The 144,179-nt window shown below is 32.7% G+C and overlaps 3 protein-coding genes across 3 annotated transcripts; all 3 read right to left on the minus strand.

The window, feature by feature from the left end:
• Positions 1-1,038: 1,038 nt before the first annotated feature.
• Positions 1,039-100,869, minus strand: LOC123659723 (BAI1-associated protein 3). Its single transcript, XM_045594904.1, has 24 exons — positions 100,716-100,869; positions 84,872-85,076; positions 77,825-78,017; positions 74,530-74,749; positions 68,957-69,182; positions 66,701-66,879; positions 64,034-64,197; positions 54,885-55,123; positions 53,220-53,468; positions 52,745-52,828; positions 50,548-50,712; positions 48,041-48,092; positions 46,012-46,108; positions 44,276-44,396; positions 33,091-33,173; positions 31,931-31,994; positions 25,568-25,728; positions 22,876-22,969; positions 11,709-11,871; positions 10,957-11,182; positions 8,828-8,993; positions 5,007-5,166; positions 4,306-4,540; positions 1,039-1,133 (listed from the first exon to the last, which is right to left on the minus strand). The coding sequence occupies exons 1-24, from the start codon at positions 100,867-100,869 to the stop codon at positions 1,039-1,041; spliced, it is 3,795 nt and encodes a 1,264-aa protein (XP_045450860.1).
• LOC123659725 (pupal cuticle protein G1A-like) lies at positions 94,491-95,200 on the minus strand. The gene has a single exon (XM_045594907.1). The coding sequence runs from the start codon at positions 95,166-95,168 to the stop codon at positions 94,734-94,736; it is 435 nt and encodes a 144-aa protein (XP_045450863.1). The 5' UTR covers positions 95,169-95,200; the 3' UTR covers positions 94,491-94,733.
• Positions 99,604-100,370, minus strand: LOC123659724 (cuticle protein LPCP-23-like). Its single transcript, XM_045594906.1, has one exon. The coding sequence runs from the start codon at positions 100,339-100,341 to the stop codon at positions 99,742-99,744; it is 600 nt and encodes a 199-aa protein (XP_045450862.1). The 5' UTR covers positions 100,342-100,370; the 3' UTR covers positions 99,604-99,741.
• Positions 100,870-144,179: the final 43,310 nt, after the last annotated feature.

Below are 144,179 nucleotides of genomic sequence, written 5' to 3' on the forward strand. Positions count from 1 at the left end.
CTTCTTATTAATGTTTGTCGTGTAACGATAATTAATTAACAGAGCTTGGTGACATGTATAAAAATTAATCAAGAAGATTAATTGTGATTATTCACAAAAAAATAACAAGTATGAGGTAAAAAAATTAAAAATATATTAAAAAATACAAATTATTACCTGTTTACACCTGGCTGCTAAGTAGTTGCTACTTTTTTTTAATTTTTTATATGTATTCCTGTGATGTGTATAATATTTCACTTTATTTAAATCATTTTAATTAAAAGTATTTGCGGGCAATTTTAACTAGCAATTTGGGATTTTGCCTAACAATCTGGCAACCCTATACGCAGCCGTTTTACACAATTTTGCCTATTGATACGTCTAGATACATTTTTTAGATAAAACTCCCAAATCTGACAAGAAAAATGTTAAATAAATTATAAATAGCTTTAACAGCTGAAACCTCAGCACCACATCGTTATAGGATAATAGCGAATTGTAATTAGGTAATTGTTCACGTAAATTAACTCAAAAACAAATAGTAACTTTTTAAAATTTAAAATTTGTGGTGTAAATTGTAAAAAAAAACATTACGCATTCGACTAAACAAGCTGTTAGTGATACTAGCCGAAATAAGATATATACAGTAATGGACCAAAAATAATATTTAACAATAAGTCTTAAGTTATTTATTTGGTCGGGAATTTCTACTAGAGTCTAACAACTAGGGGGACATAAGCTCCGAGGTGCAGCTACGCGTAGTAAAGACAATTTCATAGATTACACAATATTCTCTCGCGATAGAAGAGCAGCACAGTCTTTGTAGTATAATTATCATTAATACTGATGTCGTCGTATCTTAATAAACATTTCTTTTTAAATATCAATAATACGAATACTCTTTGTAAAAACTAAATATTTTGATTTTTAATAAAGATATCGAAATCTTTTTAAAAGTATATAATTTATATATTGTCGATATTAAAAATGGACGTGTGCTTAGAAGTAAAGAAACGTTACAACGTAAAAGAAGTCAAAAAAATAAGGCTCGTTATAAAATTACTGTTCAGCAAAACGTAATCTTTGTTTTTTAACGAAATCCATTGCCAGTTTATCCGTCGTTCGTGACTCCAAGATCTGCAGTATGGGATGACCTGTGAACATGCATTCTTCGCTTAATTTACAAGTATATAATTCGCTCAAGTCACACATATATTAAGAAATATATACATATATATGTAAAGATATGAAGACTTAAATTTAAAAATGTAAAGATTTGAAGATTTTAATTTATTTTAACGTATAATATATACTTTATTGCACTCAAAAAATAGATATAAAATAATAGTAAGGTTTATGGCAAAGGTGGACTTATCTCTGAAAGAGATTTCTTCCAGTCAACCCATGGTCATGAGTAAGTGTTTCATATAGCGAGGCAAACAGTGCAAGAAGTATTCATTAAGAAGAAAATAAAATAAATAAAGCAAAATAATAATTAAAGCTGTATGTAATCCGAATGAACATAAATAAATAATAATAATATCACAGCTTAACAATAAATGTAAACATTTATTCAATAAAACGTACATATATACATAGTCGATGGCTTATTTATCGAGTTTCTATAGTTTAGTTATTTTATGACAAATTAGTTGTTCGCTAGTTCACAGCACTAAAAGCTTTCTAGTACAAACTTTTATAAATGCGGAGTTATAGGGCCAAAGTTAGTAGTACAGGCACCGTTCACTTCTTAGGTTACTTATAAAAGTTTTGTAACTATTAGCTTAATTTTAAATGCCCCTGAACACTTTCTAGTTTAACGATATATTGTTAAAACATTTATGGATCGAGTTTTTTATTCCATTGAGTTACAAACTGAAGTTCCATTGGAATAATTGAATGTAATTTTTTTTTAATGTTTCATAATTTTTTATCTCAAGAGTTGAAAACTTAAGATGTTAACTTAGTTTTATAAGTATTAACACAAGTTTGTAAAGAAGAGACTCTCACGAAAAAAAAAGAAATACTTTCATATCGTAATACTCGAAATCAATGAAACAAACTAATGTATAAATCTTAAAAAATTCAAGCTCTAATTTCCAATTTAAAATAGATAAAAAAAGAAAAATGAGGTCATTCAAACTAGAAAGGAAAAGAAAATGTACTCTTTCAATTTGTATTACTTTTATATTACCAAACAAATTCTTAAAAATGCGTAAGAAACATTGTTATTGCAAAAAATGCTTATATTCACGAGGTATATTTTTCCTACAATGACATTACGAACATATTGGCAGTGTATCCAAATATACTGAACATGAGAATGATATAAGATATTTCACTTGAATAATGTTGCAGTAGAAGGAAAAACAGAGATACTTCAAAGCATTTCGAGAAATGACAAAAAACAACTGTAAGGTATTTTAGACAGTTTATGTAAAAGGGTGTGGAAAAATATGGCGGTATGGATCATACAAATAGTATTTGTTATTTTATTGACGAGATACTTTTTGCTAGTTTAACATTTCTCAACCTGTAGAACAATAAAAGTCTCTAGTCTATTTATGTTATAAATATAGAGCAGTATTTTAAAAATGAATAAAAAATATCATTAGAAAGCTCAAAATTTTGCTTTGATGCCATCACACGTAGATTGGTTTAACCATTTTTCTGTCTCTAAAATTTTACATTTATTTTATTTTATTATTTATTTTATACTTTATTGTACACCGCAAATATATTTCAAACAAAGCATAAGTATAGTTACAGACAGTGAAGTGCAATGGGTGGACTTATGGCTGATTAGCCATTTCTCCCAGACAACCCATACATTTATGTTGAAGATGAGGGTTAAATGAATATGCATGCTTTGTATAATAAATTTTGCTGGTTTTGTGTTTTAACAGATAAATGTCGTATCTATGGAAAGACAAAAAATATTGTTTCTGTAATTTGTTTTAGAAAATAAACCGACTTCAATTACATCGACAAGTAATACAACGTAGATCGACGAAAAAATAGTCAAGCAACTACGCGTTATCAAAGATTACTCAAAAAGTAGTTATCAGATCTCGATAAAATTTATATGTGACCACATGATAAACATCAGCTTTCGATTAAATTAAAAATTATCAAAATCGGTACACCCAGTAAAAAGTTATTGCGGATTTTCAAGAGTTTCCCTCGATTTCTCTGGGATCCCATCATCAGATCCTGGTTTCCTTATCACGGTACCAAACTAGGGATATCCCCTTTCCAACAAAAAAAGAATTATCTAAATCGGTATATCCAGTAGAAAGTTATGCGGTATAATACAACGTAGGTCGACGAAAAAAGCGTCAAGTAAAAACGCATTATTAGATATAACTCGAAAAGTAGTGGTTAGATCTCAAATAAATTTAAATGGGACCAATTGGCACACACCACCTTTCGATTAAAAGAAAATTTGTCGAAATCGGTCTACCTGGTCAAAAGTTCTGATGTAACATACATAAAAAAAAAAAAAAAAAATACAGTACTCGAATTGAGAACCTCCTCCTTTTTTGGAAGTCGGTTAAAAAATTGACGATATTAGGCGACAAAATCAGAAGATCATGTCATACTGAAGCTGAAATCCCAAGCGTTCTGTAAGACCTCAACAAAAGAACCACAGATGCGAACACCTCTCACTTGGGATACAATACAGGCGACACGTTCACGGTCGACCTTTTTATGAAAAAATGTAATCGCCAAAATGGAACGAGTACATGAAAAGAAATCATTCGTATTAGAACGGTCGCACGGACGTCTTGTGGATTTTGTAGTTCAGCAAGTTCGATTGTAAATGTCTTAACGTCAAGAGCCGTTCTTTGACGAGTGCTTGCTGGAAATTGTACACATAAAATCGAATTCGTTACATATGACGAGTTTTTGAAACCATCAATGCGCTTTAAGGCTATGTACACATTTAGCGAATCTGTCACTGATAGGCATTTGCTTAGGAAAATTAGCTAATTGCCCGCATCAAATAAGTAGTGAGACCAATGAGCTCGTTGCTATGCAACTGCCCTTGATTATCCACCTCTTCGCTATACCTATATTACACTATATATATTTATTTCTATATAAGTATGATTAGACGTCCGATTTTTGATATTATATACATTATTTATTTCTTATTTACATACGCTAGCTATTTGTATTATAACATGTAAGGCCCTGCGAATAATGTACTCACATTTGTCGTGCAACTGCATACCATATACACACAATGTGCACATTTGCATTCGAGGAGCATTTGCTATAAGTTTACAGGATCACGTGGAAGGTTTCAGAAGGAATACTCACATCTATCATGCAACTGCATGAGCGGTAGTTCTATAGGGCGCAGCGGGTCAGGCGGGGCGTGACAGTTGACGCCGGGCACGCGCGCCAGCGACACGAACGCTTCGCCCGCGAAGTCGTCCGCAGTCAACACATCACGATCCCACACGGACAGCGCCAGCGCCGCCTGCGGTGACTTACACGCCTCCAGCGACACCGCAAATTCGAAGCATTCGTCCCACACCGGGTTCAAGGTTTTCTGCGTCACGAATATACGACTATTTTGACGATTTGTAATGTATTTTTAAACTTAGTGAAGTTAACACGAGGAGATAATTAGTTTTAATTTCTTTTTGTTAAAATCTGTAAAACTATGTAAAATGATTTTGACTAGCTATTTGGCGCAGTTTGTAGTGGTATCCTTAGTCTGGGTGTCATCTTTATATTAGTTATCTGTATATATTTTATCGAAAAAAAAAAACATTAGCTGCGTTTGTTGGCTGTTACCTATAACACAAACATAATATTGCTTACCTTAGGAACAGACGACCGTATGTGTAAAAAAATGTCTTCCAATATTTTTAAAACTTATATATTTTTATACCTTCTCCTACATCGAGAAAGAGGCCTATACCTAGTGGAATATTACAGCCTGAATCAATCAATAAATTAATCAACAATATGGTTTTGTAGTAATTAATTTTAAACATTAGTAAAGTAAATACCTTCTGCACGTTAGTGCTCTGTTCGTGAGTTTTCGGAAAGAGTCGTTTCGGGAGCAGCTCAAGGACGACGAAGGGGTCGCTCAAGCCGTTCGGGTCGAGCGGGATCACGTCCCGCGCCGACAAAACCTCGACGCACAAGGAGTCGTGGTTGAAGTACACTCTGACATGTTAATACAAACCGAACATGAGAAATAAAAGAATATATATTACATCATACGTTTGCCAATATGGTTATTTAAAAAAGTATCTATATACATATGTATAATAATATGGTAGGAAAGTCAAAACTGTACATTAAATATTTTTTTAAAAGAATACTAATTGGGGTGTTGTGATCTACAATCGATACCGAGGCCAAAAATATAGTTTTTAGAATTTTTGTCTGTTTGTCTGTATGTAAGTCCGGGATAAACTCAAAAAATACCGCATGGATTTACTTCAAATTTGGCACGAATATTATTAAGAAGTCGGCCAACATATAGGTTACATATTATCATGCCGGGAACGAGCAGTGAACCTTTATTTCCTCAACGCATTCTATAACAACGTGTAATCTAACGTCGCATATTTGAATGTTGTTGTTATTATGTTAATAACCATTCTATATAAGCTAGCTTCACACTATAAAAATCACGCAATATAAGTAACACGTAATATAAGTAAGCCGATAAACACAATTAAATGAATATAAGTAGACAAGACAATTTTAAAGCAGCGCCATCTATGAGATTTTTCTGTAGATATGAAATGTAAAGAAGAAACGGGTATATGAATGTTATTTTAAAAGGTATAATTGTATTCGTAGGTATTTTTGGCGCTGTATAGCGTTCACGCAGACGACGTCGCGGGCAGCAGCTAGTAACATTATAAACCGCAAAATTGTGTAATTTGTTTTAGTTCTTTAAGACCTGTCAACCGGACAAGCGTATTGTACTACTGGCGGGCTCGCACAGCCACGATATATGAGTAATTGGGATCACAAATGTAAGTTGGATACCTGGTCAAAATTTGAGAGAATCTGCAGAATTTCAAGTTGTGTACATTTTAATGCTGCGTGGTTACGGCATCAAAGAATATACACCCCCTCTCTTCCCGTGGGTGTCGTAAGAGGTGACTAAGGGATAACACAGCTCCACTACTACCTTGGAACCTAAAAAGCCGACCGATGGCGGGATAACCATCCAACTGCTGGCTTTGAAATACACAGGCTGAAGACGGGCAGCAGCGTCTTCGGAGCGACAAATCCAGCCCTGTGGTCACCGACCCGCCTGCCCAGTGTGGTGACTATGGGCAGAACACATGAGTTCACGCCATTTTTGGCGTGAACTTGTGGAGGCCTATGTCCAGTAGTGGACTGCGAAAGGCTGCTGTGATGATGATGTGATGATACATTTTAAAGGGGCACCAATATTTGTTATAATGATGATTTACAAGCGCTTTAATATTTACAATTTGTCTAGATTCAACTTTTTTTATTGAATTTGTTTTAGTGACTCAATTTAGATAATATTTATGAAAAAAAATCTAGCAAAAAAGTGTTTAAAATACTATACGGTTAGCTACGTAACTCTTATAAAAACATTACAGGTATAGAAAAATTCGGTTCTCTGAGCATGAACAAGAACAGCTGTTGAAATGCTGAAACTGCCAAAGAACGCAAGTATTTTTAAGGTAATAAAAAGTAATGGTGTTGTTTCATTTGAGGCGGAGAATTCAAGTATTATTGGTCTACAGCATCCACAAGATATATATACACTTTATTGCACTTAAAAAATACATACAGAAACATAAAATAATAGTAAGGTTTTGGCAAAGTTGGACTTATCTCTGAAAGAGATTTTTTTCAGTCAACCCTGGCCGAAGAGTGCAAGAAGTATTTATTATGAAGAAAAAAAACAACAAAAAAATTAATAAATAAAAGCTAGTAAAATTTACATATATTTAATAAAAATGTAACATACTACATACTAACAAATACATATAAAGGTACATACCGAAATACAAATATACTTATACATATACATAAACATATACACACTAACTATAATATATGAGAAAATACATACATATTCTATACAGATGATTACACATTAGCTGGTGAGAGCAACTGTTTCTTTAATTTATATTTAAAGGAAATAAGGGAAGTACTAGTTTGAATAACTCTTGGGAGTTTGTTCCACAGTATGGAGGCGCGTACCAAATATGAATTTAGTTTAAATTTTGTATTAAGTTTCGGTATGTCTAGCTTAGCTGTAATTGCCAGGGCGCCTGGAACGAGTCAGAGAGGGCAGTAGGTGAAATCGGGATCGAAGATACGATGGAGCATTTGGATCATGAAGGATATTAAAGAGAGTGGAAAGGATGTGCATATCACGCCGAAAACGAATGGGAAGCCATTTTAACTGAGCAGGTAGGTGAGAGATGCGATCAAATTGTCGCAGGCTAAAAATGAACCTTATGGCAAGATTTAACGAGTTGTTGTATATTTCACTATTTTTAATACTATTTCTACCTTTTAAACAAAATACCAGTCCATAATCTGTCTAAACAATAGTGGTAAAATAAAAAAATTATAACTAAAAGTTACGTCCGATTACAAGGAATGTTGTAAAAAGTGTATTTATTTTTAACGAACGACGATGACCAACAACCAAAATTCTGATAGAAAAGTAGGACATTTGATAGACACTGAAATAGAGTTGTTCGAGGAATATTTCATTTTGACTTACAAAACAAATATAGCTGCACTGGACTTTTTAAGTGAAAACAAATTTTCGTGTTTCAGTCCTAATATTTAAAGTGTTTGTACCAAATATTTATTTTAAATTATGATAGATATTATATTATAGGTATATATAAAAACTTCATTAATAAAAGTATATGTAAATTAAATATTTTAAGTTAGAGCGTAGGTAGAGATAATGTCTTGTGAAACTAAGTATTTTTTAGTTATTTTGGAAAACTGTTGGTTGGTAAAGAGCTACTGACTAAAATAATTACAAGTGTTACAAGTTTATATTTCTTTGTGTTTGTGTAATATTGTTTGTGAGAACAATTTCTAGTTTCAATTTAATTACTTCCTTTAACACTTTGATCTGGAACGACTTAGTTGAGTTTGTTTAATCTTGAATATAGATCAAGTACATTCAACGCTCTAATAGAACTCGGAGGAAATAATCACAATTGCGTTACTCCCTCACAGGAGAGGGATAGTGTATTTTTACCTTTATTTCTTTTATTTATAGAAGTTATAATCAAACAAATAGGATTACTTAAAAATCATTTTTAATTTATTTAATGACTTAAGTACTTGAAATAAGGAAATACACAATAAGAAATACAACATTTGCTGTGAATATAAGTACAAGGTATTATATAAAGTTCACCATTATTATTCATATTTTTGTCTGAATTCTTAAATAATGTATTCGTCTATTGATCTGCTATTTGTATTCTGTATGCCGGCGTTCGGGGATTCCCGCTCGCGAAAATATTTGTATTTACACAAATACATGTTTCTGGTCAGGGATAATGTCCTTGAGGAGGGCTATCACCATGTATCGGAGAGCACGTTGGTGTCGGTTATATTTTATATCATTGTCTGATATTTATTTTATAACATTATCTGATAGTTATCATTACATGACAGGGAAGGTATTCGCCAACCTTTACAAATAGAGTTGTGACTTTTACCCAGCAGTGGTATGTTTACAGATTTAGTCTAGTTTCAAAAGAATTGCACGAGCCGAGTGATCTTGTTAATATCTAATTAGGCTTACTTATCAGATAAATAATACATGAATATGAAGAAATTAGTTTACCTGATCAGTATAGAGCCGTAGGGTGACGGTAGCGGTGTTCGACTCTGTTCTTGAAGACGATCAGCTAGCCACAGCTCAAGTAACTCTTCACTTGGAGCTTGGTGGTACTGTAGGCGCTGTTCCACACGCGCCCATTCCGCGCTTTGCACCTCTGACATAGGCAGTCCTACGGCCACATATATTCCGTTATTACTTGATACATTTTTATACAATGATGATTTTCACATAAAATACGAAGAAAATCTTCAAATCTCGTAACAGCTAGTAAATCTTCTACTGTTGGAAGGAAGTATCTCTTCTTAAGGAGGATTATACTTTAATTAAGAGTAGGTACTATATTGTGCTCTAGTGTATATATAACGTAATCTATTACGTTGGCGATCATATTGCGTGATAAGTTATGTTGAAAAAAAATCAAGTTTTTTCAAGATGTAGTTACATCCAACACGGGACTTCTTAATTTATTACTTTACATTTCACATAGTCTACTTGAAAGCTGAGTGATAAAATTCAAGGCTATCTTTGTTGTATGAAGAGTCGGAAATTGCTACAGCAGCGTTAGTTTGGAATGTATTTTTTATTGTTTGGCACATCCTTTAATCTTTATGAATTTTAATAAGCCCTACCCATGTATGATAACCCTTACGCATGACCCTTGCTATATTTAAAAATATCGGAAATTCAAAATGAGCAAGGACAAATATGATAAATATACAATTTCATATTTTTTTGATACAGCAAGGTCACAAGCGTACGTACGGCTCATCTGATGGTAATCGATTATCTCAACAAATAGATGCCTGCAATACCAGAAACATCGCAAGCACGTTGCTGACTTCCTACCCTCAATCCCCCTAGGACCTCTGAACCTATTGTCTATGAGACGGAGCTCTCAACTTCCGTTCGCCTCGCCCGATTACACTTTTCGTATCGTTCTTGTCACCCACTCTCCAGCTTACTTTCCAAGTCAAGCGTCAGAAATAGCGTACGAAAACCGTAAAGAAATTTTACTTCAGTAAAAGTTTGTATAGTTGCGTTCGATGTACTTTTGCCACGATGTATATACTTACGACTTCTTTATAACGTTTTTAACCGATTTCCAAAAAAAGAGGAGGTTCTCAATTCGACTGTATTTTTGTATGTGGATCGTTTTCGACAAAAATTTTTTTTTAATCGAAAGGTGGTGTGTGTCAATTGGTCCCATTTAAATTTATTTGTGATCTAACAACTACTTTTCGAGTTATATCTAATAATGCGTTTTTACTTAACGCTTTTTTCGTCGACCTACGTTGTATTATACCACATAACTTTCTACTGGATGTACCGATTTTGATAATTCTTTGTTTGTTGGAAAGTAGATATTTCTAGTTTAGTACCATGATAAGAAAACCAGGATTTGATGATGGTATTGCAGAGAAATCGAGGGAAACTCTTGAAAATCCGCAATAACTTTTTACCGGGTGTACCGATTTTAATAATTTTTAATTTAATCGAAAGCTGATGTTTGTTATGTGGTCGCATATAAATTTTATTGAGATCTGATAACTACTTTTTGAGTAATCTTTGATAACGCGTAGTTACTTGACTATTTTTTCGTCGATCTACGTTGTATTACTCGTCGATGTAATTGAAGTCTTTTTTTTTTTTAGTTTGCGAGCAAACACATTTATTGTTTGTCGAGATAAAATAATACAGCACAAACTACAAAGGATAGTTTTAACGACATCTGTACGCCTACACGTATCTCGGTACACCTACACGATATAAACAAGAACAAACATAGAGCCAATAAATAAATACTAAATATTTACAACATACACACACGCTCATCTGTTCCTAAAGTAAGCAACATAATGCTTGTGTTATAGGTAACAGCCGACTGGTATAGCTATAAAACACAGACATACACAAATATATATTATATAATATATTAAACCCAGACTCGGGGTGGGAATCGAACCCACAAAACCCGAAGCAGAAAGCATGGTCACTACAAACTGCGCCAACGGGCTTGATACAACAACAAATAATAATAAATAAATAATAATAAATAAATAATAATAAATAAATAATAATAAATAAATAAATATTTACACAATACACACACGGCAAACAATGATGGATTTTACCTTTTCCTTCGGCGTGAAAGAATTCCGCCAGTAACTCAAGGGCTTCTCTAAGCCTGTGATGGTATACTCTTGGCTTTTCCGCTCCTCCAGCATCAGCTTGAGCAGATATCTCCTTAAGAACTGCACTCCAACACCCGGCTAAAGCTCGGATGAATGCTCTTGGTAATAACCATGTATTCAATGATGATAAATGCTGATCCAAAAATTCCAGCAGAGGAGTTATGGCCTGAATACGAGTCACATATATAGTGATTGGATGAAATAATTAAAACTGCACATATAAAATAAGGACAGAGTCAGAGTGTTATCTATACGAAACAATAAATTAATGTAAATTAGAAATTACACATTCATAGGGCTCGAAAAGTTAAATTGGTTTGAGTTGAGACGTATCCAAAAGTTTCATATTGTTTTACTGCTGTTAATAGAGGCGAAGTATAGAAAATAGCTAAAAGTCAAAAAAAGCACAGTAAAATAGCAAAGTGAAGTTTATCCTCTGGCTATTAGCTTTATAACCTTGTATTAATAACTATTTTTCTGTCTCCAGGTAAACGTGTACTGAAATAATCACAGTTTTACTGTAGTTTGGTCCTAATTTCATTAGACAAAATTGTGATCAATGACCAAAGTGGTATGTGAATGTGAAATGTGAGATCTTAAGTACACCAGTAGCAATAAAGTATCAAAAATTCTCATCGATTTTCATGTGTTTCAATCTTTCACCTTTCGAAGCTGTTACAGTAGATTCATACCTGTGGTGTAGGTAGCGTATCCGGTGACCAGGCGAGATGGAATACTGCTTTCCGCAATGGTGGTCGGGCGCGAGCAGATAGAGGTAGAGCAGCGCGCGTTGCACGAGACTCCAGTGTACCGAGTGCACCGCGAACTAGTTGGCGTGCATTTTCATCGTTGGCACTATTACGCAACCAAAGTTAGTTTTGTAATTGATGCAAGGCACGGTTCCAAATTTGACATTTCGGTTGCTAATAAAATTTGATTTAAAACAATTAAGTAACAATTTTTATCACAAAAATTACATTTCAATTTTATACGCGTTCATCTTATTAAGAGCATGACAGAGATTGATAATGTTTTGTTTTAATTATATATTATCGGTTAAAATGAAAAAACAGATTTTATCGCGGTTTTATAAAGTTTTTTAGGTGCCCGATGTTTTGGAAACTGTACAGCAAACATGGTCATGACCATATATATTATGATATATATTTATTAGAATGACCATGGTTTCAACTATACATGGAAGCTCGTCGAGACAGTCGATCGGCGCTTTGATATTTATATTTACCTACACTTTTACTACAGTGACATCGATTTGTCTTATGAATATGCCACCAAAAGGTGTCCCATTTTAAAGACGCATAATTTATTAAATATTTGTTTGATGGTAAATAAATGGTCTTATAAGTTTTTGAGAGATCCCGATTATTGGTTGTATAATAGGATCTCATAAGATTTGAAATGCATTACAAGTTTTAACTGCAGGCATTTGTATGGAAACTAGTGAAATACTATACATTAATTAAGTCGAAACATACGCTGTGGCCAAAAAAGTGGTCCACAAAACTCAAAATTTTAGAAAATCTGTAGTTGAAAGAGCATAAATGGCTGCTTCCAAGCAGCATCAACTAAAGCAGAATTTCATATTGTGGTATGTCACGAATAATTTTGTTTAAGCCAAAAAAGAGACTGTAAAATTGTAAAATGAAAGAGTGAAAAAATAAGTGTATAAAAGTTTTGTAATTCATATTTAAAATTAATATAACACTTGTAAATAAAATTATTTGTTGGAAATTTGACAGTAAACGAAAAACGTGTGACTTGATTATCAAATATCAAGTAAGTTGCTTCTACTAAACGAAATTATATTTTTATTCTGTAAAACGATTTCATCTGCTGAATGTGCAAAAACCAGTAATTTTCAAATATCGCGTTTCTATTCAACCTATTAACATTCTTTTATGATATAAGTAATAAAAAATACTTTTTTATTAATCACTTTAGTAAAATTTCATTCGAGTAACTTTCATACAAGTGTTCTCATCATGCGCGTATCGTTTACACTATTTAAAGATTATGTAACATTCCAATTAACAAGTCTGACATTTCTTTGCTTTGTAGTTTAAAGTTTTGTCTTATAAAAACTCTTACTTAATTTCGATTAAAATGTTTCGCCTGGGAATGAATTGCGTAATAACATAATTAATACAAAATAAACAAAATAAGTTAAATGAAACAAAGTTGTTTTTTCTACTAAGATTAATTTAAGTATTAATATAATTGATATGAAAGCAACAAACAATGGTATTTTTATATATTTTTTTGGAACTATATTAAACATTATATATTATATATAACTATATTAACAATAAATTTCATTATCAAAAATATTCGTAGAATATTTGCGCGTCAAATTAATCCGATACCAGTCAATTAAAACACACGGACAGCAAGTCAATTTAATGACATATATTTAAATGATGTATTGACATTGAAATACCTAATTAGTAAAAAGAAACATCGATACATGTAATCAAAGGATTATAGATAACGCACTCTAGTAAAATAATAATACGAAAATATAATAATAGGATTTTAATATTAAGATATAAAATTTATTATTGCATAAAAAACAAAAAAAAGTATAAATTCTTTTGCTATTATAATATATATATATATATATATATACATATACATATAAAATAATTATAACTCTGTCAATTGCCTCTGTTTCTTTTGTAACACATCATACTTAGCTGGATAGAATTGTAGATAGCCTTTTCTGTACATATAATGGTACTTTCTTAAGCTTATATAAATATTATCGTCAAATAAGTCTGTCCGTTTTAAATATATGAAAGTTTGCGTATTGCACAAACTAAAATAAATATTGCAGACTGCAGATTTATATGACTGCAGATATATATACGAACTCAAAAGTTACACTTAAAGTAACCATACTTTAAAAACAAAAAATGAAATAAAAGTAATATACAAGAACTTACAAAAAAAAAAAGAAAAAATGTTTAATTTATCGATTAGCCACTTAATAACATATAGTATATTATTATTTTCATAGAGTGAACCTAATATATTTGATTATATAAAAATTCAGGTACAGTATAACGTAAATTAATGAAAGTTTAAGTTAACAAAATCAATTTTTCAATAATACAAATACTTTTTTCTGATCATTGACAATTCATTTATTTTCGTAAAGAATGTTTTTAAAATTACAATATAGCGTCAATATTATTTATTGAATGTTAATATACCTGATAACAATCGAGTGATTAAATTCAATAATTATTGATTACATTCATACCAAATTGAAGGTTATGTTCATAAATATTATCGCAAATAAACAATAAGATTACGCTACTTTTTTCATCAAGTATTATCAATGATATTAAAAAAAAAAAAAAAAATTGTTTGCTCGTAAATGAAAAAAAAAACTGACTTCAATTACAAACGTAGTTATCAAATCTCGATTAAATTGAAAATGAACTACAAGACAAGCACCAGCTTTCGATTACAACAAGAATCATCAAAATCGGTATACCCAGTGAAAAGGTATGTGGTATAATACAAACGTATATAAAATAGTCAAGCAAATACGCATTATTAAATATAACTTGAAAAGCACTTGTTAGATCTTAATTAAATTTAAATAGGACCACGAAACACGCACCACCTTTCAATTAAAAAAAATCATCGAAATCTGTTTACTCAATGAAAAGTTCCGATGTAACATGCATAAAATAAAACAATTTTTAACAAAAAAAAACCGACTTCAAAAAGGAAACTAAAAAGTGAAAAATAAATTTACTTAGTACAAAGTAATTCGTATTTTGATTTAGTTAATCAGAAATGATTAAATAAATATTTTATAATTTTGAAGTCGGTGTCAAGTAAAACAATAACTACTCTAGTATCTATCTACTCATAAGTTGTATTCAATTTTCTTTCATAATTTGTTTCATTGACTATTAGGTTGAATACTGTTATTATTCTGTTATTGTTTTGACATATCTAATAATATTTTTGTACTTGTTTGTTGTGTGTGTGTTGTTCGTATTTGTTATTGTAGCCAGGTTGTTGTAGTATAAAATATTTATTTAATCATTTCTGATTAACTAAATCAAAATACGAATTACTTTGTACTAAGTAAATTTATTTTTCACTTTTTAGTTTCCTTTTTGAGGTCGGTTTTTTTTTGTTAAAAATTATTTTATTTTACAATTTTTAGTGATGGGTAGACCTAACAAGGATGCGTTTTCTCTTATGTCGGGGGTTCGGAAACATACACAATACACAAGCACAAACACCCAGATCATGACAAACATCTATATGGCCAATACAAATGTCTGTCGTGCGCGGGGATTGAACCCACTAACGCCAGCGCAACAGCCGGTGCTGTGACCGCTGCGCTAACGCGTCGACATACTATGAGTAAAGTTCGCTATCAGGTGTACGTAATAACAACCGGGACTGACGGCCTAGCGTGTTCTCCGAGATTAGGTTGGGAGAACCACAAGGATTAACAACTAGACCAAAAATAAATATTTATATAAACATAAATATCCACTCCGAGCTGGAATAGAACCCGCGACCGTCGGTGTTTAGGCGCCACCGACACGGCACATGCACCATTATATCAAAGCGGTCGTCAAACAGCAAAAGGTAACTGCTGTAAATTGTTGAGAAATTCCCTCGAATGTTTATGGGCTCCATCATCAAACCTGGTCCTGCGACAGAGATGATCACACAGCAGGTAACTGCTATAAATCGTTGAAAAGTTCCTTCGACTATCTTTCGTCTCCATCATCAGACTTTAATGGCACTTGTAACTCATATAGGTGCAAAGTTCTCATCAATAGAAACGAATTAAGTTCAAACAGCAGGTAAATGCTATAAGTCGTTGAAGAGTACCCTCGACTATCTTTCGTCTCCATCATCAGACTGAAATGGCATTCTATAACTCATATATATACAAAGTTCTCATCAATAGAAACGAATTAAGTTCAAACAGCAGGTAATTGTTATAAATCGTTAAAGAGTTCCCTCGACTAACTTTTGTCTCCAAAATTACAGACGAATTGAGAACCTCCTCCTTTTTTGGAAGTTGGTTAAAAGTTCAATGGTTCTCAATATGTTGGTATGTAGCATTAATTGATTTAGTTTCACATTTTTTTGTAACGTTTGGTTTTTGCAAAATATTATAAAACTAGCGGCCCGCTCCGGCTTCGCACGGGTATAAAATATATAGCCTATGTCATTCACTGAAAAAAAGATTAAAATCGATCCAGTAGTTTTGATTCATTCATTACTGCCCGCGCATAAAATCAACGCGACCGATCGCTGCTAATTCAAAGTGCTACAGGGAGAACCGCCGCAAATGCTACGTCCCGCAATTTTTAAATCTGTAATATCTTCGAAAATATTCATTTAAATCATATGCTGTAAAGGGCCATATAGTTTTATATTAAATCAACAATGTATTTAAGGTATTTAATTATATAAGGATTAATGCTTTATTAGTTAAAATCGCTTCGAAAATTAGCCATTATTTGTCGTAAAAAGTAAATGACAAAAAAATGTTATTGTGGGATATCCATAAAAGGTAGACATATACCATAGCAGAGTTTTCTGTAGACCTTCTCAATGTGTACAATACTTAGTACATTATTTTGGTAAATCTCGTAGGGTTCAGCCTGCGTTTGCAATGTAAACGGAGAAAATGTAATTATTTACGACATCACATTAGAAACCTCAAAAATAACAGTATTTTTCCACTATTTTATGGATATTATTATACATATAAACCTTCCTCTTCAATCACTCTATCTATTGAAAAAAATCGCATCAAAATCCGTTTCGTAGTTTTAAAGTTTTAAGCATACATAGGGACATAGGGACAGAGAAAGCGACTTTGTTTTATACTATGTAGTGATTAAGAAACAGATATAGGTATATCTTTAAAAAAAACAGATATAGGTATATCTGTTTCTTAATCACTACATAGTATAAAACAAAGATTTTACAAGATATATTGACATAAGGGATTCCTAGTAGTAAATATACATCTATATATAAAAATATACACTAAAACTAAAAATAATATATATTTTATATACATATATAATAACTAAAATATTTTATTAAAAGGATTTTTTTAGGCAAGGTTCCGAAGATACTGGCAGCGTTCCCTTTTATAGCTAGACTAAATCTTTATCCGAGGTAGCTGCCAGCTCGTCGGTCTCCTGTGATGTTGAATAACCTTTTTGCTATCTTCTTAAAAAGCATTATAGCGAAACGACCCCACCGAACAAGGGTCTCGACACTGAATATAGGGGATATTTGCATGCTTTAGTTTTTTCAGCCGCTTCACAAGCCACACCAGCTCTGTTGTTGGTTCCATGTAGATGGGAAGGGGACAGTGTGTCTGAACAGGTTGAACAAACTCATACCGTCCGGTCTCCTGCCATAGTCTCTTGCAACACCGGTTGGCTCAAGTAGACTTGGCACGTTTACGGTGGCAAGGGACCAGCGTATTATTTTGTTAAGTGTGGCATGTCTCGACAAGCGGCCTGCACTTTTTTGGCATGATTTTCCATGATGTCTTAGCTTGTCGAAATCACTGCCACAGGTATATTTATGAGGAGCGCAGACCGGAACCCCAAGCCGTATAACATAAATAATAATAATTAATAATTAATAGTAATCATAAATAATCATTAATAATCAATGGCATTAATTTATTATGTAATATGCTATTTGTAAATTTTTAAATATATTTTTTTCATATTTTGTTAAAAAAAAATTGTTTTGTTTTATTACTACTTATTGTAAACAAATAATAATGAAGGGAAATGGAAAAATAAAAATTATTTTACTTGACATAAATTATATTAATGTTGGTTATTTTGGGAATATTATTTTTTCAACAAAACAACACAGTAGCGTAGCATCATATACTCTAAGCTGATATATATAAAATAAATAGATTTAAGTGATAAAAAATATTAGTCTTTCAACATAGGTAGATAAATATATTTCGCTTTAAGCATCTCATCGAAATATTAGAATAGTCAGCCTTGTCCTTCAAAGGCGAATTCCCAAAATTTTATGAAATGTCCCTGTCTATATATATTACTATTTTTAATTAAATGTCTATCAGTGTCAGCCATCACTTTATACCGTTGCTAATAAACGTTTTCTTTCATAATGAAAGACAAAAATTTATAATAATTTAGTTATCAAAATATTTATTACTTAGTTACAAGAAAATTATCGTTTTATTAATTAACTAGCTGTTGCTCGCGACTTCGTGCGCGTCAATTTCTGTTATTATGATCGCAATTAAGAAGTTTTTAAAATAATATATTTTAAAGTACTTTTGCGTAAATGATATTTTTAGTTTTATTTTCTTGTGGCAGAAGAACATACTGATTTTCTCCGCAACCCGATCTTGACAACGCGACATACAGTTGGCCGTGTGAAAAGCAGTCTTGGAGGAAATCGATTCCTACATATTTAAATGTTTGCCCCTGTGATTTATTAATTGTTACGGCAAAAGATAACTTAACGGGAAATTGGATTCATTTAAAATTAAAAGGTAAATCATTTGGAATCATTGGGATGCGAGGTATAAGCACTGTTTGACTGACTGCTGTACCAGTCAAAACTATTGCTACAATCACGTTGTTGCGCAAAAATTGAAGTCGGGTCCCGTTACATAAATTTGGTGGTTTAAGATTTCTTAGTAAAATTATTGGGAAACCTATTTTTAACTTGAGGAAATGTGGGGGAAGGCCACTCGCGTTCAAAGAATTAAGAAACTCCTGTGGATAATGGACCGCATCTTCTTCATCCATTACATTATCAATAGATGCTTCAGCCCCCCATGTAGGAGAAGGTTCAGAGCTTAATCCACCACGCTGCTCCAATGCGGGTTGGTGGATGCATTCTCTACTATGAGTAACGATCGCTATCAGGTGTACATGATAACAACCGGGACCGACGGCTTAACGTGCTCTCCGAGGTACGGTGGGAGACCCACAAGGATTGCACAAACACTCAGACCACGGCAAACACCTGTAGGGCCAATACAAATGTTTGTCATGTGCGGGGATCGAACCCGCAACCGCCAGCGTAACAGGTACAATCCATGGCTGTGACCGCTGCGCCAACGCGACATATCAATAGATGTGTAGGTAACTATATCTCCTGCCTCCCCCTCGCCCACTGGCCAGCGCAGCGTTTTGTCTTGCGCATCATGCGCGCGTGTTAATTTTGTTGCGGAGTGATTTTAAAATTGTATTATCTTCTAAGATGTTAATTGAAATTAAGTTATGTCAAGGACAATTTTCTTTAAAATTAAATACTCTCAATCAACAATACATTTATTTGGATAAGGATTAATAATATGTTGATAAAATTCTTTGGTAAATAATTGGCATTAATGCATTAATTTCGACCAAATTTGATTACCATTAAAAGGTTTATAGTATGTCAGTCAATCATAAAAGATAGATATACTGTCGCAGAATTTTTTTTAGATCATTCAAAGAGGAATAATTCTTTCATACATATTTTTTGGGTAACGTGAACCGTTCACGCAGCGCACGCAACGGAAGACTTCAAATATGAATAATTTTTACCGTTTTTGCAACATTTTCCACTGATTCTTCGCTCTTATTGTTGGAATTATTATTATCTCTTTATCGATAAATAGACTACCCAACACAAAAATAATTTATTAATTCAAACCAGTAGTTCCTGAAATTAGCGCGTTCAAATAAACAAACAAACTCTTCAGCTTTATAATATTAGTTTAGATTAAATACCTTTGATGAATAAAGTGTTTATTTAGATAAGGATTAATATCATGTTTATAAAAACACCTTCGCAAATAAAGCAATATTTTAGAACAAATTTGGTTAGCATAAACAAGGTTATAGTGAGCCAACCTTTAAAGATAGACATATACTGTCGCGGACATTTTCTTAGAACTTTTAAAGGGAAACAATTCCGCCTTACATGATTTTTGCGAAACTTAGCTGTTTCCGCAGCGCACGCAGCGGAAGCTATCAAAAGGAAAAAAGAATTATTTTGAAACATTCTTCATTGGTGCTCCGCTCCTATTGGGCTTAGCGTGATGATATATAGCCTATAACCTTTTCTCGATAAATGAGCTATCTAACACTAAAAGAATTTTTCAAATCGGACCAGTAGTTTCTGAGATTGGCGCGTTCAAACAAACAAACAAACAAACAAACAACACACACAAATAAACAAACTCTCCAGCTTTATAATATTAGTATAGGTTTAAGCGGTTGACCTATGACGGTGAAATTAGCATAGATCTTCTTCCATTTCTCCATAAAATCTACCTAAAAATTATAAACCAAACCAAAATAAAAAACCCTACTACCAATCGTTATTAATTGACGCTTTCAAATATGAACTTTTATGTACGATTCTTTTAAGACTGTAGGACGAAAAGCCAGGTTTAATTTTTACTTGTAAGGACGTTTGTCGTTGAAGTGTAGTAAGGCTAGGATAGTTTTATGAGTCTAGCTCAGGCTTAAAAAAAATAGTTAAAAAAACTTTTTAAGTTAAACCGTTTTATGTTAAACATACATTGCAATGTTTAAGATAAATGTACTAAAAACCAAAAAATAATAAAATAGATACAGTCGTGGGAATTATAAACATATGCATAGACTAGACTAAAATAAAACCGTGGGGCACGTCAATTGTCTACAATCGTTGATTAAAATGTTTGTTTTGTAATGTTACACTATAATTAGGCAGTTGTTCAACCGACAACGATGGACGTGTGATAAGTAGGGCTAGAATGTGGAAACAAGCTAGCAAGCTCGATTATAAGCGAGTTTTAGGGTTTCATAGTGGTGAGCGAGTAGTACTTTTATCATATGTTTTGTCGATTAAAGACAAACTACGAGCAGTGAAACGATTCCTCGCCAGCCAGCAGTGTGAATGTCCAACGATAAACTAGTTGAAACATCTCTTTTATTTACATGGAGTGTATAACTATTGGAATTTCCATGAGCAAGAACTATTGTAAGTAATTTCCTCACCGTCTGCGGGCCAACTGCCTATTTTAACGACGAATTAAACGATTCTTCTATCGCACATTAAGTCGATAATTTGTAGACAATTGACGTGCCCCACGGTTTTATTTTAGTCTAGTCTATGCATATGTTTATAATTCCCACGACTGTATCTATTTTATTATTTTTTGGTTTTTAGTACATTTATCTTAAACATTGCAATGTATGTTTAACATAAAACCGTTTAACTTAAAAAGTTTTTTTAACTATTTTTATTTTCTAGTTTTTAGTTTTTATTTCGCATTCTGTTTAATTCATTTAGTGCTTCATTATTGCAAGGCCCATCTTAAATATTGAGGTTGTATAGTGCACTGTATTCTTCTTGTCAAGCCCTTTTATTTGATACCCATATTGGTGGGATTGATAAAAAATTGTTATCAGACATTTGGTAGCGGCGGCCAGCTTAGATTTCAATTTTGCATAGTAAATTGTATTCTACTTGTTGAGACCTTTCATTTGATACCCATGTTGATGGGATTGATAAAACCTAAGTTATCCGCCATTTTGTAGAGGCCGCCATCTTGGATTTTAATTTTATATAGTACATTGATTATACTGGTTGAGCACTTTCATTTGATACCCATATTGATGGGATCGATAAAACCTACGTTATCCGCCATTTTGTAGCGGCCGCCATCTTGTATTTCAATTTTTTATAGTATATTGTATTCTGCTTGTTGAGCCCTTTCATTTGATACCCATATTGATGGGATTGATAAAACCTACGTTATCCGCCATTTTGTAGCGGCCGCCATCTTGGATTTCAATTTTTTATAGTATATCGTATTCTGCTTGTTGAGCCCTTTCATTTGATACCCATATTGATGGGATTAATAAAACATAAATTATCCGCCATTTTGTAGCGGCGGCCATCTTGAATTTATAATGATAATGAATAAACATAATTGTATTGTCACCAAAATCCAAAGTGTATACAAAATTTCAGATTAATCGGTTGACAGAAAGAGGGTGAAATTTGAATTACTAAATTTGACCCAAGAATAAAAAATAAAACAAACGGGGTGAGCTAAATAAAACCGTTTAAAAATAAACAAGAATTTGGTTTGAAAGTATCAGGTGTTGTCTTAACTTAACTATTACGCTGTCTAATTAAAAGTCAAAATTAAATCTATATTGAATAGATGTTTCAAAAAGTTTAAATTTACAAACGGTCGCAAATTATTTCAGACATAGGTCAAAAAGATTTAGTATATAAAATTTCGTAGTCTCAAAGATTTATCTATACTAATATTATAAAGAGGTAAAGTTTATAAATTTGTTTGTATGTAGGGGGTAACCTTCGCAAATACTGATCCGATCATGAAAATTCTTTCACTAACAGAAAGCTACATTATTCAGGAGTGCTATAGGCTATATTTTATTGTAATTGTATTTTTTTTGTGTACGTTATCGTCGGATTTAGACCACACGCCTGTGGTTAAACTAAATTCAATTATAATCTCCCTTTCAACTTCCGTTCACCGCGCCCAATCACACATTTCGTAACGATCTTGTCACGCATTTACCAGCTGACTCCCCAAGTCAAGCGCACGTAAAGAAGTTTTACTTTAAAAAATTATGCCTGTACAAAGTTCGCCGAATCAGCCAGTCTTAGATAAAAAGACAAAGCATATTACAGTATATTGTATATATACAATTAATAAATAGAGAGTGTTAAACTTGAACAGAAATGTCATACACATGTAACATTTGTACGATTCCACAGGTTCATTCAGTGGTTGAAAGATTAGCTTAAACTTACATGACGTGCTCATCGTCGTACTCGGCAAGGGAGCGGCGAACATATTCCAGATTGTTCACAATCGTGCATATCTCCTCCGTCGTTTTGTTTTGGCCTGCGGAGTTTGAAGTTATGAGGATTTCGTTTGCTATTTTGAATAGAAAAATAGTTGGGATTGCTAGAATCACCTCCCAGAATTTAATATGATATAAGTAGAAATTGGTATGAATATTATAAAAGCGAAAGTTTGTAGGATCGATAGATACATTTTGTTTATTATTTTACGTAATAACTTTTAAAACATTTGTTACAAAACTTTGTAAATAGACTTGTTTTATATCGTAAAATTCCACAAAATGGAAACTTAAGCTCGTAAAACCACAAAAATATTCTTATCAAATATACGTGTAAATAAGCGATTAAAGTTTGACGTAAATAATATCGTAAACAAATTAATGCTATATGTATGTGTTTACGGGATAAGACTCGTATGAGATTATTTACGAAATCCATGAGCAAATCCGAAATATGTTTATATGTTTTATTAATATGGGACTTGAAAAGATTAGGTATTGGAGTTCCGACGAGTGTTTAGTTCCGGTAGAGCATAATTTGTAAGCTATTTTCTGAAACATGTGTCCCAAGTGGATTGAGTGTATGAGTAAATTATCAACTTGCGTGAACAACCAAATTTTTGGTAGCGTTTGAAAATTCTCTTTTATTAATAGACGAGTATTCTAATAAAACTGAAACGGCTGGATGTAGGTACTTTTTCCTTTAACTTTCGAACGATTGCGTCGAAGTGAATAATAATTTTTTTTTGCAAATTTTGTTCAACAACGCTGAACAAGGTTTACATGAAAGATAAATTTGGAAGTTCGATATATTCATTAAGAAAAAGGAAGAAAAAAAAAAAACGATATGGCGATTTGAAGTTCGGTGCTTTAACTTGTTTCTGTATTAAATATTTTTTTTTTCAAGATTTGTTAGATATACAGGGAACATGTTTTATTCATTTAAATTCTTGCTAATGAGTTACTTATAACAAAGCGGCAAAACTTTGTCCTTAATTAGGTATTCAAAAATAAATGCGCTACTTCAAGTAGTCGATATTGGAAATTTGCTACGAATCGTGGGAACAAACACATGCCTATCATTACGCTTCGAAGTATCTACGTAGTACATAACATAAATGCATCATGATATATTTTTATATTAATCACTGAAAAAAAAAGAAATAATTTATTTGTAATGTAAGATTATTAAGTATATTAGATTCTATTTAACACAAGTGATTTTATAACTGCATATATTGGTGAATAAATTATTATCATGTTTTATAATAAAATATGTATAGTTTAATATGTCTTCTATTTAATTAAGAAAATTTAGTCTTAGAATAAAAATAGACCTTAAAACAAAATTACTAAAGAATCCAAATATAAAAACACATTTTACTTTTTTAAGTTTTATTCTCATTACTCGCTTTTTGATTATAAATAAAATAAATAATATAAGATAATTTTCAATTAATATATTTCAACATCGTTGTAAAGGACATTAATTAGAATATTACGATGTCAATAATTATAATTTTAGTAAATATGTGTATAATAGGTATTAAACTACAATCTAGCCAATTTATTATCATATTAATAATAATTATTGCGTTATGTATCTAATAAGAGGAGATAGACAACAAATTTAATATAATCGTGTAGATGTAAATCAGGGAAACATTAAACGAATATTATTTATTCATAAATAAATAAATATCCTTCTTTTTGTTATTTACTTGCATTATTATAGTTAAGGAAATCTATTTTAAAATTATTAATCTAAAAATGGGTTTCAATTTATTATTAAATATTTCTTTATAAGTAAATTACTTTATACGTAACTGACAGTGGTCCACTGCTCAGCTTGTGATATTCGATTGTACACGTCATATGAAAATAACTTAAGTTGTTAAGAATTCTATCAGGATTTTTTTCAGTTTTCAGCCATTTTTATACCAAAGGAATAAATAAAGGTTATGATTTTATTCATAATTATCATATTTTAATACATTGGTTAGGAAGAATAAAACAAAAAGGCTATACAGCGACTTTTGTTCATTAGTTCTTGTTGCCAACTATGTGCCATAACTTAATCGTCGGCTATGTACCATAACTTTGTCACCGAATTGGCTTAGTAGACTATTCGGTACTTCTCTAAACTAATAAAATAACGTTAATTGGAAAACGTTGAGATTCACAGCAACAAAGCCTGAGAATATTGATCACGAGCGCCGCTTAGCTACAATCATTATTCCCTGAGTGAGCTGAAGTGGTAACAAGTTTACTACGCTAAAACACGTGCCTGGCCCGATAAGTTAACAGCTGAAGTGATCATTAACGTTCGACGTTAATTCATTGCGGACATATGCAGATTCATCTTAATTTTTACTAAAATGCGTAATGTTTTGGGATAAAAAACATATATAAATAAAATCAATAAATTACAATCGTTTTTAAAGTAATACCCAATATTTTTTGACAACCGACGAAAAAAATGTCGAATTAATAATTTTTTGTCTCTTTTATAGCTTTCATATAATTTAAAATTATAAATACACGAATCAAGGCCAACAATGTCGATTAAATTATATATATTACAGTAGATAAAAGATAATTAATACGAATAAATCTAACTACCTTATTTCTATACTCACCATGATTCTCGTAATATCCCTGATCGGCAAGTGCGCCATGAACAAGGTCCGCATAGTGAAGGGCTGTGGCGCATGCTGCCTCTAGAAGCCTTAAACCGCCGCCAATAGTGCCCTCTTCCACGCCTCCAATCGCTCGCCACACCATTCGCATATGGTACAAACTATTCATAAAATAATACAAGTGATAAGTGTAAACTTTTTAAATAACACCAAATGAAACAAATAATATAGTAGGAGATCCTAACTAGAGACCAACTTCACCCATTTAAGCAGATGAATGGTTGAAATTTTTTTTACATTTATTTTAGTATGTTATAAAAATAATCACGAAAGGGTTGACTAAAAATTCCTGGTCAGACAACATTTAATTCAAAATTGAAATTTTATTTTTATTTAAAAATGCACATATGTGTTTAAAGAATAAATTTAATAGCTACCGACAGTATAAAGCTTGTAGAAAATGTAAACGTTGGGTTGTCTATTATTTTTCTGGCATAGCTACTGGGTTGGCAGGTACAGAGAGTAATATTAATATATTTTGTTCTAGTCACTTTCACTCACATGCTTAATGTACGATGACATAGCTAGTTGCCTGCTAAAAGTTTGGTTTGAAAGGCGGTTGCCGAATATAATATACTATATACTTTATTGCACTCAAAAAATACATGTAAAAACAACATAATAATAAGGTTTATGGCAAAGGTGGACTTATCTCTGAAAGAGATTTCTTCCAGTCAATCCATGGTCACGAGTAAGTGCTTTATATAGCGAGGCAAACAGTGCAAGAGGTATTTACTTAAGAACAAAAAAAATAACAAAAACACACTTGTAAATTATACATAAACACATACACACTACAATATATAAGTAAATACATAAATCAATATTAATATTATAAAGGGGTAAAGTTTATTACTTTGTTTGTATGTAGAGGGTAACCTTCGCAAATACTAATCCGATCATGAAAATTCTTTCTCCTGAATAGTGTAGCTTTCAAGCTACAATATTCAGGAGTGCTGTAGGCTATATTTTATTGTAATTGAACAAAAAATTCACTAAATAAAAAAAAGATTAAAATATAATATCAAAGTGGTAAATAAACTAGCGCCATCTATCGCTATTAGAAAACAATTTATTAGTCTTTCGACGTCATTAATTTGGTCTTATTTTAGTCTATCGATATATTATTCGTTGGAGCAACATATTATTTATTTAAGTGCTATAAAATTTGTTCTTTAAAGTATGTTATTTGGTTCTGTAATTTAAAATAATAAATACACGATATTATTACGATTTTAGTCATCGCTGTAGGCGCCCGCTGCCGTAATTCGTAAGTCACTGTTGCGCGGGGGGATAATTGGACACTGCGCATCATGTACCGCGCATCGCATGACCGTTTTATTGTTTTTTCATCTATACGATAGGATGCTGCGTGGCTCACTCGCGTACCAGACGTACTACCTACGTAGCAGACGTCGACGAAATTGAAACACAACATAATTGCATCACAAAGATAATAATTAACGCCCAACGAAGTGGGCACGGGTCGGCTAATATTATATACGGACGATTACACATTAGCTTGTGAAAGCAAGTGTTTCTTTAATTTATATTGAAAGGAAACAAGGGAAGGACTAGTTCTGATGTCACTTGGGAGTTTGTTCCATAGTATGGAGGCGCGTACCATAAATAAATTTAACTTAAATTTTGTATATCTAACATAGATTTACTGCCCGGGCGCCTGGAACGAGTAGGAGAGGGCAGGAGGTGAAAACGGGATTGAAGATACGACGGAGCCTTTGGATCATGAAGGGTATTGAAGAAAATGGACAGGATGTGCATATCACGCCGAAGGCGAATAGGGAGCCTTTTTAACTGAGCACGAAAGTGAGAGGCGATAAATTTTTCGCAGGCCAAAAACGAATCTTATGGCAAGATTTTGGAGTCGCTCTCACTTTCTAAGTAGCTTCTCAGTCACATCTAGATAGCATATATCAGCATAATCAAGCATAGGTAGCAGAAAGGTTTATGCAAGCATAATTTTGGTTTGAAATGGAAGAAAATATGGAGACGCTTGAGAGAGTGGAATGCGTAGTGTATTCTTCTGCTAACTTCGCTGATATGAGCTACCCAGGGTAAATTGCAGTTCATAATGAGCCCCAAATTACTAACTTTATCACAATAAGGAATCGGAACCCTAGAGTATATAATATAGTCTAGTCAGGAATTTTTCAGCCAATCCTCTCACAGTTTATCTTTACCATACTAAAGAAAATAATTATTTAATTTGTATCCATTAAGCAGATGGGTGAAGATCACGTCTAGTTCGGATCTTAGACTATTAGTGATTCAGAATTTAAAGTATGCGTTATTTTGTTAATAGACAAATTGTGTTGTAGTTGAAAATTTTATTATTTTTATAGGTTTATGAGAATGATTTCATTCAATAATTTAATACGCGAGTAGATACTGCTCATCAATCTGAAAATAATAGTGTAATTTAAAACTTTTTTCGTAGTAGTTAATTAATAATAAACCTCTTACCAAGCAATCAATATAATCAGAAAAAAGTTAATTACAAGAAATTATAATGCAAGACCTAAAATATAATATTAATTTATTCTTTAACAATATTCTAATTATTTCAAGCTATAATGTACCGACTACGTATGTATGTGACTATGTTTATATATGTACATGCTGAGAAATGTGCATTAGATATGAGTATGAAATAAGTACCTATTATAGGTTTTGAACAAACATTGCTTGGTGACCATTACATTAAATATTTTTTTATACAATTAGATCGATCAACAAACGTATGGGTCACCAGTCATCTAAAGGCAACGATTAGCGTAATATATAGAAGCCTATAACAGCAGAATCATCGCAAGAGTATTGCTGACCTTACCCCGATCCCGACGAGCGACGGTGAACGATAAAATGGTTTAGTAAATATTAGTTGAGATTACTCAAAAATTACTTGTCTGATCTCCATTAAATTTAAATTGGACCACATGACACCCTTCGATTAAAAAAAAAGTCATCGAAATCGGTCCTTAATCAAAACATAAATAAAAAATGCAGTCGAAATAAAAACCTCCACCTTTTTTTGAAGTAGGTTAATTAATGTATAATTTGAAGCAATATTATTTAATTTTATATTTCATTATGACAATGTCAAGAGTACAGTCAAAAATGTTTTAATATTTTTTATTAAAATTAAAATAAAAGTATCTCATATTATATACAATATTTTATATAATATTTAAAAATTATACTGTCGAAATACCCTTAAAACGGCATGAAGGTTATTTATAATTACTGTCCGATTGTATGATTATTCCATTCATTGAAAATAGATTAGTACTTTAACATATTTTACTTATCGATTATTTTTTAGCACACACGCACACACACGCACCCACCCACACACAAAAACAATCCCATTTGTTCGAATAAATTAGACAATGATAATTGTGTTTGCTCGCAAACGAAAAAAAAAAACCGACTTCAATTGTATCGACAAGTAATACAACGTAGATCGACGAAAAAATAGTCAAGCAACTACGCGTTATCAAAGATTACTCAAAAAGTAGTTATCAGATCTCAATAAAATTTATATGTGACCACATAATAAACATCAGCTTTCGATTAAATTAAAAATTAACAAAATCGGTACACTCAGTAAAAAGTTATTACAGATTTTCGAGAGTTTCCCTCGATTTCTCTGGGATCCCATCATCAGATCCTGGTTTTCTTATCACGGTACCAAACTAGGGATATCCCCTTTCCAACAAAAAAAAAATATATAAATCGGTACATCCAGTAAAAAGTTATGCGGTATAATACAACGTAGGTCGACGAAAAAAGCGTCAAGTAAAAACGCATTATTAGATATAACTCGAAAAGCAGTTGTTAGATCTCAAATAAATTTAAATGGGACCAATTGGCACACACCACCTTTCGATTAAAACAAAATTTGTCGAAATCGGTCTACCCGGTCAAAAGTTCTGATGTAACATACATAAAAAAAAAAAAAAAAAAAAAATACAGTCGAATTGAGAACCTCCTCATTTTTTGGAAGTCGGTTAAAAATGGAATAATAATAAAAAAGAATAAATTTCCGCCGGTGATGAAATCATCGTATTTTACTATCGGGAACGTTCAAAAGAAACATAAAATTCCTGAATGCCACCTGTATACTTTTATATGTATTTTATTTTTATGTGGAAAAAACATCTTTACATATACCTACTTGTACATATTTTGTATTTCGAAGTACCTACCTTATTTAAACGAAAACAATATATGGGGTATATACTCGTACAATATTTGTCGTTTTTAAATGACGTTATATGTTAGAGATAAATTGTTATATGTGAGAGAAAAATGACATGTGCAAATAATGTACAATAGATATTGATTTTTAAGATAGTAATTGTGTTGTCAAAAGGGAACATGCTCAATACGTTACATTGAATATCAACTACGCTAAAGATTTAAAATTTAAATAAGATTATGTGTGTAATTATAAAATATTAGTTATTGCATGAAAATACATAATGGAGAATAGAATCATACAAATCCCAAGCTGCACTGTGGTAAATTAATGTATACCAGTCAAATATATATGCATGTGATTAACATGGGTTATTTATTTCTCTATCGTTAACAATATGTACGTAATATCTTTTGAATATTACTGAAAAAAATAAAATAAAAATATATACTAGAATGTTCAGCCCGTAAAAATTTACATTTTGTCTCTGTAGGATGCAGCCTACATTACGCACTCCAAGTAAAAAGTATTTGTACGTAAGTAGGTAATAAATAATCAGATTTTATGAAGAGAATAGTTTATCGTAATAATCTCCGAAACAATTGTTTTCCTTATTGTAACAAAGTTACGAATTACATTTTTAACCGACTTCCAAAAAAGGAGGAGGTTCTCAATTCGACTGTATTTTTTTTTTTTTTTATGTATGTTACATCATTACTTTTGACCGGGTAGACCTATTTCGACAAATTTTGTTTTAATCGAAAGGTGGTGTGTGCCAATTGGTCCCATTTAAATTTATTTGAGATCTAACAACTACTTTTCGAGTTATATCTAATAATGCGTTTTTACTTGACGCTTTTTTCGTCGACCTGCGTTGTATTATACCGCATAACTTTCTACTGGATGTACCGATTTTGATAATTCTTTTTTTGTTGGAAAGGGGATGTCCCTAGTTTGGTACCGTGATAAGATACAATTATTATAACGATTTTTAAGTTCTAAGTATAAATAAAATTTTATGGGGTCCATGCCATAGTGTAGCAACACAGGTAAGATCCAACCGCTCTTGTACAGTTACGTGTAAGTACCTAAACACCGGCAGTTTGAGGGTTCAATTCCCACTCGGGATGGATATTTGTATTTGTAAAAATATTTCTTTCGGATTCGATGTCTGTGATTTCGGGTCTTCTCACCGTGCCTTGGAGAGTACGTTAAGCTGTCGGTTCCGGTTGTTATCATAATACCACAATTTGTCCGCCGACCAGCGCCGCCGGAATATTACCGCCAATCCGTGACGTGGAGCAGCGTGGTGGATTAATCTCCAATCCTTCTCCTAAATAGAAAAAGAGATCTATGCCCAGCAGTGGGATATTACAGGCTGAATCCCGATTCCATAGTGTGCTTCACTATACTGACTGAGTACCATTGTGTAAATTATATAATTGAATTCCACAATTATATTAACTTTTACAATACATCCTAAATAATTTAGTCAAGGATCGATGTAGATAAGAAGTTTATTATGTATTTAAAAGTCATGATGAATACAATATATATGTAAGATGAATTGAAACGTATAAACATGCATTTACTAGTTATTATTTATGGGTTATATATGTTATATTTATTTATGTTTTCAATTTTTTTTCTGTGACAATAACTGAAAGTGCTATGAAAAAGTCGTAATAAAATATAATAATACTTTAAATTCGAATGAATTGTAGGCGTGGCGTAAATAAGTAAATAATTTAAATACAATAAATATAGATATGTAATAGAACTAATTGTATCTGTACTTCATATATGATTAATTAAAAAAATTAATACTTGATTTTTTTCTAAATACATGTTCTAAATTGATATGAAACTAAGCTATAGTTTGCTTATAGACTATTAACCTAATTTACGTTACTGCAACTGGCGTATTTTACGCATTTTCATTGTCACCCCATTTAATCCCTCGGGTGCACTACACGGCACTTTTCAAGCCTTTTTGTACCTAAAATATAGCAAAGATATCGTACAATTGTATCACTTGAAACTGTTTGAATCACGGGTGTTTAAGTATAAGACAAACTTACCAAGCTGCTGTATCAACTGAAGAGGTGCTGTGTTTGACAATATGCTCTCCTTCAACTGAGCGATCTGAGATTAAAGCAAATAAGCAAACAAATATCTGTTAATACCCGAAAAATTTATAATATATTCAGTAACATTTATGTAAGCTGTTATTTACTAGGCGTTACACACATTTCAATAGATGCGCAATATACAAATAAGGTTATAATCAACAAAATCATATTCAATAAAATCATCAAATAAAAATATACAATATTACTGTTATTTTACTGAATTTAGTTTCTACGTTTAATGGATACAAAGCGATCATTTATAAATGTAACGAAATACAAAGTTTTTGTGTGCTATCTGAGTAACCATAACAAACATCTGAACCAATCTTTTATTTGTCGCGACCAATAAAAGCGTTCGTGTTACGCCACCGTTTAGAATCCGATGCTTATCTAAATGGCGACCTGGCTCGGGTGTGAACTTTTGCCTTCGCCCTCAACAATTAGTCATGGCCCTTTTGCTTCAAACTAATTTTTACTTTTCTTATCATTTTTAAATATATTCTTTTTTGTTGCAAATTAAATATTGCATTATAAAGTTATAAAGAGTTGTCTTAAGTTTCTGTCTTTGAGGTAGCTTTCGAAGTAGGTAAATAGTTATTAATTTCAATCAAGACTTCGATATTTTTGAGTGTATCTGAATGTTAATTTATCCAAAGACAATATTATCTTTAGTAATAACAGTAACAGTTTATTTTCAGAGGGCGGCTAATAAGCTATTCCGAAAATATTATCAACGATGAAACGATGCTTGCTCTACCGGCACAACTAAAAAATTTATTAATGCTTTTGTTTTTGTAAATTAATTAACTATTAAAATCGTATACATATATATGACGTCTTTAATTTTGAAACAACGTCAACATGATTGATGGTCGGTAATTTTTTTACTTATTTAGTGTGAATTATTCGCAAGGGTATTGTTTGTATACAATAATAATATTAAATTAGTGTACTTATACAAGATAAGGTAAACAGATAGACAATTTTATCGAAGTCTGGTAATTAATTCTTTTTAAAAACATAATAAAAAATGGTCTCAAGACTGACCGAAGAATTAACTAAACTTAAAAAATGTATTAAATCGAAAACGGTTGTCTTCGTGTACATACCTAGCTCCACTGCTACACGTACTCGTTGTAACGCCATGGTCTTGGTTACTGCCAGCCATCGATCGATCAGCGGCTCGAACCATCTAAAGTATGTATATTAGTCTTTCAGATGTAAAATTTTAAATGCATCAACATGTACAAGTAGTTTTTATTACTTTAAGTTACTTTGAATATAATATAAATATATATTATTAAAGATCATCATCATGATGATGATGATGATATATTATTAAAGCGATCAAATGGAAGTTTGTTAGTACTTTTACAGTATTATTGATAAGAGAGAACAATAAATATGTCCGTAAAACGTTAATAAATTTTTACAAATGTAAATTTAAAACTTTTTATTATTATAGGATGATCGCAAACCAGAATCTTCCAGAATTCAATAAGGATTCAATGGATATTTAAAATAAATATTTCACATTTAAAACGTAAAACGCTTCACTTTTATTACAAAAGAATTGATTTAGAAATATTTGAGAGCATATTTAATTTGAAAGAATGTTTGATAGATCTACAAAAAGGTTGTTTGGAAGAGTTAGTATCTTTAAGTGATTAACAATGTATTTGCTATTTATAAAAATATTTATTTATTTATCAAAACTTTATTGCACACATAAAAAAGATACAATTTTAAACCATTACAAAGTATATGGTTATGCAAAGGCGACATTATCGCTTGTAGCGATCTCTTTCAGGGTACTTTTATTGAAAAAAAGTTTAGGAAAAAGTCCCGGGGTGAGTGTGCAAAAAATTTTTTATAGGTATAATGATTTAAATATTGTTTCCAATAAATATAACAAGTACCTATAGTGATTCATATTAATGAAAAGCTTCTGAGCCCTTATGTCCCAAGAGTGTGGTGTTGTTATTTAACCGATTGCATGCATTAAGCTGATTGCATCTAATCGGAGCGGGCATAAGGTTGAGTGTGACCATGCTGTACTAATCGTGTGACGAAAACTTAATAATTGTACCTATTACGGAAATGTCCGAGAATATAGGTCAGTAAATTAAGAATGACAACAAGGACAATATTGGCACATCATTATCTATTGATGCTGGTAAACACCATCATGACAAAGTCAGTCTAAATAAACGCTCCGTCTCGTAGCCCACGAGAAAAAAGACACCTCTCTATGCAGGGAGTCATATTATCTCTATGGAGGAATCTTATTATTAAATTACATATGTATTTTTTTTATTTCAGATCTAATATTTGATTAAAATAAATTTTAAAATATCAGTTATTTGAAAATGAAACACCAATGGGATTATTATGTACCCATAATAATCCTATTTTCACGAATATCGTTTATAATAAAGCATACTCTACAGCGATACATTTTACGTCAGACAGACGTGCATGGAATGTGGGATAGATTTTCTGATGATAGCGGTCTGTTTCTTTATTCGTGTGGGCAGAAGACTGTTTTTACTTAGACCTCCATAAATTATAGAGGTACTACGTTTCCATATATATATATATACAGGGTGTCCCAGAAATCAACGTCAAGCCGGCAATGGGCGATAGGCCAATTGATGGTGGTTATCAGAAAAATAAGAAAAAAAATATTTATGAATAATTTAAAAAAATAATGGCTTTTTAAAAAAAATCAAGAAATTGACACCCTGTGACAGTCTTTCAAGCTTTGTGACTAGAAACCTTGACTATGCTTTGTTTTTTTTTGTGTAACGGGTCCCTGAATAACTGTTTTATTAATTGTAATCTAAAATTAATACTAAAATGCCTCAGCTTTAGAAAAACATCATTTTATTGCGCAACCATTACGCAAAAAAGATAACAACATCTATCTTTATGTGACTGTCTTGTAAAAAAAATGTACTACGCTCTTTTGGCAAGTGGCTTTAAAAGATGGCGCATTTAGTCTGGATTCTAAAATGGTACTACATTTAGTAGTTTACACCTAAGATTTGGTAGAAAAAAAATGTAAACCAAATGAAAGTTAATTATTTTTATCACTCAAATGGCTATGGACCGCGTTTGAGTACGAATGCTATAATATAGTGACCCTATTGTGCCGTGTGTGAGCGAGACAGACAGTCATAGTATTGTAAAAAGATGGCGCATTTAGTCTGGATTCTAAAATGGTAGTACACTTAGAAGACTACACCTAACATTCGGTAGAAAAAAAATGTAAACCAAATGAAAGTTAATTATTTTTATATCACTCAAATTGCTATGGACCGCGTTTGAATACGAATGCTATAATATAGTGACCCTATTGTGCCGTGTGTGAGCGAAACAGTGACACTAGACTTAGAAGACTGTTACTTAAATTTGGACAAAAAAAAAAAAAAAATACGGTTGAAATAAAATTCAGTTATTGGAATCAAAGTTTATTCATTCATAACAAATTTTCAAATTGTTTGCCTTCGGCCGAAATGCAAGCCCTACATCTTCTTAAAAAAGAGCGGCTTACAAGACGAGCGTACCTTTTCGAGTTGATCTCTTCAACAGCTGCCGCAATTTTTTCTCGTAATTCGTTTAAATTTTGAAGTGGTTTAGAATATACTTTTTCTTTTAACGTTCCCCAGTAAAAGAAGTCGACTGGATTTAAGTCCGGTGAACGGGCTGGCCACGAAATTGGACCAGACCGTCCTATCCATCTACCTCGGTATTCTAGATCGAGAAATTCTCTGACTGAGCGAGTATAATGTGCTAGGCAGCCATCTTGTTGAAACCAAATGCTTCGGTAAATGTCAAGTGAGACGTCTTCCAGTAAATTTGGTAAATGGTTTTCTATAAAATCCAGATAAACCTCGCCGGTCAAATTTTCTGGTAACTCGAATGGCCCAATAATTTTTCCATTTAAAATGCCGGTCCACATATTTATTTTAAATCGATACTGAGATCGATCTTCTCGCATTAAGTGTGGATTTTCCAAATGCCACTCGTGCAGATTATGCAGATTCATGTATCCGTCTCTTTTTAGGGTAGATTCATCGGACCATAGAATTTTGTTTAAAAATTGCGGATCTTCCCTATACTTTTGCAACATCATTTGACAAAATGCAAGCCTTGCAGGGTAATCCTGGGGCAGGAGACTTTGTACTCGTTGTACATGGTACGGGTGAAACTCGTTTCTCTTTAAAATTCGGTGTGCTGTACTTTTTGACACCCCCGTCCTTGCTTCAATTAAACGGACTGAGGTACTCGGGTCGTAACTGACTTCTTGCAAGACCATGTCTTCATTAGAAGTATTTGGTCTTCCCTCACTAGTCACTTGGTTGGGGAATCGACCCTCTGAGAGTAACCGGTGCACATTTATAAAAACTCGATGATCCGGATAACGTTCACGATTTGGATATCTCTCACGATAGAGTCTAGCCGCAGCAGTAGCATTGCATCTGCATTCCCCATAAATGAGGTGCATGTTGGCATATTCCTCAGTCGTGTACAGATGCGGCATCACGGACACTCACTGTCAAACGAAACGTTTATACAACAAATCCAGATCACAACACAAACAAGTCCAATAAACAATCCAAAATTGTAAGTACGAAATCAACACGAATACAGAAAGATGCGTAGTAAACGAAGAAGCGTAACGTACTAAAGTATAACACAAAATGGCAGATGCATCATGGTGGCGTCACTATCTGTCTCGCTCACACAAGACACAATACTATGACTGTCTGTCTCGCTCACACACGGCACAATAGGGTCACTATATTATAGCATTCGTACTCAAACGCGGTCCATAGCAATTTGAGTGATAAAAATAATTAACTTTCATTTGGTTTACATTTTTTTTTCTACCGAATCTTAGGTTTAAACTACTAAATGTAGTACCATTTTAGAATCCAGACTAAATGCGCCATCTTTTAAAGCCACTTGCCAAAAGAGCGTAGTACATTTTTTTTACAAGACAGTCACATAAAGATAGATGTTGTTATCTTTTTTGCGTAATGGTTGCGCAATAAAATGATGTTTTTCTAAAGCTGAGGCATTTTAGTATTAATTTTAGATTACAATTAATAAAACAGTTATTCAGGGACCCGTTACACAAAAAAAAACAAAGCATAGTCAAGGTTTCTAGTCACAAAGCTTGAAAGACTGTCACAGGGTGTCAATTTCTTGATTTTTTTTAAAAAGCCATTATTTTTTTAAATTATTCATAAATATTTTTTTTCTTATTTTTCTGATAACCACCATCAATTGGCCTATCGCCCATTGCCGGCTTGACGTTGATTTCTGGGACACCCTGTATATACTTTATTGCACTCAAAAATACATATAGAAACATAAAATAATAGTAAGGTTTATGGCAAAGGTGGACTTATCTCTAAAAGAGATTTCTTCCAGTCAACCCATGGTCATGAGTAAGTGTTTCATATAGTGAGACAAACAGTGCAAGAAGTATTTATTAAGAAAACACCAAAAAATTAATAAATAAAAGATAATAATACATATATATATATATATATCTATATATATATATATAATCTATATATATATATAAACGCGAAAGGTCATTCATCACGAAATCTCCGAAACTATAACACCTACAAACTTGAAATTTGGCAGGTAGGCTCCTTATAAGACGTAGGCATCCGCTAAGAACGGATTTTACGAAACTCAACCCCTAAGGGGGTGAAATGGGGGTTGCAGGTTTGTATGAACGTCCTATGATTTTGAAGTAAGAGACTTGAAATTTAAAATGTATGTTCTATAGATGATGAGAAGGTGTCCAAATAATGTATCTTTAGAAATCAACCCCTTTTTAGGGTTAAAACGGGGGATAGTTGGTTGGATCACTGATCACGAAATCTCCGAAACTATAACAGTTACAACCTTGAAATTTGGCAGAAAGGCTCCTTATAGGGCGTAGACATCCGCTAAGAACGAATTTTACGAAATTCGACCCTTAATGGGGTAAAACGGGGGTCGGAAGTTTGTATGAAAGTCCTATGTTTTTGAAGTAAGAGACTTGAAATTTAAAATGTATGCTCTATAGATGGTGAGGAGGTGTCCAAATAATGCATCGTAATCTATATATAAATAAAAGAGAAAGGTCACTAACTCACTCATCACGAGAACTCAAAAACCGCTGGATGGGTCTATCTATCCAGGTTGGACAAAGATAAAATTTGGCAGGGAGGTAGATTATAGTTAGCAGACGTCCGCTAAGAACGGATTTTACGATATTCCACCTCTAAGGGGGTTTAATTGGGGTTGATAGTTTGTATGAAACATATACAGCCTGAAAATAGAACAAAAAATGTGGTGTATACAGAGGTTTTATAAAAATAAATATTAAATTATACTAAATTGTGCCTTTTAAAAAGTTACTCAGTTTGATAAGCATTTCAAGTGACTGAAATAAAAAAATAATTTGCGTTAAACTTCTTAATAGTAATGCATATCTGCATAACCACGCAGACGTAATCGCGGGCAACAGTTAGTGTATTATAAACAAAGTCCCCAAAAGTGTATGTGATCGATTCGCTCAAAATCTACTGAACGGATTTTCATGCGGTTTCACCATTGGAGAGAGGGCTCCACCATTGGCAAGAGGAAGGTTTACGGAACGGCTAAGCCGATTTTGATGAGAGTTTCACTGGAAGTTTGCCGGGAAAACTTTGTGACACCCTAATTTCAACGCGGGCGAAGCCGCGGGCACCGCTAGTATATATATATATATATATATATATATATATATACATATAGATTTAAAAAAGTAACATACTACATACTAACAAATACATATAAAGATACCTAGTGAAATACAAATATACATATACATAAACATATACATACTCACTATAATATACAAGTAAATACATACACATTCTATACAGATGATTACACATTAGCTGGTGAAAGCAAGTGTTTCTTTAATTTTTATTTAAAGGAAACAAGGGAAGGACTAGTTTGAATAACTCTTGGGAGTTTCTTCCATAGTATGGAGGCGCGTACCGAATATGAATTTAGCTTAAAATTTGTATTACGTGTCGGTATGTTTAGCTTAGTTGTTATGCCAGAGCGCCTGGAACGAGTCGGAGAGGGCAGTAGGTGAAATTGGGATCCAAGATGCGATGGAGCATTTGCATCATGAAGAATATTATTAAAAAGAGTAGAAGGGATGTGCGTATCACGCCGAAGATGAATGGGAAGACATTTTAACTGAGCACGAAAGTGAGTGATGGGATCAAATTTTCGCAGGCCAAAAATGAACCTTATGACAAGATTTTGGAGTCTTTCTAACTTTTTAAGTAGCTTCTCAGTCACATCCAGATAGCATACATCAGCATAATCAAGGATAGGCAGAAGAAGGGTTTGTGCATATATATATTTAAGTTTTCTTGAGTTGGATTTTTTTGTTTTTTGTTTTAGCTGTGTCACGCTAGGGAGCAGGTGCATGTTTGATTCGCACAGGTTTTACATGCGCGAGTATATCATATATTTTAATCACTTCAGCAGTAAATGAGACGACCATGTCATCGACGTTGTCCGTTGCGAGTACAGTTGACAGTCTGTGTTCTTAATATGCTCTCTCAAGCGTTCTACGTCCATATGTTTAAAGGCACGCTGAAAAAGTACTTTACCCCTAACCCTAGGTAGGCGTACTTTGTAGGCAAGAAAAATAAGGTCATGATGTGAAAATGGAGCTGTCATTTGCCCATGAGAGAACGCAATGATGTTTATAAATAAAACATACGTTTTCAAATATGTTAACAATTGAATTAGGTATTAAAGAACTGTTGACAATAAGAGTTTATATTCCTGTTTTTACTTGTAATTTTAGGTTTAACCTAACTAAGGTAAAACTGCCAGTGTTGTCTACATTACTACAAATTACAACTATTTAAAACTACAACTTTTCCTTTTTTGTGACATATAATAAAAAATAGAAAAATCTAGTAAGACATTTATATCCATCAAAGAACAATTAATAATATGAACAATTTTCCCAAACAAATTTGTTAAGATTATTGTTACACGTTTGTAACAACAACTGGGTACTTAACGCGATCTTAGCCTGAGGACGTATTTCATTCAAAAATAAATACACGAAAAACAAAATTAAATAGAGATACTATTTCTTTTTCTTACTCGGTAATAGTTTAAAAAATTTCTTTTGCATCTTGAATTGATAAATTGAATGTTTAAAAATTATAACAATACACTATGCGATACAAAAGGTAACAATAAAATAAATGTTATAATAAATACAAGGAGCTTAGCCTTCCCTTCTAGGGTCTCGGAGTTTAGAATATAGCTGATAATTGTATTATGTAGCTGACAGTTTAGTCGAAAATTAAATAAACAATGGCCAATAACAATTAACTTTGTACTGTTCGAACTTGGTTTTGTTGTCAGTTCTCGCAAGTGACAAGAGTATATGTATAGTGTATATATAGTATCACAGATTACACCGTGATTCAATATTAAGGGTTTACTTGTAACCCTGGGACTTGAGAAGTATGTCAATAAAAGGAAAACTCAAACAATAATTAGATTTCGAGCGAATTCGAACTCATCCAGTGTCAATATAAATAAATTTGTAATCGGAAATGCTATTGGCACCATAAAGTAATAATTTAACCTCGTAGCTAGTTCGTGGTCGTGAGCTTGGTAAATTTGATTTAATAATGTTATAAATTTTTGCAAACTTCTATAACTTTGTGTAAATTATGTAAATCTATTAAATGCAAATCAATCTTAGAAATATGAAGGAAGTTTTACAAAATAATCGTTTTAAAAATTAAGCTTCAAATGAAATTCTCAGTAAAGATACCTAAATAGTTTTGTTTATGTATTATATCCTTAAGAGCCATTTCACAATTTTACGCTCTGCAAGTTTAGGTAAATTTGGTCGCATCGCGCGAGTCGTACGAGCCGCGCGATCTTTGTGCTAGTACGTATAGTGTGACAACCAAAAGACCATCGTGATCATTTTCTGATGTATAATAAAAATTATAACTATGGTATAAAATGTTTTTTACATAATTAATTTGTTAAAAATTTCACGTATGTTATATAACAACAGTCAATAAATTTAAAATAAAATTAAAAAAATCAATTTTATGAAACAATTTTTTTTTAATTGATTTAGTTTTTTCAGTTTACGAATGAATCTAATATTTACGATATGAATAAAAAAGCATTTAATGACATCGACACCGACAAACATATTAATTAACAAATAACAAGACAAACAGATTGAAATGCCTATTTGTATTGATAGTGTGAGAAAAGAAAATTAAATTATACATTTGTTTACAGAAATTATCATTATATTATTTTACAGTCATTTTCGTAATATGTTTATTTTATTATGAAAGTATCAAATGCGTTTTATCCGCTATAACAACAGGCGCTTGGCGCGTGTGAGCGAAAGAGACGGCTGCGCAGAATTTGACGTGGACCTTACCTCTAAGAGCGCTAGCGCTCGACTGATTTACCGGGCTTGATGCGTGGCAATATATACTATCTTTTTATTATTTAATATAAAATGTATTAAAAATAATTACATCTTTTAATTATTTTTTTTTGTATTCCTTAATGATGTAAGTTTACTTTGATGAAGATAGTTCGTTAAAATTTCTTAATTTTCTAATAGAAATATCGCTTTTAAAATTGTACTTATTTGGAAAATATTCGTAACTTTAAATTTTTTTATCGTTTAATAGAGATACAAATGGAATAAAAATCTATGATAGTGGACAACAAAATTATATACCACATATTATGATATTTTTTTAAAATGGTTTCAACGTAGAGGTTATTGAAAAGTAGGACTTCAAAGTATACATTGCGACCGTTTACCCAGGGAGGAGGCTGATGAAAAGGTTAATAATTTTATACACATAATATAAATCAAAATTCTGATCTGACTATGGACTACAACAAAGGTTGCTCTATTATATTTCAAGAATATAAATTACATTATTGCATCCAACACTGAGATTAACGACGTCAAAATATTACAATTTCGCGGATTGTTACCGATTTTTGTGAAATGGCTCTTAAACTTTTATAAAAACTAGTGGTTACCCAGTGGTCAAAATTGGGTCACAATTTAAATTATATATTTGAACAATAAGGTTTTAATGAATTTATTATGGTTATGTTTGACATTCAGTATAGACAAACCATATAATTCTATAATCTATTCTCAATTTGACGTTAGACTTAAGAGAATGAAGAATAAACAAAAGATTATATGTGCGTGTTGTTTGTGTTAAACAAATGGTAGTGCGTGTGTTGTTTTTTTTATTATTTTAATATATATTTTATGTATAATTAAAAAAAAATTAAACTATAAGTCTGCGAACTCCGTACTATCTATCTATACTCCGTATACTTCTCCGTCCGCGCATTTTCAGTGGTCTGCGATAGGCTGAAGTGATGATGGTCCTTCAATATTTGTTTCTATCTCTATATATATAAAAGCGAAAGGTCATTCATCACGAAATCTCCGAAACTATAACACCTACAAGCTTGAAATTTGGCAGATAGGCTCCTTATAGGGCGTAAACAGTCGTTAAGAATGAATTTTACAAATCTTGACCCCTAAGGGGGTAAAACGGGGGTTGGTAGTTTGTATAAAACTCCTATGTTTTTGAAGTAAGAAATTTGAAATTTAAAATGTATGCTCTATAGATTGTGAGAAGGTGTGTAAATAATGTATCTTTAGAAAATAACTCCCTTTTTGGGGTTAAAACGGGGGATGGTAGGTTGACTCACTCATCACAAAATCTCCGAAACTATAATAGCCACAAACTTGAAATTTGGCAGGTAGGCTCCTTATAAGACGTAAACATCCGTTAAGAACGAATTTTACGGAAATCGACCCCGAGAGGGGTAAAACGGGGGTTGGAAGTTTATATGAAAGTCCTATGTTTTTGAAGTCAGAGCCTTGAAATTTAAAATGTGTGCTCTATAGATAGTGAGGAAGTGTCCAAATAACGTATCTTTAGAAATCAACTCCCTTTTGGGGTTAATACGGGGGATGGTAGGTTGACTCACTCATCACGAAATCTCCGAAACTATAATAGCCACAAACTTGAAGTTTGGCAGGTAGGTTCCTTACAGGGTGTAAACATCTGTTAAGACCGGCTTTTACAAAACTTGACCCTTAAGGGGATAAAACGGGGGTTGGAAGTTTATATGAAAGTCCTATGTTTTTGAGTAATAGACTTGAAATTTAAAATGTATGCTTTATAGATGGTGAGGAGGTGTCCAAATAATGTATCTTTAAAAATCAACTCCCTTTTGGGGTTAAAACGGGGGATGGTAGGTTGACTCACTCATCACGAAATCTCCGAAACTATAACACCTACATACTTGAAATTTGGCAGATAAATTCCTTATAGAGCGTAGACATCCCTAAGAACGGATTTTACGAAACTCGACCCTTAAGGGGGTAAAACAGGAGTTGGAAGTTTATATGAAAGTCCTATGTTTTTGAGTAAGAGACTTGAAATTTAAAATGTATGCTTTATAGATGGTGAGGAGGTGTCCAAATAATGTATCGAAATCTATATATATAAAAGAGAAAGTTCACTGACTCACTCATCATGAGAACTCAAAAACCGCTGGGACCATCCATCCAGGATGAATAAAGATGAAATTTAGCAGAGAGGTAGATTATAGTTAGTAGATGTCCGCTTAGGACGGATTTTGCGATATTCCACCGCTAAGGGGGTTTAATTGGGGTTGATAGTTTGTATGAAACATATACAGCAGCTATAAGTTCGCCTGATAGGTTATTTATACTGCAGCCTGAAAATAAAACTAAAAATGTGGTATATAGAGAGGTTTTATAAAAATAACTATTAAATTATAATAAATTGTGCCTTTTAAAAAGTTGCTCAGTGTGATAAGCATTTCAAGTGACTGAAATAAAAAAATAATTTTGCGTTAAACATCTTGATAGTAATGTATATCTTCATAACCACGCGGATGTAGTCGCAGGCAACAGTTAGTGTTAAACAAAGTCCCCAAAAGTGTATGTGATCGATTCCCTCAATGCGGTTTCACCAATGGAGAGAGTGCTTCAAGAGGAAGGTTTACAGAACGGCTAAGCCAATTTTGGTGAGAGTTTCACTGGAAGTTTGCCGGGAAAACTTTGTGACACACTGATTTCAACGCGGGCGAAGCCGCGGGCACAGCTAGTACTTAAATAAATAGATAAGGGAATTCTCTCACTGATAGGCGTCAAGCAGCTGTGGAGGCGGGTCGTGCGCGGAGTGAGGCGGCGCGCCCGCCACCAGCTCGCGTACTGCAGCTAACACTTCGAAGGGAAGCGTTTTCGCAGACACCACGCACACTGCCGAGTGAATGCATATTAAACAAATAAATAAATAAAGTACACATTTTTTAAATTGTTTATGATTTTTTGTGTATTTTTAATCTATGAATTCCAAAATGTTTTGTACACTTGTGAAATGTTATGTACAATTGACATAATGATTAGATACCTTATTAATATAAATTATTTAATTGCAAATTTTGTATACGTGTGTTGTAAGTGTGCTTTACAAATAAAAAAATTGATATGTATTAACATGTAAATGTTGCGTACACCAATATATTTATAGGTCTCCTTTACTTAAGGTTGCCTTGAAGAGATCGCCGTTTTAGTGATAAGGCCCCATCTTGTACATCTCTTTTTAGATTTTATATATATATATATATATATATATATATATCTTTTTAATATATATTACAAAGTCTTAACCCTTACCTTTCATTTTGGAATTAATTTATTGAATCTTAATTAGGTTATAGTTAGGTTATATAATGACAAGTTATAAAAAAATGATGTTCAAAATAATACGATTTCTGCAGTACAGAATTTGGAAATCTTTACATATAAATCGTAGACATAAAATTTATATTATAAACTTTTTGCATAGTTACATAACATTTTGTACGTCTACATTGAATAATCATGGAATAACTTTGATTTATCTTAGGATCTATTTGCCTATGAAAGCATAGTTGAATATTCTAATGAATAAGACCTTAACAAGTTGTTTCGATTAAACGAGATTTCATTCGCTTTTAAATTAATTATTTTTTTTACGTTTACTCCAACTAACCTCCTTTCTTTGTTTTAGGGGTGTGTTATATATATAGTTAAAGTTTAAACCTGGCTCACCTGGAAAGATACCTGTTTTATTAATTAAAAGTTAATTCTGAGAAAAATTGTCACCGTAATAAATATGTATAACCGCTGAATTTTATGTCACTAGGACTGTGAATTGGTGGACCTAATTTAACATGCTCTATCAGCTTTGAAACAGAACTCTGATCATGTTATCTTTTATATATATATTTTACTTTTGTAATTGTAATTATAAAGTAAATATAAGTTGAAAACTGTTATGTGTTATATTTGTATCGATTTTGCATAATTGTGTTCAAGACTATTCATAACTATTTAATAAAAATTTATGTAGTTCTTATGAAGAACAATTCGCATAATAAATCAAAATACGAAGTAATGACAACAACTTTAAATCCCAGTCGTATGTTTAGTAAAAGTTGTAGTGATTCTAAATGGCATCATAGTGTCGGCACTCAAGTTTCCGGAACTTTCGCCTGAACCTCATTTGTTATTCTAAGGCGCTATCTACCGCGGCATGCAACCAACACACGAGGGAACCTTATCTTAAAATAATATTTATGTATTCTAATAAATAAGTAAATATATATGTATTAAACATCTTGTTACAATTTTACTATTTCATTCTTTTTTAGAACAATCCCAATATACTTGGAACGATTTTCCGCAAACTGGTGAGCCGACCTATATCTTAAAATTAAATTGGCGTGCAATATCGCAAAATATCATTTTATTTTATCTTGAGTTGAAATGAACGAAAGAAGTTCAAGGGAGGCGAAACGTAATGTTAAAAGTAATTTAATTAAATTCTTACTTCCGTTCCCGTGTTCGTCGAACACTTCCTCTTCAGCAACTCCGCACCAACCCTCAGTCACCCACAGCTCCACGCACTGTTTCACTTCTTCGGATACCTACGGTAAATAAAGTTTTGTTTTGTTAAAATTCGTGAAACTCGTTTGCGTAATATCTGCTTATATCAATCTGCCAACTCTGGTAATGATTTGAAACGATTTTTGATATAATATATATTTTTAAATTATACCAAAAAATCTTTCAATTAGAGTAAGTAGTATAATTTACAGATTGTTACGCTCATTTTTCTCTATATTAATTATGTTTTATCATGAGATAATTACGTTTTGTTCTAGTATGGATTGAATTTAATTTCGATAAAACGAGGTCGACAAAAGCCTATTTGAAAAATATCGAAGCGACTGAGATCTATTACAATTCGTTCAAACAACGGTGAAATTGTTAAAAAAAGCTCGCTGTAACAAAAAAGAAAATCTGCCGCTTTGATAAGTTATCAAACAATGACAGAAACAGTGTGACCAATATTTAAATTACTTTTTTCCAGAAGGCTTTGTTTTGCGTAAAACATTAAGGATACACAAGTGTTAAATAAGAATTTCAGAGAATTGTCGTCGGTCCTTTAATTAATAAACTACACTTTAATTTCACAGGTTATGGTTGGAACAAAAAATTAAAAAAATTACGCCAAGAAAAAAGCAATATATGTGTTTTGTTACTTTATATGAGTTAATTTTATCTGTTGGCAACCGTTTTACATAGGATGGTTATCCTGTGTTGTTTCAGAGATTTAAGAATAATCAGCGAATCAGACCCTTAACCGAAGAAGCGAAATTCTATTTAATTTGTACTAAATTAGCTGCTTATTTTTAAATGAATATTTTTATTGCTTCATCTGATTTCGAGCTCGTAGGTATCCATTAAAACGATTTTTTATACCGTTCAATTAAAACCAATACATAAACCATCGATATTAAAAATGTAAATAATTAATCGACCGTTGAAACAGTTTTTCGACTAAGCAAATACAAGATTATGTTCTAGTTATTTAATTTATTCCAATAATCTAATATATAAAATTCTCATGTCGCGGTGTTTGTAGTTAAACTCCTCCGAAACGGCTTGACCAATTATCATGAAATATTGTGTGCATATTGGGTAGGTCTGAAAATCGAGCAACATCTATTTTTCATCCTCCTAAATGTTAAGGGTAGTCCACTCCTAAATTTTATTTTTTAATTTTTAGATAAATTATTTATTTTTTATTTCATTATGATTTGGCGTTGAAAAATACATACAACCCTAAATTTTCACCCTTCTACCACCAACCCCTATTTTTAAATAGCGTTTAGCGTCAAGACAACGTTTGCCGAGTCAGCTAGTAATTTATAATAACGATGCTAACAAATAATCTTGAATAAAAATAAATCACGACGCGCTAATAAATTATAGGAGCAAAAAACTATATTACAGTAAATTAATAACACATTAATTTAATGAATACGTACAAAGTACTTAACAATTAGTTAAGCTCGAAGGTTAAATTTAACGCACGCTATGCCAAAAAAAATATCGTAAACGATTTTTCATTTGCGAGAAATTGACTGTAAATAACAGCAATTAGAATCATAAAACTATAATAATAAAATGTTAAGTTTATTTCGCCACTGATTATAATTATTGGGAGCGTGAAGTTAATCGCTGATGTTTCGTGTTAGTTATTAATATAGACGCTATAAATATTTTTGTTGTTGTTATAATCTATGGTATTAGCTACTGATGCTATAAAACATTTCATTATTACAGTAATTTTTCATAATTACTTAGAGGAAAATGAAAGAATATTTTGTTTTATTATTTTTTCATTTTCGTAAAAAGTAAACAAACCCACAATTTCTTATGAAACATTTAAAAATTAACTTTCCTTGTTTTTACAAATAGTTTTTTTAATATAATTACGTTCTTATAATTTTAATTTATATTCTTCAGATAAAAGAAAAGTTAAAAATATATTCAAGATTGTTATTACTTACCATTTTGTCTATTTGCGTGAAAACAACGCTGAAGTATGGTACATTGTTTGTCCTAAAACAAAACATAACGTCATAAAGTAATGTACATTTTTAAATAAAATTTAAGCAATAAACAATGCCTCGAATCACAAGAGGAAAGCTTTTGCTAACTTTATTGAGATTTAAACGAATACAATATGACAATACGAATATAAATTTCAATTTATTTCTGTTGCGAATATTTAGCCTTTGAGTGAGTAATACCATATTGAAACGTTAAATTACGTTTTAATGTTATTTTATAATGTTTAGAATGCTAAAGACAATTTAGAAATCTTATATCATACGTTAATCAAATTTTCATTTAAGATTGTTAAATGTAGGTTACAGTTTTTTTAGGGATTATATTTGTTTGATTATTTTTTGTTTTAAGCAATTATTATCTATGGTTGATAAAAAAATACTTATTAAATTTAACATAAATACGAGATTAATTGTAGATTGTTCTAAATGAAAATATTAAATCTCATTTGTATGTTACTCTATACGCTTCCTACGTATTTGTTTGAGTAAAACATGAGTATTTTAACCAAAATTGTTTAATGAGTAGCATCTGGTTTGAGCGTTTTAATTAGTTGCAGGATGATAAATAACGCATATATTCACTACTATGAGTAACGATCGCTATCAACCGGGACTGACGGCTTAACGTGCTCTCCGAGACACGTTGGGGAGACCCACAAGGACAGACATCTAAACTGGGAATAAATATTTGTACAAATACAAAAATCCATCCCGAGCGGGAATCGAACCCACAATCCGTCTGTTTAGTCGACTGAGCACGACTACACTAAAGCAGTTGTTGATTGAATTGAATGTAGATTCTTCAGAAAAGAATCATCAAGAAATTCCGCAGTTACTCTTTTAAAAATAATATAGAAGCTGTGTTTTAGTACAAAATTAGTAATAAATACGTCACTAAGTTCACACATCTTTATCATCTATGTAATCCTACACCGAATTCCTTCTCGTGTTGACAATCAATATTCTTGTGAATAAACATTATATTGCGACGCAATTGTTAATATGTCTACCTTAAGAAAAACATCCCGTAGGGAGACTCGAGCTCCAAGATCGTAATACAACTTTAGAACCATTTCTCTCTTCAAAATGTTTTCTGAATATTTTATAGACTTTGTAATACTCTGCGGAATTTTTTTATTAAATAAAAAACTAAAAAGTGCGCTGAAAACTAGAATATTTCAAAACAGTTTAACATTTAAGTTAACGTTATATATAAAATTCACGTGTTTGTAAGTTCGCAAAACAGGTCTGTTGGGTCAGCTAGTACAAATAGTTTTGCCAGCAAGTTTCTTATTGAATTTTACTTATGTTATGTTAATATCCCGTATTATATAATTATATACGAGATTATTATTTATTATTATATTAAGCTAGTATTATATTACGTCTAATGATAAATGAATTTAGGGAATATACCTATCTATTCATAATCTAATAAAGTAAACACACAAATGTTTAATTAATATCTGTGAGTTAAATTACTTTATATCATATAATTAAGTAAATAAATTTTAATTAATTATACAATACAATATCGTGTGCATCATTCTACAATACTTAATGTTTACTTAAATATATGGATATCTCAGTCTTGCTTAGAAATACGAATATAGTAGTTTAAGTAATATATTAGTTCACCCTCAACAATCTGCAATCGGTCTGTGTAAAAGTTGTGGAAAAATACTACAAAGGAAAAGCTACAGGGGAATTGTAAATAATCTATATATTGGAAACGTGACTAACGTAAGGTTCAAATTGTACGAGTATTTATATTACATTTACAAAACATTTACTCTCGTAAATGGATAGTTTCTACTACATGTAAGTACGTTGTTTTGAGGATTAGGTGTTGATAAAAGATATCAAAAAAAGGAAAAATTGGTGAATGTTGAGAATACAAGTATACACCGCTAACAGTAACATTTTCTTAATTTCTTAAACGGCTATCATCATGGTTATACTTCTAAAAATCGAAAATAATTTTACGCTTTGTCGTTCTAAAAGAGACAAATGGGAATTATAAAATGAATTTTAATTATAAATCTATTCGAATGACAAACATCAGATGGGAGACTTTTAATTATTTAAGACTGACTAAGCAGCTAAGTAGAAAGCTTTAAGTATACAATGATGGTATTCATACATAATTGTGTTTGCTTACAAACGAAACTAACTAGAATACAAGCTTTTGAATAAAAAAAGTGACTGTTACACGCCTAGTGAATGTTATGACGTAGCACATATAAAAAAATACAGTCAAATTGAGAAACTACTCCTTTTTTTTGAACTCTTAAAAACCTTTTATTTCTTGATAAAAACAAACCAATTTTATTTAAGCGATACAGTGGAAGCTTCTCAGTTCCTTACATCTTGGTTTCATGTTATTTTAGACAAATTTTTCCTTTTTTTGACAGCGGGTAAAATAATTAAATAAATATACTTACGTCTCGAAGAGCGGATGGTAGTATGTGAGGCCCTGCTGCAGGTCGATCTGTACGAGTGTGATGAGATTGACGAGATCTTCACCGCGCTCTGAGTCTGTGTCCTGCGCGCACAGCGCCTCGTACCACTCCGCAGAGCCCTTACGCAACGCACACACTATCTCGCTCCTAGGGAATACATATGTTATATAACTGTATAAAAATGAATCCCTATTTTCCGTGGTCACGCCAAAACTAGAGAACGACTTTAATGGTTTTATTCACATTTTTTTAAAAAGTTTTTTGATAATTTGTAGAACGTTGTTATGTAACGAAAATTTAAGAAAATTGCACATAAAAATGGAAAATCTACAAGAAAAGTTAACGAGTATTCAAACTTCGTGCGTATGATGACAGTTCTTGCGTTCGACAGTTAGGATAGGACAACGTCTGTTGAGTCAGTAATGTATAAATCGCTCCACGGTTTTACGTTGGCGTCGAGCTTGTGTAGAGACGCAACCGTAGTATTAAGGATTACGGATTGGTGTCCGTTATCCATCCGTATTAACGATAAACCGTGGTTTTTACGTTAAATAATTAAAACAAACTATAGGTAGAAATTAAATAGATTTATTTTTAATTTGTGACTTGATCAAAAAAATTTGTTAAGTAAACTTTGTAAAATTAAATTATATTATATATGCAGCACTTTTCCAAAATAATGTAACGTACTTTCGACATAAAATTGCATACATTTATTACATCGTCTTTTTTTTACAATTTATTTTTAACTGAATAGTTATTTTTGCAGTCACGATATTGGTTCAACGATGACTACTGCATGACTGACACATTCACCAAAGCTGCATATTAAAACACAAAAAAATATATAATTCAATTTGTTTATTGGAACGAAGTTCCTTACGGCAGGCTTGACATTTGGCTGGGCCTCCGAACTGAAAAAAATGCGATACTAAAACCGTAAGAAAAATATATAACGGAAGTGACGTAATATCAGTCACACGACTGTATAATATGACGTTTGTAAAACTAAAATATTACTAGTAAACTTTTTTTTAACTATTTATGTAATTTTATACTGTCGGCAAAAATAAATAAATACATATATTTTTTTATTTCACTTAATAGTTTGAATTTACTTATTTAAGATTTTGTTTGTAAATATTTTAGAGTAAAAATACAAGAATGATAAAAATGTTTTAAATACTATTCAAAATACGTAATATAATTTACTAGCGACAGACTATGAGTATATAAATATTGATAATATTTTTTACGTATATAATAAAATAACAAAACCTTACAATACTATTATAGAATCATACAATAACATTCAGTAAAAGGTATATTTTTAAGTCTGTACTTACTAAAACGGGTATTTGAAACAGGTAAGTATTTCATTTGGTCACTTAACGTAATTGCTAATCAAGATATCTTATGGGCTGCTTTTTTAGTACGACAATACAATAATCGTTATTTAAATCCGCAGTAATTTAAACTAGATATTAAGTAGTTGCTAAATATGTTTTTTTCCCACGGTTTATTGTTTCGTATTGAATAAAATTTAACTAATAGTTTCAATTTCCATTCTGTTTAGACAGTGTACTAATAAGTACTACTGTTTGTATTTATGTAAACTTTTTAGTACATTGTTATTATATTAGAAGATAAAAAAAGCTTTCATTTAGAAAATAACAAAATTTGTGTAACATAATAGTAACGTCAACGATATTTTTTTTAATTTATACAAATTATAATTACATTATTTATTGTAAAATTAAAATATACTGTATATAACTAATATTCTTTACTTATTAATTTATAAACATTACTTGTAAACTTTAATAAAAATATAAAAAAAAATCCGTTGAAAATGTCCTGTCCTTTGTATACAGCGGCGGTAAATGTAATTTTAAAACCACTCTTAATTATTTAAAAGCATTAAAAGGGAGATTTGTGACCACAGGCTATTTACGTTAAAGCTTCAAGTCAATTAAATTACGAAGTCGCAAGATTAAATGTTATCGCCACAAAAACGGTTACTTTAATATTAAAATGTTTTTACACAACAATCTCGTGCCCGCAGGGGTTTAGATCTCTTGTCATCTTTGTCGAAATTTCTAAATATTATGATCCATTTATTTTCTTTTAAGAGTTTTCACTTTATTTAAAATTAAGACTAAAGACGAAGTTTACTGACCTAATTTCATTATTAAAAGGGCAGCAACGCCAAAATGCTTTCATTTGCGACAGCTGATTGAGACAACGTAAGAGAAACTCCAACCTGAAAGAAAAAACTTTTTTAATTTCTAAATTATACGGTTAATTGAAGTATTGCTAAACTTGAAACAAGAATGTCTATTCTTATTTATGTATGTTCGCTAAACGTCTCGTCTAAGATAATGTTCAGTATCGAAATTTAACAGTGGTTGTTTATACGTAATAGAATAAGCGTAAACTAATAACGTATAAGAATAAAAACTAAATACAACTTTATCAACTTTGTACAACGTAACATTAAATGGCTTGTCTGCTAAGTTATATACTGTGGAATACGCTTACATAATTATCTTATTAATTATTTTGATAACACAATACGTTTATGTTTCAGCTTATCGAAAATATTCGAATCATTTGCTAGCTATTATAATTACGTAATAGAAAAAATGGCTAACTTATTCAGACTCATGTGGTGCAGTACGGGGTAGAGGTCGCGGTGGAGACGCAGTTGATGTAGAGCGCGTTCTACAAACTCGCAGAAGCAGACGGCGAGCCAGCGCTCCTCATCGTGCGAGACTCCCGCGCCACCGTCCCCGCCCCCGCCCCCGCTTCCGCCCCTGCTCCCGCTCCCGCCACCGCTTCCGCTTGAAATCTCGCTTGCACACCACGCCCGCTCTAACTCGATCAGCAGCTTGTGCATGTACCTATCATCAGCGCCATTGTTAGAGTTTCGTGCTTAAACCACTCCAATAATCATTTTAGGAGCTTTTATGTTCGTCTATTAGTTTTTGAAGAAAAACTTCTGTACGAATGCGTGACGATAGCGTTACGAAAAGTGTGATTGGGCGAGGCGAACGGAAGTTGAGAAAGAGATATAAGTTAGTGAAGATATAAAGAGTTACGCTTCGTATATTATTGTAGGAGCTATAGAAGTTACTTCAGTCATGTGGTCTAAAGCACACTCATTTTTTTTTTTATCTAAGACGGCAAACAAACGTACTGGCCACATCATGGTAAACGGTTATCGTAGCCTTTAGACGTCTGCAACACCAGAAGCATTGCAAGTGTGTGGCCGACCCTAGACCCGAATCCTCCCCAGGAACTGTAGCCACCTTAATGACTACAGCAACACAATATTACTTAAGAACAGTGTATTTGGCTGTGATCTTCTGTAAGGTTGAGGGGCTTCCCCAGATGGGGTGGTTCCCCAGATTTTGGGCAAGATATGTCCAGCTGTGTTCAACCTCAATAAAATGTGTGAGTGTATAAATGTTTCAAAATACTTTTGGTAGTGTGAAGAATCACGTCGGCCATCGAAAACGAAGGATCCTCCGACCAGACGGTTGTTGTGTCGGGTGGTCAATCACTTTGATAACTTTGATAGCGCGATGTAGGATACGTCAGTTTTTCTCTAGTTTATATTCCGCGCTATAGATGTCGCTACATACTCAAACTTTTCAAATAGCATATTTTACTACTTCTGTTACAATAAGCCTCAAATTTGATTCTGTGAATTACTAACTTATTTTTATAGAATTTCCTCTTGTATATAAAGCATCGCGTATTTTATTATAAATTGTTTTTTATTGATAGAACCTTTTATCGCTTACTTAAAATTCGTTCAATATGTCCATAGGACTTGCGGAGGTGGTTCGTGATTGCTTTTTATTTTGAGATAAATAGTGAAATAGTGGGTGTCACAATTTGAACATATTTAGCTCTGAATAAAAGCTTAGTACTTATTGAATATATTATAGGATTGCTTATTTCAAAAATATCTTGTAATTATTTGCTGGTTGAAATTACTTTGAAACTTTTTGTTGATAATATTTAAGTATATTGTGTTATTCATTTTAGATATTTATAAATAGCAAAATATCTATAATACATAGTCGATATCAAATAATATAAAATACGAAGTAAGAGATCCATATGTTTATCTACCTGTTAAATTGTAAGTTTCTAATAGCAGGTTATGAGGAAGAACAGAAATCACGCATAATGGAAAAATTTGGATACGAAATGGATATACGTGAATGTAAACTTTCAAAAAAAAAAAATATTTATGATTGCTAATGTATAAATAGAAATATGAATATACTGGAACACAAAATACATACTTCGGGTCAAGAGGTGCCTCGCTGTTAAGCTTGCACGAGGCGGCGAAGCGGGCGATAGCCGCTTGAAGCGGACTCAAATCGCCCTGTACCGCGTGTTGGTGCAGCAACGTCTGCGCTGCCCCGCACAGTTCGCCCTCCCATTCTCCACTCTCGCTCTCCGCTCCACTAGACGATGTGTTCGCAGCCGTCTCCACCTCGTGAGCCAGTAGCACGCCAAACAAACGCTCGTGTTGACGCACCTTTGTTTAGAAATGTGGAAACCCTTAATACATGCACTGAGCGTATTGTAGTAAGTATTCCATTTGCAATTAATTTATAATGTAATAACCTATGTTTATTATAAACTGCAAATAAAATGTAATGACTTTATAATAATTTACCACGACATTTTAAATGCAGAAGACGTTACGTAAATAACGTATATAAGGTAACCATTAATCTTTATAAATGAATTTATTAGAAAAATCTTGACAGTTTGAATAGTACGTATTTATAGCTAGCATCTCGTCCCAGCGTTCGCACGGGTATTTAACAAAAAAAAATTAAAAAAATCCCTAATTTTTTTGAAAATGTAATATAGCCTATATCACCCGCGGATATTGTAGCTTCTCAACAGTGAAAGAATTTTTCAGTAGTTTCGGAGCCTATTCAATGCAAGCAAACAAAGAATCAAATCTTTCCGCTTTATAATATTAGTAGATATGGATAATATTTTGTAATCATCCAAATTCTATTTCTATACCTAACATACAAAATCGAACTGCCTTATTTTTCTGCTTTATTAGAGTTTTCAATTCAATAAATAGATTTTCTGTCTTCACATTCGATATCGTCTGCCTTAAATCTGCAATATTGTGCTTCGTATTTTAGGGATTCCTGTATTAACGATATTGCAATGAATATAGGTACTATTATCTTTTAATATATTAACTCATCACGTTATAAATATTACCCGCACGAAGTCATTTTTATTAATATGTTTTTTATTTTACTTCATAATATACGACGTGTGACATGTAAATTAGGATGCCCTTAAATTAGCCACAAAGAGCCGCTCGTAGGCAGAGCTTGTGTATACTATACTCATACAATCTACTCGTATATATTAATACGTGAAACAAAAAAATTATGTGGTGTCATGGGACACCAGGTAGGAACGAAGATCCTTCGGATAGTATAGAAGCAACACAATTTGAAAAAAAAAAATGTTGAATTTTATATAATTTTCTAGTTTTCGCTTTTTTTTTTAAATTTGTTGATTGGTTTTTAATTAAGTACATAAAAGTATTTAGGAAATTTAGTATTTTAGAAAATAACAAATACCGTAAAAAAAAAACAAACAAAATAATAATAATTCAAACTATTAAGTGAAATAAAAAAACATATGTATTTATTTATTTTTTTGATAGTATAAAATAACATAAATAATTTAAAAAAAGTTTATTAGTAATAGTTTTACAAACGTCATATTATACAGTCGTATGACTGTTATAACGTCACTTCCGTTATATATAGTTTTCTTACAGTTTTAGTATCACATTTTTTTCAGTTCGGTCGCCCAGCCAACCATACCATAATGCCAGCCTGCCATAAGGAACTTCGTTCCAAAACTTTTTACCCTTTTTACGAAAATTGCGCGGACGGAGGATATGAATATTTACACACTTATAGTTTATATGGAGAAGGAGTGCAAAATGCTAACATTTTTAAAATTAAGCATAAAAATACATTAAATCAATTAAAAAAAAAACATTACACACACTACAATGTATTTGACACACATACGCATATATACTCTTTTGTAAGAAACACTCAGAACCTTAATAATGTTCAAACTTATAATTTGAATTAATTATGTTTGAATTTCGACAACTGGGCGACCACTAGAATAATTAATATAGCTTGGCGTAAATACTGTAATCACATCATTTATTTATGAGTGATTAGATTGTTATTTCATTACAGGTTTTGTAAATCGTATTTAAGCATCGTTGGTTTGGTACTAAATTATATCAAATCTATCTTTTCATCATTCTTATGCCTCGATTTTTAATTAAATCAATTTTATGGTTTCTATGTCAGATTTGACCGTAAAGCATAGTGCATAAGACTGCAGAAACAGCAGCGTGGCTGCAACGCTGCTGTCACCTTGCGTCTATACTACTTTTTGCGGCTAATTAAATAGTGTCCTTAATCAAAAAACATTAAAGCGAAGAGACTAGTACTCGTATATCAGTGGGGATAAAATAAATCATTTTCTGTTATTATACAAATCGAATAATAGCCTTGTTATAAATACTTTTAAGTATAAATTGTAAATAAAATTGTTTCTTATATTGAGAGACCTAAACACGTTTTAAAATAGGTCACCTTAAGTGCCTCTACTCTATAATCGATTCACAGATACTGGTAGAAATCAGAAAGTAATATTCCACTGTGACAGGCATAAACCCTCGCGGTGGATAATCGAGCGTGATCTATTCACACTAAGACATAACGTCAACAGGAACATTTGCCCGATCATGCATATGAAACGTTATACTTAGTAGCTATACTGACAATACTTATAATAAAACTGCAAAAAGTCATATTTTGTACATTAAAGATACTTAAAAAAAAATTTGGGATACTCTCCACAAGCCAAAAATATATCAATTTTTATTTTATTTTATCTGTCTCTGTTTCTTGAACCAAAGCGGTTATTTTAGGAGAGGAATTTTTTATCTGACTTTTTTTTTACTTTTGCGGTCACCATCAATATTTTTACTCGCTCGTGACTTTGGCTTCTGCGACGTTGCTAAGTATATCCCATATATTATATATATACAATATATAAGAGATTTCCACCTATATATTGACTCATCACGATATTTCTGGAACCATAAGGCGTAGACACTTGGAATTTGGGAGGAATTTTGCTTTTGCCGAGTAGAGATCAGCTAAGAACGGATTTTAAAAAATTCCACACACAAGAGGGTGTCGCGGGGGCATTAGCAGTGGAAAATTCCCGTTTTTAAACTAACGCTCCTATCTACTCCAAATTTGGTAAGATTTTGGAAATGGGCGTTAACAATGAAAATTTTAAATGTATTTAACTCCTAAACTACTGAACCAATTTTTATCAAATTTTTGTAAACATCTATAATTTGATCCAAATTGGGAGATAGGGTAGTTTTTATCTCAATTGGACATGGCAGGTGGCGCTGCTATCGCTATGTAACTCCGAAACTACTGAACCAATTTATATCAAATTTTTTAAGCATCAGTAATTTGGTCCAACTTGGGAGATAGGATAGTTTTTATCTCAATTGTACCAGATAGGTGGCACTGCTATAGTATCTGTAACTCCGAAACTACTGAACCAATTTATATCAAATTTTGTAAGCATTAGTAATTTGGCCCCATTTGGGAGATATGGTAGTTTTAATCTCAATCAGACCGGTAGATGGCGCTGCTATAGGTATGTAACTCCAAAACTAATTAACCCATTTTTATCAAGTTTTTAAGCACGTATAATTTGTCTATACTAATATTATAAAGAAGTAAAGTTTCTAACTTTGTTTGTTTGTAGGGGGTAATCGTTGCAAGTACTAATCCGATCATGATAACTCTTGCACTAACAGAAAGCTACACTATTCAGAAGTGATATAAGCTATATTTGATTGTTATTGAACAAAAAATTCAGCGAAAAATAATAGTATATGTAAATCAAGTCGGAGAAATGCTAGCGACATGAAAACTTTACTATATATTTGCATCACAAAAATAATTTACGCCCAACGAAGTGGGCACGGCCCAAGCAGAAATTTTTTCGTGTTCCTTAGAAGGACCGGACCGGGCATGCCTGATCTGGACCGGATAAGGTATGTAACGCAGAAGATTTGTCTGAACCTGATCAGGATGAGATGAGATTTCCTGATCGAGTTCAGATCAGGAAATTACAGCTCATCCTGATCAGCCGATTCGGTCCGGTCCTTTTAAAAAACACGAATGTATATTCTTGAAAAAATTGTTTAATAAAAAAAAGCGAATTGATATTATAAATATGTTCATCATAATCATAATTATTATGATATTTATTTCCGTTTATTTTTTCCAGTGTATTATTTATGTTTAAACATTAAATATTAATTATTTTTATTTTTATATTTTTAATTAATTATTATTATTAATTAAAATTTTAACCGACTCCCAAAAAAGGAGGAGGTTCTCAATTCGACTGTTTTTTTATGTATGTTACTTCAGAACTTTTGACTGGGTGGACCGATTTCGACAAAATTTTTTTTAATCGATCTTACTTTTCGAGTTATATCTAATAATGCGTTTTTATTTGACGCTGTTTTCGTCGACCTACGTTGTATTATACCGCATAACTTTTTACTGGATGTACCGATTTTGATAATTCTTTTATTGGGAAGAAGATATCCCTAGTTTGGTACCATGATAAGAAAACCAGGATCTGATGATGAGATCCCAGAGAAATCGAAGGAAACTTTTGAAAATCCACATAACTTTTTACTGGGTGTACCGATTTTGATAATTTTTAATTTAATCGAAAACTGATGTTTATCATGTGGTCGCATTTAAATTTTATCGAGATCCGATAGCAAATTTTGAGTATTCTTTGATAACGCATAGTTATTTGACTGTCATTTCGTCGATATACGTCGTATTACTTGTCGATGTGATTGAAGTCGTTTGTTTTTTGCGTTTGCGTGCAAATACAATTATATTTATTAACTTCTAACAATTAACTACTAATTAACTACTTCCTACTACTTACGACTGCACCACTGTGTAGAAATGGACTCCCTGCTAGACTGTTCTTTTAACTGTATATATATACTAAGTGCGCTTAAAAATATTGATAGCGCGATTCAGGCTCATTTCGCGTAATTTCTTTCAGGATATCCTGATCTGGACCGGACCGGGTCTTGATCCAGTATGCCTTACCATACTTGAATATATTTTACATCAGGCTATCCTGATCTGGACCGGACCGGGTTCTGATCCAGTATGCCTTACTCTACTTGATTATATTTTATATCAGGCTGTCCTTATCTGGACCGGACCGGGTCCTGATCCAGTATCCCTTATTATGCTTGATTATATTTTACATCAGGCTATCCTTGTCTGGACCAGACCTGGTCCTGATAGAGCTTGCCGGATCTGGCATGCCTCATTTTTTAGGCAACGCCTTTTGTCTAATATACTAAATTTATTATAAAGTATGTTTTATTCTATTATCAGCTTGGTAAAGATCAACTTAGTCTCGGACCTCTTACTATTATTGTGAGTGACTTTATGAATCGTGACGTACCTCAATAAAGACATAACTATTATAAGTACTTATTTCTGAAATAACAATCAGTCATTAGCAGCCTATTATTTACTTTATTTTATTTCCGACTATAACATGGCAACTCTTTTCTCGTCTTGTTCAGTACATTATACCTGACGCTACAAGCAGCGATCACTTCTTTAATTACACGTGTGCTTCACATCATTTCACGTTCATTTGCGACTTGTGATTAATCGACGAAACGGAAAATTTTCCTTTGATGTTCAATTATTGTTCAAAAATAGCAATTGTGAACGACAGATAACATTTACTTATTAAACTTGTCTTTACGTAATGAAACTAATATTTGTTCGTTAGACTTCGATCTTAGCGTCTTTTGTAAGTCCCATTATTTCTACATTGACAGCTTAATAATTCCGTTTGTATCGAATAAAGTTCAATACAACTTACTGTGAATCAGAACATTTAATTTTCTAAAAGTAAAAGAAAATCTATATATAAATAAAAATAAATTATTGGAATGTATTTTTTTTGTGTTCGTTATTGTAATGAAAAGGAGTTTATCGGGTCTGTTCATGCTAATTATTTTGCGTATAAAAATTAAACATACATAAATCTTATGCGTATATTCATTTAGTAGCTATGCCCCGCGGCTACGCCCGTGTTAGTTTGATGAAAAAAAAAACTGAAATACTTTTAAACTATTCTTGTGCAACTCGAGCGACTTACACCGGTTCGAGGCGCGACACGGTGTTGTTTTACATGATTTTATATTATCTCCTAAATTATGTGTCAAAGTTGAATGCTATAAAGGACAATGTTTATCTTCATAAAATTACCTTGTCGATGAAGTATTTTCCGTTTTTATTTTTTATTTTTATGATTCATATGTCTGACCAATAATAATGAAATAAAATCACCTTTTTCATTTTTTGTGATCTATAATTCGTTGCAGAACTATTTAAAAACTATGATACCTTCTAAAAAATTGAAATCAAATGATGTTATGAGGTTTATATCACATCTATAAAAATATTTGCGCAAATAATGAATTATTTTAGAACAAACTTGATTACCATAAGTAAATTTATAATGAGTTAACTAAAAATAAATAAACATATGCTGTCAATGAGTCTTTTTTAGAGCTTGTGATGGCGATAAATTCCGTCATACATAGTTTTTGGACAGCTTTAAAACCGTTTACTTGGCGCACACAACGGAAGCTCTGAAAAAAGAATACTCTTTCACATTTTCGTAACACATCTTTTTAATGCTCATTACCTATTGGTTATAACGTGATGCTATGCAACCTTTAGCTTTCCTCAGTAAAAGGGATATCAGACACAAAAATATATTTTTTAACTCGAACCAGTAAGTAGTTCCTGAGATTAGCGCATTTGAACAAACAATCAAATTTATTAGCTTTATAACATTAGTATAGGTTTATTAATTATTTAAATTATTACAACAATTATCATTACTGGTAAAAAAGTAAAATTTCTTTGCAAACAAGTAATTGGAATGTATGAAAAATGTTGGGCAAATAAAACAGAGTTGGAATAAGCGAAGGGATTTCGAGAAATGAATTAGATTTAGAGAGTAATAGCAATTTCGTTTCACTCGCTGACTCAATCAATCAATAAAAAAAGAATATGTCAAACGGAATCATGATTTTTTTCATTAAATAATAATCAACAATGTTTCTTTATAAAGTAAATCTATTCATACGATATATAAATTATTATAAATAGCGAATATAGCTACTTTATTACAGACAGAACTTTGTAATTAAAAAATAAACTTTTGCTCGCTAATTGGAGTGAAATTTAATACAATAATTGTGTTTGCAGGCAAACGAAGAAAAACCGGCTTCAATTATATCGACAAGTAATACAACGTGGGTAGACGAAAAAATAGTCAAGTAAATATGCATTATCAAAGATAACTCCAAAAGTTGTGATTAGATCTCGGTGAAATTTAAATGTGACCACATGATAAACATCGGCTTTCGAAAAAATTAAAATTGATTAAAATCGGTACACCCAGTAAAAAGTTATGCGGATTTTCGAGAATTTCTCTCGATTTCTCTGGGATCCTATCATCAGATCCTGGTTTCCTTATCATGGTACCAAACTGGGGATATCTCCTTTCCAACAAAAAAAGAATTATCAAAATCGGTTCATAAGCGACGGAGTTATCCTCGAACATACATAAAAAATATATATAAATATACGGTCGAATTGAGTAACCTCCTCCTTTTTTGAAGTCGGTTAATAATACTATCAATACTGAATATAAACTTGAGCAACAATTACTTTGAGCTATAACACGGGAGAGTACTTGTTACTAATTTGATTTTGATACTTATACGGGTAAATATAATATATATAGGAAAGTGAGATTTTCTGCATATAGGTACATAAATTGCGAGTAATCATTAGAACACTATCAGTGTTTCATATTATTAAATCTAAAAGGATTCCAAGAGGTGTACAGAAAATGATAAGCTAGTTGATTAAAATGACTTATGACTAAATAACATTAATCAATCATGCTTATCTGTGATACTAGTGGATATGAACGAAGCTATAACAACATGTGTTATTAGGCCATGAATGTTCACACTAATAGCTCTCAGTGGAAAACTAATAAAATGTTTATGTCTGGCTTACTACTTGAGCGAGCTTTCACAATAAAGCTTTATGTGCCATTGTGATTATGAAAACAGTTTTTAACCATGAAAAAATCTCAATTCATAATGTTTCTGTAATATTTCAAAGCATAGTATAAAGATAATAGTACTTTTTATAAATCAAAAGTTTAGTTAAACGTGTTTGAAAGGTAAACATTTGTGATACAAAGATAAAATTACAACAAAACAGAAGTACTCTATTCAAATGAATTTTTCTATATCAGTCAGTAAGTCAGTCAGTCAGTTTCAGGTTTTCCACAATCCTCATACAATTTTACGTAGATCGTCAGTCCACAGGTCTACATACTTATTATAAAACTTCGTAAATGGAACAAAACACAACAAACATACGGTTGAAAATATATTTAAGCTATTTGTTTTTTGTTAATATATTTTCATTGAATAAAATATCTCATATTTTGTCTCTTATCTCTACTATCTATTATATTTTTTAGATATAATTTTTGTTATAATATTGTCATTAAAATTACCTTATGTTAGATTTTAATTACCAATGCAATCATATGTTTTAATACTAGTGTTTGTAAATATATAAAAAAGAAAATAAAAATTTCAATGTGAAACAATAATAGCAATAAAGCTTTCATTTAATAAAAAATACGTTAAAAGTTCGTTCGCTACAGTAATTATTGTATTGCCAAGGCTAGCCTTACTTGTTTGTTCAAGTATTAAGTTTGATATGCACTACATTAAAATGTCAACAGATCTTGTGTCGTTCACACTTGATATTTTAAATCAATTCATGTCAGTACACGTACATAACTTATAAAGGATCAAGGTCAATTTTTTCCCTGTATTATTATTATTATGAAACAGGGAAGCAAACAACTGCCCTTTACTGTGTAAAGAAATACCAAGTGCTCATTTTGTTGTTTATATTATAAATATCAAACGGATTAATCTAGGCTTCAATAACAATGAAGTATCATTAAAACTTTCGAAAGAAATTCAAAGAGAATGTCTATTTTGAAATATTAAAAATCAGGACTGGTGATTTTAATTTATTTTGATTAAGACTAGAAAGGAGGTTTTTTTATTTAATTATTTCTCTTTTCTTTTCTTTTTATTTATTAAGTTAAATATGATAAGTATTAGTATTAATTTTTAATTGAACTTAAAACTACGCATTCTTACTTGCTGCCAATTATCATCGTCATGCCTGCCAGCTTCTCTCGCCGAGAGCCACAGCCTGAGTCTGATGCGGCCCTGCACAGATGAGCGCTGGGAGCGCGCCTCCAACTTGTACCACGCTTCGACCCCCGTCGATGGAATTTCGCGTAAGGGGATGTTTACAGAACCTATTAAATAATGGTGGCACATATAAATAGAGTAAAAATTTATACTAAATATTATAACGGGGAAAATTTTGAGTTTTGGTTTGTTTGTAATGAATAAACCCAAAAACTATTTGAACATTTTTTATTTCAAAATAAAGCTATTTTATTATTGAGTGATATAGCCTATATTTTAATCGAAGAAAATGAAAACCAAAATCATGTAATCCACGCAAATGAAGCCGCGGACAAAAGCCAGTAATAATTAACATTAAAACAACACAACCAATATCTCAAAATTATATTTTTTTAATTATACACTAACTTATCGACTTCATTTGTATATACTCGGCAAGTATATATATTCGTACGCGAATTTATGTGGAAGGTCGAGGAATTTCATTTTAATAAAAAATATTCCATTAAATTGTCCTTCAGCATAAGTAATATTTTTTATAATACGCATTGATTCTTCTAAACTCAGCTGGCTATACCGTAAAGCTTTTAAGAGGGTACGAGTACCGATAAGGCGGTACTTGTAGCCAAATCATTTGCGTTTTGTATGAATTCTACTGCTTACGGCGCATTTAGTTTGCTAAATAAGCATTGATATTGATCTTTACGAATCTATGAAATAGATTTCGTGATTGATTTAAGAAAATTGTAATTAATTATAAGTTTCTCGACAAAAGTGTAAACTAAACATTTGCATGTCATGGTTGTCCATTTAGAAATGTAATCATCCGTTTAAGAATCCTAAAACAAATCGTAACTCCTAAAATAAAAGAACAATATAAAAATGATGACAATAAACTTTTTAAGCATTGCAACGTGTTACCGGTTGAATATAAATTTCAATATAATGTATTAAAAGAAAACTTTTTTAATATGGACATACAGCACAAAATTAATACACGACAAATAACAAAACAAAAACTTATAACAACAACTGCAACAAATAACGTACATGGTGAAAGGACCACCGAATATTTGACTCATCGCTTGTTGAATGGATTAGATGTGGCATTTAAGAAAAGAATCACTACAAAAAATTTAAGAAATGAATTGAAGTCGTATTATCTGAACATCCTGTAACTGTTTGTAACAAACCGGTATTGCGTCTCGATCGCCTTCCCCGCGTACGCATTTACACCTAATTAAAAGATACCTACTTACTTTAATTTGTAGAACTACCCACCTTATTTTTAATTGCCTAAATGAACTGTATTCAAACTTAACACTCCGGACAAATCTCTGCGATTTTTGGAGTGTATTACTGTAATTTTTTTAATGTAAAATGAGTTTAAATAAATAAAAACGTCCTTATAACGTAAGACATATTTTAAGTAATCGTTGTGGAGTAAATAATTAACAAAAAATTAAGTAGATAGTCATATAATGTTATTATTTAAGGTTCCTACTTTTGATGGTCTTTTATTAGTTATTGAAAATATAAATGTGTCACTTCGTTTTATTTATTTAGTGATGGTATGAACTACTGTGTGAACTTTCATAAAAATATTATCTTGTAGTTTTACGTCATTTTTTCATACACAATATAATATATAAATAATTTATTGAAAACAGGAAAGTAAAAATTATTTTATTTCGAGTCTAGTACATTTTTATTACTTCCCTATCGAACGTATTTTAAAGCAACCTTTTTAGTCGTTGTCTCATTTAAATACGAATAGGCTACTTTGTTTACATTAATTTTGCATACGATCGAAATTTAAGTTGACGAATTTCAATTATGTTTAAATTAACAGTAATATACAAATAAGAACCATCGTAAAAATATATATTATACATATTGAAGTGTTTAATTGTTTTTTGACCTATTTTAATACAATATTAAAACACTGATAAATAAAATAAAATACGAAATAAATAAGAAAAAGGAAGTTTGGTGTCTTGAGGCTGGAAACACTGTAAGGAGGCTGGCAGTACTGTCGCGCTAAGCGGTCAAGATGACAATGACAAGAGGTCGCTTGCTTGGCCACATCACATCTTAATATGAGGACAATTCTAGTTATTCTATTCATCTTTTTTAAAAAGTTTTTTAACACTTGCTAGAAAGTTCTAAGGGCATGAAATATTAAAATAAGAATTACTTCAGATTACGCCAAATAGAAAAAGCCTGTTGGCTTTTTTAGAAATTCTATGCGAAGCAATAAATGAGTAGTTAGATATTTTAGCAGAGCAATGTACCTATTTATATTACATCAGAGGAAGTATATTAGTTTAAAGATGACAATACTATAATACATGTTGTCACATGTAATTTGTCAGAATGTTTTCTATGAATCTTAATTTTTTTTATACAATGATAGGCTTGCGTTTGACCACTATTTCACCTGATGATAAGTGAAAATGCGGTCTAAGATGGAGCACGCTTATCTAGAAGTAACCTATTCACTCGCGACTTAAAGATCCTCAGGTTATAATTTTCTGGAAACACAGACGCTGGTAATGTAAAGTTTAATAAACATTATAGTAAAGTTATTCTATATACGTATTCACTTACCAAGGAAATCATCCTGGCTTCCTTGCCTTGCGCTCTGGCACACTTGCTTAAAGAAGCGGCCGAGACCTCGAACCCCGCGGACCTCATTGAGACGGGACACAGCATCCAGCACGGAGCTTTCATCATCGTGATCCCAGATGTCTAGGTGTAGGACGTCCGATGATATATCGTCGATATCACTGCTTAAAATGTATTAATTTTACTACACTTTCTTTAATATGTTATTATTATCGTAATTTAATCCACGATATTTAATAGTGTTCCGAAACTCGCATTTAAGTTCGCGCTCATGCTGTCAAAGTGTAAATTGCTTTTGTATTTAACATTCAACTTGTTCTTAAATGTGAAATAATGTATTAATATACCACCTCTTCATAATTTTATTTCTTAATAAGAATGCATGCATTAACTGGAAAAGAGATCATAATAAGAAAATAAAACGTGGTTAACCTATTTTTAAAACATTACATAAAAAGCAAGGGCTTAAAATAAAATGTATAATGTGTAGATAAATAACGATGTTTACTCTGATTTATGCGAAAACTCAAACAGGATGTTTCACAGAGGGAGACCTTTATGTTATTTTTATACTTATAATAGCTCTAAAAATCAAACACGTCTCATCGCATATTAAGCGCGAACTCAATAACGAATAACGTTGTATAAAAATGTTTGTTGAAGTTCGTTCGTTCTATTTTTAAATAAACGGTAAGCCCTAGGACGGACAGTGAGGCATGAAGCGAGGTGGTGCAACGTCGAATAAATACCGATCGATCGAACATTTAATGGACGATGTGCTGCCCATAACCACGGACAAACCCTTCATGATTCAATGAACCTTTCTTGTTCTTACTAATGTTTATTTATTACTTTGTCTTAAATTACTGTAATTACATATACGTGGTCACGTTTGCTATATCTTACAGTAAATTTGATAAGCAATATAGTGATCATTAAGAAATGTTTATATATGATATTTGTCTTATTCGTTTTAAATAAGGTTCACCGGGTTTTTTATAGATCGATGAGTTCACCTTCATTTGTATTTTTTGTTAATATTCAAAGAAATCTGTTTTTAATTTGCATCGTATTACAAATGTGAGTAATATATATAATTATCAATTTGTATGCATATTTAAAACTGTCAAGATAGTTATGATTGTTTAATTATTTTCTTTTTATTTAATCTAACATTACTAAGATTCCCTTAACTTGAAATGTCTTTGTTATTAAAATTGTTACTAATTATAGTAACAAATACGACCACAACAACCCTTGTAAGTTCAGATAAAAAAAACTGCCTATAAACAAATTGTAGGTAATGTGTGTACATGCAAAATACGGATAAATCCGTATCGCCTTGATCGTGATCGAGTAGAGATTTATATGCTTCAAATGGCCCCAATGACGTCACAACTACTCCATCTCCCTCCGGTTTACCGATAACATACTCAACACTGGGCCCAGTTATTTGTTTTTTATTCTATTACTTTGAATGAAATCACCACATTTAAACAATTACGCGCGTCAGAAAACAATAAATATAAATGAAAGATATTTAACAATATTTATATAATAGGCATGTACTAATTTTTTGGATTATTATGTAGTGCAGTATATAAATTTATTTAATGTATACTGTATTAAACATTTAAATGTAGATATCCTACTCCGAGCGATGGATCGCCTGCAAAGTCTTCACGACGATTTCAAGCCTCTACGCATCGATAATGACATAACAATACACTTGACGTAATTTCAGGTTCGGTGCGGTCACAAGAGATACTCCACCTGTTTACACCTATCTGCTCAGTCACACCTAATAATTGTATACTCAGGTGGAATAATAAATCTAAATTTGGTAACAGTGGAATCGTGAAGCAATTGAAGTGATCAAGTTTAATATGTAAACCCAATATCTATGATTTGGTATTTGATATAAACAGTTTCTTGTTCCGATATTTGTTGTTTTTAGTACATTTATAACATCTCTGCTACTATTAAATACATTATAACATATTATATATAGTTTTGGCTAAACCCTTAGATATTGATCAGTACTATTATGTACCTGAACGACAGTGATCAACTTATGTTTATAATCAAGTAGAAAATATTATACTTTTTAAGGAATTTATTTTAATTTTAAAAATACAGTTAATAAATATCAGCAATAAGGCTAAATAAAAATGGTATAATATACTTATAAAATATTCTTTCTTAAAAATTGGAAGACTTGGGTAAATAGGCACTCACAATTTGAATGTTTCATTCCATTTTGGTGACAGTGTATGCGGTCGGACACTGGTCGCGCGAATGTATCTCGCTGGTAGTCTGCCGAGACTGTCACGCTGTTGTCGACCATCACGACGCTTGAAGCTCAGTCTGAAGCCGTGCTTACGACCTTCGTCTTCCGAAGCGCGAGGAGAAGCGGGTATGGATGCTGGCTGTATGCCTAGCATACAGTAAGGATCGCTGAATCCTGCAGGGAAATTATATTTTAGTCTATTGGTTTAATTATTTTACAAATAAGCAACACTTTTAAAATATGAGCAGTAAAGTGGAAGTGAATTACTAGTTAAAGTATGGCTCTGTAATACGTTGGAAAAGAAGAGAAATAGGGATAGAAAATGGACAGAGAGCAAACCAACCCTTCCACTACCCTCACACGCCGCAACACAAGTGAAATACAGCTTTAGTGAAATCAAGCTAGACAATAAACTGTACAGTCCCGTGTCTGGAGCTAGAATCTACCACAGCAAATAACAAAAGTAATATTTGGTTTCCAGTATAAGACAGCATTTTATAAATGTTTGCTATATTTTTATTCAAAAATATAATAATCTTTCGTGAATGAATTTGGTTTTCCAGCTCGAACGGATTAATTGGATTTAATAAAAGTATAGGACTCGCAATACAGGAAGTTAGTTCTGCCTATTGCAGTCCATTGCTGGACATAGGTCTCCCCAAGTTCGTGCCAGACATCCCGGTTTTCCGCAATCCTCATCCAATGCAGGAATAGTCAATAAAAAATAATATACAACGCGCACAATAAAATTTTTACTAAGTGAATTCTCCTTTCATAATGATTCTCATATCACTTCATACGTTCAATGTTATGAAATATCATACATGAATATACTTTTCAATTAACAGTATTGATAAAATGGAACACACGTTACAAAACTTTGTGTTTATTAATGCTTATGTGAAACAAAAGCATATTCGAGTAGCATTGTATTTCGCTAACTCGTTAAACAAGAGTTAAACATAGCAAAGTTGAGCTCGCTGGCATTTCGATTTAAGCTTCACCCGACATTTGTATAAAGTTTGCAGCGATTAATCTATAAAACGTAGAAACGTTGCATGGACACTAGGATTCTAACATTTCATGTAACTCTTGAACGTTTTGATTCGTAGAAACCGTTTGTGGGTTGTAATTTTTGTTTTCTAATAACATGATTTCCTTATTTCCTTACATTTTTTGCTTATTATTATGCTACGATTAGTCGTCGCGCTATTTATTTTAGCCTGGGCTATTTCTGAATAATGTACATGCAAAAAAATAATTTTTATTTTATTTTACACCATTACTATAAATATCGGTTACATATTTTATAACACACAGGTTAATTATGTTAACTATAGTTCGGTAAGTGTTGTTAAAACTTTTAGGTATAAGGCAACTCTAAAAATTTTTCTCTTATATTAAAACTTTAATAATTCTGTTACCTGTACTATGAATCATACTCGTATAACAAAGAATTCATGATAATATTTTCGGATACCCTAAAATCATTATGTGACCGAGTGCAACATTCTTCACCCTAACAATCTACTTACATCGTAGTTTTGTTATAAAGGATTCTTTTGGACGTTTCAAATAATATGTATTGGATTGCTTACGTGGTGGGTCACATGGAGGTTACGTAATTTTACTATCTATAATCTATATCTATATCTATGTATAATCTATAATATATATAAACGCGAAAGGTCATTCATCACGAAATCTCCGAAACTATAACACCTACAAACTTGAAATTTGGCAAGAAGGCTCCTTATAGGACGTAGACATCCGCTAAGAACGGATTTTACGAAATTCAACCCCTAAAGGGGTAAAACGGGGGTTAGAAGTTTGTATGAAAGTCCTATGTTTTTGAAGTAAGAGACTTGAAATTTAAAATGTATGCTCTATAGATGGTAGAAAGGTGACCAAATAATGTATCTTTAGAATACAACTCTCTTTTGGAGTTAAAACGGGGGATGGTAGGGCGACTCACTCATCACGAAACCTCCGAAACTATAACAGCTACAAAGTTGAAATTTGGCAGGTAGGTTCCTTATAGGGCATAGACATCTGCTAAGAACTGATTTTACGAAAATCGACCCCTAAGGGGATAAAACGGGGGTCGAAAGTTTGTATGAAAGTCTTATGTTTTTGAAGTAAGAAACTTGAAATTTAAAATATATGCTCTATAGATGGCGAGGAGGTGTCCAAATAATGCATCGTAATCTATATATATAGGTCGCTAACTCAGTCATCACGAGAACTCAAAATCCATCCAGGTTGGACAAAGATAAAATTTGGCAGGGAGGTATCTAATAGTTAGCAGACGTCCGCTAAGAACGAATTTTACGATATTCCACCGCTAAGGAGGTTTAATTGGGGTTGATATTTTGTATGAAACATACACAGCCTGAAAATAAAACTAAAAATGTGGTGTATAGAGAGGTTTTATAAAAATAACTATTAAATTATACTAAATTGTGCCTTTTAAAAAGTTACTCAGTTTGATAAGCATTTCAAGTGACTGAAATAAAAAAATAAGTTGCGTAAAACATCTTAATAGTAATGCATATCTTCATAACCACGCGGACGTAGTCGCAGGCAACAGTTAGTGTTAAACAAAGTCCCCAAAAGTGTATGTGATCGATTCGCTCAAAATCTACTGAACGGATTTTCATGCTCTTCAAGAGGAATGTTTACGGAACGGCTAAGCCGATTATTATGAGAGCTTCACTGGAAGTTTGCCGGGAAAACTTTGTGACACACTAATTTCAACGCGGGCGAAGCCGCGGGCACAGCTAGTTATAATATAAATATAACCTGTACGTTTGCATGATAGTTTAATTTTTTTTTCTATAATTTGTAGTGGTCGGATTATGTATCAATGCTTCGAATCTTATTATTACAAATCAATTGTACTCCTGAACGTGCGTACCTAGCTCCGACTATCTGCTAGAGGTATACTCGTATCTTCAGAAACATAATCAGTAGACTTGGAAATTATTTACACACAGATATTACTATTACATTTTATTATTACAGATAAATGATAAACACGCCGGAATAAATAAGTATCATTTTCGTTATAAAGTATAATTGTTGCAAAGTAACTGTAAATTGTAATAAAGCTATTTTGTAAGCAAATTTTCTTACAAGGAAATTATATATAACATTTCTTAGAATGTTTTATTACGTTATAATTTTTGCCGCTTATGAGATCGTATACATATATATGTATACTGAAACAAATTAAAACATTTCAAACATATCGTTCTGGTGGCTCTTCTATACAATTTCTAACTAGTGTCATGTGTGACAGATAAAATCTCAGTACAAGAGTCTGTCAGACGTTTACGTATCAGTTCCAAGCGAGGCCGCCCTTGTTCCGTAATTCAATACGGGTTTGCCCAAATCTCTCAGTAGGTATATGTTTATTGTTAAGACGTACTTGACAAGTTTGTGTTTGGTATGAAAAGGTATAGAACTTTTTCTTTTAAAAATACTTTTTAAACGTAAATTAAAACGTTCCAAGTTTGTTTTCTATATGTTTATTATGTTATTATGTTATCTTTGTTTTTTATATAAAATTAAAAAAAATATCGAATAGATTTTGATACAATATATTTTATATATTTTTTAGTTTAACAGATTTTGATAAAAAGTACCTAATATTCAATTTGTGTGATAATAATACAGTTAATCTTATTACGTTTTAAAACTCACAACAAATAAAACTCACTGTTTGCAATAAGACAACCGCCTGTGTACAATCAAGAATTAAAAAACTCTCTTAATAAAAATTTCGTCATATTCTAACTCAAATTTAAAGGTATCAAACATGGAACACACACACATACACACACATCAGCCTATCGCAGTCCACTTCTGAACATAGGCATCCACAAGTTCGCACCAAAAATGGCGTGAACTAATGTGTTTGCCCATAGTCACCACGCTGGGCAGGCGGGTTGGTGACCGCATGGCTGGCTTTGTCGCACCGAAGACGCTGCTGCCCGTCTTCGTCGGTGTATTTCAAAGCCAGCAGTTGGATGGTTATCCCGCTATCGATCGGCTTTTTTAAATTCCAAGGTGGTAGTGGAACTGTATTATCCCTTAGTCGCCTCTTACGACACCCACGGAGAGAGAGGAGGTGACTATATTCTTATAGCCGTGTGGTTACGGCAGTAAATAATATAGCTAAACATGGAAAAATATTTTTGATTAATATGCTTTGAATAATATTTTTTATTATATAATTTTATTTTTGTGCACTTAATTAACAATTGAATAAAATTTACACTTCTATAAAAGCACTTCTATAAAAGCATTCGTACATTCAACTCTCTGATTTATGTTTATAAGATTAAAACTTTATAAAATAGTTTTTGTTTTGTTAAGTTTTAAATAGTTAATAATTATAATTGAATCTGTTTTGACATATTTAGTTAATTTAAAGAGGCAAAGCCAAGGAGTTTAATTAAAGGCAAACGACATCATTATATTTCATTGTTCTAGCAATTCTATTCCACGGTTTGTCTGGTGGTACTCGTAGTGCGACAGTGCTTCTCGCGATTTAATCAACAAACACAAACTAATTAATGCATGTAGTATGTTGATAAATTTACATTATTGTTTGTTATTACAAACGCACGCTATAAAACTTAGCTACTAATCAAGTTGTAGAAAGTCCAACAGATAAGACAGACACATTCTAAATTGGTGTAGTTACCATTTAGGTCACCCACTTTTTAGCTTTTTATTCATATACATATATTAGAACATTTTGTTCTCTATAAAATGTTTTAAGAATTCAGTATATCTTTATAACATTATCTATACATCTATCGATATGTCTACACATATCAATAAAATTGAAGTGTCTGTATGTAATTTTAAAATAACTGTGTTTTTCAAGTACATATTAACGATACTAAAACAGAAAAGTCAATTTAAAAGTTAGTCTGTTTTTTTTTTTGTTTGTCCAGGCTATTCGGGAATTTTACTGGACGATAGAGAAGGTTGTGGAGCAATATTCAGGGTAAAAAACCACGTTCACCGCGAGTATCTACCGCCCAGATAAATACATAATAACCAAACATTTTGCTATAAATAAATACGACAATTTTTGCTAGTTAAAACCACTAAAATCCCAAAAAAAATAATTTATAAAGAAAAATAAAACAAAATATATAATTGGTAAAAAAGTAAATAATGTTTAAATAATAGATTCTAAATACCAAAAATCTTACTGTTTTATCAAGTTTTTATAGTTATTTTTTTTATTTACATGGTAAATTTAATAATTTTGTAAATGTTTGTTCATATGTCTGTACATCTATCCCTGGAACGGCTTAAATAAGATAAAGGAGATCAAATAGCAACATTTACTTTTAATCCTATAATTCCCACGTCGTTTAAAAATTAATGAGTGCCCAGATAGAATCTCGACATGAGTATCTTCAAAAGGGTATTGGATAGGCATTTTAGGCAAGCATATTCCTAAGATTCGTTTTTGTTTTGTGAGTAACAAGTGTCTTACCGTTAGCATCTTTAGCCTCCAGTCCATCGGCTTCAATGACAACGCAACCCAGTACAACAGTTGGTGGTCGCTCACTTCCCGCGGCACGTAAAGCGCGCGCATGAACTTCGGGCGGTACTTTGAAAGCTCGGCGGGCATATTCGATCACCTCCTCTTTGTATGACGCAAATTGTCCGTCTGGTGCTGGAGCACCAACTGCATTCTCGATACAGTATAATACCTACAAATATTATAACAGATTAACTAAAATAAACGATATTTAGTTAGGGAAGTTTTTAGAAGCCAGCTAAAGCCCTGCCAATTCAATTGTGTAGAACACACTGGAAAACACTCAACGCAACGTTTATTTCTCACTTCAAAACTATAGTTATTCATTTAAAAATACACACTTTTAACTACATTGAATACGTTAACACACTAATCGCTTATACGCCACTTATCGAGCAGCAACGCTAGCCGCACAGTAATTAAACAATAACAGCTTCTTTACTTATAAATTATTATATTTATAGGACAATATTTGCGCCAATAGATTACAAAATGGTGACTGACCAATCAGAAAATTAGTAATAACTATTCGGAAGATGGTATTACCGTCTTTATGCTCTTTCGGTACTTCAACAAATAACAATTACAGTAAGAACGCTACCATCGAATGAAATTACAATCAATACAATCTTATAAAATTATTAAAAGCATAAGTTTGAATGATACAAGTATTTATTGTGTGTGTAACTACCCTACAAAATAGATGTAAATTAATATTAAACGAATAAACAATAAGAGTAATATCAATACAAAATCCAATATTTTAATAATTGTTAGAATTACAAATTTAAATGCTAACAATTGCACGTGTCACGTGTCCCATCGCTTCAGCCTACCGCAGTCCACTGCTGGACATAGGCCCCGCATGTTCGCGCCAAACATTATAGCGCGAACTCATGTATTTTGCCCATAGTCACCACGTGGTCCCATTTAAATTTAATTGAGACCTACGTTGTATTATACCGCATAACTCTTCACCGGGTATACCGATTTTGATTATTCTTGTTTTAATCAAAAGCTGATGCTTGTTTTGCAGTTTGATGAAGATCTGATTACTACTTTTTGAGTAATCTTTGATAACGCGTAATTACTTGACTATTTTTTCGTCTACATACGTTTTATTTAAGTCAGTGTTTTTTTTTTTTTTCGTTTGCGTGCAAATACTGTTCTTATTTCTTTTATTCGAAGTGTCGATAAAACTAGACGGTTCTTTTGTAACAACTTTTTGGCTACTTTATTTTTTCCGTCATTTGTTAAAAATATACATTCATATAAAGGACATATAAAATAATAAGGTTACAAAATGTCACTATGAAGTGGATTTATATTACATATTTGCAACAGCTTTATACGACGCTCAATATAGCCAGACGTATGCATGTAAATGAGACGTGATTTACACAATGTTTTATATGCGCTAGCAAATTTTCTTGGATTTAACACCATATTCTGTTGTTAGTTGTTACGTTCTAACAATAAAAGTCAATAGTTTATACTTTGAGATGCAGTTTGAATAACTTTGATTATACAGCGAACTGTCATGTTTTATGATAATTAAATATTTCCGCTATTAATTTTGCAGATTATTATTATTTTGTACATCATTCTCATCATTAGCACCATATTAATCAGTTTGTCCTTAGTTCTTAAAACTTAGTGCCTACCTATTGAGTTAACTGTGTAAAGAAATGAAGTATAGAGGTCCCTAAAGGTATCTTGTTATGTTACGTTGTTTTAATTCTGTTGTTACTCTTACATTCCTAATACGCAAAAACAATTTCGCAAACAAATCGGTATTCCAAGTTAAAGTTACAAATATTTCAAACAAAGTATTCAGCTTATAAATATGTAAATTCTGTGAACCTATAATATTTTATTATTGTAATGGAGGATCATGAAATCGTTAACTTGTCACTTCTTAATAATTTATGTGGAAAATTTATGAAATAGTATTTTTTATAAACAATGAAACGATTAAGGGTAAGTACGATTATGTTTTTTTTACAAATACCCTCATTAATAAAACATGCCATGGCGGTGCGCATCTGAACGAAAAATCAAATGTACATCACACACACATACTTGAAACAGCATATTAAAATCAACTTATTGAACAAACAATAAACAACAAACAACATGTTAAATTATGAATATATTTAAAGGTTAGAATACATTATAATTTTGTTTGCAGGCAAACGCAAAAAAAACCGACTTCAATTATATCGACAAGTAATACAATGTAGGTAGACGAAAAATTAGTCAAGTAAATACTTGTTATCAAAGATTACTCCAAAAGTTGTAATCAGATCTCGATGAAATTTAAATGTGACCACATGATAAACATCGGCTTTCGATCAAATTAAAAATAATCAAAATCGGTACACTCAGTAAAAAGTTATGCGGATTTTCGAGTTTCCCTCGATTTCTCTGGGATTCCATCATCAGATACTAGTTTCCTTATCACGGTACCACACCAGGGATATTTCCTTTCCAACAAAAAAAGAATTATCAAAATCGGTTCATAAACGACGAAGTTATCCCCGAACATATATATATATACGGTCGAATTGAGTAACCTCCTCCTTTTTTGAAGTCGGTTAAAAAACCTTCGTAAATACAAACTATTTGTTGTTAAAGTCTGTATTATATGTACACTTATATGTATTATGAACTTTCACTTAAATATGCGATGTATAAATAAATAAATATATTCAGGTAGGCTTAATATATGTTTTATTTTAAAGTTTATGGATATAAAACGCTTATACATACATATAGTCAGTTGGTATTCAAATTATATACATATTTAGACAAGAAAATTCTGCGGATGTGCGGGGTAAACCGGTCCTTTTTCGGAGTCCGTTAAAAATGGAGTTAATGAAAAGGACTAAATTAATAAACATTTGGAATTTTATGCCTTCCTATAATGAAAGAAAAAAGCGTCCCGAATTTCGGGATAAATGATACATTTTTGGCTTTAGTATTCATTACAAAGTGTACTCCAAAATAATTTCCAAGATATCCTATAGGTAAATATGTTTTATGTTATTATTATTATTATTGTAAATTAGCTTCCTCATCTGGTATATTATAGCATAATTATGATTGAAAATGTATGTATAACGAGTCAAAAAATTTGGTGGGTATATTTACATAATCTTGAAAATTCTTTTATTGTGAGAAATTATTGTAGGATATCCTCCTATATTTATTTTGTTAGTAAATTGGCTATATGTTGTAAACTTACCTCAGTATAGAGATGCTCGTGTTCTTTATGTGAGAGCTGTGCAGAAACGCTCGGAAGGCCAAGATCGTGAGGAGCAGGCGGAGGTCTCTCAGCTCTCGCTTCAGCTAGTCGCAGGGCTGCCAACCGTCTGTTCTCTTGACGCCATGATAGGGCTGTGAAGCTCTCAAAATAAGAGCCGTCGGTGTCTTGAACTCTATGTAACAAAAAAAGGTTATATTACTTTTATTAAAATTAATAATATTTTTTACGATTGAAAGAATACTTACCTAAATTAAAGAATAAAGTGATTTTGGATAATTTGAATACACAAAAATTATTTTATTATGAACTAGCGACCCGCCCCATCTTCGCACGGGTGCAATGCTGATACTAAATATACTACAGAATGTCTTTATTTATAGTGTGAAGCTAGCTTATAACGTGGTTATTATTAACATAATAACAACAACATTCAAATATGCGTCGTTAGATTACGCGTTGTTACAGAATGCGTTGAAGAAATAAAGGTTCACTGCTCGTTCCCCGTAGGTGATAGCGTGATAATATGTAGCCTATATGTTGACTTCTTAATAATATTCGTGCCAAATTTGAAGTAAAAACAAACAGACGAAAATTCTAAAAACTATATTTTTGGCTTCGGTATCGATTGTAGATCACACCCCAAGTATTCTTTTAAAAAAATACTCAATGTACAGTTTTTACTTTCCTACCAATTGATTATATGTATAGATATCATATGGCCTGTTCATTTGTATACAAATTATTATGTTACAAACATAAGAGGAGAAACTCTTCTAATTACTACAAGAGTGTCGAAAGAGGATTTTCCGAACTTGTTTATATATTTTGTATTTGTATACATATAGGTATATCCAAACTAATCTTGGTACATTCTTTAGGCTAAGCAGTTTGACATATTATATAAAACATAAATATTTCTTTAGGTGCATTTTAACTGTGGTAATAATATACAGGTAATTTTTAAATTATTGTTTGATGAATAAAATTATGCAGATAAATTCAATCTATTCATTTCATCCATATAACAAATTATATAAAATATTATAGGTAGTAACAATTAAGTCATTAATTCACTATAAACACGAGATTTTTATTATAACATCAACAGCTTGCATGAAAATAAAATTAACTGCATAAATCAAAGAAAGAATTGCAAATCACAAAATTAATAATAAAACGACTACGGCACAAATATCAACTTAGAAGTCATTAAAAAGCCGATAAACCTAAGGAAAGCTGGCACCTGAAACTCATTTGCTTGTAAAATCTGTAGAGAAATAAGAAATGAATATTACTTACCGAATACTCAAAAAAAAAAAAGAAAATAATGAAGCACCATAGTCGTCATACTGATATATCTGTAATAGTACCCGTATCTAAATAATGAACAAAAAAACTTTGACATAGGTAAAAAATTATGGATAAGAACTTGTCCTAGTGTTTAAAACATAATTATCAATACTGAAACATCAAGATGACGTAGTAAAAACAATAAATGTCATACTAACAATAAATACAAATAAAATAAAAATAAAACATTACATTACATTTGCCCTTTTCAAAATTTCCTGTTCAGGTACTACCCATACAAACTTGATGTTTGTTTAATGATTAAAATGCCAACGCTCGTTTCATATCCATATATGAATAAGTCATATTATGTTTATTATCCGCTTCGACAAATAGTAAATAGAAAGGTGTATCTATTTGAGAATCAGAGAACATTGATGCAGAAATAAGGGTTCGATGAGCGGACCAATAACATAGCGATATTGTAGATAGTAGGTAGTTGTCGATCGTTGGCGCGTAACGACCAATTGAGGATATTCATGACTCTTATAAGCGGAAACTGAAGAGAAGTTATTGTATAACATAAATGCCACAACTTTATTATTGTTATTAAAAAGTTGGAACATTAATCTTTAGGGATTAAAAAGATTATGTTAAAACTACTAAAAAGAATCACTACTCATAGAATATTGATTAGAAAACACTCACGTTATACATACGTCCAGAACGCAGGACACATTCAACCACTTATATGACTTAAACAAACATATGTTACTCGTATAAAAGAACCAGCCATCGCTACTGCTGCAGCTAGTAACTGTGACCACTAATACATTGTTATATAATACACTAGCTTCTGCCAGCGACTTCGTCCGCGTGGAAATTTTAAAGAGGAACAAATCTGTCACACGATTTTTGAGAAACTTTAACTGTTTACGCAGTGCAAATTCTCAAAAGAAAAAAAAACTCCCGATCTTGAAACATTCTTCATTTGTGCTCCGCTCTTTTTTGTATTAACTACTATTGAGGCGCAGTTTCTGAAACATTTCACAACAAAGGCAGTAAATACGCACTGTCTGTATTCTTTTGTGGTCAGTCAGAATGTAATATATGTAGTATTTATTTACCGATAATATAGGCATTCAGCCTATCTTAGGAATAAACGACAGTGTGTGGTAAAGGTATAAGACATTTATTTACATTTTATTTATTTTAAACCAAAATATGATTTGATATTTTTGATTGGATATTATTTTGAGAAATAAAGTTTTTTAAACTGTTTTTACCTACATTTCAAGTTCAATTATACTAACTCAAGCTACTAAACTAGAAACACATTCTTCGTAAACCCTTTTATGACCATTGGGAAGGGTAAAAGCGCTGTAAAACGTACCGCTGGGAATTGTGGATGCTTACATCTACCGTAACTAAACAAAATCGTGATGTTACAGTTCATTTGTAATAAATATTTGACCTGTACTTATAACCTTTTTCGTAAATTTTGAAATAAATTAAACAATGACAGTCATAAATTAAATATTCTTAATTTTTCGTTTATTTACAAGCTTCTCTTCAAAACTACCAAAACTACTTCTTTGATAAATTGAAAATTATTTTTCTGTTGTGTGAGCCGAAAATACGTTTTCAAGATAATAATAATAATATTCTTTATTGCACACCATTAAAAGATACAAACAAAAGTAGTATAATTAGAGGAAGATGTACAAAGGCGGTCTTATCGCTAAAAGAGCGATTTCTTCCAGACAACCTTTGGGTATAGGACAGCGCATAGAAAAGCGGTTAGGAAGTGTACAAATAATTGTTATAGAAATTATACTACATCACAATAGATTATAAAATTATACATACATATATACATACATACATATGCTTACACACTTACATACATTCACATATACACATATACTCATATATAAATATAAACAATTCATACATATTTATGTGATCCAAAGATGAAAAGACAATCAAGATTAACTATAAAAACGAAGAACTTTATAAGTTCAAAGACACCAACAAATAAAACGTTTAAAACAATTATTATACCTTAAAACGCACGGTTAGGTGAAGGTAAAAAGTATAATTTTTATATTGTGTATTCAATCGTTGATAAAGGCGTTATCTGTGGACACGGGATGGAGTCGGTGAGCGGCCCTATCGCAGTGACGCGCATGATGGATGTTCAAATATATCTCGCCTGTCCTTCACACGTAATTAATTCCATTGTTTATATTACGCTCTCTAAAGCAAACTTTTATGTTTACAAACATTAAAATAATTTTAAAGTAATTCATTAATTATTAGACATTTTGTTCTGTCGTCAATTAAAATAAAAGTGTATTTTTATGACTAGCCCGTTGGCGCAGTTTGTAGTGACCCTGCTTTCTGCTCCAAGGGTTGGGGGTTCGATTCCTAACCCCAGTCTGGGTGTAATATAAATATTTATTTATAGATTTATATATGTGTTATTTATATGTATGTTTATCGAAAAAAAAAATGTAGCTATATACCAGTCGGCTGTTACCTATAACACAAGCATGAAATTGCTTACTTTAGGAACAGACGACCGTGTGTGTATTGTGTAGAGATTTATTATTTATTTATTTATATATTTAATGTTATCATTATACTTTCCTTGAAATATAAAATACTTATATTGTTTAAAAACAAAAGTGTAAGTTAAGTAACACTTTGGTTTCATCTTTATATTTTGTAAAATAAAAAAATACTTTTTTTATTTTATTCAATCATTTTGGCACTTTAAACTATGCTAAAATGTGTTAAGTAGCTAAGTCAAAACAATGTAATTTTCGTTTGGTAGATACAGTTATAAGAATTACATAATTTCTTGTGAGTTTTAGGCATTTCAAGTATGCTTTCACTGTCAAGAAGAAAAGGTTGAAATATCCAAAAAAGTCGTTTCGCCTGTTTATTATTTGTAATCAAAATCCGAACATAAACTTTTAAGCTTTCAGCTCGAAATGACAAAATTACCATGCCAAATTCCATCCCTCATCATACGTCTAACTGAAAACTTGTAACTTGTGGTAATTGATATAAGCTTTAAATCCTCTTCTCAGCAGTTAGGGGTAAAATGTCCAAAAATCCTTTTTTATATTTTGGCAAAGAAACCGTAAAATAAGCCTACTTGCCAAATTTTATGAGTCTGGCTTCAACGGATAAAGCGGGATCAGGGTATAAGACATAAAAAAAAACCCTACACCATACTGTCCTCAGTAACCCTGATTACAATTGACCTTGTTTTATTTCTGTCTATTCAAGATTAAATCTATCTAATACTATTAAACGAGCAATTCTTGAATATATAGAATCTGAATCCTGGAAACGGCTCCAACGATTCTCATGAAATTTAGTATTCAGGGCATTTGGGGGGAGATAAATAAATCTACCTAGGGTTCATTTTTAGAAAATGTCATTTTATACCTGTTATAAGGGGGGGGGATAAGGGTGTTAATAACATATATGGCAAAACAACGTTTATGGAGTCAGCTAGTAGATATAGGAATAAATTGATCTAATTGATTCTAATTTTTAAAAAATTTCAAACTAAGCGACGAGTACTAACATCTCGTGACAACCTTTTTCACTAAATAAGTTATTTAAAATGACGTTTTATGATGATAGTAATAGCTTTAAAGGAGAAGTTAACTTTATTTTTTATAGCGCATTTAAAATAAAAGCATGCCTTTTAAAACGTTTTTTTTGTACTTTTGATTTATTAATTAAGTGATCTATGACATGATATGTCTTTATAATAAAAATATAACTATATATGCAATGGACAATTGCATTAATAATACTTACTATTATGTAAAACACATCCTAAGTAGGTTGTGAAGCGACCTTTTGCACATCCGGGCCCTAGTTATACCATACACACTTCTCTTTTCCTTTTTTTAAACCGCAATATGTAATCTGTATTAATTCGAGGGAAAAACGCATTTTTATATTTTTCTGTAAATAAAATAGCTCTTTCGTATTCACCCTATAAATAATTTATGAATAAAATTTGCGTTTTCAATAAATAATCAATCTCTTTCCCTCCGTTTGTTGGCATCATTAATCATGTTCTTTTTGTATTATTTTTTTACTATTTTAAATTGATTACGAAGAGATATAAAGGTAACATGTACCAAATTATTTATATTATAATACATTAATCATAATTTTATTTGTTTACGAACGTCTGTCATTTTATTTTATCACTTCTTTGAGTCTAATGCGAATTACTAACTTCGTATTATTGATTTATAGCAGATAGTTAGAAACGATGTTGAGTTGCAACAAGGCTGTAACGTAATAACGTTGTTAAAGGACTAACATATTGCATTACCGGCTACCTGAATAAATAAATAAATTGTATCAAGATGGAGTAATTGAGTTTCTCGTGAGTAGGATATGGGTTCGCTGTATCCTCCTTAATTGCTCAAGTTAGGGATATGAAGCAATTATGAAATGTGCTGTCATTGGACGAGGCATCATATCTGTACAGTGAATAGTAATTTGATGCTAAGGCTGGTTCGTGGAAGTATTATAAAATCGTGTTATTTTTTTTTTTCGTTATAAATTTATGCCAAGAGAAAAATATACTTTTTTCTTTATATTTTATTTATGTATATTTATGTCTAAAAGTCACAAATACTTTGACTTTCACAATTTAAAACTTCTTTTCTTAATTTTATCTACAAACATTTTCTTTAAGAGCATATTATTAGGGCCAATATTTTCGATAAATATTGAAAAATATTGCATACCTACTGTTGATTACAATTTACCCTTTGCTGACAAATTGGTTCATCTAAAGGCTGAGACCGCCTGCTATTTCTTATTACGTGGTGTTGTTTATCGACATGCCATTACTGAAATTAGATATTCTTACTGGTACTTAATTCGTTATTTAGGCAATTGACATAAGCCTCGTTGTCATATTGATGAAATTATATGCATTCTATAAATAACATTTTTTTATAAAATGATGAAATTATATAATTTATTAACGAATTAATTACTGGATTATAATGATTTTAGTATCAAACTCATTTTATATTTTAATGGGATTTAAATAAAAAAAATTATATAGGTCTTATAATAAATGATAATATTACGATTTAATTTCAAAGCATAATCATATTATGTGATGAAAAATCTTTAACATTATCACATTATTATATATTATTATATACTTTATTGCACTACAAATAAAAAACTATACAGAAAATAACACGTATGCACGATGGCAAAAGTGGATTTATCCTTAGAAGAGATCTCTTCCAGTCAACCAATAGTCATGAGTGAGAGTGTCATATAGCGGGGACATTATATTATCATATTAGTATATTTTTAATTTAAAATTTACATAACTTACATTTACACAAGTACAGTTACAAAGGGCACGGGCTCAAAAAGCCCATGCCCTTTGTTAAATATGCACTATAATACCACAGGCGATTTATCATTAGAACGAAATGACGACAACGGACAGTCCTATGTTTACTTAGTAAAGCTAGGACGTGGTCCGACGCTGACGGTTCTTACACACACATACACATACACCTTTATTATTATCAATCCATATTTACATACATACCTGGACATCACGCCTGCTTTTAGCATCTAAAGCAAAGCCCTTGCCAGCGACATATTACGCTCGCTAACATAGATATTGAAAAATAAGACTTTTAGTTGAAAATAGCTTACCCTGATTTAACTGAAATATCGACTTCCGGCCACGATAGGCGTCTTTTACAGAACGCCATAGTAGGCTTTTCCGGTGGCTGAGGCTGCCTTGGCACGCGTAGCGATCCCCCGCGTCGAGGCGTCGTAGCAGGCGCTAGGCAGTCCAAGGTGCGTCGCCGAGCGCTTAGCGCGGATGCACCCTCGGTGGGTAACACTCGTGGAAATCCTAGAAATTAAAAAAATAAATAAATAAAAAGAAATGAGGTTATAGTTTAATTTAGTGTGTTTTTTATTATTATACTAGCTGTACCTGCAACTTTTTCTGCCTTTTGGGTATTTACATGTTCAACGTGAATCTTTAGATTGACATAACTTTTTTGTTTATGAACCGATTGACATGAAACAAACACTTAATGTTAAGTTAAGCTTAATAAAATATATCTGTGAAAACTACATCAAAATCGGATATTTCTGAGATTAGCATGCACAAATGCACAGACAAAAAGACTAAAATTCTAAAAATCATTGGGTGCTATTTACGTTGACAAAGGTCCCAATAATATTTTGTCTCATATATCTTCCATGTATCGATTTTTTTATATATATCGATGTAGTATGAAAAGCCTTCGAATGGATATATCAGTTACGGTTTAATGGTTCTGTGTTAAAAACCAACGTATTTTGAAACAATATACCTTAACTCCCTTATAGTGAATTATTTATAGAACTCGTAACTATTCAACGTTTCATATTACAATGAAAATCTTTTGACAGGACACGACATCATGCTATTTTTAATTCGTACGATTTATTTTTGTGTTACCAACACATTAGGAAATTCTATAATTGTGTTTGCAAGCAAACGAAGAAAAACCGACTTCAATTATATCGACAAGTAATACAACGTAGGTAGACGAAAAAATAGTCAAGTAAATACGCATTATCAAAGATTACTCCAAAAGTTTTAATCAGATCTCGATGAAATTTAAATGTGACCATAAGATAAACATCGGCTTTCGATTAAATTAAAAATCATCAAAATCGGTACACCCAGTAAAAAGTTTTACGGATTTTCAAGATTTTCCCTTGATTTCTCTGGGATCCCATCATCAGATCCTAGTTTCCTTATGCCAATTAAATTATGGTACCAAGCTAGAAATATCTTCTTTCCAACAAAAAAGGAATTATCAAAATCAGTACATCCAGTAGAAAGTTATGCGGTATGATATAACGTAGGTCAACGAAAAAAGCGTCAAGTAAAAACGCATTATTAGATATAACTCGAAAATTAGTCGTAAGATCTCAAATAAATTTAAATAACACCAAATGACACACACCACCTTTCGATCAAAAGAAAATTTGTCGAAATCGCTCCACCCAGTCAAATGTTCTGAAGTAACATACATTAAAAAAAATACAGTCGAATTGAGAAACTCCTCCTTTTTTGGAAGTCGGTTAAAAAAAAGTTTAATTTTATATATATTTTCCAGTTCTTGATTTTTTTAATTTTGTTGATTGGTTTTTAATTAAGTACATAAAAGTATTTAGGAAATTTAGTGTTTTAGAAAATAACAAATACCGTAAAATAAAATAAATCAAACGAAATAATAATAATTCAAACTATTAAGTGAAATAAAAAAAAATGTCTTTATTTATTTTTGTCGACAGTATAAAATTGCAACAATCATCTACAACAGATGCTGTGGCCAATATTCTATAAAATTACATAAATAATTTTAAAAAAAGTTTACTAGTAATATTTTAGTTTTACAAACGTCATATTTATACAGTCGTCTGACTGATATTACGTCACTTATACGTTATATTTTTTCTTACGGTTTTAGTATTACATTTTTTTCAGTTTGGTCGTCCAGCCAAATGTCAAGCCTGCCGTAAGGAACTTCGTTCCAATTATAACAAAAACATAAAAAAAATATTTATTTATTTCCCTTAAAGAAAAGTCGAAACAAATAATTAAAATCGAAAACAATACAAATATATTAAAAAACATATATTTTAATAATATTATGAAGTTTTTAAAAATTAAAATAATTTATGTACTATGATATCATACAAGAATATTTTTTTTAGTATTTTATTGATTTTTTTATGAATAGGCTTCTTAAAACAATCTTTTTAGCAGGACATTAAGATGTCCTTGCGGTGATTAAATATCAGCTTTTTAACAAGATAAACAGTTGTAGGAATCTACCATGTTGTTGGCCTTTCTATACCGGTACACAAAATGAAAAATATTTAACTCTCAATTTATTTCTATAAATACAATACGTATTATGTTCAGAGCATCAGATCGTTCCAACTCAATCATCTGAAAACACAGATCAAAAATGTTGAAGTTTGTAGTGTTGTGCGCCTTCGTTGCTGCGGCTGTGGCTACAGCAACGCCAGATATTATTGCGCCATTCGCATATTCGTCAAATGTCCTGGCACCAGCGACGACGTTTGTGTCAAGCTATCCTAATAGATTCGTCTACTCATCGCCATACCTCTCATCTCCATCATTAGCTTATTCTTCACCTTTGGGCTACACTCATTTCATCAAGAAACGGTCTGCACCTCTGGCTGTGAGCAGCTACATCGCGCCCTCTGCATACATCGCGCCCTCAACATACGTCTCGTCTGCTCCTTTAGCAACTACATACACCGCAGCTGCTCCTTTCGTTTCTACCTACGCTACAGGAGCTCCTCTGGCGACCACTTATACTGCTGCTGCTCCTCTTTCGACTACCTACACACGTCCAATTTACTCTACTGTAGCGCATTTTATTAAGAAGAGATCAGCTCCTTTGATTGTGTCTTCTTCGTACGTAGCTCCTTACGCCACCGCAACACATTTCGTGCCATCAACCTACGTCGCTGCAAGTTCGTACGTGCGTACACCTCTGATTTCCTCCGCCCCTTTTATCTACAGCCCACACTTCATTAAGAAGCGCTCTGCTCTGTTACCTGTAGCTCATTACGCTGCTCCAGCTTCATACTCACACACCTCGAGATTTGAGTACAGAGAAACGTCCCCTGCAGTTACCTACACTTCATACGCTGGAGCTGCCCCTCTGACCTATAGCCCATTCTCTGTTTCTCGTATTTTCTAAACGAATGGCATATGTGTAAAAAAATTAATGTGTTTACAAATGTAATCTACATTAGCGAAAAATAAAATTTTAAAATGAAAAGTCTTTTTACTGAAATGACCTCATATAGAAATATAATAATATAAGTACAATTTAAAGAAGGTAAATCGTGAATTACAAGACTTTCGATCGGCTCAAAAAATGAAAAATTACTTCATTCAAGGAGGCTTCACAATTTTAAATAGTCCGTTTACAGATTAAAATTACATTTGGAAATGATTTTAGTTAATTGAAACAACCTACTCTTAAATGTTTTCGATCTAATTTCACCTTATCAAATAGTTATTCTTCCTTATCCTAAACTGTTTTTAAACTTTCCAAAAATATCAACGACTTTGCAATGTGCAGAATATCGACAAAAAGGTTACTGTTGTCAATCTGTTATGTCTGTGGTTACTGTTGTTCTATTCTATTATGACAAGATAAATTAGGAAATGGCAGCATTTCCTGGAATGCCGAGGAGTTTCATGATCTGGTCAATTAAACGACCGGACGACAAAACAACCACTGAATGGAAAAATTACCCTGTCTTGTAAGTTTATCAAAGTGATATTTCTATGGACATATAGAAACTTTGAATCAAAAAGATTATATTTTTGTACAAATGTGATATTTTTATGTAACTATATTCTTAATTTATTAAAATAGTGAAATTAGTGTTAAAACGAAGATTTCATTTAGTTTGTACCTACTAGTTTATGACATAGTACATAGTTACGTACAGGTATAATTAGTTATAACGTACGTACATATGATAAACGTTGTTGAAAAAAAAATATTTAAAAAGTTACTTGCAGGTTAAGCATTAGTCACAATTTACATAAAAAATAAAAAAGAATAATTATAGCGTGATAGTGTTAAAATAACCTGAAAGCGATCGTTACTCATAGTAGGAAATATATATCCGTCACCCTGCATTGGAGCAGGGTGGCAGATTAAGTCCTGGACGGCGGCGTGCGTGCTGGCCGGCGATCCCCCCTGGGAACTGCAGGCGGAGATCCTCGCCGAAACATATCATTTTGTGGCGGCGAGGAGATCCCGGGGGGAGTCTCTTACGTGGGAGGAGCTCGCACGCATGCAGAGGCTGGCGCAGGACACCCTGTTGCGGCGGTGGACGGAGGACTTGGCTTCGCCAGTCCCCGGGCAGTGGACGGTGGACGCAGTGAATCCGGTCCTCCGGAAGTGGGTGAGGCGGCGGTTCGGGCCGCTGACCTTCCGTCTGGTGCAGGTGCTTTCCGGACATAGGTGCTTCGGTAAGTACCTGCACCAAATCCCGAGACGGGAGGCGACTCCAGCCTGCCACGAGTGTGGAGCGCCAGAAGATACGGAAGATATTGGGAACCGCAGCGGCGCACGCTTTCAGCGGTTATCGGACGGGATCTCTCGCTGCCGAGTGTCCTAAAGGCCATGCTTGACAGCGAGATCGTGGCAGGCGGTGGTCTCCTTCTGCGCAGAGGTAATGACGCAGAAGGAGACCGCGGAGCGGGCCAGAGAGGAAGACGCCTCTGCTGGCCCACTCCGGCGCAGACGTACGGGGGCAAGGAGAAGGCGGTTTGCCCACCTCCTCCCCCCCTCGTAATAGTGGGGTCGGCGGCCGATAGTCGGGGGACTTCGGCCGGTCGGACGACACGACCCCATACGTCTGAGGGATGGCCTTGTTGTGAGCGAGGCCACCCCACCATCATGCCGGGGCCCGGAAGCTTTGTCCGGGCCTACCGCTGAGGCGAGGTGGCGAATGCTAGCGCGACCCCTCTCGCCCCACCCAGGCGGATGACTGCTAACACGTGGTGGTTTTTAGTCAGTAGGAGTCTGACATAACCCTCTGGCGCCCCCGCGCTGGAGGGTATCTATGATGGATTTTCCCCACGTAAAAAAAAAAAAAAAAAAAAAGGGTGGCAGATTAAGCTCTGATCTTTCTCCTACATGGGAAAAGAGGCCTATGCCCAACAGTGGTATATGACAGGTTGAAGCGAGTGAGTGTTAAAACAAATAATTAAATTTTAACAATTAAAACAAATAATATTTACTTGAAAAATATACTTTTTAATATTAAGCTGTATAAATTTTTTCTTACTGCGATCGCCATTTTTTCTTAAAAATAAAATAAAGGGACGAAGTTACGCTTCGAGACAGGAGGAGATTGCGTCATGGAAACAAATCGTGAAAAGAAAAATATTTTCAAGTATATTTAATTACTGTAATTAACGCCGAGTTGCACGAAAAGAAATTAAAATTTAAGTAGTGATTAAACTAATTTAATAGCAAGTATTGTAATAATTCGTGTGACGACTAGTGCGTTTGTTAATTTTTTTCATCTACTTACGATGTAACTTATTACTTGTCGATGTAATTGAAGTCGGTTTTATTCGTTTGCGACCAAACACAATTATTAGGTACACTGCTGTTTATTTCGCGTAATTAATAACGTGATTTGCAAAAAATGTACTTTTGACTTTAAGATTACACGACAGATAAGTCACATATCTATCTATCTATCTATCTATCTATATATCTATAAGTTGTCACCCTTTGAAAGAAATAAGCATTTTTTCGACTTAAGTATACTGTACTCGTAGTGTTATTGTTTAATTTAAGTATAATGCCTAAGTAACAATACTATTATGTAGTGTTGTTTTGATGTATGGCTGTTTGAGATGATTTAAATCAATTGTATTCATTATTTCTTCTAAAGTTCTGGAAAAAAAAGAACATCTTCATCTTCCGACGATGATAACGTGTCCACTCATATTTTAACGTGTATTAAGTCGGGTTTCTTCGGTACCACATATTTCAATGCTAGTGTTTATATAAAGTTTACAGTGCTCCATACAAAGTTTAAAAACTGAAATCGTCATCCGCAAACCAGCTCTCAATTACTTAATTTTTTTTTTTAAATTTATTATTTAAACTCATCAAATTTAGTTTAGATTAACTTTTATCTATATGCGATATCTTTGATTTTATGTAAGTATATGTATATAGTACCTGGATGACTAAGACTGGATATAAAATCGTTGTTTTTGGAAATCATATTTAAATACGAATTACATAGTGATGAAATATAAATACAAAATTTCGATTTAACCGGCAAATTACCGGTTAATAAAAAAAAAATATGAACTGCATAATAAGAAAAAAAGGGAAAAAATTACACAGGAAATATCTGGACTCGAAATAGGGTCTTCTCGTTTCGTATCGAAATTTACGTTCGTATTCTAATGATATTATAGAAGTTCCGAATTGCCTCAAAACACTGATAAAACGATATTTTATTAAAATTAATCCTAGCATACTAAATTTCATGAAAATCGTTGGAGCCTTTTCCGATTCAGATTATCTATAATCTATAATCTATAATATACTAGCTGACCATGCGAACTTCGTATCACCTTATTTTTTTCTGAAATATAATAATAACATAATATATCAAAATAAAATATAGCCTATCTTTTAAGTTGGATCAAACTGCACACGGTGTGCAAATTTGACTAAAATCGGTTAAGTAGTTTAGGAGTCCATTGAGGACAAACATTGTGACACGAGATTTATATGTATATATTATATATTAAGATATAAAAGCGAAAGGTCATTCATCACGAAATTTCCGAAACTATAACACCTAGAAACTTGAAATTTGGCAGGTAGGTTCCTTATAGAGCGTAGACATCCGCTAAGAACGGATTTTACGAAAATCGACCCCTAAGGGGGTAAAATGGGGGTTGGAAGTTTGTATGTAAGTCCTATGTTTTTGAAGTAAGAGAGTTGAACTTTAAAATGTATGCTCTATAGATGGAGAGAAGGTGCCCAAATAATGTATCTTTAGAAAACAATCCCTTTCGGGGTTAAAACGGGGGATGGTAGGTTGACTCACTCATCACGAAATCTCCGAGACTATAACACCTACAAACTTGAAATTTAGCAGGAAGGCTCCTCATAGAGCGAAAACTACCGCTAAGAATTGATTTTACGAAACTCGACCCTTAAGGGGGTAAAACGGGGTTTGGAAGTTTGCATGAAAGTCCTGTGTTTTAGAAGTAAGAGACTTGAAATTTAAAATGTATGTTCTATAGATGATGAAAAGGTGTCCAAATAATGTATCTTTAGAAATCAACTCCCTTTTGGGGTTAAAACGGGGTATGGTAGGTTGACTCACTCATCACGAAATCTCCGAAACTATAACACCTAAAAACTTGAAATTTGGCAAGTAGGCTCCTTATAAGACTTAGGCATCCGCTAAGAACAGATTTTACGAAACTCGACCCCTAAGGGGGTAAAACGGGGGTTGGAAGTTTGTATGAAAGTGTTTTTGAAGTAAGAAATTTAAAATGTACGCTCTTTAGATGGTGAGAAGGCGTCCAAATAATGTATCTTTCGAAATCAATTCCTTTTTGGGGTTTAAACGGGGGATGATAGCTTGACTCCCTCATCACGAAATCTCCGAAACTATAACAGCTATAAACTTGAAATTTGGCAGGTAGGAGGTTCCTTATAGGGCGTAAACAGCCGCTAAAAGCTGATTTTACGAAACTCGACCCTTAAAACGGGGTTTGGAAGTTTGTATGAAAGTCTTATGTTTTTGAAGTAAGAAACTTGAAATTTAAAATATATGCTCTATAGATGGTGAGGAGGTGTCCAAATAATGCATCGTAATCTATATATGTAAAAGAGAAAGGTCACTAACTCACTCATCACGAGAACTCAAAAACCGCTGGATGGTCTATCCATATAAAATAAAATTTGGCAGGGAGGTAGATTATAGTTAGCAGACGTCCGCTAAGAACGGATTTTACGATATTCCACCGCTAAGGGGGTTTAATTGGGGTTGATAGTTTTTATGAAACATAATTATGTTTTATGTTTATGTATTATGTTTATTATTGTTTATTTGTTGTATTATGTTTTTTTTAATTATACAGCCTGAAAATAAAACTAAAAATGTGGTGTATAGAGAGGTTTTATAAAAATAACTATTAAATTATACTAAATTGTGCCTTTCAAAAAGTTACTCAGTTTGATAAGCATTTCAAGTGACTGAAATAAAAAAATGATTTGCGTAAAACATCTTAATAGTAATGCATATCTTCATAACCACGCGGGCAATAGTTAGTATATTATAAAACAAAGTCCCCAAAAGTGTATGTGATCGATTCCCTCAAAATCTACTTAGCGGATTTTCGTGGCCTCATTAGCAAGAGAAAGGTTTACGGAACGGCTAAGCCGATTTTGATGAGAGTTTCACTGGAAGTTTGCCGGGAAAACTTTTTGACACACTAATTTCAACGCGGGCGAAGCCGCGGGCACAGCTAGTATAAGTATATAAGCATTTTGATCTGTGTTATTCAGATTTTTGAGTAGAAACTGATGCTATGAAAAATTACTTCGCATTTTTACAGAAAACAATTAAAAACAAAAAAATTTTCTTTCCTGTTTAGGAACATTGCATAAAAAGCTAATGATCCATCCAAGGCCACGTTGAAGGATAATAGATACTTATTTAATTTATGACGTTTAAAAATTGCTTTTGTAGCCTACTTGAGTAAAGTGATTTTTGAAATTGATTTTACTGCCACGCGTTATTTTATAAACCTTTTTTTTTTCATTATATTAAATTAGACATTTTGTTACTTAATATAACTTAATATGTTTTTAAAATAAATGCATACTATGAAAATAGGATTTGTAAAGCAAAATGCCGTGAATATTAGACTTATTGGTGACTCAGCGGTTCTTTAGAACTCAGGAACTGCTCGCCAAATTTTAAACTATCCCATGTTGTGAAATGTGTTTTGAACTAGTGACAGTATTCATCTAATATATAAAATTCTCGTGTCGCGGTGTTTGTAGTTAAACCCCTCCGAAATGGCTTGACCGATTCTCATGAAATTTTGCATGCATATCGGGTAGGTCTGAGAATCGAACAACATCTATTTTTCAGCCCCCTAGATGTTAAGGGTAGTCCACCCCTAAATTTTTTTTAATTTTTCGTTAAATTATTTATTTTTAATATTATTATAATTTGGAGTTGAAAAATACATACAACCCTAAATTTTTACCCTTCTACCACTAATCCCTATTTTTAAATTGCGGTAAGCGGTAAGACAACGTTTGCCGAGTCAGCTAGTTATAATATAAAGCAATAAAATAATTATCTACTACTTTTATAATTTTCTAACATATTGGAACTAAAAAAAATATCTGTAGGTAACTTTTACATATAATATAATCTCCATAAAAAAGTAAGAATATGTAAAAAAATGACAAGTTACAAGTAAACAAAAGTAATTCATTATTTTATTATACTTAATTATAATTATTTTTTAAAACTATTATTGTAAACAAAAAATACTAGTTTTAATAATACTTTTATATTTTGGTCAAAATGAGTAATGTATTTCACCTGTACGTATGAGTAATATATTTTATATGAACTTTGTATAGTATAGGTTCGAAGATGATAACGTGTTTATGAGTAATAAAATCAAGTAATCGTTTTGTACGTATTTTATTCAAACATCCTGTAACATTTATCCGGTAATGAATTTAAGATTCAATTCATATCAGTCACAACAAAATCATTTTATATGAGTTTAAATTAAAACTGTCTATGCACAGTATACACAGAGATAAGTAGCCTGTTGTTGTTAAGATCTTGTCAGTTGCAAAAATACCAGAAGAAGATATCACAGGAGTCTAGAACTGGCTTAAGTCGATGCAGTAGTAGTCGGAGTTGCTCACTTCTTGATTAGATAAGCAGCGGAAGAGTAAATAGGGTTTCCGTAGGCAAAAGGAGCGGCTGCGTAGGAAGCCGCTAGAGGAGCTCCTGCAGCGTAAGTAGAAAGGAAAGGAGCAGCTGCAGTGTATGTAGCGGCCAGAGGAGCAGACGCGTATGCAGCGGGGGTGACGTATGCAGAGGGCGCGATGTAGCTGCTCACGGCCAGAGGTGCCGACCGTTTCTTGATGAGATGAGAGTAGCCCAAAGATGAAGAATAATATGATGGTGATGAAATGTAGGGCGACGAGTAGACCAGCTTATTAGGATAGCCTGTTACAAATGTCGTCGCTGGTGCCAATACATTGGATGAATATGTAAATGGCGTAATAATATCGGGCGTGGCCGTAGCCGTAGCCGCAGCGACGAAGGCGCACAATACTACAAACTTGAACATTTTGATCTGTGTTATTCGGATGCTCAGTAAGAACTGATGATTGAACAATTTATGTGTCGTATTTATAGTAAAGAATTGAAAACAATACTTTTTTTTAGAAACAAAGAACGGTATAGAAAGTCTTTTTGACTGCATATGTATGTAGCTGATATTTAATCATCGCAAGGTTATCTTAGTGCCGAACAACTTTATTACAACCTTTTACTATGAAACCCATTTCAATAACTAATATCAAAGTACTTATGATATTGAAACAATTATTGTTGTCTCTATTGAATCTATGCTCAGTTGAAAATATATTTAGAATAAATTAGTAATAGTCGACTTTGACGCAAGTTATTAATTTTTAAATTATAATAAATGTTATAATAAAACTATTATAACAAAAGTTATATAAAATAGATGAAAATCAAATTGGCCATGATTGAAGTTCAAAGTATAATCTAATTCAAGATATTTTTTATTAATGAATATAACAACATTTACAAAATTTCCTTACGAAATGATAAATCTAAAAAAATGCGCAAAATACGCAACAATTATTATTTAAACTTCTCACGTTTCGACAAATATCAAAACAGGAAACGTCTATCGGGTGGTAACTCCCCGGGTGGTAACCTACTACATCATCATCATCATCATTTCAGCCTATTGCAGTCCAAGACTCCAATAGGATACTGAAACTAGTACGCAGAGTCCTACGCTGCTCTAATTTGAGAGATTTTATGTGAAGTAATAATATTTTTAAATAATAAATTGTTTTTCAAATTCTTTACTTTATAAGGTAATTATAATTTCAAAAGTATCGCTATACATACATATTATATCCTATATCTATACAGATAGATACCATTTAGTAGTACTGAGGTTTAAAATATCGGTTTTTTTTTTTCGGGACGCAAAAATAATAATATGAAACTAATAAACTAGGAACTAAAGAATGTCAAAGTACTTTAAGGTACTAAATACATGTCTTTAATAACTTTTTTAAAAGGTTTAAAATTTTGCGTCTTTCTCGAACAACAAAGCAAGATTTAAGGAAAATACACTTTAAAGGTAAAATTATTTTGAATTAAAGGTTGAGGAAGGAAGTGAAAGTGAATGAAAGAATCTTTAAATTAATCTGTCTTTAACCTGTAGAAGATCTTGAATTGCTCTTTGAGATAGAAAGATGTAATAAAGAAAATATTAAAAGTAGAGATAAGGTAAAATGTAGGAATAACAAGTTATTAAAATTTCTTTGAAACTTTAAAATATGCCCAGAACAAAGAGAAAGGATTGATTTTCAAAGGTCACTGTCAAAGAGGTATATGTCAGGCAATGGGATGTTACAGGTTCAATCGTGAAGTAAAAATAGAGACTGCTTACATAGTTTGCTTACATAGTCGACGACGCGTTGGCTGTTGCGCTGGCAGTTGCGGGTTCGATCCCCGCTCACGACAGACATTTGCATTGGCCATATAGATGTTTGTCAAGGTCTGGGAGCTTCTGCTTGTGTATTGCGTGTGTTTCCAGACCGACACAGGAGAAAATCCTACTTGGCGCCGTTGAGTGTGAAACGTTTATTTATTTATTTATAGTTTGAGTAGGAAAGAAGAAATAGGCTATTATTAATTTGAATACTGAGTAAAATAAATTATAATTATTTTCTTGCCTCATTAACTGCGTGCTCAAAATGTCTAACAAATAACAGCGACAAGCAGAAGTTTTAAATTAATAACGAAATAAACTTTTGACTACCTATTAAATATATCCAAATATAAATATGTATAACACAACAGAGATAGCTATTCAATCAATTATCTGTCAAATTAATTGAATTATTAATACAGTTATATATATACCGACCAAAATTGATAGCTTAAAAATTGGATGAAGCTGCAATTTTATTAAGCAAATTAAAATTTATTTTAGTATTAATTAAGAAGGTAAGGAGTGTTGGTTAAGAGGATGATTATTTTTTATTTTATTTGAATTAAGATCAGCACGTACTTTCCTTACTTAAAATTACGAAATTAATTAATTACGATATTCTTCTGTTTGTTTATTTACAAGGTGTCGTTGTTTTGGGTACAACGTGTGTTAAAGCAATGATATGAACGGGTACCTAATTGCTTGTGACTTTTTTTTCTAAAATCATGCATGACAACAGATCGATAGTCCAATGGTAGCCAAGAAAGCAACGTATTTCAGCAATTTCTATGTGTCAATTTTTTTTTTATATTCCGGAAATTCTAGATTTTTTCTCTACGTTATTCAACACAGGAAAATAAAATCAAGACGCTTATTCAGTCGGGCTATTTTATGCTGTGTACTACTTGAGTAAAGTGTTTACTAAGGTATTAGAAGTAAGTTTACATGCACCGTAGAGGTTGCATATCTTACTGCCTTTATGTCACAAAAGTTGTACCGTTACACAGCGAATCAACAAACATAAAACTGTTCATTCGTATTGAACGAACAAATACGACGCCTCTTTGTGCTCAACATTGTTACCATAATAAAAAAAGATAGCAAAAACAGTTCTGAGCCATCAACTTTTATTTAAAACAAAATTACTGAAATAGAAAAAATGGTTGAGCCCTCGTCCCTTTACGGTGCAAATACTGGATTTTCATATTTATTTTGTTTTTAATTTTGTTTTTTAATTATTTACTTAAGTAAAATTTCATTGAAAATAAATGAAAATACTAACTTCTTCCTTTCCTTTTATCGTTAGCAATATCACTAACATTAAAGATTAATTATTCGTAAAACGCTTAGACGTATTTAGTGATATGCACATAAGTATTTGCTTTGGGCCAAACTAGTTAATTATTTATTTAACAAAAAAATGTTATCCGATTTTACAAACTCGTTCACGAACTACCACGTAACCAATTCAAGTATTAAAATATATTCTATCCTTTTACTGCTTTATCGCGTGTTGTTTCGTCCCGATTCACCTTCTTCACTCAAGAAACGCTTTGAGTTTCTTTGCGACACCCATGATCGTTCCCTACGACCTGACACCAATTTAATCCTTAATACTCATACTACTTCCTATTACTCTAATCCTTCTCTGTTAAAGCTGTCCAACATTGGAATTCTCTCCCTCTTCCTATTAGACAAGCTCGATCTCTCTATTCCTTCAAAAAATACCTGAAACTACACTATTTGTCACTAAACACGTCATAAATCGTAATAATATATCGTCTTTGTATGATATAATATATATTTATTATGTATTTTTTTTTAATGTAATAATAATAATGTTTTATTAATTATTTTATATTAAAAAATATTATACATATTTACAATTCACAACTTAAGAACTAAATATTTACAGATAGTTTTGGTATAAATCATGTCCGCGTGGAATTGTGCCAAGAATGCTGGCAGCATTTCCCCGTTGAATCGCTATGCCGATTCTCTGGGCAAAAAATGCACCAGCCCTCTTGTCACCAGTGGAGGCAATAAGGCGAGGTGTTATCTCATTTAAAAAATTTTTAGCACTGCTACTTCAAGATCCAAGTGTTTCGACTGCAAACGGCTCAAAGATGTAATTTGGAATTAGTGACGAATATTTGTGCCATTTAGTCGTTTCAGCTATTTCCGCTGCGGCTCCTTTTAAGGCTGTTTCCCTGACATGAGACGGAGCAAGTGTGTCAACGCAGGTTGCGTCCCACAAAAGCGCCCGTCCCCTTTCCCAGGGAACCAACGTCAATCCATCAGGTCTCTTGCTTTGATTTTTTTTTTGATTTGTATTTTATATATGTAGCTATTATGTATGTTTATTATTATATATTATCTATTTGTACTTTATTCAAATATTCGAATTCGCACACCGATTATTTGTTTACTTCCTAACTGCAGTTTCTATTTCGTGTCCTATACCCAAAGGTTGTCTGGAAGAGATCGCTCTTTCAGCGATAAGACCGCCTTTGTACATCTCTCATTTTATTTATTTTTTGTTGTTTCTTGTAATGGTGTACAATAAAGAGTATTATTATTATATTATTATCTAGCTGTGCCCGCGACTTCGTCCGCGTGGTTTTTAACAAAAAAGTTTTCGTTCAGTTCGCAGTGTTATAAAATAAATAAATTTCTAAAATATAACTATATGTAGTAGTAGTGTGTAGCCTAAGTTACTCTTTACTACATCAGCTATCTGCTAGTGAAAGTCCCGTCAAAATTGGTCCAGCCGTTTGAGAGATTAACCGGAACAAACAGATAGACAAAAATTGTAAAAAATGTTGTTTTGGTATATGTACCGTGTAAACATACATCCATATGCATTTAGTAAAAAGCGGTTATCTTAATATTACAAACAGACACTCCAATTTTATTTATTTGTATAGATGTTTACATACTATATCTAATAAGACTGTTTGCTGTCAAAATAATATTAATATAAACTATACAGGGATTAAAGAAAATGAAATAAAGAGTATCATTTTTGTTATTGTTTGTTTTATTTGTTGCATATTGTCACAGTATTACAAACAAGCTAGTTTTCATGTTCATAATATCTTCAAGGTATACTACATTTTAAATCAGGAAAGCCGTATACCTTGCCAAGATGTGAAGTCGCTCATTTCTTAATATATTGTGCATTGTAGAAGTATGGGCTGGAGGAAATCACAGGACTCGACACATAGGAAGCAGGCGCTACGTAGGTCGATGGGTAGAAAGATGCTGCGGCGGCATAAGGACTCACGTATGAAGAAGGCACGATCAAAGGAGCTGATCTCTTCTTAATAAAGTGCGCTGCGGTAGAGTAAATAGGCTGTGTCGTAAGGGGAGCAGCAGCAGTATATGTAGCCGCTAGAGGAGCACCTGCAGCATAGGTAGCGAATTGAGCAGCTGCGTTGTATGTAGTGGCCAGAGGAGCAGACGCGTATACACTGGGGGCGACGAATGAAGAGGGCGTAACGTATGCAGAGGGCGCGATGTAGCTGCTTACAGCCAGAGGTGCAGACCGTTTCTTGATGAGATGAGAGTAGCTCAAAGGTGCAGAGTAAGCCAAAGGTGCCGATGAAATGTAGGGCGATGAATAAACTACACTCCTAGGGTAGCTTGACAGCACTGTAGATGGCGCTAGTATATTAGAAGAATATGGGAACGGCGCAATAAAACCAGGCTCGGCCGCAGCCACAGCGAGGAAAGCACACAGAACTGCTAACTTAAACATTTTGATTCTTGTTAGGCTGATGAGAAACAACTGATGACAAACTGAAGAAAATCTGATATTTATAGGGAACGGCAAATACTTCTTAATGTTGAAAAACCGGTGTTGGAAAGTAACTGATATTTGAGCCCACAAGACCAAGGGCAAGTTCGAAGCCTATTTTTTTCTTCTTACAAACAACATTTGCTTATAAATAGTCACAAGTTGTGAGTACATTTCATAAATGCTATTTATATACTTAATTATATATACATACAATTTATTTGTTTAATTTTAGTACATAATTATCTTTCTAACATTATCATAAAATTATTTTTTTAAAGAGAAAATTGTTTCTAAAAATTTTGGTTGAGATTAAAAATTATTGATTAGATTACCTCGCATTGTTGCCGTTGAGTGTGGTTGTTGTTGTTGGGACTCCTCGGCAGAGCGGTGTCGGGAGGGGGGCGCTCGTCGAGGAGACAAGGCGAGCCCAGCAACACTGTCTGCCATCCCGGCCACATATTGCCCCAGTGAAGTTAAAAAACTCATCTTTGTATTATTTGAATACTATATGCATTTGTTTTCAATCTAATTTGAGCACTTGCAGTGTTACATTACACACACTTTAATTAAATTACAAATTGGTTATATTATTTCAACTAGAACATTAATTTACGTTGCCTATTTTTCACTGTCCTCAACCACCTTTGGATCTGAAATAGAAAAAAAAAACTATAATAGCGAAACAAAATAAAGAAAATATATAAATGTAAACAACAATTTCATTATTAGCGTTTAATTTTTATTTTTATTTATCGTAAAGATCGCGTGTTTTTTTTTTTGTCCTGTGTTGTGTTAGAATTTGAATATTTGTGCATTTCATTAATACAAAAATGAAATGCAGTGATTACTTCAGCCAATTAAAATGAATGAATAATATAAAGGACCCCGCACAATTTGTATGGAAAATGGCTCTCGGCTAAATTGGCTGAAGTTTTGCATAGGGGTAGTTTTCAATATGCTGATCAAAAGTCTCAAGGGGCAGAAACCCCCAAGTTCAACCCACGACCCTCTACAACTCCCTAAACCCCCAAAATTCACTTTGCAATAATCGAATTCTCGTCTTCTAATTGAATTCTCCATTACAAACGTAACACCGTATTTTTGTAAAAAAAGTTCGTTTAAGACTGGAAAGGACTGCTTCGTGAACACGAACTAAAGTTCGCAAAAGTGATGAAGATCGGGTCTACTATCCTGAAAAGGACTGCTGAATCACCGTATTCTGCGGATCCTAAGAAAATTATTTTTAGAATAGCAGTATTCTCCGTGAATAGCTTTACAGTTGGTACATTCACGAGTCTTTACTCAATTTTAGGGTCGTTGGGGGCTTAAGTGGGGTTCGTGGCCAGGGTTGATTTTAGGGAGGGGGGGGTGACGATTGAGAATTTCGACCAGCATGTTGATATCCATCTCTTTTAAAAACTTAAGCTAATTCTTGCAAAGTGAATTAAGGGAGGGTGTGTGGGGGTTGGTGGAGTGGGGGGTCGAGCTGTAGGTAGTCGGGGGTCTATTTTGAGGGGGTATAGTTTAGAATTATGTTAAGCATGTTGGTGCCTATCTCTTCGCAAAACTGCAGTCGATTATTGCAAAGTGCATTTTGGGTGGTTTGAGGGGTTGTAGAGGGTCGTGGGTTGAACTTGGGGGTTTGTGCCCCTTGAGACTTTTGATCAGCATATTGAAAACTACCCCTATGCAAAATTTCAGCCAATTTAGCCGAGAGCCATTTCCCATACCAATTGTGCGGGGTCCTTTAACTAATCAAAGTATGCTACAACTAGTCCGTTTGTATTCGTTTCAACCTATTTGTATCCGCCAAATCTGGTCCCCGATTACTATTATTAGTAATTGACTGATACTATATATATTAAGTCTATTCAACATGGAAAAATCGTTAGATACCCTGCCTCTTTACTCCTAAGTCGACCTACGTTGCTCTATCTATGGATACATATCCCCGAGCGAAAACAAATCTATACCGTAAGTCGTTAAATGTAACATTTTATACTGTACAAGATCATAATCGTGTATTCTTAACAAGGAAATCTACTTTAAGAAAAAAGCGTCCTTTAGAACCAGAGGCTTTTTATTTCATACGTTTGAAAAGGGTTCGTAGTAAAACGAAAAGGTGTATATTTTTTTTACATAATTATAAGTAATGTATAGACCGTAGAACCTAATAATAATAATAATAATTTTTATATTTTTAAATATGTTTATTTGTCTTTTTTATAAATATATTTAGAAGTGTAATCATAAGAAAATATATTGAATAAAATAACTAATAATAATAATAATAATAATATATTCTTTATTCTTTATTTTATACCAAAATATAAACAAACAGTAGTAACTAAAGAAAAAATATGTACAAAGGCGATCTTATCGCTGAAGGATAGGAAGTCTTAAGGGTGAATAATAATAGTGTTTGATAGATTCAATAATACATACGCATACACATATACAAATACCCATACATAAATAAATCAAGATAATATAATACACGTATATAAATGTAAAATATATATTGATATAAAATATGTATGTTTAAATTTCCTGTATGTTTCCATATGTATGTTTTTTCCTGAAAATGATTATATGTTAAGCGACATATAATATTTCTTTAGACGTTGCTTAAAACAGGCTGGAGTAGAAGCACGTCTTATTGGAAGCGGAAGAGAATTCCAAAGGCGGACAGCTTTAGCAGTGAAGGAATTAGAAGAATAGAAGGAGGATGTATGTGAAGGAATTTTTAGAAGTAAATTGGAGTTAGATCTAAAGGAACGTTTATAGGAACTGCAAAGATACGTGAACCGTTATTTAAGGTATTATTCTTATTATGGTTTATAACAGTTTCAAAGTTAAATAAATTAACACCCTTTATCTAGTTCGTTCGCCATACTTTTTCAACTGCAATGCATAGAACAGTAATGTTTCTTTATTTTACTGTGCTTTTAAACATAGATACTTATACCTACTTCCGTCAAGTAAGTTTAACACGTTGTTAAAAAAATAATAATATTAGTTCCTAAACCCAACATAACATTTCATTTTTATTAATTTACTATGTAATATATATAAAATAATAATAATCCAACTAAGACCTATAAGAATAGAGCATGTTATGGTATTCCAGTTAGTTTTGGTTTAAATGTTACCCAGAGTTTTTTTTTAATTATTTAATATTATCATCTACGGGCTCTACCTACTTCCGTCAAGTAAGTTTAACACGTTGTTAAAAAAAAATAATAGAAGTTCCTAAACCCAACATAACACTTCATTTTTATTAATTTACTATGTAATATATATAAAATAATAATAATCAAACTAAGACCTATAAGAATAGAGCATGTTATGGTATTCCAGTTAGTTTTGGTTTAAATGTTACCCAGAGTTTTTTTTAAATTATTTAATATTATCATCTACGGGCTCTACCTACTTCCGTCAAGTAAGTTTAACACGTTGTTAAAAAAAAATAATAGAAGTTCCTAAACCCAACATAACACTTCATTTTTATTAATTTACTATGTAATATATATAAAATAATAATAATCAAACTAAGACCTATAAGAATAGAGCATGTTATGGTATTCCAGTTAGTTTTGGTTTAAATGTTACCCAGAGTTTTTTTTAAATTATTTAATATTATCATCTACGGGCTCTACCTACTTCCGTCAAGTAAGTTTAACACGTTGTTAAAAAAAAATAATAGAAGTTCCTAAACCCAATATAACACTTCATTTTTATTAACTTACTATGTAATATATATAAAATAATAATAATCAAACTAAGACCTATAAGAATAGTGCATGTTATGGTATTCCAGTTAGTTTTGGTTTAAATGTTACCCAGAGTTTTTTTTTAATTATTTAATATTATCATCTACGGGCTCTACCTACTTCCGTCAAGTAAGTTTAACACGTTGTTAAAAAAAAAAAATAGAAGTTCCTAAACCCAACATAACACTTCATTTTTATTAACTTACTATGTAATATATATAAAATAATAATAATCAAACTAAGACCTATAAGAATAGTGCATGTTATGGTATTCCAGTTAGTTTTGGTTTAAATGTTACCCAGAGTTTTTTTTTTTTTTTTTTAATTATTTAATATTATCATCTACGGGCTCTAAAATACCCATGCCTTTTGTTATTTAGAGGTTACTGATATTGTACAAATAATCACACTGATTCATCAAGAAATCCAAAAACATATTTTAATGTCACAAGGAAGTGGGTTTTGCCAGAGTTTTTTTTACAAATAGAAGTCAGTCTGTATATTTACATACCGACAGAGACAGCACAATAAGCTTCTATTTTTAAACGGAACTGCTTTTTTATCTGTGAAGCTGTTATTGTTTATATTATTACTCACAAGTAGCTTTGCAGCTGATATTATTTATGTCTCCTATTGCGCACATACACACCTTATTATTATTGTTAATATTTTTTGTTGTTCGTACAGTAAACCAATACCAGTTTTTAAAAAAATCTACAGACAATAATTCATTAATAATATTAGTATTTTTTAAATATTTAATCATTATGTCATAAATATAATATTAAAATAATTCATTAATAATATTATTATTTTTTTAAATATTTAGTTTTATTATTTTTTTTAAATTTACATCAAAAATATCGCATTTATTTTTCGTTTAATTTATTTTGTCTTTATTTCTATGTGATCGATCGTGATCATGTTCTACCAAATGATTACATTACGTAATAGAAATAATCGATTTGATCGTATTTGTAATAATGTAGTCATCATCATCATCACTTCAGCCTAATGCAGTCCACTGCTGGACATAGGCCTCCACAAGTTCGCGCCAAAAATGGCGTGAACTTATGTGTTTTGCCCATAGTCACCACGCTGGGCAGGCGGGTTGGTGACCGCAGGGCTGGTATTGTCGCACCGAAAACGCTGCTGACCGTCTTCGGCCTGTGTACTTCAAAGCCAGTAGTTTGATGGTTATCCCGCCATCAGTCGGCTTTTTAAGTTCTAAGGTGTTAGTAGAGCTGTGTTATCCTTTAGTCGCCTCTTACGACACCCATGAGAAAGGAGGGGGTGACCATATTATTTACTGCCCTAGCCACACAGCAGGTAATGTAGTAAGCTTCATAAAATATAATAAAGAATAAAAGTCATAAATTTACTTGAAGAATAGAGATGTCCGAATAATTCTTCAAGAGTAAAATACTGATATTAATAAAATACTACAGAATTAATCCAATGTCATAAATTTAATTTTAACTGATCACATCATTACTACGTCATATCTCTGCCCTTATCCCACGTATGTAGGAACGTATAAAAAGTAATTTGACTCTGATAAAAATAATTAATTATTGTACAATATTAAAGACGTTAAATAAATAGAAATATTATATCTATCAAATAAGCATCTTTTTTAAGGCAAGTGATATTTAAAAAGATTTCCTCTCATGAAAGAATTTGTTTAATGATAGATGGGACAGGTAGTTTAACCATCGCTAGAGATAGAGCTTCAAAAGAAATTTCGAGGACGACGAACATCTTGATGGATTACTCCATAAGTTGACGACGTTAACTTATTAGATAAGTCGTTTTTCATGTACCTCTTTTTATAAATACACTCACCGTTCGCATTTTTTTCAATTTCAACAATTTTACTTTTTTATTTCCCCATTGAACCTTATAATTTTAACTTTCACAACTTTTAGGCCTATCTATTCGTACTTCTCAGATATATTTTTCTTATTGCGGTAGATAAGTTTTGTATAATTAACACGAAAAAAATAACTATTATATTTACGGTGACACATTTTAAATCGATTTTAGGTTTCCGTACCTTAAAAGGAAAAACGGAACTCTTACAGGATCACTTTGTTATCCGTCTGTTTATCAAGACCCTATTTCTCAGGAACGCATGAAGGTAACAAGCTGAAATTCAATTCATATTAAACACTTAGGTCTACAGTGCCTTGAAGCTGTGAAAAAATCAAACTTCTTAGCCAACACAATCAAAAGATACTGCCGACAGAGAGAGATACATCGCTGCAATGGAATCAAAACCTACAGGATACTTCCCGTGAACTCAGAATCTTGAAATTCGGTACGAAGTAACGTCTTATAGCACAGATAAAGAAAAATTGCGAAAAGCATACATTTTTAGTTACATAATATAGTAAATATATTTTTAATCATTTTGTTTATACCGAACCCTTGGTGCGCGAGATTGACTCGCACTTAGCTGGTATTTTATAACATAATATCTGTAAGTAAATATTAAAAAAATATATTTTAAAAACTTATATTATATTTTTAATCAAAATATATATAGTACGAAAAAAGCTATTATTATTTAAATATATACATTGATGTTAATTTTATGGGATGATGATACGATGCCAACAATATCATAGATCTAAAATGACCACGAGTGATATCGACACCACAATTAAATGAACAAATAATGGTTTCCAGTTTGCGACGGTAACTAGATGTGAATCAATTAAGTTCGGATCCTGTGCTCCCATTTAATCTTTGCTCTTCACTTTTACAATATCTGAAGAGATGCTCCGTCGGGCAACGTAGTTTCATCAACAAAGCTTTGTCTATTCATCTATACCCCGAACTATCTATCGACTCTCAACGCAATTTAATAAAGATCAGGTAACGGCCTTATATTTATATAATCTATACCAGTATTATAAAGAACATAATTAAAAGTAAAAAACTTAAAAAAACAAGTTTTTATTTTAAAGGCGCATAAAAGAAATACAATTTATATCTTTATAAAAAAACTTGTCGCGAGATTAAGCACTCGTAAAATAAGTAAGCGATTTAAGTACTCGTTTTTACTAAGTTTAAAATTTATATAAATTTAAGTCAATTCGATCAATTTATTTAATAAAAATGTTTATCTACATAGATAAATCTTACATTACGATTTTACTCAGCCATACAATTCACTACCTCTTTATGTAAAACATAAAATATTTTATATACTACAAATCAGTACAATTTTGTTAAACCTACGTAGGCGGAATTATATAATATCTAGTCTGAACGAGGTCTTGTTTAATTTTCTTCATCATCTCGTTTTTGTTATTCTGAATAATAATAACATTTCAAGTTCTACTATTTTTATTAAATATATATATTACGGTATTTTATAAATTTTAAAGTAGGTAATCATTCCAATAATAGTTTTTAAAATAATTCTAGTTACTCGCAAACGAAAAAAACCGACTTGAATTACATCGATCTAAAACAACGTAAGTAGACAAAAAAAAATTGTCAAGTAAATACGCTTTATTAGGAATAACCTCCTGCTTTTTTAAAGTGACTATTTATTCGTCTAGTTGTATCACTACTACAATACCCTTCTAATGTTATCGAACACAGTTACTCGGAATGGCCACAAACCGTAAGTACACAGTACGGTAATTCTAATTTCTTGCTTTGTGTAGTTGAATCATAACATCTATTATAATTTCAAACTTTATTCGCCATATTCGTGGAATTTACTCGTACTAGTTATATAACAAATACTGACTAATATTTCATCTACATGTGCATATCATTATATGATTAATTTTGTTATAGCCATGACGGGATGTTATGCGTTTCAGATATTGGCAGGTACGTATGAATAACTACGTAATTATTCAACTTTTAATATTGATTTTCAGAATATTTTTGGAAGAAATTTTAAAAACAAAACTTATGTTCTGATTCAGTATTGACGATAGAACCTTTTTTTTCATTTTTCTGTCTATTTCTTTGCGTATCTTGGTTTAACAGGACGCCGAAATGTATTTAAACTAGTCTGGGTACGGTTTGAGACACTACGAGCTAAGAAATCAGGTAATTTTATCCCGAAATTCAGCACCTCAATTCTTTAGGAAAGGGGATGAAAAGTGAAATGTTCTCAGTAATATTTCATTAACACTCAGACCGAATTATTTTACTCTTTTATCTGGTAGAAATAATGAGGCTTAACAGTTCAAAGTCACAGACATTATAACCAGATGACAATCAAAAATTATAAGAGCGATAGTCACTAAGTACTTGAAAATTTTTTAGACTGTGAAAGTTTGTGTGAAATGCCTACTATTTTTGAACGAAGTGTAATTTTTTGAAGTGATACTTTTTTTGGCGCGTTAGGGAAAAATGATGAGAATAAATTTTTACGATGCGCGCGCACACCTTCACAAAAAGCCGACACCCTAAAGTTAGCTAATCAACGAAAAAGAAGTTAGCAATGTGAAGTTAGCTAGCCAATGAAGCATATTGGTAGGTACTGACTAGAAATAAACATTGGTTCATAATCGAGTCTGAGTGTAATATATATATATATATATATATGTATATGTATACATTGATGTCCAGTCGGCTGTTACCTATAACACAAGTATTAAGTTGCTTACTTTGGGAATAGATGACCGTGGGTTTGTTGTAAATATTTATTTATTTATTTTATATTATTTAAGTAATAACAAAAACTCAAAGGAAGAGGCTGTGATTCGCAATCACAGCTTATACAATACCAATGTTATATTTGTTGTTGTTATATATAATAGTTTAAAACAATATATCATTATAAAGCTACAAAAGAAATGGTAACTTATATCCTACGTTTGTAGTGCATCGTTAAAAGTAATTGAAATGATACGTCTCAAGATGACATCAAATAAAGTGTTTAGTTTTGTGTAAAGGGTTGTTTTGATAAAATCGCACACAAAGGCAAAAGTAATGATTGTGTTTGCTGGCAAACGAAAAAAACCGACTTTAATTATATCGATAAGTAATACAACGTAGGTAGACGAAAAAATAGTTAAGTAAATACGCATAATCAAAGATTAATCCAAAAGTTGAAATTAGATCTCGATGGAATTTAAATGTGACCACAAGGTAAACGTCGGCTTTCGATTAAATAAAAATAATCAAAATCGGTACACCCAGTAAAAAGTTATGCGAATTTTTAAGGGTTTTCCTCGATTTCTCTGGGATCCCATCATCATATCCTAGTTTCCTTATCATGGTACCGCACCTGGGATATCTCCTTTCCAACAAACAAAGAATTATCAAAATCAGTTCATAAACGACGAAGTTATCCCCGAACATACATAAGAAAAAGTAATAAAATATATATACGGTCGAATTTAGTAACTTTCTCCGTTTTTGAAGTCGGTTAAAAATATGTTAATGAATGGTCGATTTCACTTTCCGTTCAATTAAAACTCTCCGCCCAATACTGGCTTATAAATATATTTTGGGCGCAAATAGGTTCGTTACCACCTTTCCCTATCTTCCACCAATTTCGCCTTTTTCAGTTTACAAAAGGGGATGACATAGTAACGCTTTTTATCCAGTACATTTTTTAAATATTCTCTCTGAAAATCAATACATTTTACCCATTTATGTGAACGTATCTTGTATAAATTATTCGTTAATTTAAATAATTGTAATGATCGATAAGAGAAGGGGAAACTAAGTTAAAAACGTATTTAATCCACTATTATTGGTACATAATAATTAATAACATTTTAATTTGCAATTGCACAATATTTTATTTATTTATTTTATAGGTACATCCACAGAATACATATAAAACATTATATATGAATAATTATTACATTATTATCTAATATGTATCCCATTACAGAGTACACAACATTCCACAATATATTAATGTCATGAAACAAGTATAATTAAGATTACATTACATAAAAAATTTAAAAGTAAAAATCCTACTTATTAACAATAAAATTCATTTAATAAGAATAAATTAATTAAATTTATATAAAAGAAGTCAAAGGAAGTCAAGAGAATATTAATAATCAAATATAACTAGAGTTCAATAATATTAAATTTAATAATAAATAGATAATAAAAATTTAAATAATTATATCAACATGCAAAAATACATTAATCAAATACAAAAATCAAAAGGAAATAAAATGCCATTGTAATATCATTGTCAAATTCATTATACACAAATTGTCTATCATGTCAAAAAAAAGAAAACAAATTGATTATTAAATGGGTTTATTAGGACAAAGAGGAAAAAAGAGGAAAAAATATATCTAATTACAGCCCGCTATTGATTTCAGTGTTTGATATCTATATTTACGCAAAGAATCGCTAAAAATGTCCACATCCGGCGCCCAGCTGCAAAGCTCGCCATATACTACGCAAATTCTGTTAACGAGGGAATGGCGTCCTAGATTGGTCCTATTACGAGAACATTCAAAAATGTGAGAGAGAGAGGCTTGTGAGGAATATTATAAGGGACACATAGATTCACCCGAGATAGAATACCAGCAGAGTCCGTGGATCCATTGATTACTTTATACAGGAACAGAAGGTCGAGCAGTTTGCGTCTGTCTCTTCACGTAATCAAGCCAAAGTGATCCAAGCGCTGATCACAGGAACTTCTAGGAGAAATTCCTGGAGACGTGAAAGCCAGGCCCCATCTAATAAAAGCTCTCTGGATACCCTCTAGCCTCTGCGAATGCACAATATACGACGGGCTCCACACAGTACTACCATACTCGAGGTGACTACGAACCAGGCAATTGAATAAAAGTATCTTTGTGGATGGGAGTCGAAAATCTCCAGCATTTCTCTTGACAAAACTCAACATCCTAGCAGCTTTACAAGTTACACTGTTCACATGTATATCAAATTTGAGCTTGCTATCAATGACGACGCCGAGATCTCGCACCTGTGACACCTCAAACAGTTAAACATGTTCAATATAATAAGTGCTAGCAATGGGGACTTTTTTAGTCAATTTAATATGAACGCATTTGTTTACATTTAGTACCATGTCATTAGCGTCACACCAGCGTTGAATGCCATTTAAATCACTCTGTAAAAGTGCCACATCATCAAAAGAACCCATAGTTTTATAGAGTTTTAGATCATCTGCATACAAGGAATAATTTGAATGCATAATTTCGTTTGCTATATGATTGACAAATATTGTAAAAAGAATGGGACCCAAAATTGAGCCTTGTGAGACCCCTGATCTTGCAGTGTAACATTTAGATGAGTGACCCTTAATATTAACTACTAGTGACCGATTAGCCAAATAAGAAGAAAACCAATGCAGAAGACATTCAGTTATACCAATGCGTTCCAGCTTAGTTAGCAGCAAGCTATGACTGACCCTATCAAAAGCACTACTGAAATCAGTATAAATGGCATCTATTTGGTGACCTTTGTCAACCCCGGTCATCACATCGGCAACAAACTCAACCAGATTAGTCATAATCGATCGACCCCGAATAAATCCATGCTGATACGTAGAAATATATGGACGTACAAAGCATGTGAAAACCGGACCTTAGGACCGGATATTAGTTGTTCAAAAAGTTTAGAAGATGGAAATAGGGCGATAGTTTTTCACGTCATGAATATCACCCTTTTTATGAACAGCGACTATTCTGGCCCTTTTCAACTCAAGGGAACCTCCCATCGCTAATAGAGCGATTGTAAATAAGTTGCAAAGGCAAAGCCAAAACCGAAGTACATCGACTCAGGAAAACTGGCGGAACTTTATCAGGATCCGGTTTCAGAGAACTAAGACCCTTCTCAACCTGTTCCACCGTAAAATGCAAGCTTGACATATTACCAAACAACAGATTATTATCAAAAATTGGCTGACAGCGGTAAAACAGACTGAGCATTCTTACAGGCTAAGGAAAAATAATCAGCAAATAACTGCGCTATAGATTGACCAGACCTCGCAAACCCACTACCAGAATACATCACAAAAGGAACAGAGTTATCGCCATTATGTTTTTCATTTATATAACGCCAAAAAGTTTTGATCTTCTGAATACTCTCTTCCATGCGTATTTTATACCGAGATAAACAAGTTTTATTTAAATTATGGCAAAGGTTTCTCAAAATTTTTAACCCCAAATGATCACGGGGATTTTTATAACGGGCGTACCTTTTTCTAATCTTTTCTTTTTCGGTGAGCATTCCTATAAGAGCGTCAGTATACCAGGGCGGTCGATGCTTTATAATATTGCATAATTCCTAAATAAACTATTAAAAAATGAGGATGGACTATGTATTAAATGCATAATTTTTACAACTGTAGTCATGATGAAACATTTGATATTTTTATTTAATTTCCAAAAAAAGACTTTTTTAACTTTTTATTTATATTATCCCTTTGCATTTTAACGTATGCGGTTTAAGAATCGAATCAAGACGAAACCTATTACTCGGACCCCGAGTTTCCACATTGTAATAAAAAAGGTCAATCAGTCCTAATGTAATTGATAAGTTCTCCAAGAACATGTGGACATTTGTTTGACTTCTTGCCATGATTAAATTTTTATATAAATACTATTGCAAAACAGTGCTGTTTCAACCACGCTAACCATTTAACACAACTGGGAATGAATTTTAATTGAAAATAGTAAAGAATATTAATAAGGTGTTAAGACTAAAATGAAACTTTGTTACTAAAGATAGAGAATAACGTTTCTTTGCTACACAAACAACTAGTGAAATGGTGATATTCGCGACTATGTACGTGTTTCGACCCGCACGCCTAATTGATCAGAGTATGGGCGTAATTGTCTGTCTCCGAACAACAGAACAATTAAATGTCTGGTTTAGTCCTATATGATGTGTAGACACTCCATGAAGATATTATGGACAATAAACTCAATTAATTCAATTAAAAATAAAGTTTAACTTAATTTCTTTATTAAAGCAATGTTCAATACGGAAAAACTTGCTATTTATTGCAAGACCATTGGGTAAATTTCTAGATCATGTTACGCTTACACCACAAAATAATGATACACATTAGTAACTAGCTTCTGCCCGCGACTTCGTCCGCGTGGAACTTTTAAAGGAGAACAATTCTGGCACACATGATTTTTGCGAAACTTAACTATTTACACAGCGCACGCAGCGGAAGCTCTCAAATGAAAAAAAATCCCCTGATTGTGAAACATTCTATATTGTTGCTCCGCTCCTATTGGTTTTAGCGTGATGATATGAGCCTATATCTTTCCTAGATAAATAAGCTATCTAACACTAAAAGAATTTTTCAAATCGGACCAGTAGTTCTTGAGGTTAGAGCGTTCAAGCAAACAAACAAACTCTTCGGCTTTATAATATTAGTATCGATACCGATAAAACTCGATTCTTTTATTTGGAATAATACTTATTTACAGCTGATTTGAAATAAATTAATAGTGTTTGCTCGCAAACGAAAAAAAAATGGCTTCAATTATATCTACAAGTACAATAACAGTAATATCCCACTACCGGGCATAGGCCTCTTTCCCCATGTAGGAGAAGGATCAGAGCTTAATCCACCACGCTGCTCCAATGTGGGTTGGCGGATATATTCCCTACTATGAGTAACGATCGCTATCAGGTGTATATGTTAACAACCGGGACCGACGGCTTAACGTGCTCTCCGAGACACGGTAGGGAGACCCACAAAGACTGCACAAACACCCAGACCACGGCAAACACCTGTTTGGCCAATACAAATGTTTGTCAAGTGCGGGGATCGAACCCTGAACTGCCAGTGCAACAGATAAAAACCAGTGCTCTGACCGTTGCGCCAACGCAGATCAATAAAACAAATACATATTTACAATTCACAACTTAGGAACTAAATATTTACAAATAGTTATGGCACAAATCATGTCCGCGTGGAATGGTACCAAGAATGCTGGCAGCATTTCCCCGTTAAATCGCTATGCCGATTCTTTGGGCAAAAAATACGCCAGACCTGACGTGAGCCCCGCTTGAGTGACGAATATTTGTGCCGCTTAGTCGTTTCAGCTTTTTCCACAGCGGCTCTCTCTCTTAAGGTTTCCTTACATGAGACGAAGCAAGTGTGTCAACGCAGGTTGTGTCCCACAAAAGCGCCCGTCTCCTTTTCCAGGGGACTAACGTCAATCCATCAGGTATCTTGCCATCGTCGCGACTAATTTCAATAGACTCGATAAGAGCAGGAACGTCGGTGGTGGCTCTTTTTATGGTAACATCAGACAATCGTTTTTTTTTTTTTTTTTATTTCGATAAGGAATTGGTAGATTTCAAATCTGATGCTATCATATTGTAAAATACGTATAATTTGTCGAAAAGGGTTTCACAAATTGTCAGTCTATTATTATTAAGTTATTAATCTTTACGTAATTTTCAAGGTATACCTAAAAACTATTGTAGGCTACCCAGAACAATTATTACAAAGATATGTTTAAGACTAATATATATTATTATAAAAACATTTTAAAATAATGAATTTATGTAAATCAATGTTGGTACGCAATAACGAGTATATAAATAAGTATAATAATGATGTACTTTGACTGTTTTTCCATTATTTGTGATATTGTGATAGTGAGAAATTTATCGCGAAACTACGCACATTACGTGGAGTAGCACATCAAAAAGAAAGTGTGTGACGTATGTATGTGGTAGTCTCAGTTTCCTTATTCCGCCATTCGACTAAAGTAAGAATTATTAGAATTCTTACTTTATTTAGGACAGATATAAAATAAATGAAATGAATGAAATGGTGTTAATGGTTTTTAAAGTAAACTGTTAAGTAATTATTATTTTAATTATATTTTTTAACAGCTAAACCGAAAAAAGAATCAGTAAAATAAATTTTTATATTCTCAGTCTTTTTTTCTTAACTTCTATAATAGCAATTTTATTTTACGACGTGAGAGTAACGTTTAATAGCAGCGTTTTCACAGTCGAATTATACAGACGGACAATTAAGAGCTTCCAGTACATATTTCATGTTTTAATATAGCGGATAGGCACGATCACTTGAAATCAAATTAAATTGGTTTTAGAAACGTTTTCGTCAAATGTATTCAAGTCAAGGAACAATTCAATCAATACTAATTATGATAACATAATTAATATTGATTTTAATTATTTCTTGATTATATTTTAGATTTAATATTTTAATAAATATTCTAGGAACCTTCAAAAGTAATATTTTAAAGTTTCTTATTTAATTACAAAATTAGAAAGATGAATAATGATAATAGAATAATGATAATAGAATAACGATAATAGAATAGGCAACTTGGGCAATTCACTGTTTAAAGTATTAACAAAAATCAAAATCAAATCAAAAGTATATAAAATAAAACACGATTACAAAACAAATCGCCATATTCTAAAAACACTAAAGTAAATAACATCGCATACCTTCAAAATCATACTTTTTAAAAATTATAAAATCAATTTCAAGCATTACAATAAGATTTCAACCTATCGCTATTCTAGAATTTATTTAAATAAATTTTCAAAACTTACCTCGCCTGGAGCAAGACACTAAAGGCAGATAAAATATCTATTTTATATTTTAAATATATTTTGATACAGTCACGTAGTTTAAAGCAATATAAAATTGTTATTATACCGAGAATCAGAGAAGAAGTGATATAAATATGAGTTATCAGTATTGTTATGGGATCCCGCGTGATGCAGGGCGCGAGACGGCTAACGCTTGGGCGGTTGGGCGGCGACTGCCTTCCCCGCAGGCTGCGTGCTCCTTCGAACCTCGCCCGGATATCTTCCTGTTGATCATGTACGCGACAGGTGATCCCGACACGCTTTTAATCACGAACCTCTGTTTATATCGTAACCCTTCGATAATTAATATACCCAAAGTTTCACTACCACGTTTGTTACTTTATAAACACAGTAAAAACATTTTTATATTATATGTATATATTATATATATATATATATATATATATATATATATATATATATATATATATATATATATATATATATATATATATATATATTTATTTTCATATTCGAAGCTGAATTTAAATAATAATTGATATACTTTAAAATTCGTGTTTTATTGTTAAAGTTATATAAATTGGTTTATGTCACGAGAATAAAACAAAAAAACATTAAATAAACCTAAGTAAAATTTTCTAAATAACCTGTAAATTAATAAATAGTACTAAATATTACAAAAATATCTCGTTACATTTTTAATTTGTTAAAAATTATGCTAACGTAAAACAGTACATTTCTGTAGTTTTGTTCATATTTATTTTCTATTGTTAGACGTGACGATTGTATATTTCTTTGATTCTTTTTTTTTCGCTTATAAAAAAAGTAGTATATAGCATACAAATGAATTAAATTATCTTTCATGCCATTTATTTGCCCTAGCATTGAATTTTTATTGTTTTATCTATTTAAAGTAAAAAAAAAATTTATTCAAAACTAGACTTTAATTACGAAAACATCAAAAACACTATTAATTGTCTCTGTAAAGTACTTAGAAGCATTAGCTTGTTCAATCTCCAAACCCTTAATATTACATCTAATTTAACTAGGGAGCTATTACGCAAAATGCTACAAGAATGTATATGATTCTTTACAAATATAAATCTGTAGTATATTATTAATGTAACTTAACTATTATTTAATTTTAAATAAGTAATAAATTCTTAATCATAAAACATAAACAAGATTTTAAATGTCATATTTAGGGTATCTATTAGTAATTAATTTTATATCTTTACTTATATTTTTGTAACGTCAAATGTAATGAGAATGTTTATGTGATAAATGCTTCTTCTCTTTCCCCTGTAGAGCCATCGACGATATCGGCTATAACAATATTTAAAATCTTAATGAGTGGCCATAATAATGATTAACAAGGTTTGACGCTTTTGCTCCCAAGATAAAGAAGTTACTATTAATTTTACCCTTAAAATGCTTTATGTTAAACCCAGCAAAAGACGCCACCGGGTAAAATTTACCAAATAGCGCATAAATTTGAAAATATTATAAGTCTCTGCTAATTTTGCCGCGCTGCTTTTAATACCTTTCGATAAATGTGCAATGGTCCGCTAGTTTGAATGGTTAACCACTGTTTGCGCGGTGACTTTACGTTTATAGGTATTTTTTACTTTTCGTTTTTGTTGCTTTCGACTACTAAGATGTCTTAAAGAACAAACAGAAGATAAACTGCTTTTAGAAAACAATGGCGAAAAATATTTCCAAAGTTGAAGACAATAACAATTAATATATGCTCAATTTTTATACAAATACATATATATTTTACTATGTTGTACTTTATGTTTCAGAAACACGAATTCTTAATTCTTTTTTTTTTCATCACTATCCAAAAGACCAAAACGTAATAGTACATAATCTATAGTTATAAGTAAACTCTAAAAATCAAAATCACGAGTAGGTACGGTAGGTATATGTATACATCAAAACGCGACGCGTTTTGCATGGCGCTTATGAACTTTTTCACGAATCCGTTATCATCATCAATAGAGCAAATCACAACGGCCTAACTTCCTACGACTTTTCAGAAGTTTCACTTCTGCTGTGTGAATTACACAAAGACACTTTTTTTGTTTATCCAGTTTCTTACTGGACACGCATTGTATTGAAACTGTAAACAAAATTAATGAAACTTAGTATAACTTCAGTCATCGACAGAGGAGAAAAATCCGCACAAAGGTTACGGTTAGTTATTAGTTAAACTAATTCGACTCTCAGTGGAATATAAATCTTGGGCCGCGGGTCCGGCAATACAAAAACACAACAAACAAACAAACATAAACGCCCAGACAAATAACTTTATGTTCTATACAAATATTTATCAAATACTTATCAGTTGCTACCAGTGCGCTAACACGTCGTTACATGTTCGTCGTTGTTAGTATTATATAACAATTACTCATAACACACTGAAGCACATACGCATATGGTCGTTCGAAGTAGTCTTCTAACTTATCTAATTCAATGTCCTCTACTGAAACGACAGTATCTCTAACTTCGTTTAATTAGTGGCTTTTCAGTAACGGAAATTCTTTTTAAAGTAACTCAGGTTACGACTTTGTCATATATTATGTTATGTATGTAGTTAAGTATATATGTATTTTATGTCACTAATTTTGAATGTATATATTAAAAAATAAGTGTATGGCTTTATTATTATTTTTATTAACCTTTTTGTTCATTTTTTTTTTTTTACTTTATCACTCTTGCTAACGCTTGCTTTGCTTGCGCTAATGAGTACCGCGGTAACATATAGACTGGTCTCACCACCATATAGACTGGTAGAGATCTCTTATAGAGATAACTTCGCCCTTGCCAACATCCGTTGTAAAAATGATTTAAAATTATGCTTTTTAAAGTGTAACTAAGAATATATGTTACGTTAATTCTCAACTTATTATTTATTAAAACAGTGATCAATTAGTCATACATATACTTTTTTAATGTATAAAATTAGAGTGTCTATTTGTAATATTAAACCGAGAAAGTCGCGGGCACAGCTAGTTATTAAATTAATTTGTAATTATATATAACAATAATTAGAATATAAAAATGATATCTTCTGTTCAATTAGAATCGGAAAAAATATTCATATAAATATTCATTTAAATATAGCTGATGAGGACATAGTAGTATTTCAAATTTTCATTCCCAGTAATTTCAAAGATCGAAATACATGTATTTGTAATATCACCTCAAATTCTTTTGTTATTGTAATCACTTTTAGTGAGATTTTATTGAATCTATCTTTAATTGTATTTTTTACAGATACTTCTAGGACACTTTCTTTGATTTTCTAAGCTTATTTTTGTATTCAATTATATAAAATAAATTACTTATTTTCGCAAGACAATATTGTATAATATGTACCACATTTGTATGTATTATATACCACTTTTTAAATCATAAATTTTGAAAGCTATTTCAAGTACTCCAAACAATGACAACAGTTTTCTTAACCCAACCAATATAACAAACTGTGTTAATGTAAAAAATAATATTACCAACATAAACATTTGATACATTTATCCACAGATTAATATTTCACTTAAATTAAATTGAAAGGGAGTGAAAACTCTTAGTTACTTAAAAAATTATCCGGCATAATGGAATATTTTCTTGAGTGTTTTCGACCCACGGAAGATTACAAGATGCTTGAAAGACGGAACATTAATTTCTTCCAATATTCTCCCAATAAATATTAAAAAACCGGCCAAGTGCGAATCGGACTCGCGCACGAAGGGTTTCATATCATTGAATAGGTAAAATAATTAGACAATTTTTTTTTCTAAATATTTTGTTATTTAAATTTTATTGTTTATTATTATAGTAAATATACAATTAAGTATTTTAGATATTGAGCAACAAAGGGCAAAAAATCGCGTTTGTTGTTGAGGGCCCTCTTAAATATTTATTTTGTTTTATTTTTAGTATTTTTTGTTATAGCAGCAACAGAAATACATAATTTGTGAAAATTTCAACTATCTAGCTATCGTGGTTCTTGAGATAAAGCCTGCTGACGGACAGATGGACGGACGGATGGACAGACAGCGAAGTCTTAGTAATAGGGTCCCGTTTTTACCCCTTGGGTAAGAAACCCTAAAAAATAATAGGATGAGATAATTCTCCTTTTAACGATACAATGATGTACATAATTGTGTAGGTATGTACATAATAATAATAGTACAATGAATACAAAACACGCAAAACATTTATGTTTTCAGATATCATTCAGTTTAAATTTAATACAACCACACAATAAGTCTAAACGGATTTATGAAATGTGGTATCAATATATTGGATGAATATTTGAAATGATTTATTTTCACTTTGTTTTGTTTTTTTCAATTTACTCTTAAAATTAAAGATCAATTTAATTTACGCTTTATGAAAGTAAGGATGTGATAATTGCTCTCTTTATATAGAGGAAACTTGTACAAGAAGTCTTATCACATAATTCTGCATATGCTACCTAAATAAATAAATAAATATCTAAATAAATATCTAAACAATACACACACGGTCGTCTGTTCCTAAAGTAAGCAACTTAATGCTTGTGTTATAGGTAACAGCCGACTGGTATAGCTACATTTTTTTCGATAAACATACGTATAAATAATACATATATAAATATATAAATAAATATCTATATTACACCCAGACACGGGGTGGGAATCGAACCCACAACCCTCGGAGCAGAAAGCAGGTTCACTACAATTTGCGCCAACAGGCTAGTCAACTAGCTACCTATATTGTATGTTTGATATTCTTAACACAGACTAACACTATTACAATAGACAATAGTTCTGGTGAATTAGTGATAATTTCCCGATTAAAGCCGACGTACTCGTAGGCCTTTCAATTTCCACTCGAAGCGTACACGTTTATTTGTTCAAATGCTTGTAGAAACAAGTTCTGGTCTGGGTGCTTGTCTTTATTGTTTAGCCATTATTGCTCCAGCTGTTACAATAAATACCTGATAACGGTTGATATTTTTGGTAAATAATTTATCTTCTTAAAGCGTATTACAAAGCACTGAAGGAACATTTCGAATTGAACCAGAAAACTTCTCTTATGCATGAAAGCAGGTTTTTTGTAAGCAATCTCACACAGATTGGCTTAGTTTATTTTTGTTCATAAATAAGTGCATTTTCAAATAAAAGTCATAAGTAAAAATTTTGGATGTTGACCATAGGAAACATACGTTTTACACGTACATTTTTATAGAAATAAATTAGAAAACGGTATTGTTTATGTATTATTTTAACTGCATCGCTTTTTTTTTAGATCATTACTTATAGTAGGGAACATATCCGCCAACCCGCAGTAGAGCAGCTAGGTGGATCAATCTCGAATCCTTCTCCTTCATGGGGAAAGAGGTTTATGCCCAGCAGTGGGATTTTACAGGCTAAATGCGTATGTGCATATATTAGAATATCGTTTTGGTTCACATTGCACATAAAACTCGTTGCTGTTGCATAATTATAGTACATGATCTGGTTGAACCTGACCTTTTTTCTAGTCGGGACGGCATTATAATTATATTATCCATGTGTACTTTATTCAAATATTCTAATTCGCACACCAATTATTTGTTTACTTCCTAAATGCAGTTTCTGTTTCGTGTCCTATACCCAAAGGTTGTCAGGAAGAGATCGCTCTTTCAGCGATAAGACCGCCTTTGCACATCTTTCATTTTATGCTATTTTTGTTATGTACGATTTTATTTTTGTGTTACCCTCACATTAGGAATTCTAAACATTTTTGAATATCATATCAAAAATATATTTGTTGTTGTATCTTTTAATAGTGTACAATAAAGATTATTATTATTATATTATCTCATTTAACTTCACCCTAAGCTTTTCATATATTGCATCATTGTAGGACATAAAATTCGTGACGTCAAAGAAGTAACTATATATTATTGCGAGTCATAAACACTCACGCCGTTTAACTAAAACTCATTAAGCTTTGTTACGAGACGACGATAAAACCGAATATTGAATATTAACATTTATATCATCAAATGATAACGACAAGTCGTAAACATGTTTTGAACGCCAGGTTTCTATGCAAAAGTTGTATAATTCGATTATCTTTAATTCACCGATCATCCACAGTTTCTACTGAGGCTGTTTATTTATTGGGAAGGTTGAAAACTTAATAACAAGGACTGGCTTTTGTTTTGAAGTACTTTTCTTCACTACGCACTTCTATTTCTAAATTTTTATGTATATTTATATGTATACAGGTTTTTACTAGCTTATTTCCCCAAGATGTGAATGAAAGAAAGCATGGGCATTAAATTATATTAAAATTACTATACCGAAGATTCTACTGAAGTTGAGCACAGCAGGAAATATCACGAAAATCTGGAGCCACCTGATTGGGAAAGTACCTCAACCTTACAAAAGCTAACAAAATGCTAAACTAAATTACTTTCAAGCAGTATTGTGTTCCTGTGGTGAGTCAGTTACCACTGGGGGGATTGGGGGTAGGGTTGGTAGTACGCTTGTGATGCTTCTAGTATTACAGGCGTCTATATGGTGCGGTAATCGCTTATCATCAGGTGAGCCGTCTGTTGACTTGTCGTTTAAAAAAATATTTTAGTTGCAATAGCCAACTCAGTTTAACAAAAACCAAATTTTGCTTAATAGATTTTGCTTCACTACTTATTTCACTAGTAGGTTTTTATCACTTTCCTTCATATCAAGGCTATTGATCTTTTTATGGGCAATAGGTGATGTTAATAAATATTTATTTATTTATTTATGCATAAAAAACTTAAATTAACATTACAGTGAACCCAATGCGTTAGTTAAGTTGATCACGAATTCTACATCTATCTACAGATTTTTATGTACAAATGACATTAAATTTAACAATTAATTTAAACAATTCAATAAAATCAAATAAAAATAATAATAATAATTTCAAGTCTAACTAATTAAATAATTACACTTAAAAAGCACTCACAGCAGGCCGGTGCGCGCGGGCGCCAGGGCCAGCAGCGATATAGTAGGAGATCTGATCTAGAGACGAACTTCACCTATCTGCTGAATGGATGAAAATTATTTTATATTTATTTTAGTATATTAATAGTATATATACAAAATAATCGCGAAAGGGTTGACTGAAAAATCCTGACCAGGCTATATTTAATTCAAAAGTAAAAAAATATATTTAAAAATGCAGCTATGAGCTTAAAGAATAGATTTAATACCTTCTGACCATATTAAACTTGTAGAAAATGCAAATTCAATGTTGGGTTGTCTATTATTTTCCTGGCAAAAACACTGAGTGGCAGGTATAGACATGTATATTAATATATAGTGTTCTTGTGACTTTCGACCACATGTTTAATAAATAAATCTTACATCAAAATGAGCGCTGTTCATTGCAAATAATGATGACATAGGGTTTTCTGCTACAAGTCTAGTTTGAATGGTGATTGCCGGATATAATATATCCTGGCCAGGATTTTTCCAGCCAACTTCATCGCGATATATTTTTAACATACTAAAGAAGGTAATTATTTAATTTTTATCCATTAAACAGATGAGTGCAGAAGATCATATTCGTAGTTCGTATCTTAGACTATAGTTATATCCTTCCATTCAAACAAAAAGTACAAAGTATCGCCTCAGCCTGTAATATTCCACTGCTATAGGCTTCTTTCCCCATGTAGGAGAAGGATCAGAGCTCAATCCACCACGCTGTTCCAATACGGGTTGGCGGATATAATTATTCCCTACTATGAGGAACTATCGCTATCAGGTGTACTTGATAATGGCATTATGAGGAGATCCACAAAGGCTGCACAAACACTGAGACCACGAACAACATCTGTATGACCAATACAAATTTTAATAATCTTAATAAAGTATCGCTAATAAAATATTAATGCTAGTACAGTAAGCTTTACGTTATTTACAAAATTTGATGAACTATCTTCTCTTTAAAATATAGATTCTTAAGATTAATGTAAGTAATACTGACAAAACAACAGAAACTTAGCTTTAGCACCTTTTATTGATATTGTGTTGCCATGAGTTCATAGTCAAAATTTCAAATGAATAATCCAAAAAACTATTTACTACTTACATCTATATCCGCCTTTGGTACGCCTTTTGGGTAGGTACGAGTAGCATTGTAGACGAAGGAGAAAAGAAGACAATAATTCATCACAGACAGTCAAATAGTAGTGAAATAAGTTCAATATATATTTTTAGCGATTATTTCAATTATCAATAAAAAAATATAATACCACAAAAACAATCATTTATTAATTATTAACAAAATTAATATTCATTCGAAAAATATAACAAGATAGCAAAATAGGACTACTTTAATACAAACTAAATACAGACTAAACTATATAACAATTAAATTAAATATAATTCAAGAGTTCTGCCTAACAAGTGATCGCTACGCGAGCCGGAGCCAAAGTGAGCTCTCCGCGGTGTGCTTGCTACCCTCCTTGCTATTGTTGCCACTTCAGTATTTCAAAACATCGAACGACGACCAAGCCACGCCTCCTGTCTCCCACTTCTACCTTCAATTTTGCTTATACGGCCTCTCCTGACAGGTGAACGTCCACGTTCACCTCAAGACTATGGTTATCCATAGTTTCCGCTATTGCAGGATTTTCAACTTGCAAAAATTCCGGATCATTCATATCATCCGCTGTAAAGGAGTAATTAGAGTAACCTTTAATTTGTAACTTGTACATAAACTTTTATGTTAGTCAAAATAGACAAAACAGAACAAGCAAGCAGTTAGTATCATCCTCTAACACATACATATATTTTTGGTGTTTCATTCCAATGTGACTATGTATAGTGTTTGTTTTTGTTAAGCTAAGTTAGTAATTCTAAGATAACATGGTCAAGTTATCATGTTATCGCGTGTGGTGTCAGAGTAAAGTAAGGTTGACATGGCCAAGTTATCATACCAACCACAAGTACAACATGACCAAGTTAACATGTTGCGAATCGATTAATCTATGCACGATATGACCCAGTTAACATATCTGCAATATAGATGACATGACACAGTTAACACGTCAACTATATACATGACATGACCTAGTTAACATGTCAGCCAAATAAACGACATGACCCAGTTAACATGTCGGCTATATACACGACATGACCCAGTTAACATGTCCACTTAAACTCGGCATGACCCAGTTAACATGCCGAGTGATCCTTTGTGCTTATAATAATAACATTATTTATAGCACATCACTCGTAATCATCATGATACGAAGAAAAGTCGTCAAAATTAAACAGTAACAAGGAAAACCAGTCAAACTAACTGTTGAAAAACGCAGCACACGATTCCGGCGTCCACTCCCCGTGCCACGCTGTCATATATTCAGCTGCGGCTCGAGTAGTTTTGCCATGAGACGCTCCTAATAGTTGCAGTTCATAGCGTCCATGAGGCAAAATTTTCACAATACGATAAGGACCACGCATTCCAGAATCTAGCTTGCCGCGTGCCTGTGCAGATTTAGAGACAAACACAAAATCATTAAGTTTAAAAATTCGAGGATTCCTTCGGTGTTTGTTAACGTAAGCGTCTTGTCTTTCTTTATTGCGCTCCATCAGTTCAGATGCTCTTTGACGATGTAATTCTCGCATTGCCTCACGATTAGGACTAGAATTATTTATGGCAACGTCGCGTATGAGAGATCTTATCACAGGTGTGGTACCATCTATGCCGATAAGTAATTGCATTGGGGAGACACGCGTAGTCTTTTGTTGGGTGCAATTTAAGACGAGTTGAATCCTCCATAACGAATCGGACCACAGACTATTTTTATTATTAACTTCCACCCTGATCATGTTTAATATTGTTCTACAGTAACGCTCGGCTTGACCGTTTTCATTGTGCATTTCAGGGGTAATGTAGTGAATTTCACTACCTATATCGTCTGCCCATTTACGAAACTGTGAACTTTCGAACATGCGCCCACGGTCACACACAATTTGTTTAGGTGCGCCAAATAATGAAAGAGCGTTAGACATGACTCGGGTTAGTTCATCTGAGTCCTGTCGTTTAATTGCATAAAGTAAGCAAAATTTTGAGTATGCATCAACAATAATAAGGACAAATTTAAAACTATTAGATTCAGGTAGTGCGCCTAATACATCTACGTGAATTGTACTAAACGGAGAATCAGGTTTAGACCATGATGATATAGGCTGATGGGGAGCCCTTGGTTTCCTTTTGGATGATATACAAATCAAACAGTGCGCAATATACTTTCTAACAAAAGAAATTAACCCAGGAAACCAAAAATGACGTAATATAAGTTCGATCGTCTTATCAAAACCTATATGATCATGTTGATCATGAAAGATACGCAATAAACTCAATCTGTACCCCTTGGGTATGAAACAAAGTAATCTAGGCTCGTGACCAACGGAACTGTATTTATAATATAACAAGTCATTGCAGACTACATAACGGGACTGATCTAATTCATTGTTATTTACTCTATCAATTAATATACGAGTCTCTTCGTCGGCGGATTGTGCAATTTGTGCCCAATTTTTTGGTTTATCGATGTTACGAACATCTATTGGGTTCCTACTTAGGTAATCGGCGTGGGACATCAAAGAACCTTTTCGGTATTCGATAGTAAAGTGAAAATCCTGCATGTATATCCACCAACGTGCGACACGAGGAACAAGATCCTTTTTCCGCTCGGTTAGCTTAAGTGCATTACAGTCGGTAACTATTTTAAATTTAATCCCTAATAAATATTGTCTAAAATGTTGAAGCGCTTTAACAACGGCGAGTGTTTCTAGCTCGTATGAATGATAGCGTGATTCCGCACCTTGTGTGGTTTTACTGAAAAATCCAATCACGCGCCGTTTTTTGTTTGCATGTTCCTGGATCAATACAGCCCCGTAACCGATTGAACTGGCATCCGTATGGAGCTCGGTAGATAAATTTGGATCAAATATAGCTAATACAGGCTCAGAAGTCATTGAATTTATTAAATATTTTCGAGCCTCTTCTTGTTCTTCACCCCACACGAATGGAACTCCATTACGCGTCAGTCGAGCAATAGGCGCAGTTTTAGAAGCGTAACCGGCTATGTACCGACGGAAGTATCCAGCAAGACCTAAAAACTGTCTAACTTGCTTCACGTTTGTGGGTCTAGGCGAATTGACTAAGGCTTGTACCTTCCTATCGCTCGGCTTAACCTGACCTTGAGTAATTATGCGACCTAAGTATTCTACTTGTGTAGTCACAAACGTACTTTTCTTTAAATTAATAGAAAATCCTGCAGCCGTTAACGTCCTCAGGACTTCTTTTAAATCATGTAAGGCTTCAGTAACAGAGTTCGATAAGATTAAAACGTCATCAACGTAAACTAGTACTTTGCCAGAGTCGATAAATAATCGTAAAGTTTTAGATATGATTCTTTGATAGACTATTGGCGCATTTGTAAGACCGTAAGGCATTTTTAGATATTCGTAATGACCTTCAGGCGTTACGAATCCAGTTTTCGGTATGGAATCATCATCAATTTTTATCTGATGAAATCCAGTCGCCATATCTAGGCAGCTAAAATATTTATGCTTTCCTAGTCGATCAATGTGATCGTCTATAAGAGGCAAGGGATAACGATCGCGAACCGTAATAGCGTTTAAGGCGCGATAGTCTACGCACATGCGGTCTGACCCGTCTTTTTTCTTCACAAGGATAATAGGACTCGCATACGGAGAATTTGATTCACGGATAATATTCTTTTCTAATAAATCTTGGATAATACCTCGCACCCTAATCTTCTCGTCAAGAGAAAGTTTATACGGCCGGTAACTAACTGGTGTATCACTAGTCAACTGTATATGCATGCTACCAGTACTAACGGTTGACACCGCTGTGCCACTTATTAAGTTATTCTTAAACTCGACAATAATTGAAAGTAATTTATCGCGATCAGATCCCTCGAGGGGTGTATTAACGGATATTTTTTCACTGTAATTAACGGGTAATACATTGTTCATACATATCGCTTTGTCGACACGCGTCAAACGCTGCTGTTTATTAATCCGTATATACGCAACGCCTTCTCGGTTTAATACATCCGTACCTATGATTACGGGTACATTCATGCAACTTGCGGGTACAATAAGAAAATCAACTTCTAAAGATATGTCATTAAATTCGATAATTAAAGTGACGTAACTAGTTGATTCTACATTCTGATTACCGATGCCCCGTAATAATTGGTACGTAGGTATTTGTCGACAATTAAAGTGTTTAAGTAGTGCCGAGGAAATAAGGGAAACACGCGAACCACTATCTATAAGTACGTCGGTAGGAACATTCTGTATTACTGCAGTCACTACATCGTTATCGGTCGATCTACCCTCCAATTTATGACAAAAATTTACTTTTTGCTTACGGATTTCTAAACGCTGCTTTGAGAAGCACTCACTTACGTCGTGTCCCGTCTTTTTACAAAAAGAACACGATTTGAACGTCTCCTTTGTACTACTATTAGTGACATTGTCGTATGTACGCTTATTATTTAATGAAATATTTGAACGTTTTGAGCATGATTTTTGAGTATGACCTACATCACCACACGAAAAACATTTTATACCCTTAGAATTGTAATGATTAAATGGACGTTTTCGCAAGTTTCGTTCGTTAATATTTCGTACACTACGCACAGTATCATTGGAGGGCTTCGGCTTTAAATAAATAGAAAAAAAGTCTACTAAATCTTTAGGGGATAGTTTAGAATTTAGTGCCGCTGCGCGAATCTGAGGATCGGTTATACCCCGTATGATGATCGCAACTTTTAGTTCGTCACTTAGACCTTTAACAATGTTTAGGCGCAATAGTGAACGTCTTGCAAAATCTGCATACGTGGCATAATGATCGGAATTTGAACACATTACATCAAACAAAATGCTAGCAACATCGATTCTTCGTGCGCATAAGGGCTTAAATTCTATTTTAAAATTAGTCCAACTCCGATCGTTAGTAACCCAGTCTTGGAGCCAAGACTTGGCATCACCTTTAAGACAATTACTAATTCTAGACAAACATTCATTATCGTCCCAGCCGTTTATTTCACACGCCCTGTCTACCTCATCACACCAAGAATCGATGTCATTAACATTGGGGTCAAAATTTGAGATGTAAAAATGGTTAGATCTTACTTTTGACAATGCGCTTAGTGCTCCAATGATCCTGTCTGTAGCGTCAAGCCCGGACGTTGTGACTCCGATACTGCTTGAGCCCACGTGGGACCCAGGTGGCGAGGAAAAAGACGATGGCGCGTTAGCACGTGCACCAGCACTCGCTGCTACCACCACGTCGTCACGCTCCCCCTGCACAGCTTCAATGCCAGCGAGTTGTGGCACCGAGTGCTCCGTACCACGCGTAGCGTTCACATTCGCACTATTTTCTAATGCGGTAAGACGTGTCAGGATTAATCCGAGCTGATCTCGAATATCCGTCGCGGCCCTACCTCTATTAGTACGACTCCTAGTATTACGTCTATCAGACATTTCTCAAAGCAAGTACTTTAGTTATTTATTAATTATACTAGATGTACCGCCACTAGTAATTTATTAATTATACTAGATGTACCGCCAGGACAACCAAAAGCGGATAGCGCTACAGAGCACTATCCCACTTCTGATTTTAGCGATTATTTCAATTATCAATAAAAAAATATAATACCACAAAAACAATCATTTATTAATTATTAACAAAATTAATATTCATTCGAAAAATATAACAAGATAGCAAAATAGGACTACTTTAATACAAACTAAATACAGACTAAACTATATAACAATTAAATTAAATATAATTCAAGAGTTCTGCCTAACAAGTGATCGCTACGCGAGCCGGAGCCAAAGTGAGCTCTCCGCGGTGTGCTTGCTACCCTCCTTGCTATTGTTGCCACTTCAGTATTTCAAAACATCGAACGACGACCAAGCCACGCCTCCTGTCTCCCACTTCTACCTTCAATTTTGCTTATAATATATATAAATGAAATTTTTATTTAATGGCATTTTTAACCAAAAACTAAAAGCAATAATTACAAAAAAAAATGTAATAATTGTGTTTGCTCGCAAACGAAAAAAAACCGACTTCAATTACATCGACGAGTAATACAACGTGGATCGACGAAAAAATAGTCAAGTAACTACGCGTTATCAAAGATTACTTAAAAAGTAGTTATCAGATCTCAATAAAATTTATATGTGACCACATGACGAACATCAGCTTTCGATTAAATTAAAAATTATTAAAATCGGTACACCCAGTAAAAAGTTATTGCGGATTTTCAAGAGTTTCCCTCGATTTCTCTGGGACTCCATCATCAGATCCTAGTTTCCTTATAATGGTACTAAACTAGGGATATCTTCTTTCCAACAAAAAAAGAATTATCAAAATCGGTACACCCAGTAAAAAGTTATTGCAGATTGTCAACAGTTTCCCTCGATTTCTCTGGTATCCCACCATCAGATCCTAGTTTCCTTATCATGGTACTAAACTAGGAATATCTCCTTTCCAACAAAAAAAATAATTATCAAAATCGGTACATTCAGTAAAAAGTTATGTGGTATATATGGTATACAACGTAGGTCGACGAAAAAAGCGTCAAGTAGAAACGCATTATTAGATATAACTCGAAAAGTAGTTGTTAGATCTCAAATAAATTTAAATGGGACCAATTAGCACACACCACCTTTCGATTAAAAAAAAATTGTCGAAATTGGTCCACACGGTCAAAAGTTCTGATGTAACATACATAAAAAAAAAATACAGTCGAATTGAGAACCTCCTCCTTTTTTGGAAGTCGGTTTAAAAATAAGTATAACCAAACTAAGAATGTTTAAATCAGTTTATGACGATCTGTTCTAACAATATTTCTTCACTGAACATAGTTTGTTAGTGAGAAGAACTTTATTAACTCTTCTGTCCTCTTCTAATGCTTGTGGAAATATCTGTTATCGATTGGGACAGACTCCTAGCTTTAACGACGAGTACGCCATGATCTTGGTTACAATACATTACTAGCTAAGAAATTAAGAAATAAATCTTAATTTAATTCAATTACATGGTACAACAGTTTGCAACATAATTATACTCAAATAAAATAATACACTAACTTATAAACACTACGCTTGTATACGTTTGAAAAAACTTATCAAATATGTATAACAATACAAGAAATTGCAAAACTTTTACGTTCTCTATTGTAAAAACTCGCTTATATATTCTAAAGATAATATTTCAATTTATAACAACAAAAAAATAACATGCCGCGTATTAAAGTATAGAATAAGACTATGGATATATAATGCAGTGTAGAAACGATATGCTTATACATAACACGAGATTTTAAAGCTCTTTACTAATTTCTAACACAAGCTAAAAGTATCTTTAAAATCGTATCTAATATTACTTTTCGATATTAGTATTATTTGGCGGCGTTAGTTCAGCCTTGACGACAGAACTTTGCCAAAGCGTTCCTCCAAGGAATGATATACAAAAATATCTTACAAAGACATCACATTCAATACATCACACAAGTATCCCAAAAGGGTATCATAAAAAAGCCGTTTAGACGTGTATATTCGAAAAACATTAAAAAATGTGATAGGAATTCATAATCATCTGTGACATTAATATATATTACATTTTACGAAATAATTTACAACTACTGTTCTATTTCTAACATTGGGTATTCTTGACTGTAACTACGCTACGCCTTATAAAATAATATCTTCACAATCACAACAACACAAATGTTAGCAAACACAATTATAATTATTACTGAACTTATTAATTCTTCTTCGAATATCTTACAATGTACTAGTTTGTTACAACACCAACTTATTCTATATTATTGATATTTTCTATTACGATAAAATAACGGTACATTAAGCATTATTAAAGGCTATGTGTTCATTATTTAAATTTTGTCATTTTTTTTTGTATTTAAAAATCGAACAGAATAAAATACTTTGAAACAAAATAGTTTCTATAATAATCAGCAAATTATTATTCTAAAGTGTAAAAGAAACATATATATTAAAAAAAAAGACAAAAACTTTAAACTTTTTAACTTTAAACATTTTAAACTTTAAACTTTATTTTTTATTTTTTGTTAGTATAATTTATTTTTTATATTCGAGTCAGTAAGTTGTTGTGTGTGTGCAATTGTTTTAAATTTGCTTCGTTAATAGTTTCTTCGTTCAGCTGGCAGATTGGGAATATGTAATGATTAGTGTAGTGTTACTTATATTATTACTAAAGTATATATTATTCATATTGTATATTTTATATATTGTGTATATTATATTTTTGGGTTATTTATTATATTTATATATATATTTTCTTTTATCGCATATCATTATTATTATATATATATTTATTATTTTATTTTTTTTGAAATAATTATTATTATTATTATTGTTATTTATATATTTTGTTAAATGTCGTCCCACAATAATAGTATAGACAGTGAATTATTCTTATCTCTATCTTCAAGCAATTCTTCTAGTAGTGATGATGGTTTTTGCAGCTCATCAAATCAACCACTTAATGTTACTCTCGACTCATATTTCTCGGACTGTAAACAACATTTTAACGTCGTGCATATCAATGCACAAAGTACTTGCGTTGTTTGATTCCACTAAAATTCATGCAATTATGGTATCTGAAACCTGGCTTAAACCTTTTTTACCTTCCACTTCTTTTTCCCTTCCAGGCTTTCAATTAATTCGCAATGATCGCACTGGTAAGGGGGGTGGAGGCGTAGCTATTTATCTCCGTTCCTATATTCCTTTTTCTATAATCAGCTCGTCCAGCCAGCCTCCTCCTGTGGATTCTGCAGAACATTTACTAATTGAAGTGACTATGTCCCATACAAAAATTCTTCTTGGAGTCTTCTATAACCCATCACTTCTCGTAAACTATTTTCAAACCTTTGAATCGACTTTAGAAAAATTTTCTACAGCTTATGACCATACAATAATTATGGGTGACTTTAACACCTGTTTACTCAAAGACGATACTCGTAGTAAATGTTTGTTATCTGCGGTTAAATCTTGCAACATGCATATCTTGCCACTAGCAGCCACCCATAATTTTCCAAATTCCATGCCATCACTTTTGGATTTGATCATGGTTTCTTCATTAGATCGTGTTTATAGGTTTGGTCAGTGTCCTGCTGATACCTTCTCTTATCACGTCTTATCTCTCTTTCCTACAAAGTTCGTCCCGTCAAGGCAAAGTCGAAAATACTTATGCAGCGTAGTTTTGGTGGAATGGATAGTAACCGTCTCTGTGATGATGCTCGTCAGGTTGATTGGACGGTAGTCGCTGAAGCTACTTTAGTTAATAATAAGATCAATATTTTTAATTCACTTTTGATTAAATTGTATGATAAACATGCGCCTGTAAGACCAGTTAAAATGAAACACCTTCCTGCACCATGGTTAACCGATAACATAAGAGCACTAATTGCAAAAAAGAGCTTCTACAAAAATCGTTATAAATGTCAACCAACTGAGGATAACCGTAAAAAATACATCAGGATCAGAAATCGCTGCAATACATTGTGTAGAGATGCACAGAGACGCCACATTCACAAATCAGTCGAAAACGGCGACCCAGTGAAAACATGGAAGTTTCTGAAAACAATTGGAATTGGCAAAACATCTCATAGTACTCCTTTAAGTAACGTGGATATTGAACGCCTCAATCAACATTTTTCAGCTGCTAACGTTATGGATAGCGCTATTAAAAAATCAACTAGTAACACTCTTTCTCATTGCCAAATTCCAGACTATCCTCCGTTTATTTTTAATCAAATCACTGATTGTGTTGTTAAGAAGAGCATTTTGTCTATTGCTTCTAATGCCGTCGGTGCTGATAACATTAGCCGTGCTATGATTGTTCCTATAATCGATATTGTCACTCCTATTTTGACCCATATCCTAAACCATTCCATTTTTAACTGTGAATTTCCTGACGCATGGAAGCAAGCTCAAATTATCCCACTGCCTAAAAAACCTAATGCTTCCATGTATACTGACTTTCGTCCTATCTCCATTTTACCGTTCCTTTCTAAACTTTTAGAAAAAATAGTGCATAACCAGCTTAGTCTCTTCCTAAATAAATTCAATATCCTTAACCCTCTACAATCCGGTTTCCGTTCCGGTCATAGTACAATGTCAGCTCTGGTAAAGGTAACCGATGACATACGATGGGGTATGGATAATAAGCGCCTAACAGTACTCACTTTACTTGACTTCAGTAATGCGTTTAATACCGTTGACTTTGACTTACTGTTAGGTCTGCTGCGCTCTCTTAACATATCTCCAGCAGTGGTTGATTGGTTTCGAAGTTATCTTAAAGGGCGCCGACAACGCATTCGTATTGAAGAGACTTTCTCTTCGTGGTGTGATGTAATGGCCGGTGTACCCCAGGGTGGTGTATTGTCTCCTTTACTTTTTTCATTGTATATTAATTCAATAACTTCCAACATAACTTCTCTCTCACACATGTATGCAGACGATGTACAAATTTATCTTCAGTCTTCTCTTGAGGGGCTACCTACAGCTGTCTCTGTTATCAATAAGGACTTGGAAATTATTTGTGACTGGAGCAAGATGTACGGCCTGACAGTAAATCCTGCTAAGTCTCAGGCTATTGTAGTTGGCAGCCAGAATCTGATTTCTAGTATCGATTGGGTGGAATTACCGAAGCTAAAATTCAACGGAACCGTCATACCATATAGCAAGAATGTAAAAAACCTCGGTTTATACATAGACTCCACGTTATCGTGGACCTATCACATTAAAGAATTAAGCCGAAAAACTATAGCATCACTAAAATCTCTTCAGAGGTTGCGTTATTTTCTGCCAATTCCTACCAAAATTATGCTAGCCCAATCTCTAATCCTATCCATTCTCGACTATGCCGACGCAAGCTATCTCAATTTAGCCGAAAAACAAATGAATAAACTTGAGCGACTTCAAAACATCGCCATACGTTTCATATTTGGTTTGCGCAAATATGATCACGTCTCCGAATTTCGTTCAAGGCTCAAATGGTTACCTATCCGTCTTCGCCGGAATCTGCATGTTCTCTCGCTATTGTACTGTGTGTTATTCCACAAAAATGCACCAATCTACCTCAAAGATAAATTTGAATTTCTTGGAACTCACAATAAAACTCTTCGTTCAGCAGAGAACCTGACACTAAGGGTTCCTGTGCACAACACCAAATTTTACAAATTGTCTTTTTCTGTACAGGCAGTCCAGTTATGGAATGCGTTGCCACTCAACATCAAAAAAGCACAATCACTTATCTCCTTTAAAAAGTTAGTTAAAGCCTACTATCTCACTATGATTAATTAATCAGTTTAGCTTTTTCCAATTTGCATCACTTTTACTTATTTTATCTTCTATTTCTATTAACTTTGTTAAATTGTGACGACATGTTATGTATGTATGTTATGTATGTATGTATGTATGTATGTTATGTATGTATGTATGTATGTATGTATGTATGTATGGATGTATGTATGTATGTATGTATGTATGTATGTATGTATGTATGTATATATGTATATGTGTTTGCATGTAAGTACGTATGCTTTGTGTATATGTAGATATTTTATGTATATATGTCTATGAAGAAGTATGAAGTATTTTTTTTTCTGTATTTTTTGAGTAGGGAACGAAAATGCATCATGTTTGCATGCATAATGTTGAATTTACAAATTATACAGATAATTGCGCTACTACCTTTTCAATGCATATTATCCTATATCTAAAGGTTATCTGGAAGAGATCGCTACTAAGCGATAAGACCGCCTTTGTACATTACTATCTCTATGTGTAAATAACTGTTTTATGTAATGTTTTTTTTCCGAGTGGTGTGCAATAAAGTATATTCTATCTATCTATATAAAAACTTATTAACATGGCATCTACTAGAATTTTAATGTTATTATAAAAGTGGGATGGGTCAACAACTAAAAGATAATTCGTTGGAACTCGTTGGCATTCGTTGGCTGGGCACAGCAGGAACCCTGCTGTGCCCTACCTTCCCTTGCCCTTGCTTCCTGCTCAAAATCTGGAGCAGCCCGACTAGGGTAGTACCCCGACTTTACAGAAGATCACAGCCAAATAATACTGTTTTCATGCAGTATTGTGTTCCTGTTGGTGAGTAAAGTGACCAGAGCTCCTGGGGGCGATTGGGGATTGGGTCGGCAACACGCTTGCGATGCTTCTAGTGTTGCAGGCGTCTATAAGCTACGGTAATCTCTTACCATCAGGTGAGCCGTACGCTTGTTTGCCGAACTAGTGATATAAAAAAACTGCTGTTGCCGGGTGGTGTCGGCCGAGTAGAATAGCACTACCCCCTTTCTTCCCGTGGGGGTCGTAAAAGGCGACCGAAGGATAAACCTGGCCCAAAATCATCAGGGTCTTGGAGAAGGAAAACTTCATTCGAAACCTGGAATGGAGTCTCCGTCAAGTATTCGCAGCATAGCTCTAAAATGCGAAAGACTCCTGCAGTGGAACTGGCTTCACACGCATTTGCTCAACAAACGAAAAAAAAAATGACAAGTAATAAAAATTCAGGTGATAAAATCCTAAATGTAACCACAATAAAAGCATCAGCTTTCGACTAAAACAAGAATCAAAAAAAAGTGGTATACCCAGTGAAAAGTTATGTGATATAATACAAAGTGAGTCGACGGAAAAATAGTTGAGTAAATACGCACCTATTAGATATAACTAGAAAATACTGATCACGTGTCAATTAAATTTAAATGGGAACACATGACAGGCACCGCCTTTCGATTAAAAAAAAATCATTAAAATCCGTCTACTCATGCAAAAGGTCTCAGGTAGCATACATAAAAAAAAATCGAATTAAGAGTCTCCTCTTTTTTTGGAAGTTGGTTAAAATGGGCAAAATTTGCCGTATATTACCAATATTGAACTAGCTCATGATGTAGAAAATAAGTTGTTCTGATCCTTTCACCCCCAAACGGCCGAAACTTATAACGAGTATAATGAGGAGCTTACGAAGTCGAACGCAGTCAATGCAAAGGTTTGAAGGGGAATTCGTTATAAACAATGCCTCAATTCTCAAGAACGATTAACACTATTCCTGGGCTATAGACATAGTAGTTTTTAAAAACTTAAATGAAATATACCTTATATATTAAAATTAAATAGCTTCTAAACTCTTCATACACACCCGCAATTTATTCATTTCAACATAACTAACCAGATCAAAAAATAACTTATTACTTAAAACGACTTCGAGCCCACTGCCTATGTAATGCCCCTTATAAATATTTTTCTTCTATAAATAAAAAACCGAGTCGATCTCAATGAATTATAATAGGTAACAACAGCTGTGTTCTCGAACTGACAAATAAGTAAATACGTAACAACAGGTGATTTGGTACAGCAATCTCATAAGTAATTGCGCATATCTTGAAAAATTCTATTGAGTATTTTTTTATTTGTTCAAAAAATATTTACTTAAAATCACATACGAACTGCAAACGATTGTCTACGAAAGCTCCGTTACGGTAAAGAAAAATAGATATAGATTTTTAAAACATACATACAAGTGATACACAATACATTGACAATGTTGAGAATAAATTCCTGTGTGTCTTATATTACAAGTATTAGACATTTAGCCATAATTAATTAATCTATACAAATAAATAAAATTAAAGTGTCTGTTTGTAATATTAAAATAACCACTTCTTACTAAATGCATATGGATGTATACACGGTACATATACCAAAATATATTTTTTTTACAATTTTTTTCTGTCTGTCTGTTTGTTCCGGGTAATCTCTGAAACAGCTAGACCGATTTGACGGGTCGAGACGCGGTCTCCACTCCAGGACCCGTCTACTCCAACGGCCATCGGTCCTGCGATACAGATGACCAGCCCACCAGCCCACTGCCACTTCAACTTGCTAATTCTGTGGGCTATATCAGTTACTTTCGTTCTCTCGCGGATAGTCTCATTTCTAATCCTATCTTTGAGAGAAAGCCCAAGCATAGCCCGTTCCATTGCACGTTGAGCGACTTTAATTTTGTGAACCAGTCCCTTCGTCAGTATCCACGTATACGGTATACCAAATTTCTAGTCATTTACTTAGTTTAATTAGTTTTAGTGCTTTCTAGTATAAAAACATGAACAATTCTTTGTAAAACTTCAATAAACGATTATAAAAATGAGATACCAACATATCTGGCCGAGATTGATTGGTCGATGGTATTTAACGCGCAACTGGGGTTGATGAAAAAGTGTCATATTTCAATTCCCTTCTCATCCGATTATTTGATATTCATGCCCCTATACGCCCTGTTCGTCTTAAGCATCTTCCTGCTCCTTGGCTGACCGACGATATTAAAGCTTTCCAGGACCAAAGAAACAGGGCTAAAGCGAGGTACAGGTCCGATCCGAATTTACAAAATTTAGAGAGGTATAAGAACGTTCGAAATCGCTGCAACATGACTTGTAGAGACGCACAACGACTATATCCATAAATCTGTCCTCGAGGAGACAGACTCTGCCAAGGTATTGAAATTCCTCAAGTCACTCGCAGTTGATAAATTCAAACAATCCATTCCTACAAATTTTGTTGACATTTATAGCCTTAACAGTTACTTTACTAAGTAATGTACTATCGATATTACCACTAAATCTGATACTATTAACTATCTTTCAGCCTTACGTACTCCTTTTGAATTTTCATCTTTTAATTTTAGTCAAATATCTTAGTGTGGTGTTAAAGAGAATTTACTTGCTATTAGCTCCAATGCTGTAGGCTGTGACTCCATTAGCTGAAAAATGTTCGTTCCTATCGTTGACTACATCATTCCTGTCTTAACCTATATCTTTGACTATTCCTTCGCATCTAGTACTTTTCCCTCCCTTTGGAAAGACGCTCATATTATTCCTTAACCTAAAAATCCATCCAACTTAATCCATCTGTCTTCTCCGATTTCCCCCCTATATCTATCCTACCTTTCTTGACCAAGGTTTTAGAGCGTCTTGTTCACCAACAGCTAACATCATACCTTTCCTGAAACAATCTTCTAAATCCATTTCGATCCGGTCATAGCACGGTAACAGCAGTTGTCAAAACCTCTGACGACATCAGACACGCAATGGACGATCGAAAACTTACGGTTCTGGCTTTACTTAACTTTAGTAATGCCTTTAATACTGTAGACTTCGTCCTGACATCTACTGTTGTCTGTGTTAGATTCCTTTAACATATCTCCACCGGTAATTGACTGGTTTTAAAGTTACTTGTATGGAAGTCGGCAGCGTTTGCAAGTTCAAGATACTTTCTTTGACTGTCTCTTCTTCTTCTTTCTTTATTTATAAATTCAGTAACTATACACTTATCTTCTCTCTATCACCTGTATGCAGACGATCTTCAAATATACACTCATTCTAAGCTGGCTGATCTATTACCATACCCATATCAGATACCCACGAGTATTTACCAAGTAAATAATGACTTGGACCTTGTTTTTAAATGGAGTAACTCTTACGGGTTAAAAGTTAATCCTTCTAAGTCTCAAGTGATTATCGTGGGTAGATATAATGAAAAATCTAGGAACCACTTTCGACCGTTATCTCTCTTGGTAACCTCAATTAACTGAGCTTAGCCGGAAATTGTTTGCTGCCGTCGGTTCACTCCGTCGACTCCAGTGCTTTCTTCCCTTGCCTACCAAAATTGCGTTAGCACAATCACTACTTTTACCTATCCTTGACTATGCAGATACATGTTTTCTGGATCTCAAAGAGGAGCAACTAAATAAGCTTGAGCACCATCAAAATCTCTGTATAAGGTGCATATTTGGTCTTCGCAAATATAACCACGTCTCCGATTTTCGCAGTAAACTCAAGTGGCTCCCAATTCGCCTTCGCAGGAATACCCACGTACTTACTCTACTCTAGTGTATTCTTTTTAATCCTTACCTTAGAGAACGGTTTACGTTTCTTTGCAATTCCCGTGAACGTTCCCTTAGATCTGAATCCAATTTGCTTCTGAAAATTCCTCCCCATTCTACTTCCTTCTACTCCAATTCCTTTACTGTTAATACTATCCGTCTATGGAATTCCATCGCAAAAAATCGAAAAGTTCCAACGTAATCTTGTTTTAAGCAACGCCTTAAAAGGCATTATACGTCGCTCATGAAGTCATAACTGTCGTGATTTGTAGTTTACTTTAGATATATATATATATATATATATATATATATATATATACAGGGTTACAGGAAAAGTCGACCTAGATCCATTAAGGGCGTATAGTACACACCATTTCTGAATGATTTCACTATGGAACCCCCCATCCTAAACTAAACCGTTTTCGAGATATTCGAGTTTTAATTTTTTTTATGAAAATGCCCAATTTTTCGGCTATTGAATTGAATATTTTGAATTTTTTTGACTCTTATGATTATTTTTTTGGTTTTTTACATGAATAATGAGATGCTTAATGACCTCAATGACTAAAATTGCACGTAAGTTAACTAAATGGGTCGTTGTAGACGATCGAAACTTAAGAAAATAAGTACAAATTATAAAAAAATATTTTTCTTTTCTGGATATCTCAAAAAATTATTACGGCAGTTGCTCTGCAAATGTGCTTAAAAACATCTACATTTTATCAGCTATCCAACGAGGTATAACAACCTAGGGTTGTATTTAAACTCATAGAAAAAAACATAGTTGAAAAGGTTCAGGTAGTAGGTAGGTCTAACGGGTCCCTCGGCTATTGTCCGTCAAGTTAATCCGGTGCGTGTGAGCGAGACAACTTAAGATTTATGCAGGTGAGAGTGAGAAAAAAAATTATGCACAAAACAAGTTTAGGGATACAACATGCCCATTGTTTTGTATTTGGTCGTTTGTTTGCTTGCCATCAATTTTAGTCTGCTCATGCGATTCGTCCATGATAGATGCGAATTATTGTGCTTTCGGATTTCCACACGACTTGGCTTTGTTTCAGTGTCAGAAGTCCATGCGTCTCGCGGGATCTCCTTCTTCTATTACATGTACCGGCGTGTAGTGGTATGGATACAGGCCTGCCGTATGAAACGTAAACCACACTTTCCACTGAGTTAGGCCCAGTTCACGGGCAACAATATTGGTCGAAGTGGTTGGGTCTCTTCTGAACCGTTGTACGATTTCGTTATCTTGTTCCTTGTCGTCATCAATGACACGTGGTCTTCCTAAGTCCGTACGTCGTCGCGAAACAGAGCCAGTTTCACAAAGTCGTCGGTAAACTCCGTCGAAAACGCTCACATCAGGTACTCGACGGTCGGGATAGCGTCGTATGTACTCAGTCCGAGTTTGTGCGGACACGCAATTGCAGTATCCGTAGCAGTGCATATCCGCATATTCTTCGTTCGAGTATGTTGCCATTTTCAACAGTCCAGTATCACAAGCACAAATCAGAGTCCAGTAAACAAGCACAGTAGTCACAGTAAGAAAAATTAGTCCAGAAACAAAGCCAAGTCGTGTGGGAATCCGAAAGCACAATAATTCGCATCTATCATGGACGAATCGCATGAGCAGACTAAAATTGATGGCAAGCAAACAAACGACCAAATACAAAACAATGGGCATGTTGTATCCCCAAACTTGTTTTGTGCATAATTTTTTTTCTCACTCTCACCTGCGTAAATCTTAAGTTGTCTCGCTCACACGCACCGGATTAACTTGACGGACAATAGCCGAGGGACCCGTTAGACCTACTACCTGAACCTTTTCAACTATGTTTTTTTCTATGAGTTTAAATACAACCCTAGGTTGTTATACCTCGTTGGATAGCTGATAAAATGTAGATGTTTTTAAGCACATTTGCAGAGCAACTGCCGTAATAATTTTTTGAGATATCCAGAAAAGAAAAATATTTTTTTATAATTTGTACTTATTTTCTTAAGTTTCGATCGTCTACAACGACCCATTTAGTTAACTTACGTGCAATTTTAGTCATTGAGGTCATTAAGCATCTTATTATTCATGTAAAAAACCAAAAAAATAATCATAAGAGTCAAAAAAATTCAAAATATTCAATTCAATAGCCGAAAAATTGGGCATTTTCATAAAAAAAATTAAAACTCGAATATCTCGAAAACGGTTAAGTTTAGGATGGGGGGTTCCATAGTGAAATCATTCAGAAATGGTGTGTACTATACGCCCTTAACGGATCTAGGTCGACTTTTCCTGTAACCCTGTATATATATATATATGTGTGTGTGTGTGTGTGTGTGTGTGTGTGTGTGTGTGTGTGTGTTTGTGTGTGCGTGTGTGTATGTGTGTGTTTTGTATATACTAAAATATTTACTTATTTATATATGTTTTGTTTATATTTATGTAAGTCTATCAAATCGTAGTTGATATCTACGTATGTCTGATAATGCCTTGTATTTTTAACATTATGCATATAAACAATTTGTTTAACTTTATTTATTATTGATTTTTCCTCCTTGATATGTACACACTTCTAACCGCTGCTACTATATCATGTCCAGTACCCAAAGGTTCATCATCATCATCATTACAGCCTATACAGTCCACTGCTGGACATAGGCCTCCACAAGTTTACGTCAAAAATAACGTGAACTCATGTGTTTTGCCCATAGTCACCACGCTGGGCAGGCGGGTTGGTGACCGCAGTACTGGCTTTGTCGCACCAAAGACGCTGCTGCCCGTCTTCGGCCTGTGTATTTCAAAGCCAGCAGTTGGATGGTTATCCCGCCATCGGTCGGCTTCTTAAGTTCCAAGATGGTTGTGGAACCTTGTTATCCCTTAGTCGCCTCTTACGACACCCACGGGAAGAGAGGGGGTGGCTAAATTCTTAAACCCAAAGGTTATCTGGAAGAAATCACTATTTAGCGATAAGATCGCCTTTGTACATCTTGTATTGCATCTTTCTTTATATGTGTCTGTATTTTGGTGTACATTAAGAATAAATAAATAAATAGATACATAAATAAATATCTAAAACAAACACGATTAAAAGCAGGTGACAGCTTGTGATAAGATAGCCATTCATATTTTGTATTATCTATAAACTCTCGATAGATACAACAAAATAATGAACATTTAGAAAGATAAGCAACCTTCCCGTCTGTCCGATAACAAACCTAAGCAGAGTAGTTATTATCAACGCCACTCCGGAAATTTGTATGTCGAGTGCGGCCACTACCTCATTACGGCGCGGAACATCTTCGCGTTAAATAACCTATATTTGTTCCCTTTGTTATTCTAAACAATGGTGTGCAATTACATAACACAATAGAAAACCTTTAAAGACATTATTTAATTTAATATTGTATATCACCAAGCCAATTTACCTACAATTTTAATTAATACATTTTCTCTGTGTGTATTCATTATGCTATATTTTATTTAGTGATCGCGTCTGTCTGTCGCGATATACTCAAATTCTTCCACGTCCCATAACATACACTGGTGAAAAGAGTACTGGTGCATTTTACGTTTGAAGAATCGGTTTTACTGCGATTTTTTGGAAAAAAACCAACAGATTCGTAATGGTTTATATGTACCTATAATTTGTTATTGTTTTGTAGTGATTGAAATACGATGATAAAATTATTAATGTCGAAATGAAGAAAGCCGCCTGAAAGCAATCACAGACACGCTGTCTAACCCCAATGAGATATTCTAACAAAACATTGTATGGTATAAATATTACTTTTTTATATCCTAAAATAGCATAAAAATCTGTTTTGCAGATAGCTTACTACTGCCATCGTAGCTTCAAAAAATGGTTACGTACAATGCAGTGTACAACTTAAATGAATAAAGTGAACCTTAGTAGTTATAGCCAAAAAAAATAACTGCGAAAATAAAGTGCAAATCTCACACCGATGGGACTCGCTTCAAGCGACCTCTCCTATGCCGCGCCCTACAAATCTACTACGTTTGCTATACCTACCTATATCCAACGAGTAATATGTCCTGCTCGTGTGAAGCCGGGTCGGGTCAATAGTTTCTTATAAAAATGTTTATAAAAAAATGAAAAGCATTTTTGATTTAGAACGTGATTTTCTAATTTTCAATTCAATTTAATCTATAAAAGATGCATTTTTTTAAACAATTTTTAAACAAAACAAAACATGTTTTAATAGGTATTATGAAAAATGATAATTATGCGTATTGGTGCACTTTGGTATAGGTATACAAATTATTTTACTAGTAATCATTTCTTAATAGGGTCAGCTACGTTTTAAAAGTACGTGTAATTAAAATGAATTTCAAAGTATAAATCATCTTCGTAGAACGTAAAAATGTTGTCATAGTACGTTACTATGAGCACATTAATTTCCTTTATAGCGAAGGCAAGAAGAATTTGAATGAACCAACCA

This window comes from Melitaea cinxia, chromosome 14 (assembly GCF_905220565.1).
Source record: "Melitaea cinxia chromosome 14, ilMelCinx1.1, whole genome shotgun sequence".
Classification (NCBI taxonomy): Eukaryota; Metazoa; Arthropoda; class Insecta; order Lepidoptera; family Nymphalidae; genus Melitaea; species Melitaea cinxia.

What these genes read in the sequence shown, in the direction of transcription:
- LOC123659723 (XM_045594904.1), bottom strand. Translation starts at nt 100,869, where the DNA reads ATGAGTTTTTTAACTTCACTGGGGCAATATGTGGCCGGGATGGCAGAC. An exon ending in TCACGCAAATAGACAAAATG is followed by an intron (nt 46,109 to 48,040) that starts GTAAGTAATAAC and finishes TATTTACCGTAG; the next exon opens with GTATCCGAAGAAGTGAAACA. An exon ending in TACGGCTCTATACTGATCAG is followed by an intron (nt 5,167 to 8,827) that starts GTAAACTAATTT and finishes TTAACATGTCAG; the next exon opens with AGTGTACTTCAACCACGACT.
- LOC123659724 (XM_045594906.1), bottom strand. Translation starts at nt 100,341, where the DNA reads ATGTTTAAGTTAGCAGTTCTGTGTGCTTTCCTCGCTGTGGCTGCGGCC.
- LOC123659725 (XM_045594907.1), bottom strand. Translation starts at nt 95,168, where the DNA reads ATGTTCAAGTTTGTAGTATTGTGCGCCTTCGTCGCTGCGGCTACGGCT.